This window comes from Amia ocellicauda, chromosome 14 (assembly GCF_036373705.1).
Source record: "Amia ocellicauda isolate fAmiCal2 chromosome 14, fAmiCal2.hap1, whole genome shotgun sequence".
Lineage (NCBI taxonomy): Eukaryota > Metazoa > Chordata > Actinopteri > Amiiformes > Amiidae > Amia > Amia ocellicauda.
In genome coordinates, this window is record NC_089863.1 from 1,122,501 (window position 1) to 1,257,500 (window position 135,000).

Below are 135,000 nucleotides of genomic sequence, written 5' to 3' on the forward strand. Positions count from 1 at the left end.
AAACAAGGTGCTTCCTGCCCCCCCCCCGCTCTGCGTCCAGGATGCTCCAGCAGGGCCGCAGCGCCACAATAATAAGAGGGAACAATATCTGGGCCAAAGACCAGGCCGAGCTGCACACAAGGTCCAAACACACTGTACTCTGAGCTCAACACAGTCTAAACACACTGTACTCTGAGCTCAACACAGTCTAAACACACTGTACTCTGAGCTCAACACAGTCCAAACACACTGTACTCTGAGCTCAACACAGTCCAAACACACTGTACTCTGAGCTCAACACAGTCTAAACACACTGTACTCTGAGCTCAACACAGTCCGAACACACTGTACTCTGAGCTCAACAGTCTGAACACACTGTACTCTGAGCTCAACACAGTCCAAACACACTGTACTCTGAGCTCAACACAGTCTAAACACACTGTACTCTGAGCTCAACACAGTCTAAACACATTGTACTCTGAGCTCAACAGTCCAAACACACTGTACTCTGAGCTCAACACAGTTCAAACACACTGTACTCTGAGCTCAACACAGGGTCCAAACACACTGTACTCTGAGCTCAACACAGGGTCCAAACACACTGTACTCTGAGCTCAACACAGTCTAAACACACTGTACTCTGAGCTCAACACAGGGTCCAAACACACTGTACTCTGAGCTCAACACAGTCTAAACACATTGTACTCTGAGCTCAACACAGTCCAAACACACTGTACTCTGAGCTCAACACAGTCTAAACACACTGTACTCTGAGCTCAACACAGTCTAAACACACTGTACTCTGAGCTCAACACAGTCCAAACACACTGTACTCTGAGCTCAACAGTCTGAACACACTGTACTCCGAGCTCAACAGTCTGAACACACTGTACTCTGAGCTCAACAGTCTGAACACACTGTACTCTGAGCTCAACACAGTCCAAACACACTGTACTCTGAGCTCAACACAGTCTAAACACACTGTACTCTGAGCTCAACACAGTCCAAACACACTGTACTCTGAGCTCAACACAGTCTAAACACATTGTACTCTGAGCTCAACACAGTCCAAACACACTGTACTCTGAGCTCAACACAGTCTAAACACATTGTACTCTGAGCTCAACACAGTCCAAACACACTGTACTCTGAGATCAACACAGGGTCCAAACACACTGTACTCTGAGCTCAACACAGTCTAAACACACTTTACTCTGAGCTCAACACAGTCTGAACACACTGTACTCTAAGCTCAACACAGTCTAAACACATTGTACTCTGAGCTCAACACAGTCCAAACACACTGTACTCTGAGCTCAACAGTCTAAACACACTTTACTCTGAGCTCAACACAGGGTCCAAACACACTGTACTCTGAGCTCAACAGTCTAAACACACTGTACTCTGAGCTCAACACAGTCCAAACACACTGTACTCTGAGCTCAACACAGTCTAAACACACTGTACTCTGAGCTCAACAGTCTGAACACACTGTACTCCGAGCTCAACAGTCTGAACACACTGTACTCTGAGCTCAACAGTCTGAACACACTGTACTCTGAGCTCAACACAGTCCAAACACACTGTACTCTGAGCTCAACACAGTCTAAACACACTGTACTCTGAGCTCAACACAGTCCAAACACACTGTACTCTGAGCTCAACACAGTCTAAACACATTGTACTCTGAGCTCAACACAGTCCAAACACACTGTACTCTGAGCTCAACACAGTCTAAACACATTGTACTCTGAGCTCAACACAGTCCAAACACACTGTACTCTGAGATCAACACAGGGTCCAAACACACTGTACTCTGAGCTCAACACAGTCTAAACACACTTTACTCTGAGCTCAACACAGTCTGAACACACTGTACTCTAAGCTCAACACAGGGTCCAAACACACTGTACACTGAGCTCAACACAGTCTAAACACATTGTACTCTGAGCTCAACACAGTCCAAACACACTGTACTCTGAGCTCAACAGTCTAAACACACTTTACTCTGAGCTCAACACAGGGTCCAAACACACTGTACTCTGAGCTCAACACAGTCTAAACACACTGTACTCTGAGCTCAACAGTCTAAACACACTGTACTCTGAGCTCAACAGTCTAAACACACTTTACTCTGAGCTCAACACAGGGTCCGAACACACTGTACTCTGAGCTCAACACAGGGTCCAAACACACTGTACTCTGAGCTCAACACAGTCCAAACACACTGTACTCTGAGCTCAACACAGTCTAAACACACTGTACTCTGAGCTCAACAGTCTAAACACACTGTACTCTGAGCTCAACAGTCTAAACACACTGTACTCTGAGCTCAACACAGTCTGAACACACTGTACTCTGAGCTCAACACAGTCCGAACACACTATACTCTGAGCTCAACAGTCTGAACACACTGTACTCTGAGCTCAACAGTCTGAACACACTGTACTCTGAGCTCAACACAGTCCGAACACACTTTACTATGAGCTCAACAGTCTAAACACACTTTACTATGAGCTCAACACAGTCTAAACATACTGTACTCTGAGCTCAACACAGTCCGAACACACTGTACTCTGAGCTCAACACAGGGTCCAAACACACTGTACTCTGAGCTCAACACAGTCTAAACACATTGTACTCTGAGCTCAACACAGTCCAAACACACTGTACTCTGAGCTCAACACAGTCTAAACACACTGTACTCTGAGCTCAACACAGGGTCCAAACACACTGTACTCTGAGCTCAACACAGTCTAAACACACTGTACTCTGAGCTCAACAGTCTGAACACACTGTACTCCGAGCTCAACAGTCTGAACACACTGTACTCTGAGCTCAACACAGTCCGAACACACTGTACTCTGAGCTCAACACAGTCCAAACACACTGTACTCTGAGCTCAACACAGTCTAAACACATTGTACTCTGAGCTCAACACAGTCCAAACACACTGTACTCTGAGCTCAACACAGTCTAAACACATTGTACTCTGAGCTCAACACAGTCCAAACACACTGTACTCTGAGATCAACACAGGGTCCAAACACACTGTACTCTGAGCTCAACACAGTCTAAACACACTTTACTCTGAGCTCAACACAGTCTGAACACACTGTACTCCGAGCTCAACAGTCTGAACACACTGTACTCTGAGCTCAACACAGGGTCCAAACACACTGTACTCTGAGCTCAACACAGTCTAAACACACTGTACTCTGAGCTCAACACAGTCCAAACACACTGTACTCTGAGCTCAACACAGTCCAAACACACTGTACTCTGAGCTCAACACAGTCTAAACACATTGTACTCTGAGCTCAACACAGTCCAAACACACTGTACTCTGAGCTCAACAGTCTAAACACACTGTACACTGAGCTCAACACAGTCTAAACACATTGTACTCTGAGCTCAACACAGTCTGAACACACTGTACTCTAAGCTCAACACAGGGTCCAAACACACTGTACACTGAGCTCAACACAGTCTAAACACATTGTACTCTGAGCTCAACACAGTCCAAACACACTGTACTCTGAGCTCAACAGTCTAAACACACTTTACTCTGAGCTCAACACAGTCTAAACACACTGTACTCTGAGCTCAACAGTCTAAACACACTGTACTCTGAGCTCAACACAGTCTAAACACACTTTACTCTAAGCTCAACACAGGGTCCAAACACACTGTACACTGAACTCAACACAGTCTAAACACATTGTACTCTGAGCTCAACACAGTCCAAACACACTGTACTCTGAGCTCAACAGTCTAAACACACTTTACTCTGAGCTCAACACAGGGTCTAAACACATTGTACTCTGAGCTCAACACAGTCCAAACGCACTGTACTCTGAGATCAACACAGGGTCCAAACACACTGTACTCTGAGCTCAACACAGTCTAAACACACTTTACTCTGAGCTCAACACAGTCTGAACACACTGTACTCTAAGCTCAACACAGGGTCCAAACACACTGTACACTGAGCTCAACACAGTCTAAACACATTGTACTCTGAGCTCAACACAGTCCAAACACACTGTACTCTGAGCTCAACAGTCTAAACACACTTTACTCTGAGCTCAACACAGGGTCCAAACACACTGTACTCTGAGCTCAACACAGTCTAAACACACTGTACTCTGAGCTCAACAGTCTAAACACACTGTACTCTGAGCTCAACAGTCTAAACACACTGTACTCTGAGCTCAACACAGTCTGAACACACTGTACTCTGAGCTCAACACAGTCCGAACACACTATACTCTGAGCTCAACAGTCTGAACACACTGTACTCTGAGCTCAACAGTCTGAACACACTGTACTCTGAGCTCAACACAGTCCGAACACACTTTACTATGAGCTCAACAGTCTAAACACACTTTACTATGAGCTCAACACAGTCTAAACATACTGTACTCTGAGCTCAACACAGTCCGAACACACTGTACTCTGAGCTCAACACAGGGTCCAAACACACTGTACTCTGAGCTCAACACAGTCTAAACACATTGTACTCTGAGCTCAACACAGTCCAAACACACTGTACTCTGAGCTCAACACAGTCTAAACACACTGTACTCTGAGCTCAACACAGTCTAAACATACTGTACTCTGAGCTCAACACAGGGTCCAAACACACTGTACTCTGAGCTCAACACAGTCTAAACACACTGTACTCTGAGCTCAACAGTCTGAACACACTGTACTCCGAGCTCAACAGTCTGAACACACTGTACTCTGAGCTCAACACAGTCCGAACACACTGTACTCTGAGCTCAACAGTCTGAACACACTGTACTCTGAGCTCAACACAGTCCAAACACACTGTACTCTGAGCTCAACACAGTCTAAACACACTGTACTCTGAGCTCAACACAGTCCAAACACACTGTACTCTGAGCTCAACACAGTCTAAACACATTGTACTCTGAGCTCAACACAGTCCAAACACACTGTACTCTGAGCTCAACACAGTCTAAACACATTGTACTCTGAGCTCAACACAGTCCAAACACACTGTACTCTGAGATCAACACAGGGTCCAAACACACTGTACTCTGAGCTCAACACAGTCTGAACACACTGTACTCTAAGCTCAACACAGGGTCCAAACACACTGTACACTGAGCTCAACACAGTCTAAACACATTGTACTCTGAGCTCAACACAGTCCAAACACACTGTACTCTGAGCTCAACAGTCTAAACACACTTTACTCTGAGCTCAACACAGGGTCCAAACACACTGTACTCTGAGCTCAACACAGGGTCCGAACACACTGTACTCTGAGCTCAACACAGGGTCCAAACACACTGTACTCTGAGCTCAACACAGTCCAAACACACTGTACTGTGAGCTCAACACAGTCTAAACACACTGTACTCTGAGCTCAACAGTCTAAACACACTGTACTCTGAGCTCAACAGTCTAAACACACTGTACTCTGAGCTCAACACAGTCTGAACACACTGTACTCTGAGCTCAACACAGTCCGAACACACTATACTCTGAGCTCAACAGTCTGAACACACTGTACTCTGAGCTCAACAGTCTGAACACACTTTACTATGAGCTCAACACAGTCTAAACATACTGTACTCTGAGCTCAACACAGTCCGAACACACTGTACTCTGAGCTCAACACAGGGTCCAAACACACTGTACTTTGAATTCAACACAGTCTAAACACACTGTACTCTGAGCTCAACACAGTCTAAACACACTATACTCTGAGCTCAACACACGGTCCAAACACACTGTACTCTGAGCTCAACACAGTCTAAACACACTGTACTCTGAGCTCAACACAGGGTCCAAACACACTGTACTCTGAGCTCAACACAGTCTAAACACACTGTACTCTGAGCTCAACAGTCTAAACACACTTTACTCTGAGCTCAACACAGTCTGAACACACTGTACTCTGAGCTCAACACAGGGTCCAAACACACTGTACTCTGAGCTCAACACAGTCTAAACACACTGTACTCTGAGCTCAACAGTCTAAACACACTGTACACTGAGCTCAACACAGTCTAAACACATTGTACTCTGAGCTCAACACAGTCCAAACACACTGTACTCTGAGCTCAACAGTCTAAACACACTTTACTATGAGCTCAACAGTCTAAACACACTGTACTCTGAGCTCAACACAGTCCGAACACACTGTACTCTGAGCTCAACACAGGGTCCAAACACACTGTACTTTGAGTTCAACACAGTCTAAACACACTGTACTCTGAGCTCAACACAGTCTAAACACACTGTACTCTGAGCTCAACAGTCTGAACACACTGTACTCTGAGCTCAACACAGGGTCCAAACACACTGTACTCTGAGCTCAACACAGGGTCCAAACACACTGTACTCTGAGCTCAACACAGTCTAAACACACTGTACTCTGAGCTCAACACAGGGTCCAAACACACTGTACTCTGAGCTCAACACAGTCTAAACACATTGTACTCTGAGCACAACAGTCTAAACACACTGTACTCTGAGCTCAACAGTCTAAACACACTTTACTATGAGCTCAACAGTCTGAACACACTGTACTCTGAGCTCAACACAGTCTAAACACACTGTACTCTGAGCTCAACAGTCTGAACACACTGTACTCTAAGCTCAACACAGTCTGAACACACTGTACTCTGAGCTCAACACAGGGTCGAAACACACTGTACTCTGAGCTCAACACAGTCTAAACACATTGTACTCTAAGCTCAACACAGTCCAAACACACTGTACTCTGAGCTCAACACAGGGTCCAAACACACTGTACTCTGAGCTCAACACAGGCTCCAAACACACTGTACTCTGAGCTCAACACAGTCCAAACACACTGTACTCTGAGCTCAACAGTCTAAACACACTGTACTCTGAGCTCAACACAGGGTCCAAACACACTGTACTCTGAGCTCAACACAGTCTAAACACATTGTACTCTGAGCTCAACACAGTCCAAACACACTGTACTCTGAGCTCAACAGTCTAAACACACTTTACTCTGAGCTCAACACAGGGTCCAAACACACTGTACTCTGAGCTCAAAACAGTCTAAACACACTGTACTCTGAGCTCAACAGTCTAAACACACTGTACTCTGAGCTCAACACAGTCTAAACACACTTTACTCTAAGCTCAACACAGGGTCCAAACACACTGTACACTGAGCTCAACACAGTCTAAACACATTGTACTCTGAGCTCAACACAGTCCAAACACACTGTACTCTGAGCTCAACAGTCTAAACACACTTTACTCTGAGCTCAACACAGGGTCTAAACACATTGTACTCTGAGCTCAACACAGTCCAAACGCACTGTACTCTGAGATCAACACAGGGTCCAAACACACTGTACTCTGAGCTCAACACAGTCTAAACACACTTTACTCTGAGCTCAACACAGTCTGAACACACTGTACTCTAAGCTCAACACAGGGTCCAAACACACTGTACACTGAGCTCAACACAGTCTAAACACATTGTACTCTGAGCTCAACACAGTCCAAACACACTGTACTCTGAGCTCAACAGTCTAAACACACTTTACTCTGAGCTCAACACAGGGTCCAAACACACTGTACTCTGAGCTCAACACAGTCTAAACACACTGTACTCTGAGCTCAACAGTCTAAACACACTGTACTCTGAGCTCAACAGTCTAAACACACTGTACTCTGAGCTCAACACAGTCTGAACACACTGTACTCTGAGCTCAACACAGTCCGAACACACTATACTCTGAGCTCAACAGTCTGAACACACTGTACTCTGAGCTCAACAGTCTGAACACACTGTACTCTGAGCTCAACACAGTCCGAACACACTTTACTCTGAGCTCAACAGTCTGAACACACTGTACTCTAAGCTCAACACAGTCTGAACACACTGTACTCTGAGCTCAACACAGGGTCGAAACACACTGTACTCTGAGCTCAACACAGTCTAAACACATTGTACTCTAAGCTCAACACAGTCCAAACACACTGTACTCTGAGCTCAACACAGGGTCCAAACACACTGTACTCTGAGCTCAACACAGGGTCCAAACACACTGTACTCTGAGCTCAACACAGTCCAAACACACTGTACTCTGAGCTCAACAGTCTAAACACACTGTACTCTGAGCTCAACACAGGGTCCAAACACACTGTACTCTGAGCTCAACACAGTCTAAACACACTGTACTCTGAGCTCAACAGTCTAAACACACTGTACTCTGAGCTCAACAGTCTAAACACACTGTACTCTGAGCTCAACAGTCTGAACACACTGTACTCTGAGCTCAACACAATCTAAACACACTGTACTCTGAGCTCAACACAGGGTCCAAACACACTGTACTCTGAGCTCAACACAGTCTAAACACACTGTACTCTGAGCTCAACAGTCTGAACACACTGTACTCTGAGCTCAACACAATCTAAACACACTGTACTCTGAGCTCAACACAGGGTCCAAACACACTGTACTCTGAGCTCAACACAGTCTAAACACACTGTACTCTGAGCTCAACACAGTCTGAAAACACTGTACTGAGCTCAACACAGTCTAAACACACTGTACTCTGAGCTCAACACAGGGTCCAAATACACTGTACTCTGAGCTCAACACAGTCTAAACACACTGTACTCTGAGCTCAACACAGGGTCCAAACACACTGTACTCTGAGCTCAACACAGTCTAAACACACTGTACTCTGAGCTCAACACAGTCTAAACACACTGTACTCTGAGCTCAACATTCTAAACACACTGTACTCTGAGCTCAACACAGTCTAAACACATTGTACTCTGAGCTCAACACAGTCCAAACACACTGTACTTAGTGTTCAACACAGTCCAAACACACTGTACTCTGAGCTCAACACAGTCTAAACACACTGTACTCTGAGCTCAACAGTCTAAACACACTGTACTCTGAGCTCAACACAGTCTAAACACACTGTACTTAGTGTTCAACACAGTCCAAACACACTGTACTCTGAGCTCAACACAGTCTAAACACACTGTACTCTGAGCTCAACAGTCTGAACACACTGTACTCTGAGCTCAACACAGGGTCCAAACACACTGTACTCTGAGCTCAACAGTCTAAACACACTGTACTCTGAGCTCAACACAGTCTAAACACACTGTACTCTGAGCTCAACACAGTCTAAACACACTGTACTCTGAGCTCAACACAGGGTCCAAACACACTGTACTCTGAGCTCAACACAGTCCAAACACACTGTACTCTGAGCTCAACACAGTCTAAACACACTGTACTCTGAGCTCAACACAGTCCAAACACACTGTACTCTGAGCTCAACACAGTCTGAACAAACTGTACTCTGAGCTCAACAGTCTGAACACACTGTACTCTGAGCTCAACACAGTCTAAACACACTGTACTCTGAGCTCAACACAGTCTGAACACACTGTACTCTGAGCTCAACACAGTCTGAACACACTGTACTCTGAGCTCACCACAGTCTAAACACACTGTACTCTGAGCTCAACACAGTCTGAAAACACTGTACTGAGCTCAACACAGTCTAAACACACTGTACTCTGAGCTCAACACAGGGTCCAAATACACTGTACTCTGAGCTCAACAGTCTGAACACACTGTACTCTGAGCTCAACACAGTCCAAACACACTGTACTCTGAGCTCAACACAGTCTAAACACACTGTACTCTCAGCTCAACACAGTCTAAACACACTGTACTCTGAGCTCAACACAGTCTAAACACACTGTACTCAGCTCAACACAGTCCAAACACACTGTACTCTGAGCTCAACAGTCTAAACACACTGTACTCTGAGCTCAACACAGTCTAAACACACTGTACTCTGAGCTCAACAGTCTGAACACACTGTACTCTGAGCTCAACACAGTCTAAACACATTGTACTCTGAGCTCAACTCAATCTAAACACACTGAACTCTGAGCTCAACACAGGGTCCAAACACACTGTACTCTGAGCTCAACACAGTCCAAACACACTGTACTCTGAGCTCAACAGTCTAAACACACTGTACTCTGAGCTCAACACAGTCTAAACACACTGTACTCTGAGCTCAACAGTCTGAACACACTGTACTCTGAGCTCAACACAGGGTCCAATCACACTGTACTCTGAGCTCAACACAGTCCAAACACACTGTACTCTGAGCTCAACACAGGGTCCAAACACACTGTACTCTGAGCTCAAAACAGTCCAAACACACTGTACTCTGAGCTCAACACAGTCTGAACACACTGTACTCTGAGCTCAACACAGTCTGAACACACTGTACTCTGAGCTCAACACAGTGTGAACACACCGTACTCTGAGCTCAACAGTCTAAACACACTGTACTCTGAGCTCAACACAGGGTACAAACACACTGTACTCTGAGCTCAACACAGTCCAAACACACTGTACTCTGAGCTCAACACAGTCTAAACACACTGTACTCTGAGCTCAACACAGTCTAAATACACTGTACTCTGAGCTCAACAGTCTAAACACACTGTACTCTGAGCTCAACACAGGGTCCAAACACACTTTACTCTGAGCTCAACACAGTCTAAACACACTGTACTCTGAGCTCAACACAGGGTCCAAACACACTGTACTCTGAGCTCAACACAGTCTAAACACACTGTACTCTGAGCTCAACACAGTCTGAACACACTGTACTCTGAGCTCAACACAGGGTCCAAACACACTGTACTCTGAGCTCAACACAGTCTAAACACATTGTACTCTAAGCTCAACACAGTCCAAACACATTGTACTCTGAGCTCAACACAGGGTCCAAACACACTGTACTCTGAGCTCAACACAGGGTCCAAACACACTGTACTCTGAGCTCAACACAGGGTCCAAACACACTGTACTCTGAGCTCAACACAGTCCAAACACACTGTACTCTGAGCTCAACACAGTCTAAACACACTGTACTCTGAGCTCAACAGTCTAAACACACTGTACTCTGAGCTCAACACAGTCCAAAACCACTGTACTCTGAGCTCAACACAGGCTCCAAACACACTGTACTCTGAGCTCAACACAGTCTAAACACACTGTACTCTGAGCTCAACAGTCTAAACACACTGTACTCTGAGCTCAATACAGTCCAAACACACTGTACTCTGAGCTCAACACAGTCTGAACACACTGTACTCAGAGCTCAACAGTCTAAACACACAGTACTCTGAGCTCAACAGTCTGAACACACTGTACTCTGAGCTCAATACAGTCTAAACACACTGTACTCTGAGCTCAACACAGTCTGAACACACTGTACTCTGAGCTCAACACAGTCTGAACACACTGTACTCTGAGCTCACCACAGTCTAAACACACTGTACTCTGAGCTCAACACAGTCTGAAAACACTGTACTGAGCTCAACACAGTCTAAACACACTGTACTCTGAGCTCAACACAGGGTCCAAATACACTGTACTCTGAGCTCAACACAGTCTAAACACACTGTACTCTGAGCTCAACACAGGGTCCAAACACACTGTACTCTGAGCTCAACACAGTCTAAACACACTGTACTCTCAGCTCAACACAGTCTAAACACACTGTACTGAGCTCAACACAGTCCAAACACACTGTACTCTGAGCTCAACAGTCTAAACACACTGTACTCTGAGCTCAACACAGTCTAAACACACTGTACTCTGAGCTCAACAGTCTGAACACACTGTACTCTGAGCTCAACACAGTCTAAACACATTGTACTCTGAGCTCAACACAGTCCAAACACACTGTACTCTGAGCTCAACAGTCTAAACACACTGTACTCTGAGCTCAACACAGTCTAAACACACTGTACTTAGTGTTCAACACAGTCCAAACACACTGTACTCTGAGCTCAACACAGTCTAAACACACTGTACTCTGAGCTCAACAGTCTAAACACACTGTACTCTGAGCTCAATACAGTCCAAACACACTGTACTCTGAGCTCAACACAGTCTGAACACACTGTACTCAGAGCTCAACAGTCTAAACACACAGTACTCTGAGCTCAACAGTCTGAACACACTGAACTCTGAGCTCAACACAATCTAAACACACTGTACTCTGAGCTCAACACAGTCTAAACACACTGTACTCTGAGCTCAATACAGTCTAAACACACTGTACTCTGAGCTCAACACAGTCTGAACACACTGTACTCTGAGCTCAACACAGTCTGAACACACTGTACTCTGAGCTCACCACAGTCTAAACACACTGTACTCTGAGCTCAACACAGTCTGAAAACACTGTACTGAGCTCAACACAGTCTAAACACACTGTACTCTGAGCTCAACACAGGGTCCAAATACACTGTACTCTGAGCTCAACACAGTCTAAACACACTGTACTCTGAGCTCAACACAGGGTCCAAACACACTGTACTCTGAGCTCAACACAGTCTAAACACACTGTACTCTCAGCTCAACACAGTCTAAACACACTGTACTCTGAGCTCAACACAGTCTAAACACACTGTACTGAGCTCAACACAGTCCAAACACACTGTACTCTGAGCTCAACAGTCTAAACACACTGTACTCTGAGCTCAACAGTCTGAACACACTGTACTCTGAGCTCAACACAGTCTAAACACATTGTACTCTGAGCTCAACACAGTCCAAACACACTGTACTCTGAGCTCAACAGTCTAAACACACTGTACTCTGAGCTCAACACAGTCTAAACACACTGTACTTAGTGTTCAACACAGTCCAAACACACTGTACTCTGAGCTCAACACAGTCTAAACACACTGTACTCTGAGCTCAACACAGGGTCTAAACACACTGTACTCTGAGCTCAACACAGGGTCCAAACACACTGTACTCTGAGCTCAACACAGTCTAAACACACTGTACTCTCAGCTCAACACAGTCTAAACACACTGTACTCTGAGCTCAACACAGTCTAAACACACTGTACTGAGCTCAACACAGTCCAAACACACTGTACTCTGAGCTCAACAGTCTAAACACACTGTACTCTGAGCTCAACAGTCTGAACACACTGTACTCTGAGCTCAACACAGTCTAAACACATTGTACTCTGAGCTCAACACAGTCCAAACACACTGTACTCTGAGCTCAACAGTCTAAACACACTGTACTCTGAGCTCAACACAGTCTAAACACACTGTACTTAGTGTTCAACACAGTCCAAACACACTGTACTCTGAGCTCAACACAGTCTAAACACACTGTACTCTGAGCTCAACACAGGGTCCAAACACACTGTACTCTGAGCTCAACACAGTCTAAACACACAGTACTCTGAGCTCAACAGTCTAAACACACTGTACTCTGAGCTCAATACAGTCCAAACACACTGTACTCTGAGCTCAACAGTCTGAACACACTGTACTCTGAGCTCAACAGTCTGAACACACTGTACTCTGAGCTCAACTCAATCTAAACACACTGAACTCTGAGCTCAACACAGGGTCCAAACACACTGTACTCTGAGCTCAACACAGTCCAAACACACTGTACTCTGAGCTCAACAGTCTAAACACACTGTACTCTGAGCTCAACACAGTCTAAACACACTGTACTCTGAGCTCAACAGTCTGAACACACTGTACTCTGAGCTCAACACAGGGTCCAAACACACTGTACTCTGAGCTCAACACAGTCCAAACACACTGTACTCTGAGCTCAACACAGTCTAAACACACTGTACTCTGAGCTCAACACAGGGTCCAAACACACTGTACTCTGAGCTCAACACAGTCCAAACACACTGTACTCTGAGCTCAACACAGTCTGAACACACTGTACTCTGAGCTCAACACAGTCTGAACACACCGTACTCTGAGCTCAACAGTCTAAACACACTGTACTCTGAGCTCAACAGTCTAAACACACTGTACTCTGAGCTCAACACAGGGTCCAAACACACTGTACTCTGAGCTCAACACAGTCCAAACACACTGTACTCTGAGCTCAGCAGTCTAAACACACTGTACTCTGAGCTCAACAGTCCAAACACACTGTACTCTGAGCTCAACACAGTCTAAATACACTGTACTCTGAGCTCAACACAGTGTGAACACACCGTACTCTGAGCTCAACAGTCTAAACACACTGTACTCTGAGCTCAACACAGGGTACAAACACACTGTACTCTGAGCTCAACACAGTCCAAACACACTGTACTCTGAGCTCAACACAGTCTAAACACACTGTACTCTGAGCTCAACACAGTCTAAATACACTGTACTCTGAGCTCAACAGTCTAAACACACTGTACTCTGAGCTCAACACAGGGTCCAAACACACTTTACTCTGAGCTCAACACAGTCTAAACACACTGTACTCTGAGCTCAACACAGGGTCCAAACACACTGTACTCTGAGCTCAACACAGTCTAAACACACTGTACTCTGAGCTCAACACAGTCTGAACACACTGTACTCTGAGCTCAACACAGGGTCCAAACACACTGTACTCTGAGCTCAACACAGGGTCCAAACACACTGTACTCTGAGCTCAACACAGTCCAAACACACTGTACTCTGAGCTCAACACAGTCTAAACACACTGTACTCTGAGCTCAACAGTCTAAACACACTGTACTCTGAGCTCAACACAGTCCAAAACCACTGTACTCTGAGCTCAACACAGGCTCCAAACACACTGTACTCTGAGCTCAACACAGTCTAAACACACTGTACTCTGAGCTCAACAGTCTAAACACACTGTACTCTGAGCTCAATACAGTCCAAACACACTGTACTCTGAGCTCAACACAGTCTGAACACACTGTACTCAGAGCTCAACAGTCTAAACACACAGTACTCTGAGCTCAACAGTCTGAACACACTGTACTCTGAGCTCAATACAGTCTAAACACACTGTACTCTGAGCTCAACACAGTCTGAACACACTGTACTCTGAGCTCAACACAGTCTGAACACACTGTACTCTGAGCTCACCACAGTCTAAACACACTGTACTCTGAGCTCAACACAGTCTGAAAACACTGTACTGAGCTCAACACAGTCTAAACACACTGTACTCTGAGCTCAACACAGGGTCCAAATACACTGTACTCTGAGCTCAACACAGTCTAAACACACTGTACTCTGAGCTCAACACAGGGTCCAAACACACTGTACTCTGAGCTCAACACAGTCTAAACACACTGTACTCTCAGCTCAACACAGTCTAAACACACTGTACTGAGCTCAACACAGTCCAAACACACTGTACTCTGAGCTCAACAGTCTAAACACACTGTACTCTGAGCTCAACACAGTCTAAACACACTGTACTCTGAGCTCAACAGTCTGAACACACTGTACTCTGAGCTCAACACAGTCTAAACACATTGTACTCTGAGCTCAACACAGTCCAAACACACTGTACTCTGAGCTCAACAGTCTAAACACACTGTACTCTGAGCTCAACACAGTCTAAACACACTGTACTTAGTGTTCAACACAGTCCAAACACACTGTACTCTGAGCTCAACACAGTCTAAACACACTGTACTCTGAGCTCAACAGTCTAAACACACTGTACTCTGAGCTCAATACAGTCCAAACACACTGTACTCTGAGCTCAACACAGTCTGAACACACTGTACTCAGAGCTCAACAGTCTAAACACACAGTACTCTGAGCTCAACAGTCTGAACACACTGAACTCTGAGCTCAACACAATCTAAACACACTGTACTCTGAGCTCAACACAGTCTAAACACACTGTACTCTGAGCTCAATACAGTCTAAACACACTGTACTCTGAGCTCAACACAGGGTCCAAACACACTGTACTCTGAGCTCAACACAGTCCAAACACACTGTACTCTGAGCTCAACACAGTCTGAACACACCGTACTCTGAGCTCAACAGTCTAAACACACTGTACTCTGAGCTCAACACAGGGTCCAAACACACTGTACTCTGAGCTCAACACAGTCTAAACACACTGTACTCTGAGCTCAACACAGGGTCCAAACACACTGTACTCTGAGCTCAACACAGTCTGAACACACTGTACTCTGAGCTCACCACAGTCTAAACACACTGTACTCTGAGCTCAACACAGTCTGAAAACACTGTACTGAGCTCAACACAGTCTAAACACACTGTACTCTGAGCTCAACACAGGGTCCAAATACACTGTACTCTGAGCTCAACACAGTCTAAACACACTGTACTCTGAGCTCAACACAGGGTCCAAACACACTGTACTCTGAGCTCAACACAGTCTAAACACACTGTACTCTCAGCTCAACACAGTCTAAACACACTGTACTCTGAGCTCAACACAGTCTAAACACACTGTACTGAGCTCAACACAGTCCAAACACACTGTACTCTGAGCTCAACAGTCTAAACACACTGTACTCTGAGCTCAACACAGTCTAAACACACTGTACTCTGAGCTCAACAGTCTGAACACACTGTACTCTGAGCTCAACTCAATCTAAACACACTGAACTCTGAGCTCAACACAGGGTCCAAACACACTGTACTCTGAGCTCAACACAGTCCAAACACACTGTACTCTGAGCTCAACAGTCTAAACACACTGTACTCTGAGCTCAACACAGTCTAAACACACTGTACTCTGAGCTCAACAGTCTGAACACACTGTACTCTGAGCTCAACACAGGGTCCAAACACACTGTACTCTGAGCTCAACACAGTCCAAACACACTGTACTCTGAGCTCAACACAGTCAAAACACACTGTACTCTGAGCTCAACACAGGGTCCAAACACACTGTACTCTGAGCTCAACACAGTCCAAACACACTGTACTCTGAGCTCAACACAGTCTGAACACACTGTACTCTGAGCTCAACACAGTCTGAACACACCGTACTCTGAGCTCAACAGTCTAAACACACTGTACTCTGAGCTCAACAGTCTAAACACACTGTACTCTGAGCTCAACACAGTCTAAACACACTGTACTCTGAGCTCAACACAGGGTCCAAACACACTGTACTCTGACCTCAACACAGTCCAAACACACTGTACTCTGAGCTCAACACAGTCTGAACACACTGTACTCTGAGCTCAACAGTCTAAACACACTGTACTCTGAGCTCAACACAGGGTCCAAACACACTGTACTCTGAGCTCAACACAGTCTAAACACACTGTACTCGGAGCTCAACACAGTACAAACACACTGTACTCTGAGCTCAACACAGGGTCTAAACACACTGTACTCTGAGCTCAACACAGGGTCCAAACACACTGTACTCTGAGCTCAACACAGTCCAAACACACTGTACTCTGAGCTCAACACAGTCTAAACACACTGTACTCTGAGCTCAACACAGTCTAAATACACTGTACTCTGAGCTCAACACAGTGTGAACACACCATACTCTGAGCTCAACAGTCTAAACACACTGTACTCTGAGCTCAACACAGGGTCCAAACACACTTTACTCTGAGCTCAACACAGTCTAAACACACTGTACTCTGAGCTCAACACATGGTCCAAACACACTGTACTCTGAGCTCAACACAGTCTAAACACACTGTACTCTCAGCTCAACACAGTCTAAACACACTGTACTCTGAGCTCAACACAGTCTAAACACACTGTACTCTGAGCTCAACACAGTCCAAACACACTGTACTCGGAGCTCAACACAGTACAAACACACTGTACTCTGAGCTCAACACAGGGTCTAAACACACTGTACTCTGAGCTCAACACAGGGTCCAAACACACTGTACTCTGAGCTCAACACAGTCCAAACACACTGTACTCTGAGCTCAACACAGTCTAAACACACTGTACTCTGAGCTCAACACAGTCTAAATACAGTGTACTCTGAGCTCAACACAGTGTGAACACACCATACTCTGAGCTCAACAGTCTAAACACACTGTACTCTGAGCTCAACACAGGGTCCAAACACACTTTACTCTGAGCTCAACACAGTCTAAACACACTGTACTCTGAGCTCAACACATGGTCCAAACACACTGTACTCTGAGCTCAACACAGTCTAAACACACTGTACTCTCAGCTCAACACAGTCTAAACACACTGTACTCTGAGCTCAACACAGTCTAAACACACTGTACTCTGAGCTCAACACAGTCCAAACACACTGTACTCTGAGCTCAACAGTCTAAACACACTGTACTCTGAGCTCAACACATTCTAAACACACTGTACTCTGAGCTCAACAGTCTGAACACACTGTACTCTGAGCTCAACACAGTCCAAACACACTGTACTCTGAGCTCAACAGTCTAAACACACTGTACTCTGAGCTCAACACAGTCCAAACACACTGTACTCTGAGCTCAACACAGTCTAAACACACTGTACTCTGAGCTCAACACAGGGTCCAAACACACTGTACTCTGAGCTCAACACAGTCTAAACACACTGTACTCTGAGCTCAACAGTCTAAACACACTGTACTCTGAGCTCAATACAGTCCAAACACACTGTACTCTGAGCTCAACACAGTCCAAACACACTGTACTCTGAGCTCAACAGTCTAAACACACTGTACTCTGAGCTCAACACAGTATAAACACACTGTACTCTGAGCTCAACAGTCTGAACACACTGTACTCTGAGCTCAACACAGGGTCCAAACACACTGTACTCTGAGCTCAACACAGTCCAAACACACTGTACTCTGAGCTCAACACAGTCTAAACACACTGTACTGTGAGCTCAACAGTCTAAACACACTGTACTCTGAGCTCAACACAGGGTCCAAACACACTGTACTCTGAGCTCAACACAGTCCAAACACACTGTACTCTGAGCTCAACACAGTCTGAACACACCGTACTCTGAGCTCAACAGTCTAAACACACTGTACTCTGAGCTCAACAGTCTAAACACACTGTACTCTGAGCTCAACACAGTCTAAACACACTGTACTCTGAGCTCAACACAAGGTCCAAACACACTGTACTCTGACCTCAACACAGTCCAAACACACTGTACTCTGAGCTCAACACAGTCTGAACACACTGTACTCTGAGCTCAACAGTCTAAACACACTGTACTCTGAGCTCAACACAGGGTCCAAACACACTGTACTCTGAGCTCAACACAGTCTAAACACACTGTACTCGGAGCTCAACACAGTACAAACACACTGTACTCTGAGCTCAACACAGGGTCTAAACACACTGTACTCTGAGCTCAACACAGTCCAAACACACTGTACTCTGAGCTCAACACAGTCTGAACACACCGTACTCTAAGCTCAACAGTCTAAACACACTGTACTCTGAGCTCAACTCAGGGTCCAAACACACTGTACTCTAAGCTCAACACAGTCTAAATACACTGTACTCTGAGCTCAACACAGTCCAAACACACTGTACTCTGAGCTCAACACAGGGTCCAAACACACTGTACTCTGAGCTCAACACAGTCTAAACACACTGTACTCTGAGCTCAACACAGTACAAACACACTGTACTCTGAGCTCAACACAGGGTCTAAACACACTGTACTCTGAGTTCAACACAGTCCAAACACACTGTACTCTGAGCTCAACACAGTCTTAACACACCGTACTCTGAGCTCAACAGTCTAAACACACTGTACTCTAAGCTCAACACAGGGTCCAAACACACTGTACTCTGAGCTCAACACAGTCCAAACACACTGTACTCTGAGCTCAGCAGTCTAAACACACTGAACTCTGAGCTCAACAGTCTGAACACACTGTACTCTGAGCTCAACACAGGGTCCAAACACACTGTACTCTGAGCTCAACACAGTCCAAACACACTGTACTCTGAGCTCAACACAGTCTAAACACACTGTACTCTGAGCTCAACAGTCTAAACACACTGTACTCTGAGCTCAACACAGGGTCCAAACATACTGTACTCTGAGCTCAACACAGTCCAAACACACTGTACTCTGAGCTCAACACAGTCTGAACACACCGTACTCTGAGCTCAACAGTCTAAACACACTGTACTCTGAGCTCAACAGTCTAAACACACTGTACTCTGAGCTCAACACAGGGTCCAAACACACTGTACTCTAAGCTCAACACAGTCTAAATACACTGTACTCTGAGCTCAACACAGTCCAAACACACTGTACTCTGAGCTCAACACAGTCCAAACACACTGTACTCTGAGCTCAACAGTCTAAACACACTGTACTCTGAGCTCAACACAGGGTCCAAACACACTGTACTCTGAGCTCAACACAGTCCAAACACACTGTACTCTGAGCTCAACACAGTCTGAACACACCGTACTCTCAGCTCAACAGTCTAAACACACTGTACTCTGAGCTCAACACAGGGTCCAAACACACTGTACTCTGAGCTCAACACAGTCTAAAAACACTGTACTCTGAGCTCAACACAGTACAAACACACTGTACTCTGAGCTCAACACAGGGTCTAAACACACTGTACTCTGAGCTCAACAGTCTAAACACACTGTACTCTGAGCTCAACACAGGGTCCAAACACACTGTACTCTGAGCTCAACACAGTCTAAATACACTGTACTCTGAGCTCAACACAGTGTGAACACACCGTACTCTGAGCTCAACAGTCTAAACACACTGTACTCTGAGCTCAACACAGTCTAAATACACTGTACTCTGAGCTCAACACAGTGTGAACACACCGTACTCTGAGCTCAACAGTCTAAACACACTGTACTCTGAGTTCAACACAGGGTCCAAACACACTTTACTCTGAGCTCAACACAGTCCAAACACACTGTACTCTGAGCTCAACACAGTCCAAACACACTGTACTCTGAGCTCAACACAGTCTAAACACACTGTACTCTGAGCTCAACACAGTACAAACACACTGTACTCTGAGCTCAACACAGGGTCTAAACACACTGTACTCTGAGCTCAACACAGTCCAAACACACTGGACTCTGAGCTCAGCAGTCTAAACACACTGTACTCTGAGCTCAAAAGTCCAAACACACTGTACTCTGAGCTCAACAGTCTAAAGACACTGTACTCTGAGCTCAACACAGGGTCCAAACACACTGTACTCTGAGCTCAACACAGTCCAAACACACTGTACTCTGAGCTCAACACAGTCTAAACACACTGTACTCTGAGCTCAACAGTCTAAACACACTGTACTCTGAGCTCAACACAGGGTCCAAACACACTGTACTCTGAGCTCAACACAGTCCAAACACACTGTACTCTGAGCTCAACACAGTCTGAACACACCGTACTCTGAGCTCAACAGTCTAAACACACTGTACTCTGAGCTCAACAGTCTAAACACACTGTACTCTGAGCTCAACACAGTCTAAACACACTGTACTCTGAGCTCAACACAGGGTCCAAACACACTGTACTCTGACCTCAACACAGTCCAAACACACTGTACTCTGAGCTCAACACAGTCTGAACACACTGTACTCTGAGCTCAACAGTCTAAACACACTGTACTCTGAGCTCAACACAGGGTCCAAACACACTGTACTCTGAGCTCAACACAGTCTAAACACACTGTACTCGGAGCTCAACACAGTACAAACACACTGTACTCTGAGCTCAACACAGGGTCTAAACACAGTGTACTCTGAGCTCAACACAGTCCAAACACACTGTACTCTGAGCTCAACACAGTCTGAACACACCGTACTCTAAGCTCAACAGTCTAAACACACTGTACTCTGAGCTCAACTCAGGGTCCAAACACACTGTACTCTAAGCTCAACACAGTCTAAATACACTGTACTCTGAGCTCAACACAGTCCAAACACACTGTACTCTGAGCTCAACACAGTCCAAACACACTGTACTCTGAGCTCAACTGTCTAAACACACTGTACTCTGAGCTCAACACAGGGTCCAAACACACTGTACTCTGAGCTCAACACAGTCTGAACACACCGTACTCTGAGCTCAACAGTCTAAACACACTGTACTCTGAGCTCAACACAGGGTCCAAACACACTGTACTCTGAGCTCAACACAGTCTAAACACACTGTACTCTGAGCTCAACACAGTACAAACACACTGTACTCTGAGCTCAACACAGGGTCTAAACACACTGTACTCTGAGTTCAACACAGTCCAAACACACTGTACTCTGAGCTCAACACAGTCTTAACACACCGTACTCTGAGCTCAACCGTCTAAACACACTGTACTCTAAGCTCAACACAGGGTCCAAACACACTGTACTCTGAGCTCAACACAGTCCAAACACACTGTACTCTGAGCTCAGCAGTCTAAACACACTGAACGCTGAGCTCAACAGTCTGAACACACTGTACTCTGAGCTCAACACAGGGTCCAAACACACTGTACTCTGAGCTCAACACAGTCCAAACACACTGTACTCTGAGCTCAACACAGTCTAAACACACTGTACTCTGAGCTCAACAGTCTAAACACACTGTACTCTGAGCTCAACACAGGGTCCAAACATACTGTACTCTGAGCTCAACACAGTCCAAACACACTGTACTCTGAGCTCAACACAGTCTGAACACACCGTACTCTGAGCTCAACAGTCTAAACACACTGTACTCTGAGCTCAACAGTCTAAACACACTGTACTCTGAGCTCAACACAGGGTCCAAACACACTGTACTCTAAGCTCAACACAGTCTAAATACACTGTACTCTGAGCTCAACACAGTCCAAACACACTGTACTCTGAGCTCAACACAGTCCAAACACACTGTACTCTGAGCTCAACAGTCTAAACACACTGTACTCTGAGCTCAACACAGGGTCCAAACACACTGTACTCTGAGCTCAACACAGTCCAAACACACTGTACTCTGAGCTCAACACAGTCTGAACACACCGTACTCTCAGCTCAACAGTCTAAACACACTGTACTCTGAGCTCAACACAGGGTCCAAACACACTGTACTCTGAGCTCAACACAGTCTAAACACACTGTACTCTGAGCTCAACACAGTACAAACACACTGTACTCTGAGCTCAACACAGGGTCTAAACACACTGTACTCTGAGCTCAACAGTCTAAACACACTGTACTCTGAGCTCAACACAGGGTCCAAACACACTGTACTCTGAGCTCAACACAGTCTAAATACACTGTACTCTGAGCTCAACACAGTGTGAACACACCGTACTCTGAGCTCAACAGTCTAAACACACTGTACTCTGAGCTCAACACAGTCTAAATACACTGTACTCTGAGCTCAACACAGTGTGAACACACCGTACTCTGAGCTCAACAGTCTAAACACACTGTATTCTGAGCTCAACACAGGGTCCAAACACACTTTACTCTGAGCTCAACACAGTCCAAACACACTGTACTCTGAGCTCAACACAGTCCAAACACACTGTACTCTGAGCTCAACACAGTCTAAACACACTGTACTCTGAGCTCAACACAGTACAAACACACTGTACTCTGAGCTCAACACAGGGTCTAAACACACTGTACTCTGAGCTCAACACAGTCCAAACACACTGGACTCCGAGCTCAGCAGTCAAAACACACTGTACTCTGAGCTCAAAAGTCCAAACACACTGTACTATGAGCTCAACAGTCTAAAGACACTGTACTCTGAGCTCAACACAGGGTCCAAACACACTGTACTCTGAGCTCAACACAGTCTAAATACACTGTACTCTGAGCTCAACACAGTGTGAACACACCGTACTGTGAGCTCAACACAGTCTAAACACACTGTACTCTGAGCTCAACAGTCTAAACACACTGTACTCTGAGCTCAACACAGTCCAAACACACTGTACTCTGAGCTCAACACAGTCTAAACACACTGTACTCTGAGCTCAACACAGTCCAAACACACTGTACTCTGAACTCAACACAGTCTGAACACACTGAACTCTGAGCTCAACAGTCTAAACACACTGTACTCTGAGCTCAACACAGTCTAAACACACTGTACTCTGAGCTCAACACAGGGTCCAAACACACTGTACTCTGAGCTCAACACAGTCTAAACACACTGTACTCTGAGCTCAACAGTATAAACACACTGTACTCTGAGCTCAACACAGTCTAAACACACTGTACTCTGAGCTCAACACAGGGTCCAAACACACTGTACTCTGAGCTCAACAGTCCAAACACACTGTACTCTGAGCTCAACACAGTTCAAACACACTGTACTCTGAGCTCAACACAGTCTAAACACACTGTACTCTGAGCTCAACACAGGGTCCAAACACACTGTACTCTGAGCTCAACACAGGGTCCAAACACACTGTACTCTGAGCTCAACACAGGGTCCAAACACACTGTACTCTGAGCTCAACACAGTTCAAACACACTGTACTCTGAGCTCAACAGTTCAAACACACTGTACTCTGAGCTCAACAGTCCAAACACACTGTACTCTGAGCTCAACACAGTCCAAACACACTGTACTCTGAGCTCAACAGTCCAAACACACTGTGCTCTGAGCTCAACAGTCTGAACACACTGTACTCTGAGCTCAACACAGTCCAAACACACTGTACTCTGAGCTCAACACAGTCTAAACACACTGTACTCTGAGCTCAACACAGTCTAAACACACTGTACTCTGAGCTCAACACAGTCCAAACACACTGTACTCTGAGCTCAACAGTCTGAACACACTGTACTCTGAGCTCAACACAGTCTGAACAGTGTTCTCTGAGCTCAACACAGGGTCCAAACACACTGTACTCAGAGCTCAACACAGTCCAAACACACTGTACTCTGAGCTCAACACAGTCTAAACACACTGTACTCTGAGCTCAACTCAGGGTCCAAACACACTGTACTCTAAGCTCAACACAGTCTAAATACACTGTACTCTGAGCTCAACACAGTCCAAACACACTGTACTCTGAGCTCAACACAGTCCAAACACACTGTACTCTGAGCTCAACTGTCTAAACACACTGTACTCTGAGCTCAACACAGGGTCCAAACACACTGTACTCTGAGCTCAACACAGTCTGAACACACCGTACTCTGAGCTCAACAGTCTAAACACACTGTACTCTGAGCTCAACACAGGGTCCAAACACACTGTACTCTGAGCTCAACACAGTCTAAACACACTGTACTCTGAGCTCAACACAGTACAAACACACTGTACTCTGAGCTCAACACAGGGTCTAAACACACTGTACTCTGAGTTCAACACAGTCCAAACACACTGTACTCTGAGCTCAACACAGTCTTAACACACTGTACTCTGAGCTCAACAGTCTAAACACACTGTACTCTAAGCTCAACACAGGGTCCAAACACACTGTACTCTGAGCTCAACACAGTCCAAACACACTGTACTCTGAGCTCAGCAGTCTAAACACACTGAACGCTGAGCTCAACAGTCTGAACACACTGTACTCTGAGCTCAACACAGGGTCCAAACACACTGTACTCTGAGCTCAACACAGTCCAAACACACTGTACTCTGAGCTCAACACAGTCTAAACACACTGTACTCTGAGCTCAACAGTCTAAACACACTGTACTCTGAGCTCAACACAGGGTCCAAACATACTGTACTCTGAGCTCAACACAGTCCAAACACACTGTACTCTGAGCTCAACACAGTCTGAACACACCGTACTCTGAGCTCAACAGTCTAAACACACTGTACTCTGAGCTCAACAGTCTAAACACACTGTACTCTGAGCTCAACACAGGGTCCAAACACACTGTACTCTAAGCTCAACACAGTCTAAATACACTGTACTCTGAGCTCAACACAGTCCAAACACACTGTACTCTGAGCTCAACACAGTCCAAACACACTGTACTCTGAGCTCAACAGTCTAAACACACTGTACTCTGAGCTCAACACAGGGTCCAAACACACTGTACTCTGAGCTCAACACAGTCCAAACACACTGTACTCTGAGCTCAACACAGTCTGAACACACCGTACTCTCAGCTCAACAGTCTAAACACACTGTACTCTGAGCTCAACACAGGGTCCAAACACACTGTACTCTGAGCTCAACACAGTCTAAACACACTGTACTCTGAGCTCAACACAGTACAAACACACTGTACTCTGAGCTCAACACAGGGTCTAAACACACTGTACTCTGAGCTCAACAGTCTAAACACACTGTACTCTGAGCTTAACACAGGGTCCAAACACACTGTACTCTGAGCTCAACACAGTCTAAATACACTGTACTCTGAGCTCAACACAGTGTGAACACACCGTACTCTGAGCTCAACAGTCTAAACACACTGTACTCTGAGCTCAACACAGTCTAAATACACTGTACTTTGAGCTCAACACAGTGTGAACACACCGTACTCTGAGCTCAACAGTCTAAACACACTGTATTCTGAGCTCAACACAGGGTCCAAACACACTTTACTCTGAGCTCAACACAGTCCAAACACACTGTACTCTGAGCTCAACACAGTCCAAACACACTGTACTCTGAGCTCAACACAGTCTAAATACACTGTACTCTGAGCTCAACACAGTACAAACACACTGTACTCTGAGCTCAACACAGGGTCTAAACACACTGTACTCTGAGCTCAACACAGTCCAAACACACTGGACTCCGAGCTCAGCAGTCAAAACACACTGTACTCTGAGCTCAAAAGTCCAAACACACTGTACTCTGAGCTCAACAGTCTAAAGACACTGTACTCTGAGCTCAACACAGGGTCCAAACACACTGTACTCTGAGCTCAACACAGTCTAAATACACTGTACTCTGAGCTCAACACAGTGTGAACACACCGTACTGTGAGCTCAACACAGTCTAAACACACTGTACTCTGAGCTCAACAGTCTAAACACACTGTACTCTGAGCTCAACACAGTCCAAACACACTGTACTCTGAGCTCAACACAGTCTAAACACACTGTACTCTGAGCTCAACACAGTCCAAACACACTGTACTCTGAACTCAACACAGTCTGAACACACTGAACTCTGAGCTCAACAGTCTAAACACACTGTACTCTGAGCTCAACACAGTCTAAACACACTGTACTCTGAGCTCAACACAGGGTCCAAACACACTGTACTCTGAGCTCAACACAGTCTAAACACACTGTACTCTGAGCTCAACAGTCTAAACACACTGTACTCTGAGCTCAACACAGTCTAAACACACTGTACTCTGAGCTCAACACAGGGTCCAAACACACTGTACTCTGAGCTCAACAGTCCAAACACACTGTACTCTGAGCTCAACACAGTTCAAACACACTGTACTCTGAGCTCAACACAGTCTAAACACACTGTACTCTGAGCTCAACACAGGGTCCAAACACACTGTACTCTGAGCTCAACACAGGGTCCAAACACACTGTACTCTGAGCTCAACACAGGGTCCAAACACACTGTACTCTGAGCTCAACACAGTTCAAACACACTGTACTCTGAGCTCAACAGTTCAAACACACTGTACTCTGAGCTCAACAGTCCAAACACACTGTACTCTGAGCTCAACACAGTCCAAACACACTGTACTCTGAGCTCAACAGTCCAAACACACTGTACTCTGAGCTCAACAGTCTGAACACACTGTACTCTGAGCTCAACACAGTCCAAACACACTGTACTCTGAGCTCAACACAGTCTAAACACACTGTACTCTGAGCTCAACACAGTCTAAACACACTGTACTCTGAGCTCAACACAGTCCAAACACACTGTACTCTGAGCTCAACAGTCTGAACACACTGTACTCTGAGCTCAACACAGTCTGAACAGTGTTCTCTGAGCTCAACACAGGGTCCAAACACACTGTACTCAGAGCTCAACACAGTCCAAACACACTGTACTCTGAGCTCAACACAGTCTAAACACACTGTACTCTGAGCTCAACACAGGGTCCAAACACACTGTACTCTGAGCTCAACACAGTCCAAACACACTGTACTCTGAGCTCAACACAGTCTAAACACACTGTACTCTGAGCTCAACACAGGGTCCAAACACACTGTACTCTGAGCTCAACACAGGGTCCAAACACACTGTACTCTGAGCTCAACACAGTCCAAACACACTGTACTCTGAGCTCAACACAGTTCAAACACACTGTACTCTGAGCTCAACACATGGTCCAAACACACTGTACTCTGAGCTCAACAGTCCAAACACACTGTACTCTGAGCTCAACACAGTCTGAACAGTGTTCTCTGAGCTCAACACAGGGTCCAAACACACTGTACTCTGAGCTCAACACAGTCCAAACACACTGTACTCTGAGCTCAACACAGTCTAAACACACTGTACTCTGAGCTCAACACAGGGTCCAAACACACTGTACTCTGAGCTCAACACAGTCTAAACACACTGTACTTTGAGCTCAACAGTCCAAACACACTGTACTCTGAGCTCAACACAGTCCAAACACACTGTACTCTGAGCTCAACACAGTCTAAACACACTGCACTCTGAGCTCAACACAGGGTCCAAACACACTGTACTCTGAGCTCAACACAGGGTCCAAACACACTGTACTCTGAGCTCAACACAGTCCAAACACACTGTACTCTGAGCTCAACACAGTTCAAACACACTGTACTCTGAGCTCAACACAGGGTCCAAACACACTGTACTCTGAGCTCAACAGTCCAAACACACTGAACTCTGAGCTCAACACAGTTCAAACACACTGTACTCTCAGCTCAACACAGTCCAAACACACTGTACTCTGAGCTCAACACAGTCTAAACACACTGTACTCTGAGCTCAACACAGTCTAAACACACTGTACTCTGAACTCAACACAGGGTCCAAACACACTGTACTCTGAGCTAAACAGTCCAAACACACTGTACTCTGAGCTCAACACAGTCCAAACACACTGTACTCTGAGCTCAACACAGTCTAAACACACTGTACTCTGAGCTCAACACAGGGTCCAAACACACTGTACTCTGAGCTCAACACAGTCCAAACACACTGTACTCTGAGCTCAACACAGTTCAAACACACTGTACTCTGAGCTCAACACAGGGTCCAAACACACTGTACTCTGAGCTCAACACAGTCTGAACAGTGTTCTCTGAGCTCAACACAGGGTCCAAACACACTGTACTCTGAGCTCAACACAGTCCAAACACACTGTACTCTGAGCTCAACACAGTCCAAACACACTGTACTCTGAGCTCAACACAGTTCAAACACACTGTACTCTGAGCTCAACACAGGGTCCAAACACACTGTACTCTGAGCTCAACACAGTCTGAACAGTGTTCTCTGAGCTCAACACAGGGTCCAAACACACTGTACTCTGAGCTCAACACAGTCCAAACACACTGTACTCTGAGCTCAACACAGTCTAAACACACTGTACTCTGAGCTCAACACAGGGTCCAAACACACTGTACTCTGAGCTCAACACAGGGTCCAAACACACTGTACTCTGAGCTCAACACAGTCTAAACACACTGTACTTTGAGCTCAACAGTCCAAACACACTGTACTCTGAGCTCAACACAGGGTCTAAACACACTGTACTCTGAGCTCAACACAGTCCAAACACACTGTACTCTGAGCTCAACACAGTCTGAACACACCGTACTCTGAGCTCAACACAGTCCAAACACACTGTACTCTGAGCTCAACTGTCTAAACACACTGTACTCTGAGCTCAACACAGGGTCCAAACACACTGTACTCTGAGCTCAACACAGTCTGAACACACCGTACTCTGAGCTCAACAGTCTAAACACACTGTACTCTGAGCTCAACACAGGGTCCAAACACACTGTACTCTGAGCTCAACACAGTCTAAACACACTGTACTCTGAGCTCAACACAGTACAAACACACTGTACTCTGAGCTCAACACAGGGTCTAAACACACTGTACTCTGAGTTCAACACAGTCCAAACACACTGTACTCTGAGCTCAACACAGTCTTAACACACCGTACTCTGAGCTCAACAGTCTAAACACACTGTACTCTAAGCTCAACACAGGGTCCAAACACACTGTACTCTGAGCTCAACACAGTCCAAACACACTGTACTCTGAGCTCAGCAGTCTAAACACACTGAACTCTGAGCTCAACAGTCTGAACACACTGTACTCTGAGCTCAACACAGGGTCCAAACACACTGTACTCTGAGCTCAACACAGTCCAAACACACTGTACTCTGAGCTCAACACAGTCTAAACACACTGAACTCTGAGCTCAACAGTCTGAACACACTGTACTCTGAGCTCAACACAGGGTCCAAACACACTGTACTCTGAGCTCAACACAGTCCAAACACACTGTACTCTGAGCTCAACACAGTCTGAACACACCGTACTCTGAGCTCAACAGTCTAAACACACTGTACTCTGAGCTCAACAGTCTAAACACACTGTACTCTGAGCTCAACACAGGGTCCAAACACACTGTACTCTAAGCTCAACACAGTCTAAATACACTGTACTCTGAGCTCAACACAGTCCAAACACACTGTACTCTGAGCTCAACACAGTCCAAACACACTGTACTCTGAGCTCAACAGTCTAAACACACTGTACTCTGAGCTCAACACAGGGTCCAAACACACTGTACTCTGAGCTCAACACAGTCCAAACACACTGTACTCTGAGCTCAACACAGTCTGAACACACCGTACTCTCAGCTCAACAGTCTAAACACACTGTACTCTGAGCTCAACACAGGGTCCAAACACACTGTACTCTGAGCTCAACACAGTCTAAACACACTGTACTCTGAGCTCAACACAGTACAAACACACTGTACTCTGAGCTCAACACAGGGTCTAAACACACTGTACTCTGAGCTCAACAGTCTAAACACACTGTACTCTGAGCTCAACACAGGGTCCAAACACACTGTACTCTGAGCTCAACACAGTCTAAATACACTGTACTCTGAGCTCAACACAGTGTGAACACACCGTACTCTGAGCTCAACAGTCTAAACACACTGTACTCTGAGCTCAACACAGTCTAAATACACTGTACTCTGAGCTCAACACAGTGTGAACACACCGTACTCTGAGCTCAACAGTCTAAACACACTGTACTCTGAGCTCAACACAGGGTCCAAACACACTTTACTCTGAGCTCAACACAGTCCAAACACACTGTACTCTGAGCTCAACACAGTCCAAACACACTGTACTCTGAGCTCAACACAGTCTAAACACACTGTACTCTGAGCTCAACACAGTACAAACACACTGTACTCTGAGCTCAACACAGGGTCTAAACACACTGTACTCTGAGCTCAACACAGTCCAAACACACTGGACTCTGAGCTCAGCAGTCTAAACACACTGTACTCTGAGCTCAAAAGTCCAAACACACTGTACTCTGAGCTCAACAGTCTAAAGACACTGTACTCTGAGCTCAACACAGGGTCCAAACACACTGTACTCTGAGCTCAACACAGTCTAAATACACTGTACTCTGAGCTCAACACAGTGTGAACACACTGAACTCTGAGCTCAACACAGGGTCCAAACACACTGTACTCTGAGCTCAACACAATCTAAACACACTGTACCCTGAGCTCAACAGTCTAAACACACTGTACTCTGAGCTCAACACAGTCTAAACACACTGTACTCTGAGCTCAACACAGGGTCCAAACACACTGTACTCTGAGCTCAACAGTCCAAACACACTGTACTCTGAGCTCAACACAGGGTCCAAACACACTGTACTCTGAGCTCAACAGTCCAAACACACTGTACTCTGAGCTCAACACAGTCCAAACACACTGTACTCTGAGCTCAACACAGTCTAAACACACTGTACTCTGAGCTCAACACAGGGTCCAAACACACTGTACTCTGAGCTCAACACAGGGTCCAAACACACTGTACTCTGAGCTCAACACAGGGTCCAAACACACTGTACTCTGAGCTCAACACAGTTCAAACACACTGTACTCTGAGCTCAACAGTTCAAACACACTGTACTCTGAGCTCAACAGTCCAAACACACTGTACTCTGAGCTCAACACAGTCCAAACACACTGTACTCTGAGCTCAACAGTTCAAACACACTGTACTCTGAGCTCAACAGTCCAAACACACTGTACTCTGAGCTCAACAGTCTGAACACACTGTACTCTGAGCTCAACACAGTCTAAACACACTGTACTCTGAGCTCAACACAGTCCAAACACACTGTACTCTGAGCTCAACACAGTCTAAACACACTGTACTCTGAGCTGAACACAGTCTAAACACACTGTACTCTGAGCTCAACACAGTCCAAACACACTGTACTCTGAGCTCAACAGTCTGAACACACTGTACTCTGAGCTCAACACAGTCTGAACAGTGTTCTCTGAGCTCAACACAGGTCCAAACACACTGTACTCAGAGCTCAACACAGTCCAAACACACTGTACTCTGAGCTCAACACAGTCTAAACACACTGTACTCTGAGCTCAACACAGGGTCCAAACACACTGTACTCTGAGCTCAACACAGTCCAAACACACTGTACTCTGAGCTCAACACAGTCTAAACACACTGTACTCTGAGCTCAACACAGGGTCCAAACACACTGTACTCTGAGCTCAACACAGGGTCCAAACACACTGTACTCTGAGCTCAACACAGTCCAAACACACTGTACTCTGAGCTCAACACAGTTCAAACACACTGTACTCTGAGCTCAACACATGGTCCAAACACACTGTACTCTGAGCTCAACAGTCCAAACACACTGTACTCTGAGCTCAACACAGTCTGAACAGTGTTCTCTGAGCTCAACACAGGGTCCAAACACACTGTACTCTGAGCTCAACACAGTCCAAACACACTGTACTCTGAGCTCAACACAGTCTAAACACACTGTACTCTGAGCTCAACACAGGGTCCAAACACACTGTACTCTGAGCTCAACACAGTCTAAACACACTGTACTTTGAGCTCAACAGTCCAAACACACTGTACTCTGAGCTCAACACAGTCCAAACACACTGTACTCTGAGCTCAACACAGTCTAAACACACTGCACTCTGAGCTCAACACAGGGTCCAAACACACTGTACTCTGAGCTCAACACAGGGTCCAAACACACTGTACTCTGAGCTCAACACAGTCCAAACACACTGTACTCTGAGCTCAACACAGTTCAAACACACTGTACTCTGAGCTCAACACAGGGTCCAAACACACTGTACTCTGAGCTCAACAGTCCAAACACACTGTACTCTGAGCTCAACACAGTTCAAACACACTGTACTCTCAGCTCAACACAGTCCAAACACACTGTACTCTGAGCTCAACACAGTCTAAACACACTGTACTCTGAGCTCAACACAGTCTAAACACACTGTACTCTGAACTCAACACAGGGTCCAAACACACTGTACTCTGAGCTCAACAGTCCAAACACACTGTACTCTGAGCTCAACACAGTCCAAACACACTGTACTCTGAGCTCAACACAGTCTAAACACACTGTACTCTGAGCTCAACACAGGGTCCAAACACACTGTACTCTGAGCTCAACACAGGGTACAAACACACTGTACTCTGAGCTCAACACAGTTCAAACACACTGTACTCTGAGCTCAACACAGGGTCCAAACACACTGTACTCTGAGCTCAACACAGTTCAAACACACTGTACTCTGAGCTCAACACAGGGTCCAAACACACTGTACTCTGAGCTCAACACAGTCTGAACAGTGTTCTCTGAGCTCAACACAGGGTCCAAACACACTGTACTCTGAGCTCAACACAGTCCAAACACACTGTACTCTGAGCTCAACACAGTCTAAACACACTGTACTCTGAGCTCAACACAGGGTCCAAACACACTGTACTCTGAGCTCAACACAGTCTAAACACACTGTACTTTGAGCTCAACAGTCCAAACACACTGTACTCTGAGCTCAACACAGGGTCCAAACACACTGTACTCTGAGCTCAACAGTCCAAACACACTGTACTCTGAGCTCAACACAGGGTCCAAACACACTGTACTCTGAGCTCAACACAGGGTCCAAACACACTGTACTCTGAGCTCAACACAGTCCAAACACACTGTACTCTGAGCTCAACACAGTTCAAACACACTGTATTCTGAGCTCAACACAGGGTCCAAACACACTGTACTCTGAGCTCAACAGTCCAAACACACTGTACTCTGAGCTCAACACAGTTCAAACACACTGTACTCTCAGCTCAACACAGTCCAAACACACTGTACTCTGAGCTCAACACATTTCAAACACACTGTACTCTGAGCTCAACAGTCCAAACACACTGTACTCTGAGCTCAACACAGTTCAAACACACTGTACTCTGAGCTCAACACAGTCCAAACACACTGTACTCTGAGCTCAACACAGTTCAAACACACTGTACTCTGAGCTCAACACAGGGTCCAAACACACTGTATCTGAGCTCAACACAGTCTAAACACACTGTACTTTGAGCTCAACAGTCCAAACACACTGTACTCTGAGCTCAACACAGTCCAAACACACTGTACTCTGAGCTCAACACAGGGTCCAAACACACTGTACTCTGAGCTCAACACAGGGTCCAAACACACTGTACTCTGAGCTCAACACAGTCCAAACACACTGTACTCTGAGCTCAACACAGTTCAAACACACTGTTCTCTGAGCTCAACACAGGGTCCAAACACACTGTACTCTGAGCTCAACAGTCCAAACACACTGTACTCTGATCTCAACACAGTCCAAACACACTGTACTCTGAGCTCAACACAGTCTAAACACACTGTACTCTGAGCTCAACACAGGGTCCAAACACACTGTACTCTGAGCTCAACACAGGGTCCAAACACACTGTACTCTGAGCTCAACACAGTCCAAACACACTGTACTCTGAGCTCAACACAGTTCAAACACACTGTACTCTGAGCTCAACACAGGGTCCAAACACACTGTACTCTGAGCTCAACAGTCCAAACACACTGTACTCTGAGCTCAACACAGTTCAAACACACTGTACTCTGAGCTCAACACAGTCCAAACACACTGCACTCTGAGCTCAACACAGTCTAAACACACTGTACTCTGAACTCAACACAGGGTCCAAACACACTGTACTCTGAGCTCAACAGTCCAAACACACTGTACTCTGAGCTCAACAGTCCAAACACACTGTACTCTGAGCTCAACACAGTCTGAACAGTGTTCTCTGAGCTCAACACAGGGTCCAAACACACTGTACTCTGAGCTCAACACAGTCCAAACACACTGTACTCTGAGCTCAACACAGGGTCCAAACACACTGTACTCTGAGCTCAACAGTCCAAACACACTGTACTCTGAGCTCAACACAGTCTAAACACACTGTACTTTGAGCTCAACAGTCCAAACACACTGTACTCTGAGCTCAACACAGTCCAAACACACAGTACTCTGAGCTCAACACAGTCTAAACACACTGTACTCTGAGCTCAACACAGTCTAAATACACTGTACTCTGTGCTCAACACAGTCTAAACACACTGTACTTTGAGCTCAACAGTCCAAACACACTGTACTCTGAGCTCAACACAGTCCAAACACACTGTACTCTGAGCTCAACACAGTCTAAACACACTGTACTCTGAGCTCAACACAGGGTCCAAACACACTGTACCCTGAGCTCAACACAGTCCAAACACACTGTACTCTGAGCTCAACACAGTTCAAACACACTGTACTCTGAGCTCAACAGTCCAAACACACTGTACTCTGAGCTCAACACAGTTCAAACACACTGTACTCTGAGCTCAACACAGTCCAAACACACTGTACTCTGAGCTCAACACAGGGTCCAAACACACTGTACTCTGAGCTCAACAGTCCAAACACACTGTACTCTGAGCTCAACACAGTCCAAACACACTGTACTCTGAGCTCAACACAGTCCAAACACACTGTACTCTGAGCTCAACACAGTTCAAACACACTGTACTCTGAGCTCAACACAGGGTCCAAACACACTGTACTCTGAGCTCAACAGTCCAAACACACTGTACTCTGAGCTCAACACAGTTCAAACACACTGTACTCTGAGCTCAACACAGTCCAAACACACTGTACTCTGAGCTCAACACAGGGTCCAAACACACTGTACTCTGAGCTCAACAGTCCAAACACACTGTACTCTGAGCTCAACACAGTCTGAACAGTGTTCTCTGAGCTCAACACAGGGTCCAAACACACTGTACTCTGAGCTCAACACAGTCCAAACACACTGTTCTCTGAGCTCAACACAGTCCAAACACACTGTACTCTGAGCTCAACACAGTCTAAACACACTGTACTCTGAGCTCAACACAGGGTCCAAACACACTGTACTCTGAGCTCAACACAGGGTCCAAACACACTGTACTCTGAGCTCAACACAGTCCAAACACACTGTACTCTGAGCTCAACACAGTTCAAACACACTGTACTCTGAGCTCAACACAGGGTCCAAACACACTGTACTCTGAGCTCAACACAGGGTCCAAACACACTGTACTCTGAGCTCAACACAATCTAAACACACTGTACTCTGAGCTCAACACAGTCTAAACACACTGTACTCTGAGCTCAACACAGGGTCCAATTACACTGTACTCTGAGCTCAACACAGTCTAAACACACTGTACTTTGAGCTCAACAGTCCAAACACACTGTACTCTGAGCTCAACACAGTCCAAACACACTGTACTCTGAGCTCAACACAGTCTAAACACACTGTACTCTGAGCTCAACACAGGGTCCAAACACACTGTACTCTGAGCTCAACACAGTCCAAACACACTGTACTCTGAGCTCAACACAGTTCAAACACACTGTACTCTGAGCTCAACACAGGGTCCAAACACACTGTACTCTGAGCTCAACAGTCCAAACACACTGTACTCTGAGCTCAACACAGTTCAAACACACTGTACTCTGAGCTCAACACAGTCTAAACACACTGTACTCTGAGCTCAACACAGTCTAAACACACTGTACTCTGAGCTCAACACAGGGTCCAAACACACTGTACTCTGAGCTCAACAGTATAAACACACTGTACTCTGAGCTCAACACAGTTCAAACACACTGCACTCTGAGCTCAACAGTCTGAACACACTGTACTCTGAGCTCAACACAGTCTAAACACACTGTACTCTGAGCTCAACAGTCTAAACACACTGTACTCTGAGCTCAACACAGGGTCCAAACACACTGCACTCTGAGCTCAACAGTCCAAACACACTGTACTCTGAGCTCAACAGTCCAAACACACTGTACTCTGAGCTCAACACAGGGTCCAAACACACTGTACTCTGAGCTCAACACAGTCTGAACAGTGTTCTCTGAGCTCAACACAGGGTCCAAACACACTGTACTCTGAGCTCAACACAGTCCAAACACACTGTACTCTGAGCTCAACACAGTTCAAACACACTGTACTCTGAGCTCAACACAGTCTAAACACACTGTACTCTGAGCTCAACACAGTCTAAACACACTGTACTTTGAGCTCAACAGTCCAAACACACTGTACTCTGAGCTCAACACAGTCCAAACACACTGTACTCTGAGCTCAACACAGTCTAAACACACTGTACTCTGAGCTCAACACAGGGTCCAAACACACTGTACTCTGAGCTCAACACAGTCCAAACACACTGTACTCTGAGCTCAACACAGTTCAAACACACTGTACTCTGAGCTCAACACAGGGTCCAAACACACTGTACTCTGAGCTCAACAGTCCAAACACACTGTACTCTGAGCTCAACACAGTCTGAACAGTGTTCTCTGAGCTCAACACAGGGTCCAAACACACTGTACTCTGAGCTCAACACAGTCCAAACACACTGTACTCTGAGCTCAACACAGTCTAAACACACTGTACTCTGAGCTCAACACAGTCCAAACACACTGTACTCTGAGCTCAACACAGTCTGAACACACTGTACTCTAAGCTCAACACAGGGTCCAAACACACTGTACACTGAGCTCAACACAGTCTAAACACATTGTACTCTGAGCTCAACACAGTCCAAACACACTGTACTCTGAGCTCAACAGTCTAAACACACTTTACTCTGAGCTCAACACAGGGTCCAAACACACTGTACTCTGAGCTCAACACAGTCCAAACACACTGTACTCTGAGCTCAACACAGTCCAAACACACTGTACTCTGAGCTCAACACAGTCTAAACACACTGTACTCTGAGCTCAACACAGGGTCCAAACACACTGTACTCTGAGCTCAACACAGGGTCCAAACACACTGTACTCTGAGCTCAACACAGTCCAAACACACTGTACTCTGAGCTCAACACAGTTCAAACACACTGTACTCTGAGCTCAACACAGGGTCCAAACACACTGTACTCTGAGCTCAACACAGGGTCCAAACACACTGTACTCTGAGCTCAACACAATCTAAACACACTGTACTCTGAGCTCAACACAGTCTAAACACACTGTACTCTGAGCTCAACACAGGGTCCAATTACACTGTACTCTGAGCTCAACACAGTCTAAACACACTGTACTTTGAGCTCAACAGTCCAAACACACTGTACTCTGAGCTCAACACAGTCCAAACACACTGTACTCTGAGCTCAACACAGTCTAAACACACTGTACTCTGAGCTCAACACAGGGTCCAAACACACTGTACTCTGAGCTCAACACAGTCCAAACACACTGTACTCTGAGCTCAACACAGTTCAAACACACTGTACTCTGAGCTCAACACAGGGTCCAAACACACTGTACTCTGAGCTCAACAGTCCAAACACACTGTACTCTGAGCTCAACACAGTTCAAACACACTGTACTCTGAGCTCAACACAGTCTAAACACACTGTACTCTGAGCTCAACACAGTCTAAACACACTGTACTCTGAGCTCAACACAGGGTCCAAACACACTGTACTCTGAGCTCAACAGTATAAACACACTGTACTCTGAGCTCAACACAGTTCAAACACACTGCACTCTGAGCTCAACAGTCTGAACACACTGTACTCTGAGCTCAACACAGTCTAAACACACTGTACTCTGAGCTCAACAGTCTAAACACACTGTACTCTGAGCTCAACACAGGGTCCAAACACACTGCACTCTGAGCTCAACAGTCCAAACACACTGTACTCTGAGCTCAACAGTCCAAACACACTGTACTCTGAGCTCAACACAGGGTCCAAACACACTGTACTCTGAGCTCAACACAGTCTGAACAGTGTTCTCTGAGCTCAACACAGGGTCCAAACACACTGTACTCTGAGCTCAACACAGTCCAAACACACTGTACTCTGAGCTCAACACAGTTCAAACACACTGTACTCTGAGCTCAACACAGTCTAAACACACTGTACTCTGAGCTCAACACAGTCTAAACACACTGTACTTTGAGCTCAACAGTCCAAACACACTGTACTCTGAGCTCAACACAGTCCAAACACACTGTACTCTGAGCTCAACACAGTCTAAACACACTGTACTCTGAGCTCAACACAGGGTCCAAACACACTGTACTCTGAGCTCAACACAGTCCAAACACACTGTACTCTGAGCTCAACACAGTTCAAACACACTGTACTCTGAGCTCAACACAGGGTCCAAACACACTGTACTCTGAGCTCAACAGTCCAAACACACTGTACTCTGAGCTCAACACAGTTCAAACACACTGAACTCTGAGCTCAACACAGTCCAAACACACTGTACTCTGAGCTCAACACAGGGTCCAAACACACTGTACTCTGAGCTCAACAGTCCAAACACACTGTACTCTGAGCTCAACACAGTCCAAACACACTGTACTCTGAGCTCAACACAGTCCAAACACACTGTACTCTGAGCTCAACACAGTTCAAACACACTGTACTCTGAGCTCAACACAGGGTCCAAACACACTGTACTCTGAGCTCAACAGTCCAAACACACTGTACTCTGAGCTCAACACAGTTCAAACACACTGTACTCTGAGCTCAACACAGTCCAAACACACTGTACTCTGAGCTCAACACAGGGTCCAAACACACTGTACTCTGAGCTCAACACAGTCCAAACACACTGTACTCTGAGCTCAACACAGGGTCCAAACACACTGTACTCTGAGCTCAACAGTCCAAACACACTGTACTCTGAGCTCAACACAGTCTGAACAGTGTTCTCTGAGCTCAACACAGGGTCCAAACACACTGTACTCTGAGCTCAACACAGTCCAAACACACTGTACTCTGAGCTCAACACAGTCTAAACACACTGTACTCTGAGCTCAACACAGTCCAAACACACTGTACTCTGAGCTCAACACAGTCTAAACACACTGTACTCTGAGCTCAACACAGGGTCCAAACACACTGTACTCTGAGCTCAACACAGGGTCCAAACACACTGTACTCTGAGCTCAACACAGTCCAAACACACTGTACTCTGAGCTCAACACAGTTCAAACACACTGTACTCTGAGCTCAACACAGGGTCCAAACACACTGTACTCTGAGCTCAACACAGGGTCCAAACACACTGTACTCTGAGCTCAACACAATCTAAACACACTGTACTCTGAGCTCAACACAGTCTAAACACACTGTACTCTGAGCTCAACACAGGGTCCAATTACACTGTACTCTGAGCTCAACACAGTCTAAACACACTGTACTTTGAGCTCAACAGTCCAAACACACTGTACTCTGAGCTCAACACAGTCCAAACACACTGTACTCTGAGCTCAACACAGTCTAAACACACTGTACTCTGAGCTCAACACAGGGTCCAAACACACTGTACTCTGAGCTCAACACAGTCCAAACACACTGTACTCTGAGCTCAACACAGTTCAAACACACTGTACTCTGAGCTCAACACAGGGTCCAAACACACTGTACTCTGAGCTCAACAGTCCAAACACACTGTACTCTGAGCTCAACATAGTTCAAACACACTGTACTCTGAGCTCAACACAGTCTAAACACACTGTACTCTGAGCTCAACACAGGGTCCAAACACACTGTACTCTGAGCTCAACACAGTCTAAACACACTGTACTCTGAGCTCAACACAGGGTCCAAACACACTGTACTCTGAGCTCAACAGTATAAACACACTGTACTCTGAGCTCAACACAGTTCAAACACACTGCACTCTGAGCTCAACAGTCTGAACACACTGTACTCTGAGCTCAACACAGTCTAAACACACTGTACTCTGAGCTCAACAGTCTAAACACACTGTACTCTGAGCTCAACACAGGGTCCAAACACACTGCACTCTGAGCTCAACAGTCCAAACACACTGTACTCTGAGCTCAACAGTCCAAACACACTGTACTCTGAGCTCAACACAGGGTCCAAACACACTGTACTCTGAGCTCAACACAGTCTGAACAGTGTTCTCTGAGCTCAACACAGGGTCCAAACACACTGTACTCTGAGCTCAACACAGTCCAAACACACTGTACTCTGAGCTCAACACAGTTCAAACACACTGTACTCTGAGCTCAACACAGGGTCCAAACACACTGTACTCTGAGCTCAACAATCCAAACACACTGTACTCTGAGCTCAAAACAGTCTGAACATTGTTCTCTGAGCTCAACACAGGGTCCAAACACACTGTACTCTGAGCTCAACACAGTCCAAACACACTGTACTCTGAGCTCAACACAGTCTAAACACACTGTACTCTGAGCTCAACACAGGGTCCAAACACACTGTACTCTGAGCTCAACACAGTCTAAACACACTGTACTTTGAGCTCAACAGTCCAAACACACTGTACTCTGAGCTCAACACAGTCCAAACACACTGTACTCTGAGCTCAACACAGGGTCCAAACACACTGTACTCTGAGCTCAACAGTCCAAACACACTGTACTCTGAGCTCAACACAGTTCAAACACACTGTACTCTGAGCTCAACACAGTCCAAACACACTGTACTCTGAGCTCAACACAGGGTCCAAACACACTGTACTCTGAGCTCAACAGTCCAAACACACTGTACTCTGAGCTCAACACAGTCTGAACAGTGTTCTCTGAGCTCAACACAGGGTCCAAACACACTGTACTCTGAGCTCAACACAGTCCAAACACACTGTACTCTGAGCTCAACACAGTCTAAACACACTGTACTCTGAGCTCAACAGTCCAAACACACTGTACTCTGAGCTCAACACAGTCTAAACACACTGTACTCTGAGCTCAACACAGGGTCCAAACACACTGTTCTCTGAGCTCAACACAGTCCAAACACACTGTACTCTGAGCTCAACACAGTTCAAACACACTGTACTCTGAGCTCAACACAGGGTCCAAACACACTGTACTCTGAGCTCAACAGTCCAAACACACTGTACTCTGAGCTCAACACAGGGTCCAAACACACTGTACTCTGAGCTCAACACAGGGTCCAAACACACTGTACTCTGAGCTCAACACAGTCAAAACACACTGTACTCTGAGCTCAACACAGGGTCCAAACACACTGTACTCTGAGCTCAACACAGTCTAAACACACTGTACTTTGAGCTCAACAGTCCAAACACACTGTACTCTGAGCTCAACACAGTCCAAACACACTGTACTCTGAGCTCAACACAGGGTCCAAACACACTGTACTCTGAGCTCAACACAGTCTAAACACACTGTACTTTGAGCTCAACAGTCCAAACACACTGTACTCTGAGCTCAACACAGTCCAAACACACTGTACTCTGAGCTCAACACAGTCTAAACACACTGTACTCTGAGCTCAACACAGGGTCCAAACACACTGTACTCTGAGCTCAACACAGGGTCCAAACACACTGTACTCTGAGCTCAACACAATCCAAACACACTGTACTCTGAGCTCAACACAGTTCAAACACACTGTACTCTGAGCTCAACACAGGGTCCAAACACACTGTACTCTGAGCTCAACAGTCCAAACACACTGTACTCTGAGCTCAACACAGTTCAAACACACTGTACTCTGAGCTCAACACAGTCCAAACACACTGTACTCTGAGCTCAACACAGGGTCCAAACACACTGTACTCTGAGCTCAACAGTCCAAACACACTGTACTCTGAGCTCAACACAGTCTGAACAGTGTTCTCTGAGCTCAACACAGGGTCCAAACACACTGTACTCTGAGCTCAACACAGTCCAAACACACTGTACTCTGAGCTCAACACAGTCTAAACACACTGTACTCTGAGCTCAACACAGTCCAAACACACTGTACTCTGAGCTCAACACAGTCTAAACACACTGTACTCTGAGCTCAACACAGTCTAAACACACTGTACTCTGAGCTCAACACAGTCCAAACACACTGTTCTCTGAGCTCAACACAGTCCAAACACACTGTACTCTGAGCTCAACACAGGGTCCAAACACACTGTACTCTGAGCTCAACAGTCCAAACACACTGTACTCTGAGCTCAACACAGGGTCCAAACACACTGTACTCTGAGCTCAACACAGGGTCCAAACACACTGTACTCTGAGCTCAACACAGTCTAAACACACTGTACTCTGAGCTCAACACAGGGTCCAAACACACTGTACTCTGAGCTCAACACAGTCTAAACACACTGTACTTTGAGCTCAACAGTCCAAACACACTGTACTCTGAGCTCAACACAGTCCAAACACACTGTACTCTGAGCTCAACACAGTCTAAACACACTGTACTCTGAGCTCAACACAGGGTCCAAACACACTGTACTCTGAGCTCAACACAGTCTAAACACACTGTACTTTGAGCTCAACAGTCCAAACACACTGTACTCTGAGCTCAACACAGTCCAAACACACTGTACTCTGAGCTCAACACAGTCTAAACACACTGTACTCTGAGCTCAACACAGGGTCCAAACACACTGTACTCTGAGCTCAACACAGGGTCCAAACACACTGTACTCTGAGCTCAACACAGTCCAAACACACTGTACTCTGAGCTCAACACAGTTCAAACACACTGTACTCTGAGCTCAACACAGGGTCCAAACACACTGTACTCTGAGCTCAACAGTCCAAACACACTGTACTCTGAGCTCAACACAGTCCAAACACACTGTACTCTGAGCTCAACACAGGGTCCAAACACACTGTACTCTGAGCTCAACAGTCCAAACACACTGTACTCTGAGCTCAACACAGTCTGAACAGTGTTCTCTGAGCTCAACACAGGGTCCAAACACACTGTACTCTGAGCTCAACACAGTCCAAACACACTGTACTCTGAGCTCAACACAGTCTAAACACACTGTACTCTGAGCTCAACACAGTCCAAACACACTGTACTCTGAGCTCAACACAGTCTAAACACACTGTACTCTGAGCTCAACACAGGGTCCAAACACACTGTACTCTGAGCTCAACACAGTCCAAACACACTGTACTCTGAGCTCAACACAGTTCAAACACACTGTACTCTGAGCTCAACACAGGGTCCAAACACACTGTACTCTGAGCTCAACAGTCCAAACACACTGTACTCTGAGCTCAACACAGGGTCCAAACACACTGTACTCTGAGCTCAACACAGGGTCCAAACACACTGTACTCTGAGCTCAACACAGTCTAAACACACTGTACTCTGAGCTCAACACAGGGTCCAAACACACTGTACTCTGAGCTCAACACAGTCTAAACACACTGTACTTTGAGCTCAACAGTCCAAACACACTGTACTCTGAGCTCAACACAGTCCAAACACACTGTACTCTGAGCTCAACACAGTCTAAACACACTGTACTCTGAGCTCAACACAGGGTCCAAACACACTGTACTCTGAGCTCAACACAGGGTCCAAACACACTGTACTCTGAGCTCAACACAATCCAAACACACTGTACTCTGAGCTCAACACAGTTCAAACACACTGTACTCTGAGCTCAACACAGGGTCCAAACACACTGTACTCTGAGCTCAACACAGGGTCCAAACACACTGTACTCTGAGCTCAACACAGTCTAAACACACTGTACTCTGAGCTCAACACAGGGTCCAAACACACTGTACTCTGAGCTCAACAGTCTAAACACACTGTACTCTGAGCTCAACGCAGTTCAAACACACTGCACTCTGAGCTCAACAGTCTGAACACACTGTACTCTGAGCTCAACACAGTCTAAACACACTGTACTCTGAGCTCAACAGTCTAAACACACTGTACTCTGAGCTCAACACAGTCTAAACACACTGTACTCTGAGCTCAACACAGGGTCCAAACACACTGCACTCTGAGCTCAACAGTCCAAACACACTGTACTCTGAGCTCAACAGTCCAAACACACTGTACTCTGAGCTCAACACAGGGTCCAAACACACTGTACTCTGAGCTCAACAGTCCAAACACACTGTACTCTGAGCTCAACACAGTCCAAACATACTGTACTCTGAGCTCAACACAGGGTCCAAACACACTGTACTCTGAGCTCAACACAGTTCAAACACACTGTACTCTGAGCTCAACACAGGGTCCAAACACACTGTACTCTGAGCTCAACAGTCCAAACACACTGTACTCTGAGCTCAACACAGGGTCCAAACACACTGTACTCTGAGCTCAACACAGGGTCCAAACACACTGTACTCTGAGCTCAACACAGTCAAAACACACTGTACTCTGAGCTCAACACAGGGTCCAAACACACTGTACTCTGAGCTCAACACAGTCTAAACACACTGTATTTTGAGCTCAACAGTCCAAACACACTGTACTCTGAGCTCAACACAGTCCAAACACACTGTACTCTGAGCTCAACACAGGGTCCAAACACACTGTACTCTGAGCTCAACACAGTCTAAACACACTGTACTTTGAGCTCAACAGTCCAAACACACTGTACTCTGAGCTCAACACAGTCCAAACACACTGTACTCTGAGCTCAACACAGTCTAAACACACTGTACTCTGAGCTCAACACAGGGTCCAAACACACTGTACTCTGAGCTCAACACAGGGTCCAAACACACTGTACTCTGAGCTCAACACAATCCAAACACACTGTACTCTGAGCTCAACACAGTTCAAACACACTGTACTCTGAGCTCAACACAGGGTCCAAACACACTGTACTCTGAGCTCAACAGTCCAAACACACTGTACTCTGAGCTCAACACAGTTCAAACACACTGTACTCTGAGCTCAACACAGTCCAAACACACTGTACTCTGAGCTCAACACAGGGTCCAAACACACTGTACTCTGAGCTCAACACAGGGTCCAAACACACTGTACTCTGAGCTCAACACAATCCAAACACACTGTACTCTGAGCTCAACACAGTTCAAACACACTGTACTCTGAGCTCAACACAGGGTCCAAACACACTGTACTCTGAGCTCAACACAGTCTAAACACACTGTACTCTGAGCTCAACACAGGGTCCAAACACACTGTACTCTGAGCTCAACAGTCTAAACACACTGTACTCTGAGCTCAACGCAGTTCAAACACACTGCACTCTGAGCTCAACAGTCTGAACACACTGTACTCTGAGCTCAACACAGTCTAAACACACTGTACTCTGAGCTCAACAGTCTAAACACACTGTACTCTGAGCTCAACACAGTCTAAACACACTGTACTCTGAGCTCAACACAGTCCAAACACACTGTACTCTGAGCTCAACACAGTCTAAACACACTGTACTCTGAGCTCAACAGTCCAAACACACTGTACTCTGAGCTCAACACAGGGTCCAAACACACTGTACTCTGAGCTCAACAGTCCAAACACACTGTACTCTGAGCTCAACACAGTCCAAACATACTGTACTCTGAGCTCAACACAGGGTCCAAACACACTGTACTCTGAGCTCAACACAGTCCAAACACACTGTACTCTGAGCTCAACACAGGGTCCAAACACACTGTACTCTGAGCTCAACACAGTCTAAACACACTGTACTCTGAGCTCAACACAGGGTCCAAACACACTGTTCTCTGAGCTCAACACAGTCCAAACACACTGTACTCTGAGCTCAACACAGTTCAAACACACTGTACTCTGAGCTCAACACAGGGTCCAAACACACTGTACTCTGAGCTCAACAGTCCAAACACACTGTACTCTGAGCTCAACACAGGGTCCAAACACACTGTACTCTGAGCTCAACACAGGGTCCAAACACACTGTACTCTGAGCTCAACACAGTCAAAACACACTGTACTCTGAGCTCAACACAGGGTCCAAACACACTGTACTCTGAGCTCAACACAGTCTAAACACACTGTACTTTGAGCTCAACAGTCCAAACACACTGTACTCTGAGCTCAACACAGTCCAAACACACTGTACTCTGAGCTCAACACAGTCTAAACACACTGTACTCTGAGCTCAACACAGGGTCCAAACACACTGTACTCTGAGCTCAACACAGGGTCCAAACACACTGTACTCTGAGCTCAACACAGGGTCCAAACACACTGTACTCTGAGCTCAATAGTCCAAACACACTGTACTCTGAGCTCAACACAGGGTCCAAACACACTGTACTCTGAGCTCAACACAGGGTCCAAACACACTGTACTCTGAGCTCAACACAGTCAAAACACACTGTACTCTGAGCTCAACACAGGGTCCAAACACACTGTACTCTGAGCTCAACACAGTCTAAACACACTGTACTTTGAGCTCAACAGTCCAAACACACTGTACTCTGAGCTCAACACAGTCCAAACACACTGTACTCTGAGCTCAACACAGTCTAAACACACTGTACTCTGAGCTCAACACAGGGTCCAAACACACTGTACTCTGAGCTCAACACAGGGTCCAAACACACTGTACTCTGAGCTCAACACAGGGTCCAAACACACTGTACTCTGAGCTCAACAGTCCAAACACACTGTACTCTGAGCTCAACACAGGGTCCAAACACACTGTACTCTGAGCTCAACACAGTCAAAACACACTGTACTCTGAGCTCAACACAGGGTCCAAACACACTGTACTCTGAGCTCAACACAGTCTAAACACACTGTACTTTGAGCTCAACAGTCCAAACACACTGTACTCTGAGCTCAACACAGTCCAAACACACTGTACTCTGAGCTCAACACAGTCTAAACACACTGTACTCTGAGCTCAACACAGGGTCCAAACACACTGTACTCTGAGCTCAACACAGGGTCCAAACACACTGTACTCTGAGCTCAACACAATCCAAACACACTGTACTCTGAGCTCAACACAGTTCAAACACACTGTACTCTGAGCTCAACACAGGGTCCAAACACACTGTACTCTGAGCTCAACAGTCCAAACACACTGTACTCTGAGCTCAACACAGTTCAAACACACTGTACTCTGAGCTCAACACAGTCCAAACACACTGTACTCTGAGCTCAACACAGGGTCCAAACACACTGTACTCTGAGCTCAACAGTCCAAACACACTGTACTCTGAGCTCAACACAGTCTGAACACACTGTACTCTGAGCTCAACACAGGGTCCAAACACACTGTACTCTGAGCTCAACACAGTCTAAACACACTGTACTCTGAGCTCAACACAGTCTAAACACACTGTACTTTGAGCTCAACAGTCCAAACACACTGTACTCTGAGCTCAACACAGTTCAAACACACTGTACTCTGAGCTCAACGCAGTTCAAACACACTGCACTCTGAGCTCAACAGTCTGAACACACTGTACTCTGAGCTCAACACAGTCCAAACACACTGTACTCTGAGCTCAACAGTCCAAACACACTGTACTCTGAGCTCAACACAGGGTCCAAACACACTGTACTCTGAGCTCAACAGTCCAAACACACTGTACTCTGAGCTCAACACAGTCCAAACATACTGTACTCTGAGCTCAACACAGGGTCCAAACACACTGTACTCTGAGCTCAACACAGTCCAAACACACTGTACTCTGAGCTCAACACAGGGTCCAAACACACTGTACTCTAAGCTCAACAGTCCAAACACACTGTACTCTGAGCTCAACAGTCCAAACACACTGTACTCTGAGCTCAACAGTCTGAACACACTGTACTCTGAGCTCAACAGTCTAAACACACTGTACTCTGAGCTCAACACAGTCTAAACACACTGTACTCTGAGCTCAACAGTCCAAACACACTGTACTCTGAGCTCAACAGTCTGAACACACTGTACTCTGAGCTCAACACAGTCCAAACACACTGTACTCTGAGCTCAACACAGGGTCCAAACACACTGTACTCTGAGCTCAACACAGTTCAAACACACTGTACTCTGAGCTCAACACAGTCCAAACACACTGTACTCTGAGCTCAACACAGGGTCCAAACACACTGTACTCTGAGCTCAACAGTCCAAACACACTGTACTCTGAGCTCAACACAGTCTGAACACACTGTACTCTGAGCTCAACACAGGGTCCAAACACACTGTACTCTGAGCTCAACACAGTCTAAACACACTGTACTCTGAGCTCAACACAGTCTAAACACACTGTACTTTGAGCTCAACAGTCCAAACACACTGTACTCTGAGCTCAACAGTCCAAACACACTGTACTCTGAGCTCAACACAGTCTGAACAGTGTTCTCTGAGCTCAACACAGGGTCCAAACACACTGTACTCTGAGCTCAACACAGTCCAAACACACTGTACTCTGAGCTCAACACAGTCCAAACACACTGTACTCTGAGCTCAACACAGTCTAAACACACTGTACTCTGAGCTCAACACAGGGTCCAAACACACTGTACTCTGAGCTCAACACAGGGTCCAAACACATTGTACTCTGAGCTCAACACAGTCCAAACACACTGTACTCTGAGCTCAACACAGTTCAAACACACTGTACTCTGAGCTCAACACAGGGTCCAAACACACTGTACTCTGAGCTCAACAGTCCAAACACACTGTACTCTGAGCTCAACACAGGGTCCAAACACACTGTACTCTGAGCTCAACACAGGGTCCAAACACACTGTACTCTGAGCTCAACACAATCTAAACACACTGTACTCTGAGCTCAACACAGTCTAAACACACTGTACTCTGAGCTCAACACAGGGTCCAAACACACTGTACTCTGAGCTCAACAGTCTAAACACACTGTACTTTGAGCTCAACAGTCCAAACACACTGTACTCTGAGCTCAACACAGTCCAAACACACTGTACTCTGAGCTCAACACAGGGTCCAAACACACTGTACTCTGAGCTCAACAGTCTAAACACACTGTACTATGAGCTCAACACAGTCCAAACACACTGTACTCTGAGCTCAACAGTCTGAACACACTGTACTCTGAGCTCAACAGTCTAAACACACTGTACTCTGAGCTCAACACAGTCCAAACACACTGTACTCTGAGCTCAACACAGTCCAAACACACTGTACTCTGAGCTCAACACAGTCTAAACACACTGTACTCTGAGCTCAACAGTCCAAACACACTGTACTCTGAGCTCAACACAGTTCAAACACACTGTACTCTGAGCTCAACACAGTCCAAACACACTGTACTCTGAGCTCAACACAGTCCAAACACACTGTACTCTGAGCTCAACAGTCTAAACACACTGTACTCTGAGCTCAACAGTCCAAACACACTGTACTCTGAGCTCAACACAGTCCAAACACACTGTACTCTGAGCTCAACACAGTCTAAACACACTGTACTCTGAGCTCAACACAGGGTCCAAACACACTGTACTCTGAGCTCAACACAGGGTCCAAACACACTGTACTCTGAGCTCAACACAATCTAAACACACTGTACTCTGAGCTCAACACAGTCTAAACACACTGTACTCTGAGCTCAACACAGGGTCCAAACACACTGTACTCTGAGCTCAACACAGTCCAAACACACTGTACTCTGAGCTCAACACAGTCTAAACACACTGTACTCTGAGCTCAACACAGGGTCCAAACACACTGTACTCTGAGCTCAACACAGGGTCCAAACACACTGTACTCTGAGCTCAACACAGGGTCCAAACACACTGTACTCTGAGCTCAACACAGTCTAAACACACTGTACTCTGAGCTCAACACAGGGTTTAGGTTTAGGTTGGTGTGCAGTAATATGATCGCAGTTAGGAATATTTTGCTAAACGTCCTATTTAGTCGTATGGCGGCGATGTCGCGTATTTCCGGAGAGCGACGCGTCACTCGGGCGCGTCCGGCGGCGCGGTGCACTCTGGGAAGCAGCGGCAGGAGGCGCCATTAGGAAGATCGGTGAGACGGACTCTAATTACGAAATAAACACACAGATACACGAATAAAGACGAGCAGCGTGTGTTTATCCCTGGCTCGCAAATTGACAATACAGGTACAAAAATGATATTACAGTACTAACGAGACTGCTAATGACTTTCTCAAGCTGCCTGTTTTAATGGCGTTTTAAGGGCCGCCATGTTTCTACGTCACCCATTCCTGTTTCACTGGCAACGCAATTTCGAGCCGTTTGCGTAAACATTATTATATTTATTATTATTATTTAATAAATAAGGTGCAACAATACAGTACAAAATTACAGATCAGGCGTCATACAATTACAAGTTAAAAATGACAGAAGTGCAAATATGTAAACTATACAGTTAATATGAAATCGTATAAAAACGTCTTTCATCCTGGGTCTAATGGCTGGCAAGTGCAGACAGGAGGCGCTGGAGCCACAGTGAGGGCTGAGGGACGCTCACAGTAAACACCAGGACCAGGAGGGCAGCACAATGAGACACTGTATATACACTCACCTAAAGGATTATTAGGAACACCATACTAATACTGTGTTTGACCCCCTTTCGCCTTAATTCTACGTGGCATTGATTCAACAAGGTGCTGAAAGCATTCTTTAGAAATGTTGGCCCATATTGATAGGATAGCATCTTGCAGTTGATGGAGATTTGTGGGATGCACATCCAGGCCACGAAGCTCCCGTTCCACCACATCCCAAAGATGCTCTATTGGGTTGAGATCTGGTGACTGTGGGGGCCAGTTTAGTACAGTGAACTCATTGTCATGTTCAAGAAACCAATTGGAAATGATTCGACCTTTGTGACATGGTGCATTATCCTGCTGGAAGTAGCCATCAGAGGATGGGTACATGGTGGTCATAAAGGGATGGACATGGTCAGAAACAATGCTCAGGTAGGCCGTGGCATTTAAACGATGCCCAATTGGCACTAAGGGGCCTAAAGTGTGCCAAGAAAACATCCCCCACACCATTACACCACCACCACCAGCCTGCACAGTGGTAACAAGGCATGATGGATCCATGTTCTCATTCTGTTTACGCCAAATTCTGACTCTACCATCTGAATGTCTCAACAGAAATCGAGACTCATCAGACCAGGCAACATTTTTCCAGTCTTCAACTGTCCAATTTTGGTGAGCTTGTGCAAATTGTAGCCTCTTTTTCCTATTTGTAGTGGAGATGAGTGGTACCCGGTGGGGTCTTCTGCTGTTGTAGCCCATCCGCCTCAAGGTTGTACGTGTTGTGGCTTCACAAATGCTTTGCTGCATACCTCGGTTGTAACGAGTGGTTATTTCAGTCAAAGTTGCTCTTCTATCAGCTTGAATCAGTCGGCCCATTCTCCTCTGACCTCTAGCATCAACAAGGCATTTTCGCCCACAGGACTGCCGCATACTGGATGTTTCTCCCTTTTCACACCATTCTTTGTAAACCCTAGAAATGGTTGTGCGTGAAAATCCCAGTAACTGAGCAGATTGTGAAATACTCAGACCGGCCCGTCTGGCACCAACAACCATGCCACGCTCAAAATTGCCTTAATCACCTTTCTTTCCCATTCAGACATTCAGTTTGGAGTTCAGGAGATTGTCTTGACCAGGACCACACCCCTAAATGCATTGAAGCAACTGCCATGTGATTGGTTGGTTAGATAATTGCATTAATGAGAAATTGAACAGGTGTTCCAAATAAGTGTAGTGCACAATTACAGAGAGAGCACGGCCAGGCTCGGCGTGGTGCGGGACAGGCTTGGCGTGGTGCAGACCCCTCTCACTCAGTAATCCTCTGTTCTCCTGTCACAGCCGAGTGTGAGGGGTTGTGGACGGGAGAGTCACGCTTGCCGGCTAATGAGCTCCGTGTGGAAAATCACATGTGCACCTCACCCCCCCATGCACATTCACATTCAAAATCACAAGGCTTTATCGGCACAGCCCAGGGGGGACGGACAGGCCCACTCCACTGGCACAGGCACAGGCAGTCATTATACATTGAAGACTCTCCCCCCCCCTCTCTCTCCCTCTCTCCCAGTGTCAAAATGCTCCACCCAGTGGCTGCTGGTGGTCATGGCAGCGTCCCCCTGACTCGGGCGGCAGACCAGGACAGCTGTCAGTTCTTCCCCTTCGCCAAGTGAGACGGGCTGCCGCCTCGTTAACCAGTTAACGGATCCATTAATGGGATCATTGATATTTACTCAGTGCTTAATTAACGCAAACAGAAGTGACTTATTGAAGTTTCTGTAGTGCAGTGTAATTGTTTTAACTGACTGACTGACACACTGACTGAATAAAGTGTTTCATTTATCAGTGTGACAGTATTCTCTGTGTGACAGTGTTCTGTGTGTCAGTGCCTCAGTGTGCTCTGTGTGACAGTCTTAGTGTCTCAGTGTGCTCTGTGCCCTTAGGACGTCTAGGATTGTGCGTCGTGGGTTCGAGCTGCAGTCCAGCGGACCCCCATCCGGCGCAGCACTGCCCCCCCCATGCCAGCGCAGCCATGAATTCTGGGACAGGATCCACCAGCAGCCCATGTCCGCTCCGTTACCCTCCCGTCTCCCACTATGTCACTCACACATTCACACACACACACACACACTCACTGTATTTCCACCGGACACAGGAGACGTTGTACAGCATCACAGTAATCCGAGCTCTAGTACAGTCATCTCACAGCACAGACAACACACTACAGTCCCAGTGTGTATTTATGTATTTGACTCTTTATAGTTGTGTATTTATATGCTGCTCTCGCTCCTGACGTCTTCTGATGTCTGCGTGTTTCCTCACATCTCAGGCCCGGCTCGACGCACGAGGACTGTGTGACTGTGTTCAGTCAGTCTGTGAGTGGATCAGCGTGTTAGTCAAGTGTGTCAGTCAGTCTGTGAGTGGATCAGCGTGTTAGTCAATTGTGTCAGTCAGTCTGTGAGTGGATCAGTGTGTCAGTCAGTCTGTGAGTGGATCAGTGTGTCAGTCAGTCTGTGAGTGGATCATTGTGTCAGTCAGTGTGTCAATCAGTCTGTGAGTGGATCAGTGTGTCAGTCAGTCAGTGAGTGGATCAGTGTGTCAGTCAGTGTGTCAGTCAGTCTGAGTGGATCAGTGTGTCAGTCAGTCTGTGAGTGGATCAGTGTGTCAGTCAGTCTGTGAGTGGATCAGTGTGTCAGTCAGTCTGAGTGGATCAGTGTGTCAGTCAGTCTGTGAGTGGATCAGTGTGTCAGTCAGTCTGAGTGGATCATTGTGTCAGTCAGTCAGTGAGTGGATCAGTGTGTCAGTCAGTCTGTGAGTGGATCAGTGTGTCAGTCAGTCTGTGAGTGGATCAGTGTGTCAGTCAGTGTGTCAGTCAGTCTGAGTGGATCAGTGTGTCAGTCAGTCTGTGAGTGGATCAGTGTGTCAGTCAGTCTGTGAGTGGATCAGTGTGTCAGTCAGTCTGTGAGTGGATCAGTGTGTCAGTCAGTCTGTGAGTGGATCAGTGTGTCAGTCAGTCTGAGTGGATCATTGTGTCAGTCAGTCAGTGAGTGGATCAGTGTGTCAGTCAGTCTGTGAGTGGATCAGTGTGTCAGTCAGTGTGTCAGTCAGTCTGTGAGTGGATCAGTGTGTCAGTCAGTCTGTGAGTGGATCAGTGTGTCAGTCAGTCTGTGAGTGGATCAGTGTGTCAGTCAGTCTGAGTGGATCATTGTGTCAGTCAGTCAGTGAGTGGATCAGTGTGTCAGTCAGTCTGTGAGTGGATCAGTGTGTCAGTCAGTGTGTCAGTCAGTCTGAGTGGATCAGTGTGTCAGTCAGTCTGTGAGTGGATCAGTGTGTCAGTCAGTCTGTGAGTGGATCAGTGTGTCAGTCAGTCTGTAAGTGGATCAGTGTGTCAGTCAGTCTGAGTGGATCATTGTGTCAGTCAGTCAGTGAGTGGATCAGTGTGTCAGTCAGTCTGTGAGTGGATCAGTGTGTCAGTCAGTCTGTGAGTGGATCAGTGTGTCAGTCAGTGTGTCAGTCAGTCTGTGAGTGGATCAGTGTGTCAGTCAGTCTGTGAGTGGATCAGTGTGTCAGTCAGTCTGTAAGTGGATCAGTGTGTCAGTCAGTCTGAGTGGATCATTGTGTCAGTCAGTCAGTGAGTGGATCAGTGTGTCAGTCAGTCTGTGAGTGGATCAGTGTGTCAGTCAGTCTGTGAGTGGATCAGTGTGTCAGTCAGTGTGTCAGTCAGTCTGTGAGTGGATCAGTGTGTCAGTCAGTCTGTGAGTAGATCAGTGTGTCAGTCAGTCTGTGAGTGGATCAGTGTGTCAGTCAGTGTGTCAGTCAGTCTGTGAGTAGATCAGTGTGTCAGTCTGTAAGTGGATCAGTGTGTCAGTCAGTCTGTGAGTGGATCATTGTGTCAGTCAGTGTGTCAGTCAGTCTGTGAGTGGATCAGTGTGTCAGTCAGTCTGTGAGTAGATCAGTGTGTCAGTCAGTCTGTGAGTGGATCAGTGTGTCAGTCAGTGTGTCAGTCAGTCTGTGAGTAGATCAGTGTGTCAGTCTGTAAGTGGATCAGTGTGTCAGTCAGTCTGTGAGTGGATCATTGTGTCAGTCAGTGTGTCAGTCAGTCTGTGAGTGGATCAGTGTGTCAGTCAGTCTGAGTGGATCATTGTGTCAGTCAGTCAGTGAGTGGATCAGTGTGTCAGTCAGTCTGTGACTGGATCAGTGTGTCAGTCAGTCTGTGAGTGGATCAGTGTGTCAGTCAGTCTGTGAGTGGATCAGTGTGTCAGTCAGTGTGTCAGTCAGTCTGTGAGTGGATCAGTGTGTCAGTCAGTCTGTGAGTGGATCAGTGTGTCAGTCAGTCTGTGAGTGGATCATTGTGTCAGTCAGTCAGTGAGTGGATCAGTGTGTCAGTCAGTCTGTGAGTGGATCAGTGTGTCAGTCAGTCTGTGAGTGGATCAGTGTGTCAGTCAGTGTGTCAGTCAGTCTGAGTGGATCAGTGTGTCAGTCAGTCTGTGAGTGGATCAGTGTGTCAGTCAGTCTGAGTGGATCATTGTGTCAGTCAGTCAGTGAGTGGATCAGTGTGTCAGTCAGTCTGTGAGTGGATCAGTGTGTCAGTCAGTCTGTGAGTGGATCAGTGTGTCAGTCAGTCTGTGAGTGGATCAGTGTGTCAGTCAGTCTGTGAGTGGATCAGTGTGTCAGTCAGTCTGTGAGTAGATCAGTGTGTCAGTCAGTCTGTGAGTGGATCAGTGTGTCAGTCAGTGTGTCAGTCAGTCTGTGAGTAGATCAGTGTGTCAGTCTGTAAGTGGATCAGTGTGTCAGTCAGTCTGTGAGTGGATCATTGTGTCAGTCAGTGTGTCAGTCAGTCTGTGAGTGGATCAGTGTGTCAGTCAGTCTGTAAGTGGATCAGTGTGTCAGTCAGTCTGTGAGTGGATCAGTGTGTCAGTCAGTGTGTCAGTCAGTCTGTGAATGGATCAGTGTGTCAGTCAGTCTGTGAATGGATCAGTGTGTCAGTCAGTCTGTGAGTGGATGAGTGTGTCAGTCAGTCTGTGAGTGGATCATTGTGTCAGTCAGTGTGTCAGTCAGTCTGAGTCGATCAGTGTGTCAGTCAGTGTGTCAGTCAGTCTGAGTGGATCAGTGTGTCAGTCAGTCTGTGAGTGGATCAGTGTGTCAGTCAGTCTGAGTGGATCATTGTGTCAGTCAGTGTGTCAGTCAGTCTGAATGGATCAGTGTGTCAGTCAGTCTGTGAGTGGATCAGTGTGTCAGTCAGTCTGTGAGTGGATCAGTGTGTCAGTCAGTCTGTAAGTGGATCAGTGTGTCAGTCAGTCTGTGAGTGGATCAGTGTGTCAGTCAGTCTGTGAGTGGATCATTGTGTCAGTCAGTGTGTGAGTGGATCAGTGTGTCAGTCAGTCACTGCGTCAGTCAGTCTGTGAGTGGGTCAGTGTGTCAGTCAGTCAGGTGATTGTTGGTTTGTGCATCCTCAGTATGAACAGTACAGTACAGTTGGCGGTGCAGCTGTCCGCAGGCCACGCCCAGACTCCGGGAGACGTGCCCGTACAAGGCAGAAGGAGGCGGGGCCTGAGAGGCTGCCCTCCCTCTCTGAGCTGTGCGGGAGGAGGAGGCGTGGCCTGATGCGCAGCGGCGCCCCCAGAGACGGCAGGATGGTGGCGGTACTGCGGCACCTGGAGGAGCTGAAGAAGCGGCAGAGCGCCATCAACCAGTACGGCTGTGTGTGTGTGTCAGTGTTTATCTGTCAGTGTGCATCAGAGTGTGTGTATGTGTGTTACTGTGTATTTGTCAGTGTGTGTGTGTCAGTTAGTGTGTATCTCTGAGTGTGTGTGAGTGTCATTGTGCTCAGACAAAGAGATGAATGCACAGCTGTTGTCTCAGGATGAAGGGGGAGAAGTGGGGTGGCTCCACTGGCACCCGTCTCCCCAAGGAGAGCTGTGTCCTGGAGGAGGAGCTGGGAGAGGAAGGGGGTGAGGGCCTATTGGAGCCCAGCCTGGGAGTCGGGCCCCGTGGCCCCCCGAGCCCCACGGCCACGCCCTTCCCCCCCACACCACCAGCGCACCACCAGCAGCAGGTAACACTGACTGACTGACTGATACACTGACACAGCAACTGACACACTGACTGACTGTCTGATACACTGACTGACACACTGACTGACTGACACACAGACTGACACACTAACTTACTGACTGACACACTGACTGATATACAGACTGACACACTAACTTACTGACTGATATACTGACTGACTGACTGACACACTAACTTACTGACTGGTATACTGACTGACACTTTGACTGGTAAACTGACTGACACACTTACTGACTGGTATACTGACTGACTGACTGACACACTAACTTACTGACTGACTGACTGACACACTAACTTACTGACTGACACTTTGACTGGTAAACTGACTGACACACTGACTGGTATACTGACTGACTGACTGACTGACACACTGACACAGCAACTGACACACTGACTGACTGTCTGATACACTGACTGACACACTGACTGACTGACACACAGACTGACACACTAACTTACTGACTGACACACTGACTGATATACAGACTGACACACTAACTTACTGACTGATATACTGACTGACTGACTGACACACTAACTTACTGACTGGTATACTGACTGACACTTTGACTGGTAAACTGACTGACACACTTACTGACTGACACACTGACTGGTATACTGACTGACTGACTGACACACTAACTTACTGACTGACTGACTGACTGACACACTAACTTACTGACTGACACTTTGACTGGTAAACTGACTGACACACTGACTGACACACTGACTGGTATACTGACTGACTGACTGACACACTAACTTACTGACTGACTCACTGACTGATTGACACACCGACTGACACGCTGACTGACTGACTGACACACTGACTGGCCAATCACACGGCTGCCTTCACCGGTCTCTCGTCCCGCAGCTGCTGATTGGAGGAGGCGGCGGTGAGGAGGCGTGTCTAGCCCCCGGCGGGAATCCCATGATGTCATTCGTCCTGCGGCCGATGGACAGGCAGCTGCAGGGGGCGGGGTTTCCCACAAGCCCCTCCCACAAGGAGTTCTGGGGGTTTGCAGAGGAATAGACTCGTTTATTCATTAATTGACCCTGAGCTGTGACCCTCGACCTCTGACCCCTTGTGAACCCACATCCTCTCTGCCTCCTCTGGGTGTGCTGCCCTGAGGAGCTCCTGAAACAAGTCAATAAACGCATTAAAGGAAACGGTTTAATTGGGTGTTGTAGTCGCTCTGCTTTATGTGATGTTTTCTGTCAGTCTGTTTTCATCTTTTATCTCGCTCTCCATGTCCATCTTTTCCCCTCTTCCCCTCCCTATCACCCACTTCTCTCACTCATCTCCCCTCTTTCTCCCCCTCTCCTCTATTCCCCTCTTTTCCTATTAGCCACTTCTCTCCTCTCACTCCCCTCTTTTTCCCCTCTCTTCCTATCAGCCACTTCTCTCCCAACTCTCCTCTCCCTCCTCTTTCTTCCTCTCAGCCTCTCCTCTCTCTCTCCCTGCCCGGTGACGTCAGCACACAGTTCAAGATGGCTGGCGCTGTGGAGGCGGAAGGTGAGCTCGCTGTTCGGGGTCTGTGTGGGTTTGATGGCGACTCCCGGTTCTGGGTCCCGGTCCCGGCGCGCCGTGTGTGTGTGTGTCTGTGCGGGTCCGGCCCCGTGGTCCCGGCGCCGACACGGGCAGCCCTGCGCGACTCGGCGCCCGGACATGGACGTACAAACCAGCGAGAGAAACAGACGGAGCGACACCGCCTCCGACACACGGCGTCTTCATTAGACACACATGAACACGCCGGCGCGGAGGTGTCGAGAGAGAGAGTCCATGAGGCTGTTTACACACGTCTGCTGTCACCTGTCACCGAGCGCCGCTCTCTGGGCTCCGCTCTGCGCCGGCCAGGGGGGTGTGGGCCGGGGGCGCGGCGCTCACTCGAGTCCCCGGATCGGGCCTATGAGCCGCTGCCCCGGAGAGACGGGCTGTGTGTGAGAGTGTCGGAGTGACAGTGGAGTAGGGCTGTGTGTGTGTGTGTGTGTGTGTGTGAGACAGTGGAGTAAGGCTGTGTGTGTGTGACAGTGGAGTAAGGCTGTGTGTGTGTGTGTGTGTGACAGTGGAGTAAGGCTGTGTGTGTGTGTGTGTGTGACAGTGGAGTAGGGCTGTGTGTGTGTGTGTGTGACAGTGGAGTAAGGCTGTGTGTGTGTGTGTGTGTGACAGTGGAGTAGGGCTGTGTGTGTGTGTGTGTGACAGTGGAGTAGGGCTGTGTGTGAGTGAGTGTCGGAGTGACAGTGGAGTAGGGCTGTGTGTATGTGAGAGTGTAGGAGTGACAGTGGAGTAGGGCTGTGTGTATGTGAGAGTGTAGGAGTGACAGTGGAGTAGGGCTGTGTGTATGTGAGAGTGTAGGAGTGACAGTGGAGTAGGGCTGTGTGTATGTGAGAGTGTAGGAGTGACAGTGGAGTAGGGCTGTGTGTATGTGAGAGTGTAGGAGTGACAGTGGAGTAGGGCTGTGTGTGTGTGTGTGACAGTGGAGTAGGGCTGTGTGTGTGTGTGTGTGACAGTGGAGTAGGGCTGTGTGTGACAGTGGAGTAGGGCTGTGTGTGTGAGTGAGTGTAGCAGTGACAGTACTACTGTGTGTGTGTGTGACAGTGGAGTAGGGCTGTGTGTGTGTGTGTGTGTGACAGTGGAGTAGGGCTGTGTGTGTGAGTGAGTGAGAGAGAGAGTTGGTTCGTTTCTCTCACACCGATTTCCTGCCATATTGTAATTTATACAAATCCTGTTATTACTGTCGGGTGTTGTTATTGCTGCAGTATTTTGTAATGTGTGTAAAGCTGGGGTTGTTTTTGTTAGCATGCAGTGCGTCAGTAGTATTGTTGTTCGACACAGCTTCATGTGTCTTTGTGTCAGTTATTATTCACAATATTGCGCTCCTGTCTCTTACTGTCTGTTTCTGTTTCTCTGTGGCTTCTCTCTCCCTCTCTCCCTCTCTCCATCTGTCTCTCGGATGTGTCAGTCCTCCCCTGGAGGTGGCAGGGGAGTGCCACCTTTCTCTATCCCTCTCTCAATTCAGATGCCAATCAATTCTGTTGCTCTGGGACGTGCTTTTACATCTCGTTTACAATAAAACAGTGCATGGCTACTGTTCACAATAACCACACCTGACTGACCGACTGACACACTGACTGACTGACACACTCACTGACACGCTGACTGACTGACTGACACACTCACTGACACGCTGACTGACTGACTGACACACTCACTGACACGCTGACTGACTGATACAGTGTATTGATGTTGTATTGATCTCTCTCAGTGTATTGATGTTGTATTGATCAATCTCAGTGTATTGACGGTGTATTGATCTCTCAGTGTATTGATCTCTATCAGTGTATTGACGGTGTATTGATCTCTCAGTGTATTGATCTCTATCAGTGTATTGATGGTGTATTGATCTCCTTCAGTGTATTGACGGTGTTATTGATCTCTCTCTCTCTCTCAGTGTATTGGTCTGCAGTGCAGTGCCCGCCCCCCTGCCTGCAGTGAGCCCCCCCGGCCGCCACTGCATCGCCATGAACATCAAGGACACGACTGAGCCCGGTGAGGATGCCTGCTGCACAGCTACACAACACACGTCTAGAACTGCAGCGTGTCACAACCTCACAGCGCTGACACAGAGACGCACAACACAACTACAGTGTCACAACCTCACAGTGCTGACAGAGACGCACAGCACAACTACAGTGTCACAACCTCACAGCGTTGACACAGAGACGCACAACACAACTACAGTGTCACAACCTCACAGTGCTGACAGAGACGCACAGCACAACTACAGTGTCACAACCTCACAGTGCTGACACAGAGACGCACAGCACAACTACAGTGTCACAACCTCACAGTGCTGACACAGAGACGCACAGCACAACTACAGTGTCACAACCTCACAGTGCTGACAGAGACGCACAGCACAACTACAGTGTCACAACCTCACAGTGCTGACACAGAGACGCACAGCACAACTACAGTGTCACAACCTCACAGTGCTGACACAGAGACGCACAGCACAACTACAGTGTCACAACCTCACAGTGCTGACACAGAGACGCACAGCACAACTACAGTGTCACAACCTCACAGTGCTGACACAGAGACGCACAACACAACTACAGTGTCACAACCTCACAGTGCTGACACAGAGACGCACAGCACAACTACAGTGTCACAACCTCACAGTGCTGACACAGAGACGCACAGCACAACTACAGTGTCACAACCTCACAGCGTTGACACAGAGACGCACAGCACAACTACAGTGTCACAACCTCACAGCGCTGACACAGAGACGCACAGCACAACTACAGTGTCACAACCTCACAGCGCTGACACAGAGACGCACAGCACAACTACAGTGTCACAACCTCACAGTGCTGACACAGAGACGCACAACACAACTACAGTGTCACAACCTCACAGTGCTGACACAGAGACGCACAGCACAACTACAGTGTCACAACCTCACAGTGCTGACAGAGACGCACAGCACAACTACAGTGTCACAACCTCACAGTGCTGACAGAGACGCACAACACAACTACAGTGTCACAACCTCACAGTGCTGACACAGAGACGCACAACACAACTACAGTGTCACAACCTCATAGCGCTGACACAGACGCACAACACAACTACAGTGTCACAACCTCATAGCGCTGACACAGACGCACAACACAACTACAGTGTCACAACCTCACAGTGCTGACACAGAGACGCACAACACAACTACAGTGTCACAACCTCACAGTGCTGACACAGAGACGCACAACACAACTACAGTGTCACAACCTCACAGTGCTGACACAGAGACGCACAACACAACTACAGTGTCACAACCTCACAGTGCTGACACAGAGACGCACAACACAACTACAGTGTCACAACCTCACAGTGCTGACACAGAGACGCACAACACAACTACAGTGTCACAACCTCACAGTGCTGACACAGAGACGCACAGCACAACTACAGTGTCACAACCTCACAGTGCTGACACAGAGACGCACAACACAACTACAGTGTCACAACCTCACAGTGCTGACACAGAGACGCACAGCACAACTACAGTGTCACAACCTCACAGTGCTGACACAGAGACGCACAACACAACTACAGTGTCACAACCTCACAGTGCTGACACAGAGACGCACAACACAACTACAGTGTCACAACCTCACAGTGCTGACAGAGACGCACAGCACAACTACAGTGTCACAACCTCACAGTGCTGACAGAGACGCACAGCACAACTACAGTGTCACAACCTCACAGTGCTGACAGAGACGCACAACACAACTACAGTGTCACAACCTCACAGCAGACTGACCTCTCTGTCTGTCTCTGTGTCCGTCTGTGTGCCCAGAGAGGAACAGTCAGATGAAAGTGTTTCTGCCCAACAAGCTCCTGGAGTGCCTCCCCCACAGCGCGGCGCTGCCCACTGAGAGACTGCGCTGGAACACCAACGAGGTGGGGTGGAGGAGAGTGTGTTTGTGTGAGAGGGAGGGAGGGACAGGGGGAGGTAGAGGTATAGAGAGTCTGACTGTATCTCTGCTCCTCCTTCAGGAAATCGCCTCTTACCTGATATCATTTGACAAGCATGAGGAGTGGCTGTCCTGCTCTCTCAAGACCAGGTAACTCTCACCTGCACACTCTTGCACACTCCTGCACAGGTCGTGCAGTGCGGTCTTATCCTTCTCGAAGTGCAAATGTTGCACGCTTTCATTTCCTCCCTGATTAGGCAAAGGATTCCCCGACTTCATCCACAGTCTCTTCTCAGTCCTCTCCTTCCTCCTTCTCCTCTTCATCTGCTGGTGATTCAGTGGAGTCTTCCCAAAACACTGACATCTGTCTGTCTCACCTGAGGTCACCTGTACTGACCTGAACGTGACCTGCGCCGGGCTACGCTCACCTGCACTCCTCTCTCTCTCTCAGGCCCCTGAACGGCTCCATCATCCTCTACAACAGGAAGAAGGTGAAGTACCGCAAGGATGGCTACTGCTGGAAGAAGAGGAAGGATGGGAAGACGACGCGGGAGGACCACATGAAGCTCAAGGTTCAGGGAATGGAGGTGAGGCCCCTGCTTGACCCCCAACTGGCCCCCCCACCATGGTACTGCTCCCACCATCAGCCCCCACACTTCCCAGCCCACCCCACAGCACCGCCAGAGATCCTCTGTTTAAATGAGTCAACGCCCCCTTTTCTCCCGTCTTTGAGCCGCAGTGCATTATGGGAGTGGTAAAGAGTTTCGGTGTAGGATACAGTAGTCTACATAGATGCAACATCATCCTTGTTTGTTTTAAGGACCATTGTTATGTACAAATACATATCTGTTCAGATTTGGTACTGATGGTTTACTGCTTGTAATGTAATATATGTTAATAATTATTTCCCAACTTCAAGGTCTCTATGTATTTTATAGTAAGTCATAACACTGCATGAAATATTACAGCCTTTTACAGTATTTTGACAGTACTCTCTTTATTCTTCTTAATGTAAATTACTTATTCATTAAACGCTTCATCCATTAGCCGCTTTAAAACGTATTTCATGTTTTGATATTTTATTAAGGACCATACTGATCTCGTAAAAGTACTTTTCACTCAAAAGTACAAAAGTATATGTGCTGTATTGTGATAGCAGTTTCCTTACGCTAGTCCAAAGTATTCCTGGAGTTTCGACATCGATACGCTGTCGCCGCTGGGAAATGAGGTTTGCTCATATGAGTTTTTGTCTTCAAAAAAAAAAATTCGAAGCATTGCGGAGAAACCTTAGAGACGGAACCGGAAGGAGGTGGGATGTTTAGGGCCCTATGAAATCCGTGTTTTTTTTATTTTCCAAATTCCGTTTTTTCCATTTAAATTTTTCTGAATTCTGTGTTTTACGATGTACACTAATTTTATCATCAGAAAGAGTCTAATAATGTGAATGAATAAAACGTCGATTTAATAAGATATAACAGTACATTTATAATGATGCAACACAACATTGCACTTTTTTTTCAAGGCAAGTGCTTCAATACAGAGCTCTACAAAGTGTTTAATTAAAAATGAAAAAGTAATGCAAGAATCTAGTCAACAATGCAGCAAGCAAGTAAAATCTCAAGTTATACTTACGTAAGAAAACAACGTTGCATTCATTGTTTTTTGTAAAATAAAGTGCTTCGCATAAGTGTTTCATTATAAATGAAAAAACAAAAAATTCTTGCAACAATCTAGGCAGTAATGCAGCAATAGGCAAAACCTATGGAACTACCTTATGAGCTCCTATGTCCTATTGGCAAAGGTGTGTGATTGTTCTGCCTGTGATCCAGTGCACTGTGAGTCTTTGTTTTGTCCAGTTGCACCCCAGGGGGGCTGGCAGGGGTAAATCTGGGCAGAGTGGATGCCCAAACTGGATCAGCTTGCTGGAAAAAAAATCAAATTGTTTCTTTTTTACTTTATTGCACATTTTCCACTTATAATATATACTGTATTATAAGTACATAATACATGCATACATGCATAGCTTAAGCTGTTCTGAATCCATAGATCAGCCATATCATTATGAGCACTGACAGGTGAAGTGAATGACACTGATAATCTCGTTATCATGGCACCTGTCAGTGGGTGGGATATATTAGGCAGCAAGTGAAAATTTTGTCCTCAAAGTTGATGTGTTAGAAGCAGGAAAAATGGGCAGCGTAAGGATCTCAGCGACTTTGACAAGGGCCAAACTGTGATGGCTAGACGACTGGGTCACAGCATCTCCAAAACTGCAGCTCTTGTGGGGTGTTCCCAGTCTGCAGTGGTCAGTACCTATCAAAAGTGGTCCAAGGAAGGAAAAGCGCTGAACCGGCGAAAAAAGTGAATGCTGGTTCTGATAGAAAGGTGTCAGAACACACAGTGCGTCGCAGTTTGTTGCGTATGGGGCTGCGTAGCCGCAGACCAGTCAGGGTGCCCATGCTGACCCCTGTCCACTGCCGAAAGCGCCTACAATGGGCACGTGAGCATCAGAACTGGACCACAGAGCAATGGAAGAAGGTGGCCTGGTCTGATGAATCACGAGTTCAAGGTGTTGACTTGGCCTCCAAATTCCCCAGATCTCAATCCAATCGAGCATCTGTGGGATGTGCTGCATGTCTTTATCTCAAATCGTTTATCAGATAATTAATACTTCATAATTGATGCCCAAATTTTGGGTGGATCCGCCTAAATCGTCTTCAGAGGGGATTTATTAGATAATTTTTTTTTATCAATTTCAGCAAAATTCTGCAATATTCCACGTTTTACAGTTTATTCAATTTTTAGTACCAAATTCCTGATTCTGTCCGCATTTTCGGCATCGTGGAAATCATAGGGCCCTAGATGTTTTGTATGGCCGGGAACTCTTGTGTGCTCGACCAGAACGCTTGTGTCTGACACCGGTGGTGCTTTTCTCCCTATCTATATAATGAAAAACCTGCTTCATTTCATATTCAAAGATATCTCTTTTAAAAACAAATGCATTTTTGAACATGATGCACCTGGGTTGTATTACCTGCATTCTTAACATAAGTTATTTCAACAGCAGCGTTTTCTCCTGCCTGAAAAGAGCACTTCATCACCGCAGTGTCTAGTAGCAACTTCATGAATATTCATGAGCGCAAAAGAATGCTGAGTTGAGGATCTTGGGTACCGTGCTCAATGGGTATTGCAGACCATAGAGTCTGACCCTCATAGTCCGGTCTCTTTAACCTCTACTCTGTCTCCGCAGTGTCTCTATGGCTGCTATGTCCATTCCTCCATCGTCCCCACATTCCACAGGAGGTGCTACTGGCTGCTGCAGGTGGGTCTGTGTGTCCCTGTGTGTCCCAGTGTGTCCCTGTCTGTCCCCGTGTCCCAGTGTGACCCTGTGTCCTGTCCCTACAGAACCCGGACATCGTGCTGGTGCACTACCTGAACGTGCCGTCGGCAGAGGAGGGCGGGAAGGTGTGTAGCCCGGCGCTGTGCTCCGCCCCCGAGAGGAGGGAGTGGCTGCGCCTGGGCCGGGACGAGCTGATTGGACAGATCAAGCCCATGTGTGAGTGTGTGTGTGTCTGTCGGCGTGAGAGTGTGTGTGTGTGTGTGTGTCTGTACGTGTGTTGTGTGTTGTATGTGTGTTGGTTCTGACTGTCCACCTCAGTCCACAGTGTGAAGTGGTCCTGCAGTAACGGCTCCTCTGAGTTCTCCATCGAGCAGCTGGTGGAGCACATCCTGGGCCAGCAGAGCAAGCCGCAGCCGCGGACCCACGCCTGCCTGTGCAGCACCGCGCTGGGTGAGAGGGGGCTGGGGAGGGGGCTGGGGAGGGGGAGGAAGCGAGGTAGTGAGAGAGAGGGTGTGAGGTTAGCGATCAGACGAAACACTAGTCTAATTCTTTTGTCTCCTCCTCTCAGGTTCCATCGTCCCTCACCGGTGTAACAGCACCAGGCACCGCATCATCTCGCCCAAGCTGTCCCCCCGTCCCTCGCCCTACCCCGCCCTGACGGAGGTGCAGAACCTGGCCGGGGGGGAGGGGGCCCGGGAGGGGGCAGGCGAGGGCGGGGAGCGCAAGGTGGGGCCCCCAGGGGCCAACCAGACACCGCCACCGCAAACGCAACCGACGCAACCACCACAGACACCACAGGCACCGCAGGCACAGCCACAGGCGCAGCCGAATGGTAAGGTGGGGGTGCGCGGCCTGGTGGGGCCCCCCCCTCTCTCCGCCAGCCAGCCCCCCGCCTCCCCCTCCCCCTCCCCCTCGGCCCCCCCCCCGCCCCGCGGCTCCCCGCTGCTCCCCAGCAACGGTTTCTACGGCGATCCGCGCGGCATGGCCACGGTGACGCTGCCTCAGAACGCGGTAATCGTCATGGCGACGCCCATCAGCGCCGAGGGGGGGGGCGGCCCCAAGCCAGACGGGGCCCTTACTCTGTTCCAGCGCCAGTCCACCACCACAGACGGTGCCCTCCCGCTCACCCCACCCACCCGGCTGCTGCTGACGCCCCCCGAGCCCCCTGCCACGCCCCCCCCCGCGCCCTCCCCCTCCCCCGAGACCCCCGCCACGGCCCCCCCTGCGCACCCCACCCCCGGGGTTGCCACCCTGAGCCTCACACTCCTCCCCAGCGCAGTGATGGGTGGGCTGCTGCTCACCGACCGCCTGGTGTCCCGGCCGGAGTCCGTCCTGCTCCCTCCCCCTCCCGCACCTTCCACTTCCACTTCCTCTTCCTCCTCCTCTACCACCTCCTGCGCCCTCTCCCCCAGCTCCACCCCCTTGCCCTTCGACCCCGACTCCTTCCTGAACAGCCCGAAGCGCGGCCAGACCTATGGGGGTCCCGCCTCCAGCCGTGAGCCCCTCCTCCCCCTCCCGCCCCCTCCCTCCGTTCCACCTTCCCTGTCCCCCCCCTCACCCTCCTCCTCCTCTCACACCCCCTCCCTCATGCTCTCCCTCTCCCCCCCCTCGTCCTCCTCCTCCTCCTCTTCCTCCTCCTCCTCTTCCACCTCCCCCTCCTCCCTGTCCTCCCTCTCTTCCTCGACCGAGAGGGAGGGAGCAGAGGGCGGGGCAGAGAGAGAGCGAGGGAGAGACGCAGAGTACTTGTTTACAGACGCCGCCGCCGCCACCTCCTCCTCCCCCTCCTCCCTCACGCCGTCTCTCTCCCTCTCGCTCTTCTCTCGCTCCCTCTTGCCCCTGTCCCTGGGCACGGTGGGGGTCCCGGTGCAGTTGACCGGCCCTGCAGGGGAGGACACGGGGGCAGCGGAGGGGCAGGAGAGGGAGTCCTGCCCTGCGGAGCTGCAGACGCACACACAACCACCACAACAACAACCACAACCACCACAACAACAACAACAACAACAACAACAGCAGCAGCAGCAGCAGCAGCAGCAACAACCACCACAACCACACCCCCCACAACAGCTCCTGATCATGCAGCCCAAGGCGCCGAGCCCACAGTTCCGGCCGCCGGACAGCAGTGGTGTCAGAGTCAAGCAAGAGAGGGGGTCCCCTTTCGCCCGGGCGGAGGGGGAGGGCGAGGAGACCCCCATGGAGACGAACAGCGCAGAGGGGGCGGAGCCGGTAGGGAAGGAGGAGCGGGACGAGGGACGGGGACAGGGACAGGGACAGGGACAGGGACAGGGAGAGGAAGATGCCGAGCTCTACAGAATGATCCACCCGGGCGTGGCGGCGGGAGGGGGAGGGAGCTGCCGGCTGGCGGAGCCGTTCGAGCTCTGCTTCGACAGCCAGCTGCCCGACCTCATCTCGGAGTTCATCGCCGAGGAGGACCAGCGGAGCGCGGAGGGGGAGGGCCCCGGGTCCTGTGCCCCGCACCCCGCCTCCTACCCCTCGCACCCCACTGCCCCGGCCCGCTCCGCCACCCCCGCAGCCCCGCTGCCGGGGCAGTCCAGCGGGGGGCGATGCATCTTCTCCCAGCTGTCCCAGCTCGCCCCCGGGCCCTTCCTCCCCTTCCCCAGCCTGAACCCCCTGGCTCCCTCCCCGATGGCGGCGCCAGGACGGAGGCTCGTGCACATCACCGACTTCTCCCCAGAGTGGTCCTACCCTGAGGTGAGGGGGCTGCTGGGAAGTGTAGTTCTAAGAGTGTCAGTGTGTGTGTGTGTGTTATTATGTGTGTTTTTGTGTGTGTGTCTGTGCATGTTTTAGTGTGTGTGTGTGTGAGTGAGTGTATTAACCCTATGTGTGCTGCAGGGCGGGGTGAAGGTTCTGATCACCGGCCCGTGGGCGGATCTAACCGGATGCTACTCCTGCCTGTTTGACCAGACCTGCGTCCCGGCCGCCGTGATTCAGCCCGGAGTGCTGCGCTGCTACTGCCCCGGTAACACACTGCACTGTACACGCTACACAACACTGTACAACACACTGCACTGTACAAGTTACACAACACTGTACAACACACTGCACTGTACACGCTACACAACACTGTACAACACACTGCACTGTACATGCTACACAACACTGTACAACACACTGCACTGTATACGCTACACAAAACTGTACAACAAACTGCACTGTACATGCTACACAACACTGTACATGATATACAACACTGACCAGCAGAGGGCAGTGTGTCACAGGCAGTGTCGGCAGCAGAGGGCAGTGTGTTATGTGTTACTGTGCTCTGTGCTAGTACTGATAACCTCTCTCTCTCTCTCTCTCTCAGCTCATGAGGCAGGCGTGGTGTCTCTGCAGGTGTGTGAGGGGGGGACTCTGCTCTCCGGGTCGGTGCTGTTTGAATATCGGGCTCGCCGCGCCCCCCCGCCGCCCGGCTCCCAGCTCGACTGGCTGTCTCTGGATGGTAAGAGAGGCCTGTTGTGAGTGTGTGTGAGTGTCTATGTGTGTGAGTGTTACATAATTCAGAGTGAGAGTGAGGGGGCACTGCAGACAGGACTATCAGTTTGGAGCACAGTTACCCCCTGTGTGCTGCGGCGGGGCAGGACTAGCACGGCTTTAGGAAACAGTTGGCATGGGTGGGGCTGACCCAGTTGAGCGGCACCAGCTGCCCGTGTGTCTGACTGATTATCTGGGATCAATTAGTGGTAATTATCACAGCGGGGGGCCCGAGGGGTTAGGGCTCCAGGGAGGGGGAAGCTCTCCTGACGCCACTTCACCAGGAAGGATTAAATACACACTGAGAGACAGACACACACACACACTCATGCTGAGACACGGAGAGAGACACTTGAGTCAGACTGCATTTTGTAGTTTAAGGTGTGAATAGTTTCCAGCCTCCAGTTTTTGAACCCAAACTCCCAGAATGCCGTGTTCTTTTCCTTTGACCTTCCTGTCCCACATTCACTTCCTGGGGCAGCTGGACCTGATGACAGTGCAATGCAAACACAGGCGGCCATGTTTAGTGTATGGGACTGAGACACAGAGAGACAGACAGAGCCCCCCCCGCCTGAGCCCTCATGTCCTCTGCTCCCCTGACCTCCACCTCCCCCTCTCTGTGTGATCCCTTGTTCTTCATTTAGCCCTCAGCCTCAGTGCGGATGTGGGATTGAAGTGGTTCCCTCTCTCTCTCTCTCTCTCTCTCTCTCTCTCCCTGAATGGAAACCCAGTACAGCTCAGAGCTACACACTGATACTCTGGAAAGCCCTGTGGTTGGGGGCAGAGAGTTTGCCTATTTTAAATTTCCTAGAAGCTCTCCAGCACCCCCCCCCTCTGACGTCATGGCTCTGGCCAGGGTTGTGTGGTGTCGGTGAGACTGGGGGGTTGGGGTGTTTAGCGCTGGATGGGGTTGTGTGGTGTCAGTGAGACGCACCGTACTGAGTTGTAGTGCGGAGAGGGAGAGGGAGAGAGGGTGAGAGGGAGAGGGAGAGGGAGAGAGGGTGAGAGGGAGAGGGAGAGGGAGAGGGAGAGGGAGAGGGAGAGTTGCTATGTATTTATTTTGTTGTTGTTCTTGTTGTATGTTGTGTAAACCTGCTCCTGATGGTCCGGCCAATAAATCTCAGAGGTGTGGGAGGGGGGATATTTTCCGTGCTGCGGTGCCCCGGGCTGCCCCCCCACCCCGTGATTAATGCGCAGTAGCTGCCTCTAGCTGTCAACACCCCCCCACACACACACACATCCACAGGGACATGGGGCTCGGGTTTCACTCTTGGCGCTGAAACACTCTCACAGTTGTGGAGCATTAGACGCGCGCACACACGCAAACGTACACACTCACACACACACACACACACACACACACACAGTCCAGTCAGTTACCCTGCAGTCCAGTCAGTTACCCTGCAGTCCAGTCAGTTACCCTGCAGTCCAGTCAGTGACTCTGCAGTCCAGTCCAGTCCAGTCAGTGACTCTGCAGTCCAGTCCAGTCCAGTCCAGTAAAGTCAGTGTCTCTACAGTCCAGTCCAGTCTAGTCCAGTCCAATCCAGTCAGTGACTCTGCAGTCCAGTCCAGTCTAGTCCAGTCCAGTCCAGTCAGTGACTCTGAGCAGTCCAGTCCAGTCCAGTCCAGTCCAGTAAAGTCAGTGTCTCTACAGTCCAGTCCAGTCCAGCCCAGTCCAGTCCAACCAGTGACTCTGCAGCAGTCCAGTCCAGTCCAGTCCAGTCCAGTCAGTGTCTCTATTCTCAGGACTGCTCTATATCAATCAGTGTTCAGAATCACACCTGTGCTCCATACCTGTGGAGAGCAGGGCATTACTATTTCTGCCCGAGTGTTAAACCTATTTAAACTCCTCAGTCATGGCCGGGTGGGCGGTGGCGTCAGAGTCCACAGTGGTTTTGTCATAATGCAGCAACTCGGCAGAGCCCCGGATAGGGTGCAAACCGCCAGCCAGCCCCCCTACCCCCCCCCACAAGCTCCTCCTCTTCTTCCGTCTCTCTCGCTCTCTCTCAATCCTATCCTTCCCTCCCTCCCTCGGAGTGTGTCCCCGGCCGTGTGCGTGTGTGCACTCCCTCTCCCGTCTCTTGGCCTCCGCGCAGGACAGACACAGATGCAGGGACACGGGGACACCTGGACACAGAGATTTAGAGGCAGAATTCTCCTGGGAATTTGGGAATTTTCCAACTGACGGGAATTAGTAAATGAGGAGCAGGGGGTGAGGAGGAGGAGGCGGAAACAACCAGTCTGGCAGTGTGTAACAGGAGGGTCAGTGTGTCAACTCTGCGGCGGTCAGTGCGTCAGCTCTGCGGTGGTCAGTGCATCAGCTCTGTGGTGGTCCGTGCGTAATTTTGCAGTGGTCGAGTGCGTCAGCTCTGCGGTGGTCAGTAGATGTCGGGTGGTCAGTATGTGGGTCTGGTCACCTCACTGACTGCTGACCTCTGACCCCCGGCCAAAAGCTTTCAGCCGAAAGTTTTGGGGATTGTTTTACTTTTTCTTAGTGGATTTGGATCACTGCTCTCCTCCTCTGTCCTCTCTCCTCTTTCGTCCTTTCTTTTCTCATCCTCTCCTCTCTTTCTCACATCCATTCTGTCCCCCATCTCTCTCTCTCCCACCCTCTCTCTCTCTCTCTCTCTCTCACTGTGTTTTAGTCTCTGTAGTCAGTGTGCCGTCCCAGACAGACAGGAGTTCTGCAACGCACACAACACACTCGACAAAAGCAGCACACGACTACATCATCACACACAACAACACACACGACCACAACAACGCACACGTAGACAACAGACACACAAGACGGGCGGAGACGGACACTCCGATGTGTCCGGGTTCTGATTTCCTGATCGCCAGGGGATCTGGGGCGGGACACAGAGTGGGGGGAGGAACTACAGAGGTGTGAAGTGTCCGTCCAGCATTGCGTCACGACCCCCCCGACTCCGGCACACAGACACACACACACATGGAGGCTCTTTATCACTGATACTGCGACCCCCCCCCCCCCCCCCCCCCCCGGTGCAGCAATAATCACCTCGTTAGGAGCAGCTCGTTAAACAGTCTCAGTGGGAGTGGAGTCTGCGGCCAGAGCCACTGTGGGAATGGACAGGAGCAAGGACCCTGTAGGTAGGGACCTGAGAGAGTGTGTGTGTGTGTGTGTGTGTGTGTGTCTGTGTTTTTGTATTAGTGTTTGTGTGTCTGTATAGTATTATTGTAATTCATCATGGTGCAATGCAGTAAAACAAAGTCACGTACTGCAGTAGAATGTAGTAAAATACAATAAAGTACTACATTAGAATCCAGTAAAATACAATAAAGTACTGTATTAGAATGCAGTAAAATACAATAAAGTACTACATTAGAATCCAGTAAAATACAATAAAGTACTGTATTAGAATGCAGTAAAATACAATAAAGTAATACATTAGAATCCAGGGCAGTGCAGTTTACTACAGTATGGTACAATGCAGTAAAATACAGTAAAGTACTACATTAGAATGCAGAAAAATACAATAAAGTACTGTATTAGAATGCAGTAAAATACAATAAAGTAATACATTAGAATCCAGGGCAGTGCAGTTTACTACAGTATGGTACAATGCAGTAAAATACAGTAAAGTACTACATTAGAATGCAGAAAAATACAGTAAAGTACTGTATTAGAATGCAGTAAAATACAATAAAGTACTACATTAGAATCCAGTAAAATACAATAAAGTACTGTATTAGAATGCAGTAAAGTACAATAAAGTACTACAGTAGAATGCAGTGCAGGGCAGTTTGCTACAGTTTGGTACAATGCAGTATAGTACCGCAGTACAGTGCAGTTACCTACAGTATGGTGCAATAGTTATAAACTACAACAGAATGCAGTACAGTGCAGTTTACTACAGTAAAGTACAATTAAGTACTGCAGTAAAATACAGTAAAGTACTGCAGTACAGTGCAGTTTACGACAGTGCAGGATAGTTCTGTCAGATAAACCACAATCGATCTTCAATGACTCAGAAACAACAGTGAAAATGAGAATGCTTGGAATAATGAATTCCAGTGAAGATGATGATGATAATTGTATTGTTTCTCAGTAAAAGCTGAGGGTCAGAGAGCAGTCTGGGGACAGGGGGTCCTGGGGGCTTTCCTCTGAGTGAGTGTGTGTGTGAGAGAGAGAGAGAGAGAGAGAGTGTGTGTGTGTGTGTGTGTGTGTGTGTGTGTGTGTGTTTGCACAGCGACAGGTTCACATTGCTGGGGCAGGACACCCCCTCGCACCCCCGCCGGCCCCCTCCTCAGACACATTCCTCGGGACAGGAATGGGGTCAGGGGTCGGCTGAGAGGGACATACTTTCCGTGTGAGAAAAACAGAGTGAGGGAGGGAGGAGGAGGAGGAGGAGGAGGAGGGAGAGAGAGGGAAAGGGAGAAAGGGAGGGGGGGAAAGTGAGAGAGGGAGGGAGAGATGGAGGGATTGTGCTGGTTGCAGTGTATGTCAGTAATATATAGCAGTGGGTAATAATAATAATAATAATATAATGCTGATGCTGTCTGTATGTGCCAGTGCAGTGTGTCGTGTGTGTAGAGTGTCAGGGGTGGGGGTGTGCGTAACGGCCCTGGCTGTTCTCTCTGCCCCCCCAGACAGCCAGTTCCGCATGTCCATCCTGGAGCGCCTGGAGCAGATGGAGCGCAGGATGGCCGAGATGACACAACAGCAGCAACAACAGCAGACACAACAACAACAACAACAACAGCAACAACAACAACCACAGAATGGCCAGGACAGCACACACAGCACACAGGTACGGTATTGTGTAATACAGCAGTCACACACACACACACACGTACACACACACACACACACAGGTACACTGCAGTGATCTTCATTAGAGTGGGTTTCCCTTCCCTTCTTCCTGTATCTCTTGACATTTCTCTCCCTCCCCCTCCGTCCCAGTGTAACAGTAGTCCGGGGCTTGTGCTGCGTCCGAGGCGGGGCATCTGGCCGCGCTCCTGTCTCGGGTATTAAAATAGACGAGAGGGAGGGGGAGGGCAGCGTGCAGACGTCACACTCACGGCTAATTTAGACACCTCCAAATCCTTTAATATCCCCCTAGCCCTCCCGCTCGATTTTCCATTCTCTCTCTCTCCCTCGCCCTCCCTCGCCCTCCCGGGTAATTTTTAGCTTTCAACTGGTGCGTCAAAGATGTGGAAAGAAGGATGTGAAGAATGAAGGCGAGGAGGTGTGTGGGGCCAGAGAGAGAGAGAGACGGAGAGCGTGGGGGTGGAGGGGAGGGCAGCATGTATGTAATGTTTCCTATCAGGTGATTAAAGATAGAAACTGAGACACAGAGAAAGGAAGGGAGGGAGGGAGAGAGAGAGAGAGAGAGAGAGGGGAGAGAGCGGGAGGGGGTGTCTAATGAATCTATATCTTCTCACCTCCCCTTCCCTCTGTCTGTGTATGTGAAACGTGTCAGACACCCATTCAGCTACATTCTGCCTCTCTGCGCTGCACACTGTACACAACACTGCACAACACTGTACACCACACTACACACCACAGATACGCTCGGGGTTGGAGCCACACTGCGCTGTGTGTTACTGTGTTACTGTGCTGCTGTCAGTGCTGTGTGTTACTGTGTTACTGTGCTGCTGTCAGTGCTGTGTGTTACTGTGTTACTGTGCTGCTGTCAGTGCTGTGTTACTGTGTTACTGTGCTGCTGTCAGTGCTGTGTGTTACTGTGTTACTGTACTGCTGTGTGTTACTGTGTTACTGTGCTGCTGTCAGTGCTGTGTTACTGTGTTACTATGCTGCTGTCAGTGCTGTGTGTTACTGTGTTACTGTACTGCTGTCAGTGCTGTGTGTTACTGTGTTACTGTACTGCTGTGTGTTACTGTGTTACTGTGCTGCTGTGTGTTACTGTGTTACTGTGCTGCTGTCAGTGCTGTGTGTTACTGTGTTACTGTGTTACTGTGCTGCTGTCAGTGCTGTGTTACTGTGTTACTGTGCTGCTGTCAGTGCTGTGTGTTACTGTGTTACTGTACTGCTGTGTGTTACTGTGTTACTGTGCTGCTGTCAGTGCTGTGTTACTGTGTTACTGTTACTGTGCTGCTGTCAGTACTGCGTGTTACTGTGCTGCTGTCAGTGCTGTGTTACTGTGTTACTGTGCTGCTGTCAGTGCCGTGTGTTACTGTGTTACTGTGCTGCTGTCAGTGCCGTGTGTTACTGTGCTGCTGTCAGTGCTGTGTGTTACTGTACTGCTGTCAGTGCTGTGTGTTACTGTGTTACTGTGCTGCTGTCAGTGCTGTGTGTTACTGTGTTACTGTGCTGCTGTGTGTTACTGTGTTACTGTACTGCTGTGTGTTACTGTGTTACTGTGCTGCTGTCAGTGCCGTGTGTTACTGTGTTACTGTGCTGCTGTCAGTGCTGTGTGTTACTGTGTTACTGTACTGCTGTGTGTTACTGTGTTACTGTGCTGCTGTCAGTGCTGTGTTACTGTGTTACTGTTACTGTGCTGCTGTCAGTACTGCGTGTTACTGTGCTGCTGTCAGTGCTGTGTTACTGTGTTACTGTGCTGCTGTCAGTGCCGTGTGTTACTGTGTTACTGTGCTGCTGTCAGTGCCGTGTGTTACTGTGCTGCTGTCAGTGCTGTGTGTTACTGTACTGCTGTCAGTGCTGTGTGTTACTGTGTTACTGTGCTGCTGTCAGTGCCGTGTGTTACTGTGTTACTGTGCTGCTGTCAGTGCTGTGTGTTACTGTGTTACTGTGCTGCTGTCAGTGCTGTGTGTTACTGTGTTACTGTACTGCTGTGTGTTACTGTGTTACTGTGCTGCTGTCAGTGCTGTGTTACTGTGTGTTACTGTACTGCTGTCAGTGCCGTGTGTTACTGTGCTGCTGTCAGTGCTGTGTGTTACTGTGTTACTGTGCTGCTGTCAGTGCTGTGTGTTACTGTGTTACTGTGCTGCTGTCAGTGCCGTGTGTTACTGTGTTACTGTGCTGCTGTCAGTGCTGTGTGTTACTGTGTTACTGTGTTACTGTGCTGCTGTCAGTGCTGTGTTACTGTGTGTTACTGTACTGCTGTCAGTGCCGTGTGTTACTGTGCTGCTGTCAGTGCTGTGTGTTACTGTGTTACTGTGCTGCTGTCAGTGCTGTGTGTTACTGTGTTACTGTACTGCTGTGTGTTACTGTGTTACTGTGCTGCTGTCAGTGCTGTGTGTTACTGTGTTACTGTGCTGCTGTCAGTGCTGTGTGTTACTGTGTTACTGTACTGCTGTGTGTTACTGTGTTACTGTGCTGCTGTCAGTGCTGTGTGTTACTGTGTTACTGTGCTGCTGTGTGTTACTGTGTTACTGTGCTGCTGTCAGTGCTGTGTGTTACTGTGTTACTGTACTGCTGTGTGTTACTGTGTTACTGTGCTGCTGTCAGTGCTGTGTGTTACTGTGTTACTGTGCTGCTGTCAGTGCTGTGTGTTACTGTGTTACTGTTACTGTGCTGCTGTCAGTGCCGTGTGTTACTGTGTTACTGTACTGCTGTGTGTTACTGTGTTACTGTTACTGTGCTGCTGTCAGTGCTGCGTGTTACTGTACTGCTGTGTGTTACTGTTACTGTGCTGCTGTCAGTGCTGTGTGTTACTGTTACTCTGTTACTGTGCTGCTGTCAGTGCTGTGTGTTACTGTTACTGTGCTGCTGTCAGTGCCGTGTGTTACTGTGCTGCTGTCAGTGCCGTGTGTTACTGTGTTACTGTGCTGCTGTCAGTGTTGTGTGTTACTGTACTGCTGTCAGTGCTCTGTGTTACTGTCAGTGTGTTACTGTGTTACTGTGCTGCTGTCAGTGCCGTGTGTAACTGTGCTGCTGTCAGTGCTGTGTGTTACTGTGTAACTGTTACTGTGCTGCTGTCAGTGCTGTGTGTTACTGTGTTACTGTACTGCTGTGTTACTGTTACTGTGCTGCTGTCAGTGCTGTGTGTTACTGTTACTGTGCTGCTGTCAGTGCTGTGTGTTACTGTGTTACTGTACTGCTGTGTTACTGTGTTACTGTGCTGCTGTCAGTGCCGTGTGTTACTGTGTTACTGTTACTGTGCTGCTGTCAGTGCTGCGTGTTACTGTGTTACTGTTACTGTGCTGCTGTCAGTGCCGTGTGTTACTGTGCTGCTGTCAGTGCCGTGTGTTACTGTGCTGCTGTCAGTGCTGTGTGTTACTGTTACTGTGCTGCTGTCAGTGCTGTGTGTTACTGTTACTGTGCTGCTGTCAGTGCTGTGTGTTACTGTGCTGCTGTCAGTGCTGTGTGTTACTGTGTTACTGTACTGCTGTGTTACTGTGTTACTGTGCTGCTGTCAGTGCCGTGTGTTACTGTGCTGCTGTCAGTGCTGTGTGTTACTGTGCTGCTGTCAGTGCTCTGTGTTACTGTCACTGTGTGTTACTGTGTTACTGTGCTGCTGTCAGTGCCGTGTGTAACTGTGCTGCTGTCAGTGCTGTGTGTTACTGTGTTACTGTGCTGCTGTCAGTGCTGTGTGTTACTGTGTTACTGTGTTACTGTGCTGCTGTCAGTGCCGTGTGTTACTGTTACTGTGCTGCTGTCAGTGCTGTGTGTTACTGTGTTACTGTACTGCTGTGTGTTACTGTGTTACTGTACTGCCGTGTGTTACTGTGTTACTGTGCTGCTGTCAGTGCTGTGTTACTGTGTTACTGTTACTGTACTGCTGTGTGTTACTGTTACTGTGCTGCTGTCAGTGCCGTGTGTTACTGTACTGCCGTGTGTTACTGTGTTACTGTGCTGCTGTCAGTGCTGTGTTACTGTGTTACTGTTACTGTACTGCTGTGTGTTACTGTTACTGTGCTGCTGTCAGTGCTGTGTGTTACTGTGTTACTGTGCTGCTGTCAGTGCCGTGTTACTGTGTTACTGTACTGCTGTGTTACTGTGTTACTGTGTTACTGTGCTGCTGTCAGTGCTGTGTTACTGTACTGCTGTGTGTTACTCTGTTACTGTGCTGCTGTCAGTGCCGTGTGTTACTGTTACTGTGCTGCTGTCAGTGCCGTGTGTTACTGTGTTACTGTGCTGCTGTGTGTTACTGTGTTACTGTACTGCTGTGTGTTACTGTGTTACTGTGCTGCTGTCAGTGCCGTGTGTTACTGTGTTACTGTGCTGCTGTCAGTGCCGTGTGTTACTGTTACTGTGCTGCTGTCAGTGCTGTGTGTTACTGTGTTACTGTACTGCTGTGTGTTACTGTGCTGCTGTCAGTGCCGTGTGTTACTGTGTTACTGTGTTACTGTGCTGCTGTCAGTGCCGTGTGTTACTGTGTTACTGTATTACTGTGCTGCTGTCAGTGCCGTGTGTTACTGTGTTACTGTGCTGCTGTCAGTGCCGTGTGTTACTGTGTTACTGTGCTGCTGTCAGTGCCGTGTGTTACTGTGTTACTGTGCTGCTGTCAGTGCTGTGTGTTACTGTGTTACTGTACTGCTGTCAGTGCCGTGTGTTACTGTTACTGTGGTGCTGTCAGTGCCGTATGTTACTGTGTTACTGTGTTACTGTACTGCTGTCAGTGCTGTGTGTTACTGTGTTACTGTACTGCTGTCAGTGCCGTGTGTTACTGTGTTACTGTGCTGCTGTCAGTGCCGTGTGTTACTGTGCTGCTGTCAGTGCTGTGTGTTACTGTGTTACTGTGCTGCTGTCAGTGCCGTGTGTTACTGTGTTACTGTGCTGCTGTCAGTGCCGTGTGTTACTGTTACTGTGTTACTGTGCTGCTGTCAGTGCCGTGTGTTACTGTGTTACTGTGCTGCTGTCAGTGCCGTGTGTTACTGTGCTGCTGTCAGTGCTGTGTGTTACTGTGCTGCTGTCAGTGCTCTGTGTTACTGTCACTGTGTGTTACTGTGTTACTGTGCTGCTGTCAGTGCCGTGTGTAACTGTGCTGCTGTCAGTGCTGTGTGTTACTGTGTTACTGTGCTGCTGTCAGTGCTGTGTGTTACTGTGTTACTGTGTTACTGTGCTGCTGTCAGTGCCGTGTGTTACTGTTACTGTGCTGCTGTCAGTGCTGTGTGTTACTGTGTTACTGTACTGCTGTGTGTTACTGTGTTACTGTACTGCCGTGTGTTACTGTGTTACTGTGCTGCTGTCAGTGCTGTTACTGTGTTACTGTTACTGTACTGCTGTGTGTTACTGTTACTGTGCTGCTGTCAGTGCCGTGTGTTACTGTACTGCCGTGTGTTACTGTGTTACTGTGCTGCTGTCAGTGCTGTGTTACTGTGTTACTGTTACTGTACTGCTGTGTGTTACTGTTACTGTGCTGCTGTCAGTGCTGTGTGTTACTGTGTTACTGTGCTGCTGTCAGTGCCGTGTTACTGTGTTACTGTACTGCTGTGTTACTGTGTTACTGTGTTACTGTGCTGCTGTCAGTGCTGTGTTACTGTACTGCTGTGTGTTACTCTGTTACTGTGCTGCTGTCAGTGCCGTGTGTTACTGTTACTGTGCTGCTGTCAGTGCCGTGTGTTACTGTGTTACTGTGCTGCTGTGTGTTACTGTGTTACTGTACTGCTGTGTGTTACTGTGTTACTGTGCTGCTGTCAGTGCCGTGTGTTACTGTGTTACTGTGCTGCTGTCAGTGCCGTGTGTTACTGTTACTGTGCTGCTGTCAGTGCTGTGTGTTACTGTGTTACTGTACTGCTGTGTGTTACTGTGCTGCTGTCAGTGCCGTGTGTTACTGTGTTACTGTGTTACTGTGCTGCTGTCAGTGCCGTGTGTTACTGTGTTACTGTATTACTGTGCTGCTGTCAGTGCCGTGTGTTACTGTGTTACTGTGCTGCTGTCAGTGCCGTGTGTTACTGTGTTACTGTGCTGCTGTCAGTGCCGTGTGTTACTGTGTTACTGTGCTGCTGTCAGTGCTGTGTGTTACTGTGTTACTGTACTGCTGTCAGTGCCGTGTGTTACTGTTACTGTGGTGCTGTCAGTGCCGTATGTTACTGTGTTACTGTGTTACTGTACTGCTGTCAGTGCTGTGTGTTACTGTGTTACTGTACTGCTGTCAGTGCCGTGTGTTACTGTGTTACTGTGCTGCTGTCAGTGCCGTGTGTTACTGTGCTGCTGTCAGTGCTGTGTGTTACTGTGTTACTGTGCTGCTGTCAGTGCTGTGTGTTACTGTGTTACTGTACTGCTGTCAGTGCCGTGTGTTACTGTGTTACTGTGCTGCTGTCAGTGCCGTGTGTTACTGTGCTGCTGTCAGTGCTGTGTGTTACTGTGTTACTGTGCTGCTGTCAGTGCCGTGTGTTACTGTGTTACTGTGCTGCTGTCAGTGCCGTGTGTTACTGTTACTGTGTTACTGTGCTGCTGTCAGTGCTGTGTGTTACTGTGTTACTGTGCTGCTGTCAGTGCCGTGTGTTACTGTGTTACTGTGCTGCTGTCAGTGCTGTGTGTTACTGTGTTACTGTGCTGCTGTCAGTGCTGTGTTACTGTGCTGCTGTCAGTGCCGTGTGTTACTGTTACTGTGCTGCTGTCAGTGCTGTGTGTTACTGTGTTACTGTGCTGCTGTCAGTGCCGTGTGTTACTGTGTTACTGTGCTGCTGTCAGTGCCGTGTGTTACTGTGTTACTGTGCTGCTGTCAGTGCTGTGTGTTACTGTGCTGCTGTCAGTGCTGTGTGTTACTGTGTTACTGTGCTGCTGTCAGTGCCGTGTGTTACTGTTACTGTTACTGTGCTGCTGTCAGTGCCGTATGTTACTGTGTTTCTGTGCTGCTGTCAGTGCCGTGTGTTACTGTGCTGCTGTCAGTGCCGTGTGTTACTGTGCTGCTGTCAGTGCTGTGTGTTACTGTGTTACTGTGTTACTGTGCTGCTGTCAGTGCTGTGTGTTACTGTTACTGTGCTGCTGTCAGTTGCAGCCGATGCACTGAACACTGATGATAACCTCTCTCCCTCTCTCTCCAGTCCTCCCAGTCGTTCGAGCGGCGCATCGTGGCTCTCTGTGAGCAGATGATGGGTGGGGCCAGTGGGTGGGCGTGTCCTCTGGGGGCGGGGCTCCTGCACTCCGCCTCCCACAGAGGGATGACTCTGCTGCACCTGGCCGCGGCGCAGGGCTACACCCAGCTGATCGACACGCTGCGCCACTGGAGGTACTGAGCAGTGGAGAGGAGGAGGAGGGGGTGTGAGTCTGATTACAGGCCATAAACGCATCATTCTCTCTCTTTCTCTCTCTCTGGAGGAGTGTGAACAGTGACAGTCTGGACCTGGAGCAGGAGGTGGACCCACTGAATGTCGACCACTTCTCCTGCACCCCTCTGGTACCTACTATATGACTACTACCACACTACTAGACTATTCCACCACTACTGCACTACTAGACTGCTACACTAATACTGCTATACTATCACTCTACTGTACTGCTTGACTACTACACTACTGTACTACTAGACTACTACATTACACTATTCCTTTACTCATACACTGATTTGAATTCATAGTGGGGGAAACGCAGACAGGTGAGAGACAAACGCTGCAGTTTCTAATAACCTGCACCATTATTGGCTGAAGCCGTTTTATGAGCCTGGAGTTTTATTGGTTAAAATAGGCGAGTCTGCTCCTATTGGCTAGAAAGACTCAAGTGGGTTTGGCCCAGTGCATGATTGACAGCTGGTCTGTTCATCTGGAAGTTCAGTGTTTTGTCTGGCAGTTTTGTCTGTTTATATTAATGAATAGCCACATTCATTACATAGTTGATAAATGTAATTATGGATTAGTTGACACACGAATCGGACCAATTAATTACTGGACAGATTACTGGATGAATTTACTACTGTATGACCAAACTGCCGGCTGAATGGCCAAATGGATGGATTTCCCCATGAATTTCCCAATGAACTACCAAATTGAGGGACGAACACTTTTGGCACAAACGGCGCTCCATAGAAATGTCTGCTTCAGACCAGTTTCCATGTCAGCACTGGAGGTCTGCATTTTCATGTTCATAATCCTGTTCTTAATTTTGGCACCCTCCATAGTATTGTCTCACTGCGCTTCTGCTGTGTCGTGTCACGCTGCCCTGTGCTGTGTCATGTCGATCACACGGCCCTGTGTCGTGTCACTGCTCTGCGCTGACCTGTACTCCTCCTCAGATGTGGGCGTGTGCTCTGGGCCACCAGGCCGCCGCGGTGCTCCTGTACCAGTGGAACAGCCAGGCTCTGGGCATCCCTGACTCTCTGGGCCGGCTGCCCCTGGGCGTGGCTCACAGCCGGGGTCACACACGTCTGGCCCGCTGCCTGGAGGAGCTGCACCGCGGGGGCCAGCAAGAGGCCACGCCCCCGACACCACCGGAGGTGCTGCTGCCCCTGCCCCTCCCACACTGGGGCACCGTGACCGAGGAGCCACACCTGCCCCACTCGCCCCTGTCCACCAGCCCCGACACCGGTGAGTGAGTGTTAGTGAGAGTGTGAGTGAGTGAGAGTATGTGATTGAGAGTGTGACAGTGTGAGTGTGTGTAAGAGACAGTGTCTCTCACTAGGCCAGCTCTGGGCCACCTCAAACGCAGCCCTGTGTTTTTATGACCCCGTTCACAGTTGGGTTCTAGTCACATGTGCGGCTGAAACGGAGGCCTAAACGAAAAGCATGCTGGGACTTAAACACATCTGCTCAAACTTACTTATTAATATCGACCTCATCGCTTCTGCCGTGTTTGGAAAGGACTCTGAACCCTTTGCAGCCGACGCTTTCGAATATGATTAAGAAATGCATGACGACGTGTGGGTTTAGCCGCTGGTCGCGTTTTTAAAGCATTGATCAATTAATATTGCTTCTTCTGTAGAAGGTTTAGCAGTTATTTGTGGGTTTTTATTTTACAGTAAATACCACCTCACACAAACTGCTGCCTATTTTGTTCTGAAACTACGGAGTAGCGGCTCACAGATGCAGCAGGACAATCCTCTACTCTGATTGGCCGCGTCTGGATATGGATTGATCCGAGAACCGATTTCCACTCTTGTGAGGCGCAACCACAGTTTGTGTGTCCGTGTGGAAAAAGTAGTTTCACAGAAATCAGTGCATCCAATGCGATTTCAGCGGGGTGGCAATGAACGGTTGTCGGACCCCCTGGCGGGTTTAGTGCGTTTAGGTTTAGACTTTTTACCGGTTCGGCTCTTTATCCGCGCCCCACAATTTGGGAACCACTGGGCTTGACGGATATTCCAAAAGAAGCGTTTGTGTTGTGAACGCGTCGGAGCTGTTTTCAGTGCCTGTATTTTCCATGTGCTGCGAGAAGCGAGGTTTGCTTTGAAACGGCACAGTTTGACACACGAGTCTCTGGGAGCGTAGCTTGAGCTGCGTCACGCACTGATGCGTTTCTTCGGCCCAGGGCTCGGTGCGTTCATACTTACAGACAGGCTGGGGGAAAGGATTTAGGATGGCATAAATCTCAAGTGTAAACAGGGTCTGAGTGCGTAAGTGCGAGTGAGAGTGTGTTGTTGTCATAACTGTTGTTTTGTTTATATTTATTTTGTATTGTATTAACAGTCTCTCTCTCTCTCTCTCTCTCTCTCTCCTCCCCTCCCCCTCCCTCCCTCAGGTCTTAGTTCCTCCAGCAGTCTTCCCTCCCCCAGCGAGCCGCCCTCGCCCTCCCCTCCCTCGCCCTCCCCCAGCTCGGCCTACTCCAGCGGCTCCCTGCCCCAGGGCTCCCCACCCTACAGCCCCCCCATTGACACGGCCATGGACACCTCGCCTTCGCCTTCCGCACCCTCCCCCTCACATCACTCCCCTCCGCTCCCCCTCCCCTTCTCCCTGCCGCCCTGGGGCCTGTCTGGCCCGGAGCGCCGGGCCTCTGGAGCCGGGGACTCGGGTCTGCGCTACTGCCCGGGGGAGACCTGCTTCCTCATGGACTACGAGGCCGCCGCCCCCCCCCACGCCCCGTACCACACCCCAGGCCATGCCCACTCCCCCTCGCCGCCGCCACACGGCTTCCCCCCCCTGGAGGCGGAGCTTCTGCAGTTCAGCGAGAACGCGGAGAACGAGGGGTACCTGCCCCCCGTGGAGGTGCTGCAGGTATGAGTCACGGCTTCTGACTGTGCTGTGTGTCTGTAGTGTGGTGTGTCTGTAGTGTGTTGTGCCGTACTGTGCCGTGCCGTCCTCTTCTCTCAGTAACTCCGCCCCCCGTGCCCAGGTGGACATGGTGACGCTGGCGGAGCAGATCATCGAGGCCACGCCCGAGCGCATTAAGGCGGAGGAGTTCCCGGCTGAGCCGACGCTGCGCCAGCGGAGAGACAACAACGCAGCGCTGTGCGACGCAGTGCCCTGGCTGGCGCGGTACCTGGACACGGTGGACAGCCTGCCTGGCCTGGCGCAGCACAGCTGGTACTGATCACACTGAGCGAACTGAGCGCACACTGAGCACATTGAACACACTGAACACATTGAGAACACACTGAGCACATTGAACGCACTGAGCGAATTGAGCACACACTGAGTACGCTGAACACATTGAGTGCACTGCACACCCCATACTGCACACACAGAACAGACATGTTAACTCTGTGAGAGTCTCTCTGACCCCCTGTCTCCTCCGCAGCTGCGTGTGCCCTGCGCCGCCCCCATGCCCCCCGTCGCCGCTCAGCACCCTCGCCCTGCCCCGGCCCCGGGCCCCCAGCAGCGCCGCATGGGCGGAGTTCTTGAACGCCTCGGCCAACGGCAGGATGGAGCGCGAGTTCGCCCTGCTGACGCTGTCGGACAGCGAGCAGAGGGAGCTCTACGAGGCGGCGCGCATCATCCAGACTGCCTTCCGCCGCTACAAGGTGCCTGCTGACCCTGCGCACTGTGTAGACATATAGACCCTGCACACTGTGTGTAGACATAAAGTGTGTTGACATGTATGGACCCCGCACACTGTGTGTAGATATGTGTAGACTGCGCACCGTGTACAGACGCACCGCTCGTTAACCACCTCTGTCTCTCTCAGGGTCGGAGGTTGAAGGAGCAGCAGGACATGGCAGCCGCGGTCATACAGAGGTGCTACAGGAAGTACAAGCAGGTAGGAGGCCTGGCGTGTGACACGGGGCCCCCTGGTGGCGGCTCTGCAGCATGGCTGGCACAGTCCTCCGGCTCGGAGGAGAGGGAGAGAGAGGGAGAGAGAGGGAGGTGCACCAGTACTGTACTACACTGAGTGTGTGTGTGTGTCGGCACTATGCTTGCTAACAGCTTGTCTTTCTGTGACTAACCCACACTAACCGCACCCTCTCTCTCCCTCCCCCTCTCTCTCTGCTAGCTAACATGGATAGCTCTGAAGGTAACTTGTCTTTTGCTGATTTCTGCCTGTAGTCTCTGTGCAGCTGCGTGAGGCTCAACCAGTGTGTGTGTGTCAGTTTATAGCTGTGTGTAGTGTGTGTTGATATCTGTGTGTAGTATAGTGTGTGTTTATATATCTGTGTGTGTGTGTGTGTCGGAGGGGGGACTGTTGGAGTCTGTAATGTAGTGTAACCCCCAGCCCTCTCCCTCTCCTGCTCCCTCCCCCTCTCACCTCCTCTCTCTCCTGCTCCCTCCCCCTCTCTCACCTCCTCTCTCCCTCTCTCTTTCTCCTCTTCCATGCTCCCTCCCCCTCTCTCAGTACGCACTGTACCAGAAGATGACCCAGGCCGCCATCCTGATCCAGAGCAAGTTCCGCAGCTACTACGAGCAGAAGCGCTTCCAGCAGAGCCGCCGGGCCGCGGTGCTGATCCAGCAATACTACCGCAGCTACAAGGAGTACGAGCGGCTGAAGCAGGGCCCGCGGGGCGGCGCCGGGTCAGCGCGCATCAAGTGAGTCCCGGTGCCGGCGTGTCTGTGTATCAGTGTGTGTGTCAGTCTTGTCAGTGACAGTGTGTCTCTCAGTGTGTCAGTCAGTCAGTCAGTCAGTGTGTCTGTGTATCAGTGTGTGTGTGAGTCAGTGTGTATGTCAATGCGTCAGTGTATCAGTGTATTAATCAGTGAGTGTGTCACAGTATCCGTGTCAGTCAGCATATCAGTGTGTCACAGTCTCATTGTGTATATCAATGTATCAGTGTGTCACAGTGTCAACATTTCAGTGTGTCAGGTTGTCAGTTAGTCAGTGTATCAGCCTCTCAGTGTGTCATTGTCAGTGTGTCACAGTATCAGTGTGTCAGTCATTGTATCAGTGTGTCAGCCTCTCAGTGTGTCTGTCAGTGTGTCAGTTAGTGTATCAGTGTGTCACAGCCTCTCAGTGTATCAGTCAGTGGATCAGTGTGTCAGTCTCACACAAGCACAAGTTTGTATTAACTCCTCTCCCTCCCTCTCTCTCTCTCAGGGGTTCCTTCCTGACAAAGAAGCAGGCTGCTCGCAAGATCATGCGCTTCCTGCGCCGCTGCCGACACAGGTACCCTCCCCCTCCGCCGCTCCCTCTCTCTCAGTGTTTCAGACGGAAGAGTAACCTCCCCCTCCCCCCCGCAGGATTAAGGAGCTGAAGCAGAGTAAGGAGCTGGAGCGGCTGCAGAAAAGAGGACTGACAACATAGACCCCCGCCATCCCTCGCTCCGCACTCCTCCTCCTCCGGATCACAACCACACTCTGGGACTGGAGGGGGAGAGAGAGAGGAGATGGGTAGAGAGGAGAGGAGGATGAACCCATTCGCCTGCATCTGCCTTTATACTTGTATTTATTTATTTATTTTCATCATCCCTCCTTCCTCTGATGGAGAAAGAGAGAGGAGAAGGGGGAGGACCCATGATATCTACCAGACTTTTGTAATTTCACTCTTTTGTTACCAGTCATTGTTCAGTTATTCATGTTTGAGGACCTGCAGTGTCGAGGAATGTATCACACAACACACAATATACTCCACACACACTACACACACACCGAATAGTGCAGGTGCGCCTCCCTCCCTCTCCCTCTCCCTCTCCCTCCCCCTCTCCTGTATCTGTAAGGAGTGGGAGGTCTGTGCCTGCAGTGCTGCAGAGCTGCCACAGGGGGGCCCTGTGTAACACTCCTGGCCCTGCCTGTGCGCGCACACACACACACACACACACACACACACAGATATATACATAAATATAAATATAAATTTTACAGGTAAATATGCTATAAATATGATCTTGTTGATGTTATTGATATTTATTTTTACTTCTTTCATGTTTTGTTCAACAGACAATTGTCCTTGTGACCGACTGACACACTGACTGACTGACACACTGATACACTGACTGAAGTTAAAGTACTTACAGGAAGTCACTGCAGAGTCTTAAGTGGATGTGGGTCGAGGGCCTCAGGACAGAGAGGAGGGTGGTGCGATGAGCAGCCTTAACCAGTGTGTGGCCCTGTACTGCACAGCACAGCACAGCGCTTACCGCACACACTGCACCGCACTTACCGCACACACTGCATGACACACCTGTGCTGGTGTGCTGTCGTGTTGTGCTTCTGGCAGACGACGTGGGAGAGACCGCGACTGTGTACATAGTGTAAATAATGAGAGGACAACCGAGAATATATTTAAGGACAGATGGACGGACAGAAGAGGGAAGTGCAGCTACACACCCCTGCCTGCTGACAGCGCTGACTGTAGTGAGGACGCTGCCCGTGGTCTGTGGCGACGCTCGGAGGGGCGTTTGCGTGACGTTTGCATGCGCACGCGTGTGTGTGTGTGTGTGTGTGTGTGTGGGTGTGTGGGTGTGTATGTATGTATGTGTGTGTGTTTGCGTGTGTTTCTCTACAGCGGTGTTTGAATCTTGAACAGGTGTTTGAGCGTCTGTCTCAAAGTACACACTTACACACACTAACTCACAGATATGCACTCACACAGACACGCACTCACACACCTAGAGCTCTGTCTCTATACATGACTCATGTTTTTTACTTGTCTCTGTAAATGGATTATTTTGTTTGTTTTGCATCTTGAAACTGAAGCGCTTTTACTATTTCTTAACGATGAGGCTCATCATAATAACAACAACGAGACATTCTCTACGACTGCGTCTGTCTTTCTTGAGTTGCGGACTGTGTCTGTCGGAGCCCAGAGCCTGTTCCTCCCCCTGTCATTCCTCCATTTCTGTCTCCCCATCCCTCCCTCCTTCCTCTGTTCCTTTATCCCCATCTCTCCATCCCTCTCTCCTTCCTTCCTCCATATGCCCCTCTCCATATCCCTCTGTCATGTCCCTCATTCCTCTGTTCCTCTCCCCATCCCTCCTTCCTCCCTCTCCTCATCTGTCCCTCTTTCCTCCATTTCTCTCCCCATCCATCCTTCTCCCTCTCATTCATCCCTCCTCCATTCCTCTCTCCACCCCCATCCCTCTGTCCTTCTCCCTCCACCACAGCACCACACAACACTGCTGTATAGATTTAATCTCTGTTTATTAGAAAAAATACACGTCATGAGCTGAAAAATATAAAACATCTTCAATCTGCACAGTGAAGCGCCCTCCCCCTCCCTGTCCCCTGCAGAGTGGACTCTTCCACCTGTCCCTCCCTCACTGAAGAAACAGCACGGTCAACAGCCCTGTCCAGAGAGAGAGAGAGATCAGGCAGATGGACTAAACTGCTGGAGACAGACAGACAGACATCTCCCTCCCCCTCCCCCTCCCTCACTCACCCAGCACATACGCGCAGACCAGTTTCTGCTCCTGGGAGACGTGCAGGCTGGGCGGCACCACACTGCTGGGCTCTCCATGCAGGGGCAGTGCCAGGGTGGCGACGCACACCCCCCCAAGCAGAGCGCACAGCACGGAGTGCTGGCGGGAGGGGGAGGGGGCTGGGTAGGGACACACGGACACAACACTGAAACACACTGAACACAGACGATTGTAACACCGCGCCCCCCCAATCGACACCCTTCCCCTCACCTGCCTGCGTCTGCAGCTCGGCCCGCCCGCTGAGCCTCCTCCCCCTCCGCGGTGGGGGCTCCTGTCCCACGACGGCCGGGACCTCCCTGCACCCCGACGCCCCTCCCGCAGCCCGCACCTCCACCCTGAAGCGATCGGCGTGTCCACAGTGAGGCTGAGTCTTGTCCCTGTGTCGGACCACACTGAGAGAGAGAGCAGGGAGGGGAGAGTCAACAGCACGGCTAGGTCCCTCGGGGTTAATTAACACAATTGACTGTGGCTCCAGTTGTGCGGCTGCGGTGCCAGTGAAATCCAGATGTGCTTACATGTCCACACAGGAGCTGGGCGCCACGCTGCCCTCTGCCTGGACCACGCTGTACAGGGAGGGTGCTGTGCACTGCACTGAGAGAAAGAGAGAGAGAGAGACATGGGGGTCACTTACAGGGTAACACCCCCGGTAGGACAGGGCGAAGGCGTGGGGGTTGTACAGTGTGAGGACGTCTCTCTGCGTCCGCGGGTCTCCGGGGCAGAACCGCAGCTCCGGGGGGGACAGGAGCACGGAGAGGCGGGTGTGGCCGGGGAGGGGGTTGTCAGCCCCGCCTCCTCTCTCTCTCTCCCGTCGCCTCATTGGCTGCCACGGCCCTCCGGACTCATGGCACAGATGTGCGCCATGTGCGAGTTGGACAGTCAGAACAGCACCACCTGTGGGAGAGGAGGAGGAAGAACATGTGACCAGAGTTACAGACTAGAGTAACACACACTGACACACTGAAACACACAATGTTACACATACTGATTCTGACACACACTGACATGCAGAAACACACTATAACACACTAAAACACCGCTACACACTGACATGCAGAACCACTATAACACAGAAACACAGTAAAACACAGCTACACACACTGACATGATCACACTGTAACATAACACACACACTAACGAACTCACTAACACACTGTTTTGCACTACTTATCATTGCATGTCCTGGCCTTACCCAGAGCCCTTTGCGCCGCACTACACTGCTGCACTGGCTGACACAGCTCGATCGGGACACACCTCTCGGTGACGTAAACAACAACACTGCACCCGCACTGAGCAGCGCGGCGCCCGTGTGGCAGTGGGGGGGACCTCTGCTCCCTGTGGCCGCAGTGCTTAGTGATGCTGTAATTAGTTTGCAGCTGGCAGACACCCACCTGTGTGCTCCCGCTTCCGGCTCGGCTCCGCTCGGCTCCCATAGACAGCCGACACCCTCCCCGCTAATTGGCTGATCCTCATACATGTCACCCTGCCCTCTTCCTCCGCTCCTCCTATTGGCTGACCTGCACGCACGTCATCCCGCCCTCTTCCTCCGCTCCTCCTATTGGCTGACCTGCACGCACGTCATCCCGCCCTCTTCCTCCGCTCCTCCTATTGGCTGACCTGCACGCACGTCATCCCGCCCTCTTCCTCCGCTCCTCCTATTGGCTGATCTGTACGCACGTCCCCGCCCTCTTCTGCAAACCCTGTTGATTATGCAAATATAACGTCCCGCCCCCCGCGTTACCCTGACTGCCGATTGGCTGAACCGATGGAGGCGAGAGATACACTGTGATTGGTCGGATCCTGCTGTCTGTCCTGCCGATTAATGTCTAATGTGTTGACTGCACCGCAGACGCTAAAGCAGACAGTCGAACAGTGCTGATGCGACACGGATATGAATCGATGCATAAATACATGTTTATCTAAATACACGCCCGTCCTTTAAGACGCGGACGCTGTCACCTCTGTGCGTGCGCGCCCCCGCGCCCCGCACGCTGGCCTGTGATTGGCGCGGCCGGCCGTGCCGCTGCGTGCGCGCTCCCCGGTGTCACCTTGCCCAGCTCAGCCTCAGAGACGCGCTCGGAGAAGCTACAGCTCAGCATGGCGGCCGCCGCGGGGTCCAAGCCCAAGACATCGCCCAAGTCCGTCAAGTTCCTGTTCGGAGGCCTGGCCGGGTGAGTGCGGGGCCGGGGCACCGGGGGACCGGGGGCTGGCGGGCTGGCGGGCTGGCGGTGGGTGTCTGTGAGGGGCGCAGGGGTCACGGCTGTCCCGCAGAGGAGCCGGTTACAACACAACAGTGTAGCGGCGCTGACTGCGGCAGGGAATTGAGTAACAGCGTCCGGGGTGGCCAGCGGTGGAGGTAGCAGTGCATTGTAGCTGTAGGTAACAGTGCATTGTAGCTGTAGGTAGCAGTGCATTGTAGCTGCTGTAGCTGTAGGTAACAGTGCATTGTAGCTGTAGGTAGCAGTGCATTGTAGCTGCTGTAGCTGTAGGTAGCAGTGCATTGTAGCTGTAGGTAGCAGTGCATTGTAGCTGCTGTAGCTGTAGGTAGCAGTGCATTGTAGCTGCTGTAGCTGTAGGTAGCAGTGCATTGTAGCTGTAGGTAGCAGTGCATTGTAGCTGCTGTAGCTGTAGGTAGCAGTGCATTGTAGCTGTAGGTAGCAGTGCATTGTAGCTGCTGTAGCTGTAGGTAACAGTGCATTGTAGCTGTAGGTAGCAGTGCATTGTAGCTGCTGTAGCTGTAGGTAGCAGTGCATTGTAGCTGTAGGTAGCAGTGCATTGTAGCTGCTGTAGCTGTAGGTAGCAGTGCATTGTAGCTGTAGGTAGCAGTGCATTGTAGCTGCTGTAGCTGTAGGTAACAGTGCATTGTAGCTGTAGGTAGCAGTGCATTGTAGCTGCTGTAGCTGTAGGTAACAGTGCATTGCAGCTGGGAGTTCATGTTTCAGCTCCTGCAGCTCGTCCTGCTCACAGCATCACAGGGTGCCTGAGTGAGTGTCTCTATCTCTCTCTCTCTCTCTGTGTCAGTGTGTGTGTGTGTATCTTGCCTAATCCCCTCCTCTATCTCCCTCCCTCTCTCTCCAGGATGGCCGCCACAGTCTTCGTGCAGCCGCTGGACCTGGTGAAGAACCGCATGCAGCTCAGTGGGGAGGGGGTGAAGACGCGGGAGTACCGCACCAGCCTGCACGCCGTGGCCAGCATCCTGCGCCAGGAGGGCCTGGGAGGCATCTACACCGGGTACGGGGCAGATAGACTCTCTCCCCCTGCCTCCCTCTCTGTGCCAGTCAGTCATGTCTGTCAGACCAAGGCAGATCTCATACAATAATAACACAAAATCCTCCCTCTCCCTCTCCCCCTTTCCCTCTCTCCATCTCTCTCTCTCTCTCTCTCTTCCAGGCTGTCGGCGGGGCTGCTGCGCCAGGCCACCTACACCACCACGCGGCTGGGCATCTACACTGTGCTGTTTGAGCGGCTCACCTCGGCCGACGGCACCCCCCCCGGCTTCCTGACCAAGGCGCTGATTGGCATGACAGCCGGTGCCACCGGGGCCTTCGTGGGCACGCCGGCCGAGGTGGCACTGATCCGCATGACAGCGGACGGGCGGTAAGCGAGGGGGAGGGCGCGGGCGGGAGAGCCGGCGCTGGGCCAGAGGTTTGGGCTGACTGTCTTCACTCTGTCTCTGTCTCTCTCTCTCTCAGTCTGCCGGTGGATCAGAGGCGGGGTTACTCCAATGTGTTCAACGCCCTGCTGCGCATCACCAGGGAGGAGGGCGTCACCACCATGTGGAGGGTATGCCTGTAACCCGCGACACACAGTGCGTCGGCACAGAGCACGGATAGAGACATGCAGTGCGTTGATAGTGACACACAACAGCAACACACAGCACTAATAGTCATATGGTACAGCAACACAGAGCACCAATACAGCAACACAAGAAATGTCACAATGTCCAGTAGAGTTGTATACAGCATGCATCCAGTGTTGTCTAGAAATGTCCAGTGCAGTGTTACTATACAATACTGGATGTGTGTGTGTCCAGGGATGTCCAGTGTGAGAGAGTGTTAGTGCTGTCCAATATTGCTGTCCACTGTGTTGCAGGGCTGTGTCCCCACCATGGCGAGGGCAGTTGTTGTGAACGCCGCCCAGCTGGCCTCCTACTCCCAGTCCAAACAGTTCCTGCTGGACACAAGTCAGTGCATCCGTCAACCCCCTCTGTCTAACAACCCTCTCTCTCTCTCTGTCTCTCTCTCTCTCTTCCTGCCCGTCTGTGTCTCTCTCTGTCTCTCCCTCTCTGTCTGTCTCTCTCTGTCTCCTACTCTCAGGCCAAAGTGCTAGTCAGTGTGTCTGTATTAACTTCTCTCTCTCTCACACAGAGTATTTCGGGGATGATATCCTGTGCCACTTCTGTGCCAGTATGATCAGTGGTCTGGTCACCACTGCCGCCTCCATGCCTGTGGACATAGTCAAGACAAGGTACGCCCCTCCCTGTTCAAACCGCTCTCTACCCCTCAGTGTTCAGCTCAGCTATGCTTTATGGACTCGACCATCGGCGATCACACCGCCGTGAACAGAGAGGAGTCCGCGGGTGAACCCAGGCTTATCGTCTCGGTTTACCGCAGATTACTTTCCCTCGGACCGGTCGATATCGGCCTTCTGCCCCGCAGTGGGACCAGCCCTCGTTCACGCGGACCTGTGTTTACTGCTGCCGGTGTCACTCAGTGGATGCTGGACCCTGCAGACATGATATATCTGAAATACACACACACAGCATGAGACTGTAGCTCACAGATCACAGCCATCAAGCGCACATCTGGATCCGTGACTGTGTCAATAATCGTCTCCCTCTCTCCGGTCTAGGATTCAGAACATGAGGATGATCGACGGCAAACCGGAGTACAAAAATGGACTGGTGAGTATGTGTCCGTGTGTCCCTGTCTGTGTGTGTGTGTCGCTATGTGTCAGTGTCTGTGTGTCTCTCTCTCTGGGTGTCTCCCCGTGTGTGTGTGTGTGTGTGTGTGCGCGCGCGCGCATCTCCCTGCCTGTGTCTCTGTCTCCCTGTGCGTGTCTCTCTCGCTCTCGCTCTCTCTCTGTGTCTCTGTCCTCTCTTGCCCTGTCATTCCTCAGACCCGAGACAGCTGGAGCTCTGACCTTTACAGAGAGAGAGGGAGGGAGGGGGGAACAAGGAGAGTGACATTCTTCAGGGTTGAACTGCTTCTCTCTCACACACAGACACTCTCTCACTCACACTCTCCCTCTCCGTCTCTCCCTCTCAGGACGTGCTGTTCAAGGTGGTGCGCAACGAGGGCTTCTTCAGCCTGTGGAAGGGCTTCACGCCGTACTATGCGCGCCTGGGCCCCCACACCGTGCTCACCTTCGTCTTCCTGGAGCAGATGAACCGCTTCTACCGGATCTACTTCCTGGACTCCTAGTGGAGCCGCCGCACCATGACAGCACGACCACACGCTTAAACACAGGAGGAGCACTGACACACACAGACTGACGCATACTGACACACTCAGGCAGACCGACACACACACACACACACACTCAGGCAGACCGACACACGCACGCACACCCCTCTGACAGACGCACTCGGACAGAAACACACACACACAGACGGACCCCTCCCCCTCTCCTCTCTCCTCTCACTCTAACAGACCACCCATGGGCCGGACTGGTGAAACGGGCTGTTTATACACAAACTGGGACCAGTTTGAGACGGGAGGGAGCAGAGAGGGGGAGGGGGGCGTGTTGTGTGGATTTGCACTTTCCATATAGTGATCCTGGGAGGAGATTATAAATGATGATGATAACAGGTTTAATTGGGAGCTCCAGCACCATATAAAGAACCTCATTCCTCCTCCCGCTCTCTCAGTTAATAGAAAATGCACAATAATACACACACACACTGGACTGCACTATACTACACTATACTGTACTATACTGTACTGTGCTATACTACAGTATACTGCAGCGCACTGTACTATAGTATACTGTATGATACTTTACTACACTATACTGCAGTGCACTGTGCTATACTGTACTGTACAGTGCTTTAATGTTCTGTGCTGTAGTATACTATACTGTACTGTGCTATACTGCACATCATTATAGTTTATAGTGCAGTGTGCTGTACTATACTGCAATATACTATAGTATACTACAGTGAGGGCCCTGTGTCTTGCCTGCCTGAGAGACGTTTACAAGGGCTGTTATGCAGAGCACAGGGCCACTGCTATACTGTGCTGTCCCAGACTGTGCAGTGCACTATACTGTCCATCGCATACTCATGCTTGGTTCAAGCAGGTCACATGACTCTTAAATTAATTATTTAAAAACAATACCTTTAGTGTCTAGACATGTCGTCTTATTTTTGTAAGGGATTCAGTAGAGAAGCTGCAGAGAGTCGGAGTTTAGCTCTGCAGGCAACCGAACTGGAGTATCTGCGCTCCCTCCCTGTCGCTGGGGAGGGGCCGGACACACACATGACACATATGACATGCACACACACACACACACACGCCGCTCTGGGCCAGTAGTGTTATTTGATGTGAACTGCGGGTGTGAGAGCCGGAGTGATGTCCCAGAGCGCTGCTAATGTAGAGTCCCAGTCAGAGCAGGGTGGGGGGGATAAAGAAATACGATTTAAAATATTACCAATAAAAGATTTGTTTTCCCAGACTACAGCGTGTTTGGGTTTTATTGTTCGGGCCAGAATCTTCAGCTGGCGGAAACTCCATGGAATCCAGCCCAGGGATCCGGAACGCTTCCCAACCAATCGCTCGCTCGCTCTCTCTCTCCCTCCACCCCTCCCTCTATCCCTCTATCCCTTCAGTTTCAATTTCTGGAGCTTTATTGGCATGACTGCTTCTTTCTCTCTCTCAAATGCAAATTAAATATCGCTGTCTTGTCATGACAGGAGTGGCCCTGTGTTGCCAAAGCACTTAACCACCACATCTATTGTATATGTTTACACTATTAATAACACACAACCTCATATTATCCCCCTCCCTCTCAACAGAGGCAATATAATCGAAAAGGATTGGCTTTTGTTTGTTTTACAGTGTTTTATAATATAAATAGAATATTTCAGTTCACAGTTCAACCAAATCTGCCACCACAACATAAACATCGTGACGGCTGAAAAACGTCGGCCAATCAATAAAAGGAGTCGGGCGGCGCCTGCGCGTTGGACGCCACGCAAGCCCCTCCCCCGCCCAGCCCCTTTAAGCGCTGCGCTTCCGGTGCTCTTCAGTCAGTCCAAGATGGCGGACCTCCTCGGCTCGATCCTGAGCTCCATGGAGAAGCCTCCCACTGTCGGCGACAAGGAGAGCCGCCGCAAGGCCCGAGGTACCGTGAGAACCGCCAGCCGCGACCCCCGGGCGCCCCTCGACAGCCCGGCGGAGGCGTCGGGCGTGAAGGCGGCCCGAAACCGGTGCTTTTACCGCTCGGAACCGAACCCCCGCCGCCATTTCCCGCTCGTCCTCTCCGCGTCTCCCCGGCGGCGCTGTGCGGTCCCTGCTCTGCGGAGAGCGCCCGCCCCCCTGCGGACCGCTCGCTCGCATTGGCCGCAGTCTGCGCTTCCTCGCCTCCGGTTGGCTGCCGACGCTGTCGATCCTGGAGGGGTTATGAATATTAATACCGCTCCTCCTGGGCGTGGCGATTGGTTGGCTCGTCGGCCCGCATCGAGAGCTGATTGGCCGGCCCCTCTTGTTCTAATTTGAATATTAATGAGGCTGTTCGGGGGCGCTGGTACACGGGCTGTGATTGTCATTGTTTCCGCGCCGCTCCGCAGTGCTTTAATTGAGTTAATTAGTTAATGAGCCTGCTCTCGCCGGGGACACGAGAGGGGATAGTGCCCACATTGTGTATATGATCTCTTCATGTTCTGCGTGTGAGTGTCTGTCTGCCTGCCTGCCAGGGTGTGTGACTGTGCACCAGTCCCTGTGTCAGAGTGTGTGTGTGTCCATGTGTCTGACTGTCCACCGGTCCCTGTGTCAGAGTGTGTGTGTCCATGTGTCTGACTGTCCACCGGTCCATGTGTCTGACTGTCCACCGGTCCCTGTGTCAGAGTGTGTGTGTGTCCATGTGTCTGACTGTCCACCGGTCCCTGTGTCAGAGTGTGTGTGTGTCCATGTGTCTGACTGTCCACCGGTCCCTGTGTCAGAGTGTGTGTGTCCCTGTGTCAGAGTGTGTGTGTGTCCATGTGTCTGACTGTCCACCGGTCCATGTGTCTGACTGTCCACCGGTCCCTGTGTCAGAGTGTGTGTGTGTCCATGTGTCTGACTGTCCACCGGTCCCTGTGTCAGAGTGTGTGTGTCCATGTGTCTGACTGTCCACCGGTCCCTGTGTCAGAGTGTGTGTGTCCATGTGTCTGACTGTCCACCGGTCCCTGTATCAGAGTGTGTGTCCATTTGCCAGAGTGTGTGTCTGTCCCCGTGTTGTCCACCAGTCCCTGTGTCAGACGGACACATGGACTTGCACAGTGTGTCTGACCGCCCCCGTGTCTGTGTTTCAGAACAGGCCGCCCGCATGAAGAAGATGCAGGAGGAGGAGAAGAAGAAGAAAGTGGAGTTCAGGAAGAGGGTGAGAGCCGGACCTGGCCGTGTGGACCGTGATCCCGTGTGCGTTGAGTCTCTGACTGTCCCTCTCTCTGTGTGTTTGTGTGTCAGATGGAGAAGGAGGTGTCGGACTTTATCCAGGACAGCTCCCTGCAGAAGAAGCGCTACGCCCCCATGGGCAAGATCGAGAGGAGCATCCTGTAAGAGCCGCCGCCCCGCACTCGCGGCTACACAACCTCGCAGTGACAAGCAGCCCCAGACAGTAACCCCCTCTCTCCCTCAGGCACGACGTGGTGGAGGTGGCCGGTCTGACGTCGTTCTCATTCGGCGAAGACGAGGAGAGCCGCTACGTCATGATCTTTAAAAAGGTCTGTTCCCCTGCCTGCCTGCGTCCCTCTCTCTGTCTTCCTGTCTGTCCCCCGTGTCCCTCTGATGGTCTCTCTCTCTCTCAGGAGTTCGCTCCCTGTGATGAGGAGCTGGAGTGGTATCGCCGGGGAGAGGAGTGGGACCCCAAGAAAGCCGAGGAGAAGCGCCAGCAGAAGGTGAGTGTGAGTGTGCTTGTGTATATACAGCTCTGGAGAAAATTAAGAGTTCAGAAATCAATGTGAAGTGGTAATTTATCCAGAGCTGTGTATATATATAATATAATATACACTCACCTAAAGGATTATTAGGAACACCTGTTAAATTTCTCATTAATGCAATTATCTAACCAACCAACCAATCAAATGGCAGTTGCTTCAATGCATTTAGGGGTGTGGTCCTGGTCAAGACAATCTCCTGAACTCCAAACTGAATGTCTGAATGGGAAAGAAAGGTGATTAAGGCAATTTTGAGCGTGGCATGGTTGTTGGTGCCAGACGGGCCGGTCTGAGTATTTCACAATCTGCTCAGTTACTGGGATTTTCACGCACAACCATTTCTAGGGTTTACAAAGAATGGTGTGAAAAGGGAAAAACATCCAGTATGCGGCAGTCCTGTGGGCGAAAATGCCTTGTTGATGCTAGAGGTCAGAGGAGAATGGGCCGACTGATTCAAGCTGATAGAAGAGCAACTTTGACTGAAATAACCACTCGTTACAACCGAGGTATGCAGCAAAGCATTTGTGAAGCCACAACACGTACAACCTTGAGGCGGATGGGCTACAACAGCAGAAGACCCCACCGGGTACCACTCATCTCCACTACGAATAGGAAAAAGAGGCTACAATTTGCACAAGCTCACCAAAATTGGACAGTTGAAGACTGGAAAAATGTTGCCTGGTCTGATGAGTCTCGATTTCTGTTGAGACATTCAGATGGTAGAGTCAGAATTTGGCGTAAACAGAATGAGAACATGGATCCATCATGCCTTGTTACCACTGTGCAGGCTGGTGGTGGTGGTGTAATGGTGTGGGGGATGTTTTCTTGGCACACTTTAGGCCACTTAGTGCCAAATGGGCATCGTTTAAATGCCACGGCCTACCTGAGCATTGTTTCTGACCATGTCCATCCCTTTATGACCACCATGTACCCATCCTCTGATGGCTACTTCCAGCAGGATAATGCACCATGTCACAAAGGTCGAATCATTTCCAATTGGTTTCTTGAACATGACAATGAGTTCACTGTACTAAACTGGCCCCCACAGTCACCAGATCTCAACCCAATAGAGCATCTTTGGGATGTGGTGGAACGGGAGCTTCGTGCCCTGGATGTGCATCCCACAAATCTCCATCAACTGCAAGATGCTATCCTATCAATATGGGCCAACATTTCTAAAGAATGCTTTCAGCACCTTGTTGAATCAATGCCACGTAGAATTAAGGCAGTTCTGAAGGCGAAAGGGGGTCAAACACAGTATTAGTATGGTGTTCCTAATAATCCTTTAGGTGAGTGTATGTGTGTGTGTGTGTGTGTGTGAAGTGCTGAGCGCTGCGTGTCTGGTTGGGGACAGATGCTGAGCGTCGTGTGTTGTGAGGTGCTGAGCGCTGTGTGTGTGTGGTGTGCGTCTCTGAGGCGATGAACGCTGCGTGTTGTATGTTGTGAGGTGCTGAGCGGTGTGTGTGTTGTGTGTCTGGCAGGAGCAGGCCGCCCGGGAGCAGCAGGGGTCCGGACAGACAGACCGGCCGCCCAGCCCGTCCAGCAACTACAGGGACAAGTACAGCCACCTGATCGGCACGTCGGCCGCAAAGGACGCCGCCCACACGCTGCAGGCCAACAGCACCTACGGCTGCGGTGAGACACTGACCACACGCTGACCACACACTGACCACACACTGACCACCACACGCTGCAGGCCAACGGCACCTACGGCTGCATTGAGACACTGACCACAGACACCCTGACCCTCTCTGTCCTCTCTCTCCCTCTCCAGTGCCCGTGGCCAACAAGCGAGACACACGCTCCATCGAGGAGGCCATGAACGAGATCAGAGCCAAGAAGCGACAGAAGAAGGAGGGCGAGGAGAGCGGGGGGGGCAGCAGCTGCTGAGCGACGGAGGAGGAGGAAGGCTGGGGCCGGGAGGACGCTGGGGGTGAGAGGTTTGGAGATCCACTCCCATAGGCTTCATGTTCCAGTTACCTAATTGCTTAATTGGCCAATTAGTTAATTGGCCCTGCCCTCTGGCTGCTAGCCCCGCCTCCTCCTCCCTGTCCCCAGGAGCCCGTGTCGTCGGAGGGGGTTTCACGTGTGTGTGTGTCCCCGCTCTGCTGTGTGTCTGTGTGCTCCTCGTGCTCTAGAACTGGTTTTAAAGATATTTATTGTCCTGGGCATGACTGTCCAGCCCAGGGGATCATTTACTACAGCAGGGGCCCCGGCCCGGCCCTGAGGGGCCACAGTGTCTACTGGTCTGTGTGTCTGTCTTGTATCTCTGTCTGTCCTGTCTCTGTTGTCTGTCATCTCTTTTATCGATGGGACTGCACTGCAGTGTCAGTGGGACGGTCTTGTTTTTAAGGTGTGGAACAGCTGTTGGCTCTGGGACAGCTGCTGTATTAAAATGCTTATTGTGACCTCTGACCTCCTGTGTCCTCCTTCACCTCCCTGGGCAGCCAGAGGATGGTGTCCAGTTCAACTCACACACGCGTATCGAGATGGAGATGCACACGGATATGCATGTGTAAATATCTGTATCCAGGTGTTTTTTAGACATGTATTACAAGAGGGCTGTGTGCCTGCAGGGAGCTCGGACACTGGACAGTCAGGGACGGACAGAGGGACGTGGTCAGTCGGGGACAGTTGCTGGGACACCAAAAGACAGAGGGACCCAGTCAGTTGCGTGGGGACAGACCGAGGGATGCGCTCAGCCTCAGATCGCTGTGCAGACATACTGTGCAGTTACAACTGACTTGAACCACGACGGGGTGACAAGCCAGGCATGGGGAGCTGTGGGCTTGTGCTGCCATCTAGAGGAGATGGAGCAGAACCGCCTCCTCGACCGTGTTTCTAACCGACACACTTCAGTGTTAATTACTGTGGCCCTGGACGTTGCAGGTGGCTTTCAGGCAGGCTGTTCTGGTTATGAGTCCAGAGGATTGGGAAAAGGAAGTGGACAGAAAGGGGAAGCATGTGAACATACAGAGGAACAGAGAGCAGGCATGTCACACAATAACACACTTCTAATACACATGGGAACACACTACACAGACTGGACACTACACACACACACAGACACACACACTGTACACAGACTAGACACTGCACACTCAAACTGTACCCAGAGTAGACACTGCACACAGACCCACACGCACTGCACACAGATTAGACACTTCACACACACTGTACACACACGCTCACACTGTACACAGACTAGACACTGCACTGTAAGATATTATTTGTTAGAATATATTTTTCTATGGGGAATTCTATACCATCTGGTTTGGTAGAGGAAACAGACCTCCTCCCTTTTATCTAAGTTCCCTGGTAGCCCTGGTAGCCCTGGTAACCCTATCTTTATGACCTGAGACCAAAGGGGACCTGTCCTCTGATTGGCTCCTAGCCAAATTCGAAATGACCCCCACTTCTAAATTACTTTAGCATAAGGCACCCAAGTCATGGTGGTGGCAAAATGCTATTGGTTGGAAGGAAACCTTATAAAAGGGAAAATGAAGAGAATTTGAGTTCTCTTAACTTCTTCATCCTGCAACGAGACACAAGACAGAGCTGGAGAGGAGAGACAGAGAGAGACACACCGCTTCCTGCCTGACCAGACTGGCCTATAAGCAGTACTGTGAGGAGAAAGAAGAAAATGGGTATGATCTGTTTCTTACTGTAATCCAGCAGAAGCTTAATATTACTTATTTTCAGTAATATAATTGAATGATATTAGTTTCCTATTTTTGTCAAAATAAATGATTATTGCACATCTGTGACTTGACCGCATCTTCCCTCTAAAAAGAATCTTAAAAGAGAAACCAATTGACCTATGAGTTTCCAGTTCGACTATTTATTTAGATTGACTGAAAAACCAAGCATTCAAATTCTCTTACAGTACAGACTTGACACTGCACACACGCACAAACACACACACTACAGACTAGACACTGCAAACACACACTGCACACACACTACACTGCACCGACTAGACACTGCACACACACTACACTGCACCGACTAGACACACACTGTACACAGACACTGCACACACACACTGTACACAGACTGGACACTGCACACTCACACAGACACACACCCACACACTACACTGCAAACACACACTGCACAGACTAGACACTACACACACACACACTGCACAGACACACACACTGCACACACACATTGTACAGACTAGACACTGCACACACACACACACACTACACTGCACAGACTAGACACTGCACACACACACACACACTGTACACTGCACAGACTAGACACTGCACACAAACACACTGCACAGACTAGACACTGCACACACACTACACTGCACCGACTAGACACACACTGTACACAGACACTGCACACACGCACTGTACACAGACTGGACACGCACACAGACACACACACTGTACACAGACACCGCACACACGTACTGTACACAGACTGGACACTGCACACACACACACACGCACTGTACACAGACTGGACATGCACACAGACACACTGTACACAGACTAGACACTGCACACAGACCCACACACACTGTACACTGCAAACACACACACACACACACACACACTGTACACCGACTAGACACTGTACACTGCAAACACACACTGCACACACACACACACCGCACCGACTGCACACTGCACACACACACATACACACTACACAGACACTGCACACACGCACTGTACACAGACTAGACACTGCACACACACTACACTGCAAACACACACTGCACAGACTAGACACTGCACACACAAACACACACTGTACAGACTAGACACTGCACACACACTACACTGCACCGACTAGACACTGCACACACACACACACACACACAATACTGCAAACACACACTGCACACACGCACGCACGCACACACACACACACACACTGCACACAGACTAGACACTGTGCGCACACACACAAACACACACTCTGCACAGACTAGACACTGCACAGACACACACACTGCACACACACACACTAGACACTGCACACACACTGTACACTGCACCGACTAGACACTGCACAGACTAGACACACACACACACTGTACACAGACACTGCACACACGCACTGTACACCGACTAGACACAGCACACAGACCCACACACACTGTACACTGCAAACACACACACACACACTGTACAGACTAGACACTGCACACACACACACACACACTGCACACTGTACAGACTAGACAATGCACACAGACCCACACACACTGCACACAGTTTAGACACTGTACACACACACACTGTACATGACCCATACACACACACACACTAGACACTGCACACAGACTTGACACTGCACACACACACACTGTACAGACTAGACACTGCACACACACTGTACACACACACACACTAGACACTGCACACACTGCACAGACTAGACACACACTGTACACAGACACTGCACACACAAGACTGTACACTGCAAACACACACTGCACACACACTACACTGCACAGACTAGACACACACTGTACACAGACACTGCACACAAGCACTGTACACAGACTGGACACTGCACACGCACACAGACACACTGTACACAGACTAGACACTGCACACACACCCACACACACTACACTGCAAACACACACTGCACAGACTAGACACTGCACACACACACACACACACACACTGCACAGACTAGACACTGTGCACACACAAACACACACGCACACACTGCACAGACTAGACACTGCACAGACACACACACTGCACACACACACTGTACAGACTAGACACTGCACACACACTACACTGCACCGACTAGACACTGCACACACGCACTGTACACAGACTGGACACTGCACACACGCACTGTACACAGACTGGACACTGCACACACACAAACACACACAACACTGCAAACACACACTGCACAGACTAGACACTGCACACACGCACGCACACACACAGACACACACACTGCACACAGACTAGACACTGCACACACACACACTGCACCGAGTAGACACACACTGTACACAGACACTGCACACACGCACTGTACACAGACTGGACACTGCACACATGCACTGTACACAGACTGGACACTGCACACACACACACACACACACACAACACTGCAAACACACACTGCACAGACTAGACACTGCACACACACGCACGCACACACATACACACACTGTACAGACTAGACACTGCCCACACACTGCACACACACACACACACTGTACACTGCAAACACACTACACTGCACCGACTAGACACTGCACACACACACACTGTACACAGACACTGCACACACACACTGTACACAGACTAGACACTGCACACACACACACTGTACACAGACACTGCACACACACACTGTACACAGACTAGACACTGCACACACACACACACTAGACACTGCACCCAGACTAGACACTGCACACACACTGTACACTGCACCGACTGCACACAGACACTGTACACCGACTAGACACTGCACACAGACCCACACACACTGTACACTGCAAACACACACACACACTGTACACAGACTAGACACTGCACACAGACCCACACACACTGTACACTGCAAACACACACACACTGTACAGACTAGACACTGCACACACACACACACACTGTACAGACTGGACACAGACTGGACACTGCGCGCACACACACACTGCACACTGTACAGACTAGACACTGCACACAGACCCACACACACTGCACACAGTTTAGACACTGCACACACACACTGTACACGACCCATACACACTGCACACACACACACTGTACAGACTAGACACTGCGCGCGCACACACACTGCACACACACTGTACACTGCACCGACTAGACACTACACACACACACACGCTGTACAGACTAGACACTGTACACACACTGTACACTGCACCGACTGCACACACACACACTGTACACCGACTAGACACTGTACACAGACACTGCACACACGCAATGTACACAGACTGGACACTGCGCGCACACACACACTGCACACTGTACAGACTAGACACTGCACACAGTTTAGACACTGTACACACACACACACACACACTGTACACGACCCATACACACTGCACAAACACACACACACGCACTGTACACCGACTAGACACTGCACACAGACCCACACACACTGTACACTGCAAACACACACTGCACACACACTACACAGACACTGCACACACACACACACACACACTGCACACAGACTGGACACTGCACACACACACACACACACACACTGCACACAGTACAAAGACTAGACACTGGACACACTAGACACTGGACACTGCACACACTAATCCTACACAGACCTAAAGAGAGAGAGAGAGAGAGAGAGAGACACGCACACAATGACGAGTTCACACATGTACCGGTTCCAGTGTTAGTTTATTTGATGTAGAGCAGCCACCGCACAGGGCAGACAGGGAGGGGGAGGGAGCTTGTGAGATCAGTGTAGCCCCCTGTGGCAGTGGAGTGGCCCCCCTGTGTCCTCACAACACTAAGTGCGTGCCAGTGTGTGTGTTGTGTGTGTCGGGGTCAGAGGTCAGGGTTTATTTGGCCTGGGGGTGACGGAATTTCTTGCCAGCGAACTTGGCTCCGCTCCCAAGCTCCTCTTCGATCCTGCAGAGAGAGAGAGAGAGAGAGAGAGAGAGAGAGAGTGAGTGTGTGTCAGTGTAGCAGTGGACATACACACGGGACACACACAAACGGGGGCTCCGTCTCTCACCTCATCAGCTGGTTGTACTTCGACAGTCGCTCTGACCTGCAGGGGGCACCGGTCTTGATCTGCCAGAGAGGAGGAGAAGCAGTGAGAACCAGGGACCGAGAGGAGACATAGGGGGGACAGAGAGAGAGAGATGGGTGAGAACCAGGAAGAGACAGGAGACATGGGGGTAGAGAGAGAGAGAGAGAGAGAGAGAGAGAGAGAGAGAGGTGAGAACCAGGGACCGAGAGGAGACCCAGGGGGACAGAGCAGACGCACAGAGAGAAAGGAGTGAGACACGGGGACACACACCTGTCCGGTGCAGAGCCCGACCACCAGGTCCGCGATGAAGGTGTCCTCAGTCTCGCCCGAGCGGTGGCTGACCATGACGCCCCAGCCATTGGACTGCGCCAGCTTACACCTGCAAGTCAGAACCACAGCCTGAGCGGCGGGTCGGCCACCGAGTGACCATCGGTCACCGATAACCGGCTATCAATCACAGAGGGCAGGGGACGGACTCACGCCTGGATGGACTCGGTGACCGAGCCGATCTGGTTGACCTTCAGCAGCAGGCAGTTGCAGGCCTTCTTGTCCACCGCCTGCTTGATGCGCTTGGGGTTGGTCACGGTCAGGTCGTCCCCCACCACCTGGATGTTCACGGAGCCAGTGAACTTGGCCCAGTGCTCCCAGTCGTCCTGGTCGAATGGGTCCTCGATGGACACAACTGAGGAGGAGGGGACGGGACAGTGAGCGCATGCGGGGCTCGCCACGGTGCGTGGGAGGGGCGTGGGAGCGGCGGCAGGGTACCTGGGTAGTCCTTGATGAAGCTCTTGTACAGGTCTCCCAGCTGTTCTCCGGTGATGTGTCTCTTGGGGTCGTCCGGGGACTTGAAGTCCAGGTCGTACTTGCCGCTGCGGTGGAACTCGGACGCCGCCACGTCCATTCCGATGACGATCTTGTCGGGGTAGCCGGCCTTCTCAATGGCGCTCTTCAGCAGCTCCAGGGCTGGTGGGGGGGAGACACGTTACACTCACTTACACAGAGACACTGACACACACGATTAAAGGTATACGGTGCGTCGTTGGCCCGTACCCTCATGGTTGTCCAGGATGTTGGGTGCAAAGCCGCCCTCGTCCCCCACATTGGTGGCATCTTTGCCATACTTGCTCTTGATGACGCCCTTCAGGTTGTGGTAGACCTCGGCACCGATGCGCATGGCCTCGCGGAACGAGCTGGCGCCCACCGGCAGGATCATGAACTCCTGCATGGCCAGCTTGTTGCCGGCATGGGAGCCGCCGTTGATCACGTTGAACGCCTGGGAGAGAGACGGAGAGATTTAGATTTACTTGCCATGTTAGTGATTTGGCAACAATTTGATGTCATCCCATAATATGAGGGGGTGGGTGGTCCTGCTAATTGGTCAAAGCCAATTAAGTAACCGAGCAATTAAGCAATTAGGTAACACGGGCAGTGCACTCACGGGAACAGGCAGGATGAGCTCCGCGTTGCCGGCCAGGTCGGCGATGTGGCGGTACAGGGGGACGCCTTTCTCCGCTGCACCGGCCTTGCACACAGCCAGAGACACGCCCAGGATCGCGTTGGCACCGAACTTCGCTGCAGAGTGATGCACAGAGAGAGAGAGAGAGAGAGAGAGAGAGAGAGAGAGAGAGAGTAAGGGAGAGAGTAAGGAACCCTACTGCACAGTAAGATGCTTTTGAGTACAGGACACAGGGTGAAAGGGAGGCGGTCTTACACTTGTTCTCGGTGCCGTCCAACTCCAGCATGAAGTTGTCGATCTTCTCCTGCTCCACCACACTCAGCTTCTGCACACAGAGACACACACACAGGTCACAGCATGAGCCACACACAGTCCAGTCCAGCAGGGTCTCAGCCCTGGTCCCGAGAGACACAGTCCAGTCCAGCAGGGTCTCAGCCCTGGTCCTGAGAGACACAGTCCAGTCCAGCGGGGTCTCAGCCCTGGTCCCGAGAGACACAGTCCAGTCCAGCAGGGTCTCAGCCCTGGTCCTCAGAGACACAGTCCAGTCCAGCAGGGTCTCAGCCCTGGTCCCGAGAGACACAGTCCAGTCCAGCAGGGTCTCAGCCCTGGTCCTGAGAGACACAGTCCAGTCCAGCAGGGTCTCAGCCCTGGTCCTGAGAGACACAGTCCAGTCCAGCGGGGTCTCAGCCCTGGTCCTGAGAGACACAGTCCAGTCCAGCAGGGTCTCAGCCCTGGTCCCGACACAGTCCAGTCCAGCGGGGTCTCAGCCCTGGTCCTGATAAACACAGTCCAGTCCAGCGGGGTCTCGGCCCTGGTCCCGAGAGACACAGTCTAGGACACAATAACTAAAACAGACTGAGTAACCTCTGACCTTCTCCAGCAGTTTGGGGACGATGTCCTTGTTGATGTGGTCCACAGCCTTCTGGACACCTGCGAACCACACAGGGACACATCCAGTTAGCCCAAAGGTTAATTAATTGGTTAACTGTTTAATGGCTTAATTGGCAGGCAGGGGGTTTGACTGACCTTTGCCCAGGTAGCGGCTCTTGTCCCCGTCCCTCAGCTCCAGCGCCTCGTAGATCCCAGTGGATGCTCCGCTGGGCACGGCTGCCCGGAACCGACCTATGTGTATGAGTCAGAGGTCAGAGTAAGTGCTCTGGTGTGCGTCTGTCTTCCGTCTCTCACCACTTTCACTGAACAGGAGTATTGCCACAGACGCACACACTCGCACACAGACCCCGGCCCCTCTCACCCTTGGCGGTGTACAGGTCCACTTCCACAGTGGGGTTTCCACGGGAGTCGAGGATCTCACGGGCATGGATCTTAGTGATGGACATCCTGACTGATAGAGAGAGAGACTGATTAATAAACACAACAACTGCGATTCAGCACTGAACGGGTTAATGGCCCCCGGGTCGGTACCTCCAGCCCGCAGTCGGCTCAGAACCTGCACGCCTCTCCCTGCCATCTCCCACCCCACCCCGAGCTGTTCAGTGTGTCCCTCAGCACCCACCGTAGAGCAGCCAATCACAGGCCAGGGCCGCGGTGGCAATGAGGGGATTGGCTGTGTGGGCTGGTTTACTTTAATCTCCTTCGCTCAGGAGATTACACACAGCGCTCTCTCCCTCTCTCTCCTGCTTCCTGTCCTCCTCTTCATCTCTCTATCTCACTTCCTGTGCTGCTCTCTCTTCTCTCTCCCTCAGTTGCACCCCCTCTCTTATCTGCTCCCTCTCATAAACCCATCATTCACACACCAACCCCTCTCCCTCTCCCTCTCTCAGACAGCAGCCGAATCCGTATCCTCGAAGCATTCTGCATGCCTGACATTCTCCTCCTCCTGACCTCCACTGACAGAAATAGCATCTCTCGCTCCCTCTCTCCTTCTCTCTCTGTCTCAGAAGGGGTATTAATAGCGCTGTGAAGGCCAGGCCCGCCCGCTCCTCTAACGAGACGGCGAAAAGTGCAGAGGTCACAGCAGTACACGCACACACATAGTGTGACAGACACACACACTCACACACACACACACACACACAGAATGACAGACACAGATACAGAGATACACACACACACACACAGAGTGACAGACAGACACACAGATACAGAGACACACACACACACACACACACACACACACACACACACACACACACACACACACAGAATGACAGACACAGATACAGAGACACACACACACACACACACACACACACACAGATACAGAGACACACAGACAGACACAGACACACACAGGCCCATACTCGACCTTTTGACTTTGACCTTTCCTTTTTGACCTTTGCACTTCAACCTTTCCACTTGGACCTTTTCACTGTGACCTTTCCACTTTGGCGAGCAGACCGCTGCCCTTTCAGCTCGAGGGGGACAGGGTGTCAGCTGGACACAATCCACAGCAGAGCGAGGCAGAGAGGTGACGCCAGTAAAGCACTGGCAGTGTGAGAAACTCAGCATCTCACACACACACGCCACTGATGGACAACGGTCTCAATGACAGTGACCTTTCACAGCTCCGCTCGTCCTTCACTCAGCCTTCCTGTGGCCCGGCAGGGGTCACAGCACAGACGGGGCTTCCCCAGCAGTGCCACACACTGTACCACACACTACACACACTGTACTACACACTATACACACACACTGTACTACACACACTGTACACACACACTGTACTACACACACACACACACTGCACCACACACACACACACTGTACTACACACACACACACTGTACTACACACACTGCACCACACACTGTACACACACTGTACTACACACTGTACTACACACACACACACACTGTACTACACACACTGCACCACACACTGTACACACACTGTACTACAGACTGTACTACACACACACACACACTGTACTACACACACTGCACCACACACTGTACACACACTGTACTACACACTGTACTACACACACACACTGCACCACACACACACACACACTGCACCACACACACACACACACTGTACTACACACACTGCACCACACACTGTACACACACTGTACTACACACTGTACTACACACACACTGTACTACACACACACACACACACTGTACTACACACACTGCACCACACACTGTACACACACTGTACACACACTGTACTACACACTGTACTACACACACACACACACATGCGCTGCCCGGTTAGTCACGGTTGTAAACGCACTGATCTGCGGTCTGTGCGGTGTGTAATGAAGAGGACCCGCACGCCGGGGGAAGGTGTGCGTAATTAAGCTCCGGGGTGAATGGCACGGTGCGGTGGCACAGGGCGGAGGACCCCGACACTGTACCGACCTGCAGCGCCCGTCCGCCCGTCCGCCCGCTGCCAGGACTGCCTCCACCGACTTTACTACTACTTTACTACTGCTGCGGCGGCTCATCATTATCATAATAATAATAATAATAATAATAATAATAATAATAATAATAATAATACCTGAGTGTAGTACAGCGGAGGCGGTGCTCGTCTGCTTGTCCCACTGCTCTGGCAAGTGGCGCTCCGCGGCCGCCGCCCCCTATTTATAGGGTCCGGCTGTCAGGGACCGTCTGCCAATTAGCATCCATGCACCACATGACCTTACCCCCCCACCCCACACACACACACACACACACTCACTCACACTCTTACACACACACTTTTACACACACACACACACTCTTACACACTCAAACACAACACTCACTCTCACACACACACACTCACACTCTTACACACTCAAACACAACACTCACACACACACACACACACTCTTACACACTCAAACACAACACTCACTCTCACACACACACACTCACACTCTTACACACTCAAACACAACACTCACACACACACACACACTCTTACACACTCAAACACTCACACACACAACACTCACTCTCACACACACACACTCACACTCTTACACACTCAAACACTCACACACACAACACTCACACTCACACTCTTGCACACTCAAACACTCTTACACACACACACTCTCATACACTCAAACACACCCAGACACACACACACAACACTCAAACACACACAAAAACACACAACACACTCTGTGCCAGCCTGCACAGAAAGTATTAGTAGTATTAGTAGTAGCAGTAGTAGCGGCAGCGGTAGTAACAGGGGCAGTATTGCACCCTGTGGGAAACTGGGCAGTAATTCGCAGACGGCCCCTGGTGTCCCTGGCTGGAGCCCATAGTGGGGAAAGGTCAGAGTTCACAGGGTGTGAGGAGTGGGGGGGTAATGTGACACGGGCCAGGGTTCGAGCAGCGGCGCTGTAAAGGGCAGCGAGGGGCCGGGCCTGTCTGTCCGCTCTCCTCCTCCTCTCTGCTGTCCCCTCTACCCTTTACTGCGCGGCTAATATTAGACCAGTGTGACTCCTGCGCAACGCCAATGAAGCTGCCCTCGAACCCCTCACACTGCAGCCCTGCTCTACTACACTGTTACTACAGCACAGTCCCCCAGTGTCACAGCACTGCTCTACTACACTGCTACTACAGCACAGCCCCTACTGTAACAGCACTGCTCTACTATTTATTTTTTATTATTATTAATTTCTTAGCAGACGCCCTTATACAAAACACAAGCGCAATACAAAGTGCAAGAATACAGTGCAGTTCAGGCATAATACATTTTACAAAGGGATGAGAAGGAGCGGCTCTGGAGGAAGGAGAGTGGAGAGGAGGCAGAGTTAGTCTTCTGGCACTGGAGGAGCGCAGTGGTCTGGAGGGGATGTATGGAGAGACGAGGGTCTGAAGGTAGCTTGGTGCAGTGTGGTCGAGACAGCGGTAGGTGAGGGTCAAAGTCTTGAACTGAATGTGTGCCGGTATCGGGAGCCAGTGGAGGGAGCGGAGCAGTGGAGTAGCGTGCGAATCGGGGCAGAGAGACACCAGACGAGCCGCAGAGTTCTGGATGAGCTGGAGCGGCGGGTATTAGATGCAGGCAGGCCGGCCAGGAGGGAGTTGCAGTATCCAGGCGGGAGAGGACCAGTGACTGGACGAGCAGCTGAGTCGAGTAGTCGGTGAGGAAGGGACGGATCCGGCGTATGTTGCTCAGGAAGAATCTGCAGGTGCGCGTCAGCGTGATGTGCTGGGAGAAGGAGAGCGCAGGATCGAGGGTGACTCCTGGGTTCTACACTGCCACTCCTGCGCAACGCCAAGAAAACTGCCCTGTGCCCCTCACACACACACTGCAGCCCATAGCAACAGCACTGCTCTACTACACTGTTACTACAGCATCACAGTTACTCAGGGCAGTGGAGAGGGGTACAGCGAGTCCTCTGGGGCAGGAGGAATGAGTGAGCAGGGCGGGGAGCTCGGTGCCGTCTGGTCCAGACAAGAGCAGGAGAGATGGAGGCAGAGGGTTTTAACCGGACTGGTACGAGCCGGCTGCTGGAAGTAGTGCGTGTGTAACAAACACTGGTGTCTGTACTGCACTGTGGTGTGCGCTTTCCTGAATAATGACAATAATCTGGCACATTGCATTCATGAATAAGCTCACTTTAGAACAACCCCCCCAACTGCATGGGAACAACTCCAGCTCAGAAGTGGGCCGAGAACGAGGCTGTGCTCTCCTGCCACCCAGTGGCCACAGCACAAACTGCAACACACGAGGAATAAATCCATAGATCGTTTTAGTTATAAATCACTTTAACTTCTTCTGCAGCCCATCACCCCACGTCTCTACCCACTGTGGAAATGGAGCCATGGCTTAGGCTGAAACCGTTTTGGAAAACTACAATCGCATGCGTGTGAAAGAAAAACAAGGAGGGAGAAAAAGAAACGCGAGACCGTTAGCAGGACCATCTGTGTCAGGATGCTTTCTAGACCTTTATCAGAATCGGCATTCGACAGTTGCAACCCTCGCTCGGCTGCCTGTGATACGGAGGCGAGGTGTTGTGGACGCCCGGGGCGCGGCCGTAACTGTGCCATGAAGCTCGAGCGTCCGCAGTCGGCCGTTCTGTGCTGTTCACATGCAGTGTATTGTTGGCACGTCAGACATCACCACAACCACACATCCTCACCCCCCACTCAGACGCCGCAGGCCCCCAGCGCTGTGGGGACGAGCGGAAAGTACAGTACGGAAGACAGTGGGACAATAACACATACTGCTTGAATTAACATTAAACTTTATTTGGCATCAGTTGGAAAATAACAAAACATTACTGAATCAGAACACTGTGGGGGTAGGGGGGGTCCAGTGACACAGGGGTGGAGTGGAGGGGGCTGGCGAGGGAGAGGGCGAGCAGACAGGAGGGGGAGGGAGCCTCAGTAGTTCGATTTCCGTAAGTGTGATGCCATGTCGAAGGCCTTTTTGTTCAGGGCCCCTCCGTGAACATCCTTACAGCCCTTGATGATCACTACAGCTGAGGGAGAGAGAGAGAGTTAGTGCGGAGGACAGACAGACATCCTTCGGCCCTACAAACGGAGAAGAGGCCCCTCAACGCTCTGAAGCTCACTGCCCTGTTAAACAGCTGATCAGAGCCAAGCAAACTACAGGACACACCAGAACCTCCTCTCTGGACCAGCAGAACTCAACCCCAGAGCCCACCCTGAAGTCTCCCCACTAGAGACAGATCTGACCCAGTGCCGGCTCAGTGACCACCGGCTGGCCAGAGAAAGCGTGGCCAGTGAGCTCCTGCCATTATTATTATTTTAATTTCTTGGCCACGGCTGGAGACGGGAGATCTCCACCAACCCTGAGGGACTTCATTCATGGCTTTCTATGGTTCTGTTCATGCACTGCGATTATATAAACCCTCATAAAAGGTTTTAGTTTACCCCCTCCCCCGCATTCCCATTTCTACTGATCACAAGTCCTTCTGTAACCCTCTGGCAACACATAGCAGTGCTCTCAATTACTTAACTGAATCTTACTTTAAATAGTGTAATAAAAGTTCCTTCTTTAAGTTCTTTATACAATTCTATACTTAACTTAAACCCCTACCGTTTAAAATAAAAGGCTCTGATTTAGGAAATAAGTTCCATTAAGTAATTAAGAGCTCGTTGGAGCAGAAGCCAGCGGAGCGAGGGCCGGCCGCGGTACCTTTGTTGGACTTGGCGACGGAGATGTTGAAGGTCTCGCTGCCGTTGATGGACTTGGTGCGCAGGTCCATGCACCAGTCTCCTTCCTCGTTGATGCGGTCGCGGATCACAGAGCACTTCACTCCGCCCAGCGTGACGCCGTTGATGAAGAACGAGCTGCGGTCCTTCCCCATGAGCACGGCCAGCTCGTCGGGCTGCGGGGGGGGGCGAAAGAGAGCGAGAGTGAGTCTCTGGGGGAGTCCGAGGGCTGACCTCCTACAGCACTGCTCTACTACACTGCTACTACAGCACAGCCCCCTATTGCAACAGGACCGGTCACCACAACAGGGCTGCCCATTGCACCTCTACTCCCCGGCCACTCCAGGCCAGGCCATGGCTTCCAGGAGCCACAGCGAGGGGACCGACACACAGGGCAGTCGGAGTTACAGTGCATTGCACTCCACGACGAGATGCTGTCGAGTCTGAAAGAGGTTGACGTCACTGCAACGCTTCACACCGGCTGATTGAGACCCCCCCCCCCCCCCCCCCCAGCGAGGGACGGTGGTGGGTTGGGGACAGTTTCATAGTTCGGCAGAAGTTTGTTTTAATGGCTAACTGGCGCAGACGCCGTGGGGCTGCAGTGGAGGTGTCTTTTTGAGGAAGCGAGACCGTTGCGAACGTCCTGTTTTTGTGTGTTCTTTATTCTTGTCACACTTCCTGCACTGAAGTCCTACGTCCGCGTTTCTAAAAACCCAATGCCCAAAAAAGGAAGTTTAAAACGCTACCCCCCCCCGCATCGTGCCAGGAGCCCTGCCGAGGGTCCCATTCCCACTCACCGTGCGGGACCATCCGGGTCACTGCCTGCGGTTTGCAGCTTTGGGATACAAAAATCAATGATCACAGCACATGGATGGGAGGGCGTTTTATAAATCGAGCTCAGCTCAACTTCAGAAACTGAACTTTTCAGAAAGCGGTTGTGATTTACATCAGGAAACACCCAACATCTGTAGATGGATATCGAACAGTTTACATTAGAACCAGCGCCAAGGACTGCACAGCAACCAGAAACCCCAGCCGAGTTAGATCTATAGATACAAGAATGTACATTTTAAGCATGCGTGTATTTATATGCACACACATGTATGCACACACACTACACAGATGGCGCCACAGTATCTCCAGGTATCGCCACTCCCTGCTAGATCTCTCTAGATCTCTCTAGATCTCTCTAGATCTCTCTAGATCTCTCTAGATCTCTCTAGATCTCTCCTGAAGCACCGACAGTTGGTTTTCAAATTGATGCAGCGGCGGGCGGCTGCTCCCTCCCCGGCCCCCAGCGCAACACGGAACTGCCGCAGGAATGTGCGGACCCGTCACAACACGCCCCGCCGCCTGCGCGTCACAGTGCGAGTGCGCAACAGCGCTGCGCCCGGATCAGACGCGGGGCACAGGGCCCGGATCAGACGCGGGGCACAGGGCCCGGATCAGACGCGGGGCACAGGGCCCGGATCAGACGCGGGGCACAGGGCCCGGATCAGCACAGCTTGGGTCGACCACTTCCGCAGGAAACCGCAACGCCGAGCCACCTCTGACGCCCCGGGTCCCATTGACGGAGCCTCGGAGAAACAGATGTGCGTCAAAGCAGCGCTCCGGCGGCGGCGCTTTTATCCAGTGATCCAGGAGCCTGGCGCTGGGGGGGCGGGGGGGCGCATTAAAGCACTTCCGCACCACGTGTTTCCACAGCAGCCCAGCCTCGCGCCCCGAGCCCCGTTACACTTCCGCGCGGATGTGCAGCCGCAGACACGCATGCACACAAACACACAAACACACACACACACACACACAAACACACACGCATGCATGCATGCATTCAAATACACCCCCCACCCGTCCCGGCTCGCCCTCCCTCCATTTACCGTGATCTTCCCAAAATGCCCGTTCGGGGCCGCCGCCCACACGCTGTGGGCACCGGGCTCACAGCCCGCGATGGCGGCGTCCTGGACCTCATTACCGGCCATCAGGTTGCTGACATACTCGTTCCAGGACATCGTGGATCTGTCACCGTGCAGAAGAGGCTGAGCTCGGAGTGGGGGAGGCGCTTCACTGCCGGGAGAGAGAGAGGGAGGGAGGGGGGTAAGAGTGTGCGGAGAAATAACGAAATCATAAAGCACCAACAAAATGAGAGCGGAGCAGATAAGTGAAGGTGAAAAGTAAACCGTAAAGCAAACCAACCCCAACAACTGAAACGCAGCGGGTCAGGATCGCACCGCAGTCACAGACACAAGTGAGCGCGTTAAACACGTCATGGAGTTTGTAACCCGCAGCGCTGAAAACACCCGCGATTTCACTCACTCACTCACTCTCTCTCTCTCTCACACTCTCACACTCTCTCACTCTCTCACTCTCTCACTCTCTCACTCTCTCACTCTCTCACAGAGCCTGCGCAGGGGCGCCTACACGCCGCGGTGTTACTCCTGATCCGACAGAGAAAGCGCCAGAGCCGGGTGCGGGTGCGGGTGCGGAGCTGCTGCCAGACCTACCTGCGAGCCGTGTGACTTTTGCAAAGTTGCAAAGTGAGGACAAGGAAGTGCCGCGCGTTTTATAGAGGCCCGCCGCGCCCAGCGCACTTCCTCAATTGTCACAGAGAGAGAGAGAGAGAGAGAGAGAGAGAGAGAGAGAGAGAGAGAGAGAGAGAGAGAGAGAGGGGGGGAGGGGGAGGGAGCCCGGAGACACACAGGGATCAGCAGCACTGTCTCAGCTCGCTCTCTTCCTCGACTGCTGTTTCTTCCCCACATACTATATGTATTTATGCTGGTGCACATTTACACAAATACTACACACAACACACTACACACACACACACACACACTAAACAGCCTGCAGTACACACATACTACACACACACACTAAACAGCCTGCAGTACACACATACTACACACACACACTAAACAGCCTGCAGTACACACATACTACACACACACACACTAAACAGCCTGCAGTACACACATACTACACACACACAATAAACACCCTGCAGTACACACATACTACACACACACACTAAACAGCCTGCAGTACACACATACTACACACACACACACTAAACAGCCTGCAGTACACACACACACACACTAAACAGCCTGCAGTACACACATACTACACACACACAATAAACACCCTGCAGTACACACATACTACACACACACACACTAAACAGCCTGCAGTACACACACACACACACACACACTAAACAGCCTGCAGTACACACATACTACACACACACACTAAACAGCCTGCAGTACACACATACTACACACACACACTAAACAGCCTGCAGTACACACATACTACACACACACACACTAAACAGCCTGCAGTACACACATACTACACACACACAATAAACACCCTGCAGTACACACATACTACACACACACACTAAACAGCCTGCAGTACACACATACTACACACACACACACTAAACAGCCTGCAGTACACACACACACACACACACACACTAAACAGCCTGCAGTACACACATACTACACACACACAATAAACACCCTGCAGTACACACATACTACACACACACACACTAAACAGCCTGCAGTACACACACACACACACACACACACTAAACAGCCTGCAGTACACACATACTACACACACACAATAAACACCCTGCAGTACACACATACTACACACACACAATAAACACCCTGCAGTACACACATACTACACACACACACAATAAACACCCTGCAGTACACACATACTACACACACACACAATAAACACCCTGCAGTACACACATACTACACACACACACAATAAACACCCTGCAGTACACACATACTACACACACACAATAAACACCCTGCAGTACACACATACTACACACACAATAAACACCCTGCAGTACACACATACTACACACACACACAATAAACACCCTGCAGTACGCACATACTACACACACACACAATAAACACCCTGCAGTACGCACATACTACACACACACACTAAACACCCTGCAGTACGCACATACTACACACACAAACACTAACTCACTCTGTCTCTCAGTTCAGTTCCATTGAGCTGTGCTTTATTGTCATGGCCATTGCAAGCAGTATTGCCAAAGCAGTTTACATCATTATACATATTGGTACACATAGCGGGGGGGTGGAGTGTGTGTGTGTATATAAATATATATAGTATATAAGCCCATCTCTCTCTCTCTTTCTCTCTCTGGCCTCGGCTCGGATAGATACAGGCCCTGTGCAGTGCAGTTCAGCACTAGATACTGTAGTACAGCACAGCACAGTACACATGCAGTAAAGCAGTGCTGTAATGTGTAGTACAGCACAGTCCAGCCCGGCGGTGCAGGGGGAGCCCGGGGGAACTCTGTCAGCTCAGCGCAGAATCCTAGTGACTCTCCCCAGGGAACTTTGGTGATTTTACTGCAGGTGTAAAAATATTCACTGGATTACATCACAAGTGACACACTGCGTCAGTATGGCCCCGACTGTGCTGTCACACTGAGCTGTGTTGTTACACTGTAACTGTTACACTGTGCTGTGTTGTTACACTGAGGTGTTATTATTATTATTATTATTATTATTATTATTATTATTATTATTATTATTTATTTAATGGCAGACGCCCTTATCCAGGGTGACTTACAAAACATACGATTAATATAAAAGTGCACTACAGTCTAGAATACAGATCAAAGCATAGTACAAATTACAAGTTCACTGTTACACTGTGCTGTGCTGTCACACTGAGGTGTTACACTGTGCTGTTTTGTTACACTGTACTGTGCTGATGTGTTACACTGTGTTGTTACACTGTTGTGCTGTTACACTGTGCTGTGTTGTTGCACTGTGTTGTTGTACTGTACTGTGCTGATACACTGTGCTGTGACATTTACTGTTACGCTGTGCTGTTACACTGTGCTGTGTTGTTGCACTGTGCTGTTACACTGTGTTGATCTGTTACACTGTGTTGTTACACTGTGTTGTTACACTGTGCTGTGCTGTGCTGTACTGTTACACTGTGTTGATCTGTTACACTGTGCTGTGCTGATGTGTTACACTGTGTTGTTACACTGTTGTGCTGTTACACTGTGCTGTGTTGTTGCACTGTTCTGTGCTGGGTTGTTACACTGTGTTGTTACACTGTGCTGTGCTGTTACACTGTGTTGTTGCACTGCTCTGTGTTGCGTGTTGGGGCAGGTGCTTCCTGCCTCCCGTGTGAAATGTGTCAGCCAGGTAAGAGCATGTGACCGCACCCCCACCAGGACACACTGCTCTCCAGTAACAGAGCAGCAGCACAACACTCACACAACAGGGAGCGCAGCTGTAGGAGCAGCACAGCGGCTGACTGACAGTGCGTGAGTGTGTGTGTGTGTGCATGTGTGAGAGTCTCTGTGCTCATCAGATAAAGCCGCTGTCAGCCGTGTTCCTCTCAGTAGTTGAATGTCAGCGCAGACGGCGACCACATCCTGACCCCAGCGCTTGGCTCAGTCACACAGCCGTCTTTCGATCTGAGTCTTTCTTCGTCTCTCTGTCTGTCCTCCTTTCTCTCCATCTACCTTCCCGTTTTTCTCTCTCTCTCTATCTCTGTCAACAAGTCACAACCTGGCAGCAGGAATCCATGGCTCCAGGTTGTTTTCAATCTGCAGCCCCCACCCCCTCTCTCTCTCTCCCCTCCAGTCAGCTGGCGAGAACACAACCTGTGTCTGAACATGAGAGAGGGAGAGGGTGATGGGGGAGTGAGAGTGAGAGACACAGGGTGTGGGGCAGTGCTGCGTTGTCCCTGCTGGGTGAGCCGAGGTCCGGGGTCAGGATGTGAGTCTGTGGGAGGGTAGTGTGTTTTGGGGCAGTGAAGCAGGAAGTGACCTCACCCTCCACTTCCCCCTGCCCACTCTCTCCCCTCTCCGGGCTCCCCTGTGTGCGGGTGTCGGCCCATCTCTGTCCCCAGTCTGGACCGGCTCCAGAGCCCGGTCTCCGTTCAGGGGCCCGCACTGTGAGGCCTCTGTCTGGGGCCCCTGTCTGATGGAGCTCAGGGCCGTGGTCCAGCTCTCGCTCTCGCTCTGTCCCGCCCCCTCCCACTCACTTCTCTGTGGCCGAGTGACCAAGTGTAAAAATAACAACCAGAGACGAGGCTGCTGAGAATAAACGACACCAGAGCTTTTTCAGAGCACAGAGACAGAGAGACGGACAGCCGGACTGGACCCTCTGACAGACTCATACGCAGTTAGTGTGTCAGTCAGTCAGTCAGTCGGTGTATCAGTGAGTCAGTCAGTCAGTGAGTCATGTTTAACTCTTTCTTCTTTTTTCAGTCTGGTTTTGATTTGCAAATGTACCCAAATCCCCAAACTGGTCAGGAGTCGTCCAGCACTGCACACTGGGGCTCAGAGCCGGTGTGTGGGAGAGTGCGTGTCTCTGCGTTTGTGCATCAGTGTGTGTGTTTGTGTCTGAAACGCAGCGGCTGAGATCAGACATGCAGGGACCAGCGGTGTGCCATCCCATTACTTACACAACCCCTAACCCCCCCCAGGCTCCTTACTCAATACAATGATCTGGAATGTGTACAGTTTTCTCTTTCTCCCCCCCCCTCTCCCTCTCCAACTCCAACTCCCTCCCCTTCTCCTGTCTGACTCTGCCGTTTATCTGCTCACATCTGCCCCGACGGCTGAGGACTTAAATCAGCAAACGGTCTCCATTACAACTGCGCTGGGCGTCTCGCACCACAGCTGTGCGGCTCCCTCCCTCCCTCCTGTGTGCGTCAGCGTGTGTGCGAGCGTGTGCGTGTCAAAGCCTGCCTCTCGGTGCTGTGCACAGGCGTGTCACGGTCCTGGTGCAGCCCGCCATGCCGTAAGGAGGGAGCAACGGGGCAGGAACGCAGGGGAATGCACCGAATTCCAGGCTGGGCGGCCGGGGGCAGGTCTGAGCAGGACACGGGTACACAAACCCCACACAACACACAATAACACAGACACAGACTCGCACAACACTGAGGAGCTGAGCAGCTCACACATTCACAGTGACACACATCCAATAAAACAGACACTAACAATGACACAATAACATTTACTGTGACACACAATACTCACACTCACGACGACACACACAATAACACACACATTCACTGTGATGACCACTAACCCAGACATACCGACTCACACATATACGTACACCATCACCAACAACAGAGACACGCACATTAATACACACGCACTCGCAGGCCCCGCCTCAGCCCACAGACACACACACACAACAATGCCAAGTGCAATGAAGGCCAGGACAGCAGCTTGTAGTAAATCATTAAATGGTCTCTTTATGGCACAGACTAACACAGAGGTACAATACAAAATAGAAACCGTATACTGTGGTGCAGCCGGGGGGAGGAGCCAGGGCGGTGCTGAAGGGGGTCAGGGGTCAGTACAGGCCAACAGAGCGTCAAGAAATAAAAACACAGAACAGCAGTAGCAACACAAAGCACTCGGGTTGGGCCCCTCTGGACAAAGACACGGGCCCAGCCCAGCGAAGTCCAGTCCAGTGTAGGAGTCTAGTCCAGTGTAGCAATGTCCTGTCCAGTCTAGTCTAATCCAGTCTAGTCCACGTTAGTCCAGTCCAGTGTAGTCTAGTCTAGTCCAGGATTGTCCAGTCCAGTGTAGTGTTGTTTAGTGTAGCGCACAACCAGCCCCGTCCTGGACTGGAGAAACGTACCCCCATCCTCACTCCCACACTGCACCTCACTGCTCTGTAGTTCACTGCACTGTGGTGAGGTTTACTGTGGATTACTGCACGTAACTTCTGTAGTTTACTGCATGGTAGTATACTGCACTGTGCCGCAGTTTACTGTAGATTACTGCCCCTCACTGCTCTGTAGTTCACTGCACTGTGGTGCGGTTTACTGTGGATTACGGCACATAACTTCTGCAGTTTACTGCACTGTGCCGCAGTTTACTGTGGATTACTGCACCTAACTGTTCTGTAGTTCACTGCATTGCACTTCACTGCAGTTTACTGTGGATTACTGCACTGCACCTCACTGTCCTGTAGTTCACTGTGCTGTGCTATAGTTTACCACACTGTACTGCAGTTCCCTGTAGTGCTTTGCCGCACTGCGGCACGCTGGACCGGGCTGCAGTCCCACAGCACAAGCAGTGACAGGTAAAGCAGCAGTGATCCTGTGTGTGTTGTTTTAATTACCTTCATATATTGTAACTGAGGTTTGTTGTCCATGGCTTCGTTAATTTCCAAAATTAAAAAAAGTTACATTAAAAGGTAAAAGTAAAAAGCGGTGATAATAGCGGCGCAGACAGCAGCGTGTTACTGTGTGTGTTAGTGTTGTGTATCGAAAGCAGCGCAAACATGAGCAGCGAAAACACAGACGGCAGGGAACCCCCTACGACACAGCACCCTCGAACCGACCAGCCCAATTAAGAGCAATTAAGCAATTAAGTGATTGAGAGGGCATTGAGGGAAGGAACATCATCAATAAATCATCGAAGCACATCGCAATAGGATCCAGTTAATTGATTTTCATTAATTACTTCATATAATGTCAGATTTTATTTGTTTTGATTGCAAAAATTAAACGTGTCCGAGAGAGAGAGAGACGTACAAACGGGACACAGCACTGGTCTGGTCCAGAGGGGGTCAAGTGTAAAATGAGTAAAAAGACAGGGAGGGGGAGAGAGAGACCAGACGGAGACAAACAGACAGCTTGAATAATTACAAAAATCCCCAAATTAAAAATATATATTTAAAAAAAGTGTCCCTGTTCCCTCAGAGCAGCGCAGAGAGACGAGTCTGCAGGGGAGAGGGAGGGGGCAGATCTATGTGTAAGCGGGGAGTAGTAGCAGCAGTAGTACAGTATTAGTAGTGAGAGGGAGGGAGCGAGGGGTGTGAGAGAGAGAGTGCGTGTGTGTTTGGTCAGTGTGTGTGTGTATCAGTGTGTCGTTTCGTTCACACGTCCACGGCACCCCGCCCTCCTCTCCCTCTCCGTCCGCGTCTCTGCGCTGCGGGGAGCAGGCGGGTGGTGTCTCCTTCCTCCTCTTCCTCCTCCTCCTCCTCCTCCTCCTCCTCCTCCTCAGAGAGACTCCGGCCACAGCCCTCCCCCGCCACCAGCCCTTCCTCCGCAGCCGGGCCGAAGTAGTGGTCGTCTCGAGGGGGAGGGAGCAGGTCCAGCGGGGAGCAGGGCGCCATGGAGCCGAAGGCGGGGCTGCTGCCCAGGTGCATGCTGGGAGGGCAGGAGGCGGCCGCGAACAGGGCGGAGGCAGAGGGGGAGCCCGGGGCCGAGGGGCGCAGCAGGGGCGTGCGCTCGGTGTCGGAGCCCTCCCCTCCCTCCGCCTCCGGCCTCCTCCCCCTCTCCTGGCCCTGCTCCTCCTCCTCCTCCCCCACCTCCCTGGGCCCCCGCCGGCCGCCCCCCCCCTCGCCGTCGGACTCGGACTCGGAGTAGTCGGCCGCCCCCCCCCGGGTGACACGCTGCTTGCAGACCGGGCAGGTCTTCTTCGTCTGCGTGAGCCACGGGTCGACACACTTACAGTGGTAGGCTAGAGGGAGGGGGAGGGAGCAGGAGGCGGACCGATTCAGACCAAATTCAGCATAGTAACAGTATCACATTGCATGTAAACACACACTCACAATCTCTCTCACACATATTCTCCCTCTCCCTCTCCCTCTCCTCCACCCCCTCTCACCGTGGGAGCAGGGCAGGATCCGGAGTTTCTCCCCCTCCTCGTACTCGTCCAGGCAGATGGCGCACACGTCGTACACGTCACCTGAACACAGACGGACACGGGTCACTGCTGGTCACACATAGAGAGAGACGGGGACAGGGACAGAGAGAGAGAGAAAGAGAGGGAGGGAGTGGGCCAGAGAGAGAGAGGAACAGGGACAGATGGAGATAGACAAGCTGGGACAAAAACCTAGGCCTTATAATATACAACAATACAGCAAGTGTGTGTCAGTGTGTTGTGTGTGCATGTGTGTAAGTGTGTGTGTGTGTGTATTTGTGTGCCTGTGTGTGTGTCAGTGTGTGTTTGTGAGAGAGTACTTAGGTGGAACAGACAGTTCCCGTTCGGAGATGCCAGTGGAAATGTTTGTTAGTTTGTTCTTGGTTTTATTTCCACCTGAAACTTGTGCGACACAATACAGCACAACACAGTGCCGCACAACGCAGCATAGCCCTCTATGGAGACAGATGAACAGACACAGAGACACACATTCACACACTCTCACACACACACACACACAGTCTGTTTGCAGTTGCTCTGCACACTTGCTGCTCTCTGAGAAAGGGAAGGTGGAAGCGTCTCTCTGTACTTCCTGTTTGTGCAGCGAGCCGCCCAGCTGATACAGGAAGTGGTTTGAGTGAGAGCAAGAGCACGACCCCCCCGCCCTCGCTGGAGCAATGACACACCCACACACGCACCTATAGATACACACACACACGCACCTATAGATACACACGCACACGCGCACACACACACACACACACGTATAAACACACGCATAGACACACACACATAGATGCACACACACGCATGTATAGATGCACACACACATGCATAGATACACACAGACAGGCACACACACATACACACTCAGTCATACACACAGACTGTGACCTTATAAGGATCTATGTGCAAATAGAGTGAGAAAAAGAGAGAAGGGAGGGGGAGGAAAAGAGAAAGAGGGGATGTGATAGAGCGAGAGAGAGAGAGAGAGAGGGAGGGAGGAGGGCAGCGGAGGGCCAGGCAATTGGGGAGGGTGGGGAGACCCAGACTGGGGAGCTACTCTTATGAAAATGGAAAAATGAAAGAAAAAAGCAAACATCTAGTAGACCTGCGAGTGTGTAGTGTGATCCGGGCGTCAGCGCGTTTCACACCTCCGCTCCACATGCACACACACACACACGCGCACACACACTCTCACTCTCTCTCTCTCTCTCTAACTCTCTAACAACCAGACGCACACTGTATGCACACACCCCCTGCACTGGAACACACAAACACACCCTAAACAAACAGTACTAAAAACTAATTAAATTAATAAACAAACAAACCCTTTAATTAATTAATTAACCCCAGAGCAAGGCCCTTGGCTCAGGGACAGGTGCCTCAGGGTCAGCAGGACAGAGCAAGAGCAGGCGCTGTACTGGGCTGCGTTGTGTTACACTGTGCACTGTTGATACACTGTGCTGAGACACTATTGTTACACTGTGCTGTATTGTAACACTATTGTTACTCTGTGCTGTATTGTAACACTATTGTTACACTGTGCTGTATTCTAACATTGTTACACAGTGCTGTATTCTAACATTGTTACACAGTGCTGTATGGTAACACTATTGTTACACAGTGCTGTATTGTAACATTATTGTTACTCTGTGCTGTATTGTAAAACTATTGTTACACTGTCCTGTGCTGTAACACTATTGTTACACTGTGCTGTATGGTAACATTATTGTTACACTGTGCTGTATGGTAACACTATTGTTACACTGTGCTGTATGGTAACACTATTATTACACTGTGCTGTATTGTAACACTATTGTTACTGTGTGCTGTATTGTAACATTGTTACACTGTGATGTATTGTAACACTATTGTTACTCTGTGCTGTATCGTAACATTATTGTTACTCTTTGCTGTATTGTAAAACTATTGTTACTCTGTACTGTATTGTAACACTATTGTTACACTGTCCTGTGCTGTAACACTATTGTTAAACTGTGCTGTATGGTAAAACTATTTTTACACTGTGTTGTGCTATAACACTGTGCAGTATTGTAACACTGTCCTGTGCTGTAACACTATTGGTACACTGTGCTGTATTGTAACTCGTTACACTGTCTTGTGCTGTAACACTATTAATACGCTGTGCTATAACACTGTGCTGTAACACTGTATTGTTACTCTGTGCTGTATTGTAATACTATTGTTACACAGTTTATTGTTACTCTGTGCTGTATTGTAACATTATTGTTACTCTGTGCTGTATTGTAACACTATTACACTGTGCTGTAATGTTTATCTGTGTGTAGTTGTGGTGGTGTGTCTGAGAGCACGGCTGCGATTGTGATTCGAGTGTGTTCGAGTCGCTCTACTGCCCCTGCCTCCTCCACACAACACAGCAACACAGAAAGCAGCACACTGACACACCGCAAAGACAACCTGCGAACACCACACGGGCAACAGGTAGCGATGCCAAACTGCCCCCATGACACACCCCTGACATGGCACAACCTCGCCCCCCCTCAGCGCTGCCAGTATGAATGAATAAGCAGCTGGTTTCTCGGCCCGGCTCACCAGAACAGCGCTGATAAGGGCCTTCCATTTCCTCAGTGAACAGAGTGCAAGCGTGTGTGTGTGTGTGTGTGTGTGTTGATAGTACATGCAACCACACACTTATAGAAGTCAGACTCAGCACAGGCTGTAATCTGACATCGCAGGCCTTGACCAGAAACTGCAAACTCACACCCTCCAATCTAAACCGGGTAAACTGCAGTGTTACTGCGTGTGCATGTGTGAGTGTGTCGTTGTGTTAGGAAGTGAAAAGTCCTGAGCTGTGACCCGGTGCGAGACACAGTCAGCGAGACAGAGAGAGAGTTTCACTATGAGACTCTGACTGATGGAAACATTTGCTCTCACAACGGTTTTACTCTCTCCTAACAAGGTAATACTAAGAGTGGGAGGGAGGGAAGGAGAAAGAGAGAGAGAGAGAGAGAGAGAGAGAGAGAGAGAGAGGGTGAGGGAGAGAGGAAGAAGGGGGGAGGGAGGGGGAGGGAGAGAGAGGGCGAGAGGGCTGCTCCAGTCTGCCCATCTGACTTTGCACTTCTGCATTGAGTCACAAGCAACAAACAGTTCTCTGACACACACACACTCACTGACACACACAAGACATACACACACAGGTACACACACACACACACTGACACACATAACACATTCACACTCAGGTACAACACACACACTGACAGACTCATAAGACATTCTCTCACACACACACACACACACACACACACTGTGACTGGGCTGCTTTGTGAAAGGGGAACTCCACTGCCAGAGGGAGGGCTGATGGAAACTCAGCACAGTCCCCTGGTGGCCAGAGCTCAGAACTGCAGAGAGTGGCATAGAGCAGGTCAGAACTGCACAGAGTGGCATAGAGCGGCACAGAACTGCTCAGAACTGCACAGAACTGCAGAGAGTGGCACAGAACTGCTCAGAACTGCACAGAACTGCAGAGAGTGGCACAGAACTGCACAGAACTGCAGAGAGTGGCACAGAACTGCACAGAACTGCAGAGAGTGGCACAGAACTGCTCAGAACTGCACAGAACTGCAGAGAGTGGCATAGAGCAGGTCAGAACTGCACAGAGTGGCATAGAGCGGCACAGAACTGCAGAGAGTGGCACAGAACTGCTCAGAACTGCACAGAACTGCAGAGAGTGGCACAGAACTGCACAGAACTGCAGAGAGTGGCACAGAACTGCTCAGAACTGCACAGAACTGCAGAGAGTGGCACAGAACTGCTCAGAACTGCACAGAACTGCAGAGAGTGGCACAGAACTGCTCAGAACTGCACAGAGCTGCACAGAACTGCACAGAGCGACAACAAAACTGCACAGAGCGACAACAAAACTGCACAGAATTGCACAGAGTGGCACACACCATCACTCACAGAGGAGCAGACAGACAGCAGTCAGAGGGGACTGGGCCGGGCTGTATGGGGCCAGTGGGTCTGGGTCAAGCCGGGCCAGGCTGGACTCACCCTTGCTGTACTTATGCACGGGGATCTTCTTCAGCTGCTCTCGGGTCAGCCTGTTCCTCCTCATCCTCTTCCTGTACTGGACACAGCGCACAATCTACACAGAGAGAGGGGGAGGGAGCGGAGGAGAGAGCGAGCGAGAGAGAGAGACAAAGAGAGAGAGCGGGGGAGAGGACAGAGATTGTGAGAACACGTGTGTATGTGTGTGTGTGTGTGTCAGTATAGCTGTGCTGCAGACAGACAACACTACCCCCCCGCCCCGCCTCAGCGCCCTCCCCCTCACCATGATGGTGAACATGACCAGGATGACCACGCCCACCACGCCGCTGAAGGGGATCAGGTAGTAGGTCAGCGGGAAGGAGAACTCGGGCCGCAGCAGCAGGTAGGCGCTGTGGAGGAGAGGCAGCAGTCAGAGGGGGAGGGAGTGAGACGGAGAGGGAAAGAGAGAGAGAGAGAGGGCAGCCAGGCCCCGCCCACTCACCCGAGCTCGGGGATGATATCACGGCGCAGCGTCTCTCCGGCCGAGCGGCTGGTGAACACAGATGGGATCTCGATCTGACGCACAATCTCCTCTGCACACGCAACATGCGACACGCAATAGGTGGTTAATATGGCTCACAGTGACACTCACACACTCACACACAGACACACTCACACAAAGACACGCATGTTTGTTTTGCTATCATTATGAGGACTCTCCATAGACATAATGACCCTAACCCTCACAAAAAACTTTCTGCATTTTCACATTTTCAATAAAACATCATTCACTATGTTTTTTAAGCGATTTGACTCATGCGGACTCTAGACATTCCCCACAAGTCCCCACATTTCACAGCTATAGCATAATAACCTTGTAATTACCAGTTTGTAACCTAAATAAAAGTCCCCATATATCACGAAAACCTTAACACACTGACACGCACACACAGACACACACACAAAGACACAGAGGGATACACACACAGAGAGACAGAGAGAGGGACAGAGAGAGAGAGAGAGAGAGGGACAGAGGAACACACAGACAGAGACACACACACACACAGGGACATGAGGGGACACAGAAGGTCCCACCGTCACTGTATCCCATGTTCAGGAGCTCATCAGAGTTCACGTTGTGGACGATGGCGGCGCTATAGCCGGCCTGCTGAGCGTGCAGGACCTGTGGAGAGAGGGAGGCAGGCAGAGACTTTGACTTTTAAAACACTTATTTACCAAAAGATCAGACGCAGGACACCGATGCGCCAAACAATCCACTAATAAAAACACAATAAAACACACAATAAAAACCAACAGCTACCACCCACGGGACACACAACACCCCGGCCAAGTGACACCCACGGAATCATGACACGCCCCCCTGCAGTCCACACACACTGCTGTCCTGTGCACCTCGGCCTGAACACAAACAACCCCACTGAGAGGGACGGAGAGAGAGAGAGAGAGGGAGTGAGGGAGGGAGGGGCTCTGACCTTGATGTCGAAGTTGCACTCGTAGCGGCGGATCAACACGATGAACTTGGAGAGGTTCCCTCCTGGGGGTGGCAGCGGCGGGGGGGCGATGGGCACGCAGGCATTCATGGGGCGAGCATCCACCAGCACGCCCTGGAGAGAGAGAGAGAGGGGGAGGGAGGAGGAGAAGAATAACAACCATTAGACACAAGACGTGTGTAAAAACTGTACTTTCCAATTATTTTTTTCCTCTCCTGGCCCTCTGCCCCCTCCCCCTCTCTCTTCCTCCCCGTGTCTCACCGTCAGGCCGTCCTTGGGCAGCTGGTTCCCAAACAGGGCTGGGAGGTCATCGAACTGCAGGGTGCTCCCATTATAGAACTGAGGGGGAGGGAGACAGAGGGTAGGAGAGGGGGAGAGGGCCAGAAATAAATCAATAAAAACATGTGAGACGGGGATAGGGAGGGGGAGAGACAGGGAGGAAAACACAGAAAGGGTTCAGAGAGAGAGAGACTGAGAGAAGGGGAGAGGGAGAGCAGGCAGCAGGCAGGCAGGGAGGGGGAGGGAGCTGCCACTCACAGCGTAGATGTGCGCGCTTGCCAGGGGGGGCCACGTCAGCGCGCAGAGCGACAGGCCCAGGACAGAGAGCCCCGCCCATGACGCCATCAGCACGGACGCCCTCGCTGGGCTGGACACGGGCTCCTCCTGCACAGACACACAACGGCAACATTACTGTTGTTAACCCACCAACACGACTCTGACCCCTGACCCCTGACCCCTGACCCAGGCCGGTACCTGCACAGGAGTCTGGGAGTCCGCTGGGCATCCGACAGCAACTGGAAACTACAGCTCTCTCTGACCTGCACAACTACACAACACATAGACAACAGACAATTAGTTACACAAACACACAACTAATTAGTTAATGATGGAATAAATTAGTCACTGGTCCTAAGACAGACAGTCCAGTCCAGCGGGGTCTCAGCCCTGGTCCTGAGAGACACAGTCCAGTCCAGCGGGGTCTCGGCCCTGGTCCTGAGAGACACAGTCCAGTCCAGCGGGGTCTCGGCCCTGGTCCTGAGAGACACAGTCCAGTCCAGCAGGGTCTCAGCCCTGGTCCTGAGAGACACAGTCCAGTCCAGCAGGGTCTCAGCCCTGGTCCCGAGAGACACAGTCCAGTCCAGCGGGGTCTCAGCCCTGGTCCCGAGAGACACAGTCCAGTCCAGCTGGGTCTCAGCCCTGGTCCTGAGAGACACAGTCCAGTCCAGCAGGGTCTCAGCCCTGGTCCCGAGAGACACAGTCCAGTCCAGCGGGGTCTCAGCCCTGGTCCCGAGAGACACAGTCCAGTCCAGCTGGGTCTCAGCCCTGGTCCTGAGAGACACAGTGTCTGGTGTTGTGTGTTGTAAAGTGCGTCTCTGTGCTGATCAGCTGACTGTGTGACATCATTGACCACTTCCTGTTTTCATGACTCAATGGTTTCGCCCCTCACTGACCCCTCACACTTTCCAGACTAAAACAATCTGTCTGAGCCCTGGAGTCACCCCACCCAGCTCCCTCCCCCTCAGCTCTCCTCTCCTCTCCTCTCCTTCCCTTCATTCACTCTCTCTCACTCCCTCCCCCTCTTTCTATTTCCTCCCTACCCATCCTGAGAAGACAAACAACTCCCGAGTTTGCTGATTAAAATCCCTGACTGGCTGAAACAACAGTCAGTGTGTTACTCAGTCAGTCAGTCAGTGTGGCAGTCAGTCAGTCAGTGTGTCAGTCACTCAGTGTATCAGTGTGTCTGTCAGTCAGTGTGTCACTCAGTGTGTCAGTCACTCAATGTGTCTATCAGTCAGTCAGTCAGTGTGTCAGTCAGTACGTCTGTCAGTCAGTGTGTCAGTCAGTACGTCTGTCAGTCAGTGTGTCAGTCAGTACGTCTGTCAGTCAGTGTGTCACTCAGTAAGTGTGTCACTCAGTGTGTAAGTCTGTCAGTGTATCGGTGTGTCTGTCAGTCAGTGTGTCAGTCAGTCAGTGTGTCACTCAGTAAGTGTGTCACTCAGTGTGTCAGTCTGTCAGTGTATCGGTGTGTCTGTCAGTCAGTGTGTCAGTCAGTCAGTGTGTCACTCAGTGTGTCAGTCTGTCAGTGTATCGGTGTGTCTGTCAGTCAGTGTGTCTGTCAGTCAGTGTGTCACTGAGGGTGTCTGTCACTCAATGTGTCTATCAGTCTGTCAGTCAGTGTGTCACGTAGTACGTCTGTCAGTCAGTGTGTCACTCAGTAAGTGTGTCACTCAGTGTGTAAGTCTGTCAGTGTATCGGTGTGTCTGTCAGTCAGTGTGTCACGCAGTCAGTGTGTCACGCAGTCAGTGTGTCATGCAGTCAGTCTGTCAGTCAGTCAGTGTGTCAGTCAGTACGTCTGTCAGTAAGTGTGTCACTCAGTGTGTCAGTCTGTCAGTGTATCGGTGTGTCTGTCAGTCAGTGAGTCAGTCAGTGTGTCACTCAGTAAGTGTGTCACTCAGTGTGTCAGTCTGTCAGTGTATCGGTGTGTCTGTCAGTCAGTGTGTCAGTCTGTCTCAGTGTGTCACGCAGTCGTTAGTAAACACTGAGACTCAAATCGGACAACAGGACACTGCAGACGAGCGCAGTATATGAAGGAGACAGTGTCATCAGGGACAGTAGAGACACAAACCGGCCGATCGACGCACCAGGCCTGGCGTCCGCGCTCAGAAGCTGCTGATGAATCTCAGCCCGTCCGGGCCGAGGCTGCGTCTCTCCGCCGGTCTCCAGTCACGTCGTCCTGCGCCCGGCGTCCGTGTGGCCGCTGTGGGCCTCGCTGTGTCCCTGTCGCTGCGTGTGTCTCCAAGGTCTCTGTCCCGCCGCCTCTCCGCGTCTCTGCCTCGGCTCTGTTTACACTCTGTGGGAGACCGTCTGTGGGCCAAGATGGAGGCCGTCAGATCCCGGGCATCGCGATATCTGGACGCCGTTAACCCTTTCGCCGAAGCCAGTGTTTATTATGGGACAATGTCGCCCCCTGCCGTCCCACGTTACCATTACACGCGTTGCATTAGCAAGGCATCCGCGAAACGTATTAATATTACATTCAATTCGTTTAATACTGCATTACATATTAATACTTATTCCACTACTACTACTACTACCAATTATTCTACATTCAATTTGTATAAACGGGGCTTATGGGGTTATTATTCCTTATTATTCAGTCCTACATACCTACATACCTTAGTTCATTCACTCTAATATTACATTTTCTATAGTATACTGTAGTACCTTGTGATTTACTACAGTACTTACTACAGTAGTACAACAAAAACTATAGTACATTTGTATACCATGATACACTTTTATACTATAATATACTGTAGTAACTTGAGATATACTATGGTACACTGTTTTACCATGATACACTTTTATACTATAATATACTGTAGTAACTGGTGATATATTACAGTACACTTTTATACTATAATATACTGTAGTAACATGTGATATACTATAGTACACTGTTGTATACTGTTGTATACCTATATGTATAGTATCTTATTATTATTATGTAGATATATGATTTGAGGTTTGTTTGTGTGTAGCAATACCATGGTACCTGTAGTAAAAACGTAGTAAAAAATACTGTGGTGTTGTGTGGTAAAAGTACAATAAAGTGTAGTGTTGTATTAGTGGTATAATAATAACAATAAGAAGAAGAAGAGATAGTAAGTGACATTCTCTCTCTCAGGCCCATGATCACAGCTGCTGATACAGAACAGCTGCTAACCTGCTCAATGTGACACACTATTGCTGACGCACACAACTCCTAACCCGAACTATGCACTGCTGCTGCTGCGGCCGCACACTGACACACAGTAACACACATCCAGTTTTACATTATGCAAACAGTCCGGCCGCAGGGTAACACACATCAGGTAATATATCATGCAAAGCGCGTTGTCAAACACAGACAACATATCTTCAGATTCTGTCTGTGCACAATACGTGGCTTGTGCTCTTTATCACTATGCATGTCATTTCTCCCAGTTATCATACAGAATTGTTTCTTTGTACTTCGTGCTTTCTTTGCCACCACGCTGCCCACACGCCTCCCTGCCCACTGCCACGCACTTCTGCCCTGCTGTGGAGCGCTGGGAGCTGAATTACATGGGCTCTCAGTGCGTAGTGAGGGAACTCGGACTGGATCGGTCTTCTGTGAGCTAAAAAGATATACATAAATAAATACACAGATAAATAATAACACAACTGCAACCCGTTTTTGTTCAGTTCCCCTGCCACGCCTCCCACCCGAGTCCAGAGGAGCCCGCTGGTGCCGGAGTGAAGGAGCAGGCAGGGGTGTCATACACAGCACCTACTGCTGAACATACGTGTACTTACTGACAGAGTGAAAACAAACATGGGGAACACACAGTGCATCACGGACTGAGGGACAGGCTGACTGACTGACTGACTGAGAGACAGACAGAGAGACAGAGAGACAGACTGGCTGGCTGACTGACAGAGAGACAGACAGACTGACTGAGAGACAGACAGAGAGACAGAGAGACAGACAGACTGACTGACTGACTGAGAGACAGACAGAGAGACAGAGAGACAGACTGACTGACTGACTGACAGACAGACAGAGAGACAGAAAGACAGACAGACTGACTGACTGACGCTGCAGACCTGCGCAGCACAGAAAACTGAGCCATTGTCACCCTATCTCTGTCACGTACACAGACATACATTGTGAGAGGACCGACACTCACACACACTCACACACACGCACACACACATCCCAACTCAACTCAAACCCAACTCCCCCCACACACACTAGAGTTCAGTGATACGGATCTATGCATCGGAAAAAGAGAGAGGAGTGGGAGAAAGACAAGAGGGACGAGTGCGTGTAGCGGTCAGTCATCATCATAAC

The 135,000-nt window shown here is 49.9% G+C and overlaps 8 protein-coding genes across 14 annotated transcripts; 4 read left to right on the plus strand and 4 right to left on the minus strand.

Moving 5' to 3' along the window:
* Positions 1-53,089: 53,089 nt before the first annotated feature.
* On the plus strand, positions 53,090-58,759 carry LOC136767999 (protein INCA1). Its single transcript, XM_066722062.1, has 6 exons — positions 53,090-53,183; positions 53,458-53,580; positions 53,844-53,889; positions 56,971-57,206; positions 57,377-57,569; positions 58,464-58,759. The coding sequence occupies exons 1-6, from the start codon at positions 53,092-53,094 to the stop codon at positions 58,620-58,622; spliced, it is 849 nt and encodes a 282-aa protein (XP_066578159.1). The 5' UTR covers positions 53,090-53,091; the 3' UTR covers positions 58,623-58,759.
* Positions 58,760-59,062: 303 nt separating this feature from the next.
* camta2 (calmodulin binding transcription activator 2) lies at positions 59,063-88,789 on the plus strand. Of its 2 annotated transcripts, XM_066722302.1 has the most exons (23): positions 59,084-59,105; positions 61,042-61,139; positions 62,959-63,062; positions 63,159-63,226; positions 63,528-63,663; positions 66,327-66,398; positions 66,482-66,632; positions 66,735-66,866; positions 66,985-69,125; positions 69,267-69,393; positions 69,739-69,873; positions 74,520-74,680; positions 81,786-81,970; positions 82,060-82,138; positions 82,970-83,261; positions 84,412-84,884; positions 85,003-85,193; positions 85,408-85,630; positions 85,795-85,866; positions 86,101-86,121; positions 86,440-86,630; positions 87,136-87,204; positions 87,279-88,789. In XM_066722302.1, exons 2-23 carry the CDS (start codon positions 61,112-61,114, stop codon positions 87,340-87,342), a joined length of 5,115 nt encoding a protein of 1,704 aa, XP_066578399.1. In that variant the 5' UTR covers positions 59,084-59,105; positions 61,042-61,111; the 3' UTR covers positions 87,343-88,789. The 2 variants fall into 2 exon arrangements, with proteins under 2 accessions (XP_066578398.1, XP_066578399.1); XM_066722301.1 differs by lacking the exon at positions 86,101-86,121 and having other exon boundaries at positions 59,063-59,105.
* Positions 88,790-89,160: 371 nt separating this feature from the next.
* Positions 89,161-90,940, minus strand: LOC136768222 (motile sperm domain-containing protein 1). Of its 4 annotated transcripts, XM_066722307.1 has the most exons (6): positions 90,844-90,940; positions 90,098-90,346; positions 89,971-90,046; positions 89,666-89,847; positions 89,416-89,574; positions 89,161-89,322 (listed from the first exon to the last, which is right to left on the minus strand). In XM_066722307.1, exons 1-6 carry the CDS (start codon positions 90,923-90,925, stop codon positions 89,294-89,296), a joined length of 777 nt encoding a protein of 258 aa, XP_066578404.1. In that variant the 5' UTR covers positions 90,926-90,940; the 3' UTR covers positions 89,161-89,293. The 4 variants fall into 4 exon arrangements, with proteins under 4 accessions (XP_066578404.1, XP_066578401.1, XP_066578403.1 ...); XM_066722304.1 differs by having other exon boundaries at positions 89,971-90,346; XM_066722306.1 differs by having other exon boundaries at positions 89,161-89,361; positions 89,971-90,346.
* Positions 90,941-91,470: 530 nt separating this feature from the next.
* Positions 91,471-96,127, plus strand: slc25a11 (solute carrier family 25 member 11). Its single transcript, XM_066722303.1, has 8 exons — positions 91,471-91,623; positions 92,531-92,683; positions 92,843-93,049; positions 93,145-93,235; positions 93,545-93,635; positions 93,820-93,919; positions 94,304-94,355; positions 94,720-96,127. Exons 1-8 carry the CDS (start codon positions 91,550-91,552, stop codon positions 94,873-94,875), a joined length of 924 nt encoding a protein of 307 aa, XP_066578400.1. The 5' UTR covers positions 91,471-91,549; the 3' UTR covers positions 94,876-96,127.
* Positions 96,128-96,682: 555 nt separating this feature from the next.
* Positions 96,683-100,996, plus strand: spag7 (sperm associated antigen 7). The gene is made up of 7 exons (XM_066722308.1): positions 96,683-96,796; positions 97,965-98,032; positions 98,119-98,207; positions 98,291-98,375; positions 98,460-98,549; positions 100,070-100,223; positions 100,363-100,996. Exons 1-7 carry the CDS (start codon positions 96,712-96,714, stop codon positions 100,476-100,478), a joined length of 687 nt encoding a protein of 228 aa, XP_066578405.1. The 5' UTR covers positions 96,683-96,711; the 3' UTR covers positions 100,479-100,996.
* Positions 100,997-105,965: 4,969 nt separating this feature from the next.
* eno3 (enolase 3, (beta, muscle)) lies at positions 105,966-111,387 on the minus strand. Its single transcript, XM_066722309.1, has 12 exons — positions 111,268-111,387; positions 109,049-109,138; positions 108,823-108,918; positions 108,668-108,726; positions 108,052-108,121; positions 107,779-107,912; positions 107,391-107,613; positions 107,106-107,303; positions 106,821-107,022; positions 106,611-106,719; positions 106,323-106,381; positions 105,966-106,216 (listed from the first exon to the last, which is right to left on the minus strand). The coding sequence occupies exons 2-12, from the start codon at positions 109,131-109,133 to the stop codon at positions 106,147-106,149; spliced, it is 1,305 nt and encodes a 434-aa protein (XP_066578406.1). The 5' UTR covers positions 109,134-109,138; positions 111,268-111,387; the 3' UTR covers positions 105,966-106,146.
* Positions 111,388-113,936: 2,549 nt separating this feature from the next.
* LOC136768226 (profilin-1) lies at positions 113,937-117,514 on the minus strand. Of its 2 annotated transcripts, none has more exons than XM_066722310.1 (4): positions 117,389-117,514; positions 116,765-116,951; positions 114,871-115,063; positions 113,937-114,190 (listed from the first exon to the last, which is right to left on the minus strand). In XM_066722310.1, exons 2-4 carry the CDS (start codon positions 116,894-116,896, stop codon positions 114,093-114,095), a joined length of 423 nt encoding a protein of 140 aa, XP_066578407.1. In that variant the 5' UTR covers positions 116,897-116,951; positions 117,389-117,514; the 3' UTR covers positions 113,937-114,092. The 2 variants fall into 2 exon arrangements, with proteins under 2 accessions (XP_066578407.1, XP_066578409.1); XM_066722312.1 differs by lacking the exon at positions 117,389-117,514 and adding an exon at positions 117,081-117,228.
* Positions 117,515-122,166: 4,652 nt separating this feature from the next.
* Positions 122,167-133,002, minus strand: rnf167 (ring finger protein 167). 2 transcript variants are annotated; one of them, XM_066722313.1, is made up of 11 exons: positions 132,767-133,002; positions 130,878-130,950; positions 130,662-130,787; positions 130,386-130,463; positions 130,107-130,238; positions 129,709-129,796; positions 129,116-129,206; positions 128,918-129,023; positions 128,638-128,731; positions 124,564-124,644; positions 122,167-124,416 (listed from the first exon to the last, which is right to left on the minus strand). In XM_066722313.1, exons 3-11 carry the CDS (start codon positions 130,746-130,748, stop codon positions 123,830-123,832), a joined length of 1,344 nt encoding a protein of 447 aa, XP_066578410.1. In that variant the 5' UTR covers positions 130,749-130,787; positions 130,878-130,950; positions 132,767-133,002; the 3' UTR covers positions 122,167-123,829. The 2 variants fall into 2 exon arrangements, with proteins under 2 accessions (XP_066578410.1, XP_066578411.1); XM_066722314.1 differs by having other exon boundaries at positions 132,751-133,002.
* Between the last annotated feature and the right edge of the window lie 1,998 nt (positions 133,003-135,000).

Coding starts and splice junctions, on each gene's coding strand:
- slc25a11 (XM_066722303.1), top strand. CDS start 91,550: ATGGCGGCCGCCGCGGGGTCCAAGCCCAAGACATCGCCCAAGTCCGTC. Junction 92,684..92,842: donor CTGGGAGGCATCTACACCGG/GTACGGGGCAGA, acceptor TCTCTCTTCCAG/GCTGTCGGCGGGGCTGCTGC. Junction 93,920..94,303: donor GTGGACATAGTCAAGACAAG/GTACGCCCCTCC, acceptor TCTCCGGTCTAG/GATTCAGAACATGAGGATGA.
- rnf167 (XM_066722313.1), bottom strand. CDS start 130,748: ATGGCGTCATGGGCGGGGCTCTCTGTCCTGGGCCTGTCGCTCTGCGCG. Junction 130,464..130,661: donor CAAGCGCGCACATCTACGCT/GTGAGTGGCAGC, acceptor CCTCCCCCTCAG/TTCTATAATGGGAGCACCCT. Junction 129,797..130,106: donor AGTGCAACTTCGACATCAAG/GTCAGAGCCCCT, acceptor CTCTCTCCACAG/GTCCTGCACGCTCAGCAGGC.
- LOC136767999 (XM_066722062.1), top strand. CDS start 53,092: ATGCTCCACCCAGTGGCTGCTGGTGGTCATGGCAGCGTCCCCCTGACT. Junction 53,184..53,457: donor CAGTTCTTCCCCTTCGCCAA/GTGAGACGGGCT, acceptor CTGTGCCCTTAG/GACGTCTAGGATTGTGCGTC. Junction 57,570..58,463: donor CAGCGCACCACCAGCAGCAG/GTAACACTGACT, acceptor CTCGTCCCGCAG/CTGCTGATTGGAGGAGGCGG.
- eno3 (XM_066722309.1), bottom strand. CDS start 109,133: ATGTCCATCACTAAGATCCATGCCCGTGAGATCCTCGACTCCCGTGGA. Junction 108,122..108,667: donor TCCCCAAACTGCTGGAGAAG/GTCAGAGGTTAC, acceptor CTCTGTGTGCAG/AAGCTGAGTGTGGTGGAGCA. Junction 106,217..106,322: donor AAGTACAACCAGCTGATGAG/GTGAGAGACGGA, acceptor CTCTCTCTGCAG/GATCGAAGAGGAGCTTGGGA.
- camta2 (XM_066722302.1), top strand. CDS start 61,112: ATGAACATCAAGGACACGACTGAGCCCG. Junction 63,227..63,527: donor TCCTGCTCTCTCAAGACCAG/GTAACTCTCACC, acceptor TCTCTCTCTCAG/GCCCCTGAACGGCTCCATCA. Junction 66,867..66,984: donor CCTGTGCAGCACCGCGCTGG/GTGAGAGGGGGC, acceptor TCCTCCTCTCAG/GTTCCATCGTCCCTCACCGG.
- LOC136768222 (XM_066722304.1), bottom strand. CDS start 90,925: ATGAGGATCAGCCAATTAGCGGGGAGGGTGTCGGCTGTCTATGGGAGC. Junction 89,575..89,665: donor CGAGCTGCAGACGCAGGCAG/GTGAGGGGAAGG, acceptor GTCCCTACCCAG/CCCCCTCCCCCTCCCGCCAG. Junction 89,323..89,415: donor GGTCTGCGCGTATGTGCTGG/GTGAGTGAGGGA, acceptor CTCTCTGGACAG/GGCTGTTGACCGTGCTGTTT.
- LOC136768226 (XM_066722310.1), bottom strand. CDS start 116,896: ATGTCCTGGAACGAGTATGTCAGCAACCTGATGGCCGGTAATGAGGTC. Junction 115,064..116,764: donor GGCATTTTGGGAAGATCACG/GTAAATGGAGGG, acceptor CCCCCCCCGCAG/CCCGACGAGCTGGCCGTGCT. Junction 114,191..114,870: donor CGTCGCCAAGTCCAACAAAG/GTACCGCGGCCG, acceptor TCTCTCCCTCAG/CTGTAGTGATCATCAAGGGC.
- spag7 (XM_066722308.1), top strand. CDS start 96,712: ATGGCGGACCTCCTCGGCTCGATCCTGAGCTCCATGGAGAAGCCTCCC. Junction 98,208..98,290: donor AAGATCGAGAGGAGCATCCT/GTAAGAGCCGCC, acceptor TCTCTCCCTCAG/GCACGACGTGGTGGAGGTGG. Junction 98,550..100,069: donor AGGAGAAGCGCCAGCAGAAG/GTGAGTGTGAGT, acceptor TGTGTCTGGCAG/GAGCAGGCCGCCCGGGAGCA.